At 39.2% G+C, this 121,896-nt stretch overlaps 5 protein-coding genes and 1 long non-coding RNA gene across 11 annotated transcripts in view; 3 read left to right on the forward strand and 3 right to left on the reverse strand.

Annotated features, from left to right (window-relative positions):
• LOC105357228 (kinesin-like protein KIF26B) overlaps positions 1 to 1,091 on the forward strand; it is a 53,813-nt gene extending 52,722 nt beyond the window's left edge. For both annotated transcript variants that reach the window (XM_023953203.1, XM_011492007.3), the window contains one exon: positions 593 to 1,091. In XM_023953203.1, the coding sequence (XP_023808971.1) occupies positions 593 to 647 (55 nt within the window). In that variant the 3' untranslated portion in view covers positions 648 to 1,091. The remainder of the gene's footprint in view (positions 1 to 592) is intronic.
• A 2,674-nt stretch (positions 1,092 to 3,765) lies between these two features.
• Positions 3,766 to 17,306, forward strand: LOC105357188 (consortin). The gene is made up of 11 exons (XM_011491759.3): positions 3,766 to 3,919; positions 6,493 to 6,886; positions 8,250 to 8,359; positions 9,977 to 10,007; positions 11,370 to 11,456; positions 11,549 to 11,651; positions 11,868 to 11,889; positions 11,981 to 12,050; positions 13,345 to 13,601; positions 14,728 to 14,869; positions 14,980 to 17,306. Exons 2-11 carry the CDS (start codon positions 6,799 to 6,801, stop codon positions 15,189 to 15,191), a joined length of 1,122 nt encoding a protein of 373 aa, XP_011490061.1. The 5' UTR covers positions 3,766 to 3,919; positions 6,493 to 6,798; the 3' UTR covers positions 15,192 to 17,306.
• A 2,497-nt stretch (positions 17,307 to 19,803) lies between these two features.
• On the reverse strand, positions 19,804 to 51,557 carry snap25 (synaptosome associated protein 25). Of its 3 annotated transcripts, none has more exons than XM_023952808.1 (8): positions 51,406 to 51,557; positions 37,185 to 37,328; positions 36,290 to 36,331; positions 32,932 to 32,980; positions 29,168 to 29,285; positions 23,965 to 24,084; positions 22,632 to 22,776; positions 19,804 to 21,424 (listed from the first exon to the last, which is right to left on the reverse strand). In XM_023952808.1, exons 2-8 carry the CDS (start codon positions 37,254 to 37,256, stop codon positions 21,356 to 21,358), a joined length of 615 nt encoding a protein of 204 aa, XP_023808576.1. In that variant the 5' UTR covers positions 37,257 to 37,328; positions 51,406 to 51,557; the 3' UTR covers positions 19,804 to 21,355. The 3 variants fall into 3 exon arrangements, with proteins under 3 accessions (XP_023808576.1, XP_023808578.1, XP_023808577.1); XM_023952810.1 differs by lacking the exon at positions 29,168 to 29,285 and adding an exon at positions 29,511 to 29,628 and having other exon boundaries at positions 51,406 to 51,556; XM_023952809.1 differs by having other exon boundaries at positions 37,185 to 37,320; positions 51,405 to 51,551.
• A 12,857-nt stretch (positions 51,558 to 64,414) lies between these two features.
• On the reverse strand, positions 64,415 to 71,772 carry ankef1 (ankyrin repeat and EF-hand domain containing 1). 3 transcript variants are annotated; one of them, XM_011491762.3, is made up of 11 exons: positions 71,484 to 71,772; positions 70,792 to 71,011; positions 70,173 to 70,334; positions 68,408 to 68,607; positions 68,165 to 68,314; positions 67,964 to 68,087; positions 67,067 to 67,883; positions 66,687 to 66,913; positions 65,679 to 65,827; positions 64,790 to 65,011; positions 64,415 to 64,709 (listed from the first exon to the last, which is right to left on the reverse strand). In XM_011491762.3, exons 2-11 carry the CDS (start codon positions 70,979 to 70,981, stop codon positions 64,539 to 64,541), a joined length of 2,412 nt encoding a protein of 803 aa, XP_011490064.1. In that variant the 5' UTR covers positions 70,982 to 71,011; positions 71,484 to 71,772; the 3' UTR covers positions 64,415 to 64,538. The 3 variants fall into 3 exon arrangements, with proteins under 3 accessions (XP_011490064.1, XP_020570354.1, XP_020570355.1); XM_020714695.2 differs by having other exon boundaries at positions 64,426 to 64,709; positions 64,790 to 64,945; positions 71,484 to 71,763; XM_020714696.2 differs by lacking the exons at positions 64,415 to 64,709; positions 64,790 to 65,011 and adding an exon at positions 65,054 to 65,077 and having other exon boundaries at positions 71,484 to 71,759.
• A 720-nt stretch (positions 71,773 to 72,492) lies between these two features.
• Positions 72,493 to 101,696, reverse strand: LOC101160037 (EMILIN-1). The gene is made up of 12 exons (XM_011491763.3): positions 100,896 to 101,696; positions 82,439 to 82,555; positions 80,400 to 80,599; positions 79,854 to 79,953; positions 79,626 to 79,734; positions 79,366 to 79,542; positions 77,342 to 78,607; positions 76,068 to 76,482; positions 75,669 to 75,785; positions 75,525 to 75,542; positions 75,294 to 75,428; positions 72,493 to 74,201 (listed from the first exon to the last, which is right to left on the reverse strand). Exons 1-12 carry the CDS (start codon positions 101,003 to 101,005, stop codon positions 73,882 to 73,884), a joined length of 3,084 nt encoding a protein of 1,027 aa, XP_011490065.2. The 5' UTR covers positions 101,006 to 101,696; the 3' UTR covers positions 72,493 to 73,881.
• On the forward strand, positions 82,562 to 120,739 carry LOC105357189. Its single transcript, XR_002293163.2, has 6 exons — positions 82,562 to 85,529; positions 86,503 to 86,596; positions 99,599 to 99,785; positions 100,891 to 100,987; positions 101,066 to 101,176; positions 120,393 to 120,739. It is a non-coding gene; the product is annotated as an uncharacterized LOC105357189 (long non-coding RNA).
• Positions 120,740 to 121,896: the final 1,157 nt, after the last annotated feature.

A 121,896-nucleotide genomic window follows, 5' to 3' on the forward strand; every position in this document is an offset into this window, starting at 1 on the left:
ATTTTTCTTTTTTTTGGACATTTTTCTATAAACCCTAGAGATGGTTGTGGGTTAAAATCCCAGTACATCAGCAATTTCTGAAATACTCAAGCCAACCCGTCTGGCACCAACCACCATGCCATGTTTAAAGTCACTTCAATCACCTTTTTTCCTCATTCTGATGCCCGGTTTGAACTCCAGCAGATCGTCTTGTCCATGTCTACTTGCATAAATGTACTGAGCGGCTGACATGTGATTGACTGATTAGAAATTTGCATTATTGAGCAGTTGGTTAGGTGTAGCTAATAAAGTGACCAGTGAGTGTACATCTGCAAATGTTATTCTTCTAAAGTCAGATCCCCCTGCATGGATCTGGAGGTGACTGCATGTTGTTGTGAGCTGAAGCAGTGCCAAAAATGCTATTCCATCTAAAATTGTTTATTAACCTTTGATTCATAGTTTACACTTTGGACTTTTTGTAATCTTTTTACAGTTGAATTTTTCTTAGTATTCTTGGAACCTGATTATTTATGCTCTTCTGTATTTAAAATAACACAGACATTTGTTAGAACCTTTCATGTGCTCATGAATGTCTACCCTTTTCCTTCACCAGTCGACATGTGGCAAACTTTCAAGGTGGACTCCCTGGAGCACCTGGAGGCCCTTGAAAAGCTGACTTCTCGGCTGGAGAACAGGGTCAATGTCTGCAAGGCCAATGTCATGCTGGCCACTTGTTTTGATGCTTGCAGTAGGAGGCGACTAAAGAAGAGACTGCAAAAGGTGCAAAAAGCACGGAAAGAATTTTAAGTGTGTGTTCTTTGCATTTGTATTTGAAACTGTACCTCTTACACTTATTTATATGTTAAAAACACACTTTGTTCTTTTAATTTTTTGTCTGATCGCTTTAAATAAGTAAGCGATGAGTTCCATGTCCTTGTACAGTTGAATCTTTACTGTTTTGTAAAAGAGGTCATCCTCTCTTTAATGACTCTTTTTCCTCTTTGAGGCATGAACTAGAATTGTCTCACCAAGCTGAGGCCTTGTTGAAAACAGCCTTCAAAAACACTTAAAGGCGTCCACGACAACCTTAAATAAAAACCCTTTAATCTTTTCACCTTTATCATAAAGTTTTTTGTTCCATGTGGGTTTTTTCAGCATGCAATCAAGAGCGGTACAAGATTTTCTGGGGACCCTGGGCAATCTGTCACAAAGGCACCATGTTTTTCTCATAGAAAAAATAATTTGCTGGTTAAAAAGAAAGTAAAAAATGTAAGCAAAAGTTAAAATTGCACATAATTATTTACAATAAAAAACCCAAAGGATTAATTTGAATGTGGAGAAAAACAAAAGGCTAGAAATACAGACCTAAAGAATGAAAATAAAACAAAAAAACATTTAAAAAACATAACAAAAAAGAAATGTCAAGTAAAAATACAACATTTAGTGGTTTTAAGTTGGTCAGCTTTTTGGGGCGCCCTCCTGCCCATCCTGCCTTTTCCTCATTGTGTTTATTTTCAGACTTGTGCATCAGACATTTGAAGCCTTTCATTAGGCTCAGAGGAGCATTTAGTGCAGATGAGGATTCTCTCGTGGCGAATCATAAAGACCTTTCTATAATTCATTGGTTGGTATTCCTCAGAAAGACTTTTTAGAGTTAAGTCCCACAAACAGGATTGAACCATTGACTGTATAAGACAACTGAATTGAGTGAGTGTAACGTCACCCATACAAAAGGGCTCACTTCCTGCTCCAATCACATGAAGTCAATTCAGTCGCCATTGTTCTGCGATACAGATGTCGAACCACATGTCATCTGTAAGCAGTGGTTGACCCAAATCGGTCTGGCTCAAAATTTCTATGGTAACCACTCTTGCCAATCAGGAATGAGCTTGTTGGAAGCCACACCCCTTCCACAGAAAGCAGGCTACACAAAATCTGAAATGTTTCAAGTTTTGGCGTGAGACCACTTAGTTTAATTGAAGCACCAGTTTACAACTTCAATAACTGGGATTTTGGTTTGTTGGAGCCAGCAGGTACCTGACCACGCCCCTAACCACCCGGGGGGCGTGGTCACTCAGTTGAGTTCTCCTATACAGTCACTGATAGAAACTCCGAACTACAAAAAAACTTTATTGTACATTTGATATTAGCCGGGTTTCACTTTTGTAGCCAATTCATGAGAAAATATGAACTTTCATGTGTAAATATTGTCTTCTAAAAACAGACCCTCATTTAGTATCTTCTAGCATAAAATATTCTGTAAAAAAAAAGAACTTGAACAGATCTCTGATTTGAAAGGTAGTTGGATTGTCACTGTGATTCTCCTGGGGGTTTATGCTGCTGCCCTTCCCTTTTGGTGCCATTATATGTAAAGATTCTGGTGCTAATATTGAAAACTAATGCAAAAACAAACAAGCACTAAAAAAGCCTCACTTTTTTGGAGAGTGTGATTACTATACTGTCAAGCCATGACAATAAAACTCTACTTCCCTCTTCTTCTTTTCTGTCCGGTCCAACAAATAACGGTTAAAATATATTAAATATAAATTAAGGATTAGCCTAAATTACAAAAGGGGTTTATACAAATATACACCTTGTGTGTTAGAAGACATATAACCCCCTGTTGTAACAGTAAAATCTGTCCAACACAAGAGGCCTTCAGCTCTTATCTGTTTGCTCCGCTGTTGGAATAAAAGAAAGAAAAGAACAAAACTGGAATTTCTTTGTTCATCTCCAGTTTTTTTGACTGTTCCAACAAGGTTCAATTGGCCAATGAACAAAAATAAAAAACATTCTGGATTGTACTGATTTTCCTCACGTCGTGTGAGGAGCCTGCTGGCTGTGAGTGAGGATGCACAGCAGTCGGTGAACAACGTCGGCTCAGATAAGCGACTCACAAACGCACACAGGATGTTTGTGCATCACATGAATCAGCATGTTTGAGCATCAGAGTGAATAAAAAACACAGCTTCCAGTTGGCTGAATGTTTGGAGACACTGGAAACTTATTAGCCTAAATAAAAGTCATTACACTCCTTCCTCTATGTGATTCCGTCACATCTGCTTCTGCGAGCTGAGTGTATGTTTCTATGCGCAGGGAGATGGGATGTGAAATTTCTGCTGCAATGCTGCACTCCGAAATGCAGTTTGTAGTCATCTGAGAGGCTAATGAGAGCAAAGAGAGTTCAGCCCTGAAGCCACCCAATTAAATAGTCTGTTTTCTTTAAAGCAGATAGAAAAACAAACACTTTTTCTTACTGTTTCTCTTTCTGCTCCACTTCCTCGTTGGTTTGCCTCAACATAAATCTCACATGTTGTTTTTTATTTACTTTGCCATATCATGCAAACACCTCTAGCAGATCTTCGATGGAGCACATCAGTTAGATCGATTGAATTTACATTTATAGTTTTAGTAAAGGTTTTTAGTAAATTGAAGTATTTTTGTTCCATTGGGCGAAATAAATCTATCACGAAATAATCAGTAACTTTTTGGAGAAATGTTGCCAATTAGAACCACATAAGATTATTAATTTAAAAGTCTCACAAAAAGGGAAATTGAATTGAGATTAAAATGTTATAACTAAGATTATAAATAAGATTGCTCGTGATATATATTTATATATTTAGATTTGTGTTGTTGTGCACTATTAAAACAGTCCTAATATGTGATTTTACAGGAATATTTGTTGAATCCATAAAACCTCGTTTTGTTGTTACACAACTACCAGTGCAGTGCGACAAAGTCACCAGCAGATGGCAGTGTTGCGCTGCAGCATGAACGCCTGAAAGCGCGTCGTTGGCGGATTTTGCCGAGTGGAAGCGGAAAATAGGAGCGTAGACAAGAAATACTGAGTGAGGCGAGGCAGAAGAAGGCTGCAGATCCAGCAGGAGTCCGGAGAAGGAAGCCGCCGATGTCAGGAGGAGGATGCCAGCATGCGGTGGTGAGTACACCGATGAAGCTTTATCCGTCACGCGGCGCTCGAATGTGACATCCGTCTGTCATCATGCGGCGGAGGCTGCGGCCGGACGCAGATGTTGGATGAGCGGATGATGATGATGATGTCCAACAGCAGGAAAGAAAGTCTCTGCAGGAGCGGGAAGGCGCTTTATGTTTTCAACATGATATTAAACAAAACACAAATGGATAAAGTTATTGATCAATATTCAATATTTTCATGTTTCTGATAATAATATTTTTCAGCTATTTTTTTCTTTTCAAAAGCAGATCCTTTAGTGATCATATTTTACATTATATTATGAAATTATTAAATTATAATGATGTAAGTTTAAAAAAATGTTTCCCTCATTCTGAGACTTTTGGGGCGGCCATATGACTTACAAATATTACAAATTTCACACACGTTTCAACCTATTAAGTAAAAAATGACTCAATTTCTGAAAAAGTCTTTTATAAGTAAAATGACGAAAACATTTATACATTTATAAATTGAATCAATGAATGACCTTAAAGTGATAATTTACCCTTTTTTTAATAGAAAACTCAACATATTAGAACAATAAACAGTGAAAAAATCTGAAAACACATGATTACTGTTGCTGATACTGTTGCTGTCCTTTCAGTGTAAAAGTTTCCATGTGACTTTTTTATGCAGAATTCAACCTATCAAGGAAATATTTGTCACAGACTCAAGAAGTGTTTTCTTAAACTCAAATGTATTAGTAGAAAAAAATACAAGAAAAATTTATCATTAAACAACATACAATAGATAAATTAATAACATTTTAATGCGCGACATTTAGGAACAATAAATGGTGAAAAATTATGAAACCCTTGATTATGGTTGCTGAAAAAATCTCTACATCCTATATATATTTGGAGTTCTTTGTGTAAAAGCATCCATGTGAATTTACAAATGTACATATTTTATGCAGATTTCAACCTATAAAGCAGATATGAGTCACAGTCTTAAGAAGTCTTTTTTTCTTTAAATGTATTAGCAGATTAATGAAAAAAATCAAAAGTATTAAAATAAAGAATAATTAATATAAAATGGATAAATGATCATTATACAAATAAAATACTCAACATATTAGCACAAAAACAGCATTAAAAAAAACTCTGTGGTATCAAAACATTATTTTTATTTTCTTTAAATATCAACATAAAGGCAGAAGTCAGTTGAAAGTGAGAAAGATTACAGATTAACAGTCTGGATTATTCTGCAGTGCAACATGGAGTCGTCTAACTTTCTTTAGTTTGACAGATTAAAGATCTATTTACATTTTTTGTCATTTCTGTCATATAAGAAATCCAACCCTGTGAGATATTTCTTTAGAGAATAAAATAATAAGCGAAGCCATAAATGCCATGAGGTGATTCATTCCTCCTGGAACCTCCCCCTCCTTACAGAGGATTTAATGCGAGGCGTTCTGTGAGTCAGCCCCTGTTCCTGCCGCTTGCTCTTTGTGTCACATTCCACGTTGCAGAACCCATAACTTCCACATGACAGACGACATGCAGAACAAATTCGCAGAACACCTCAGCCTGAAAATGTCGCTGAGTTTCCCAAACTGCAGTCACAAACACTTCTTTGACCCAGCAAATATTTAATTTCCTTAATGGTGCAGACTTTTAATGCTTGACAAACTATAAAAAATATGGCAGGTGTGACATTTTTTGACAATCGAATTTAATGGATTCAATATGTTATGTCTGTGTTATGTATGTATTTATTAAAATATTTCAATTTATGACTAGGAGACAGGTATACAGAATACAGCATCACTTTCTTTTATTTGATTGGCAATTTATTATTAATATCTGAAATTAATTTGATCAATCTATGTATTTTTATTTTAATTGTCTTTTCTTTATCTTTTTTTATAATTGCTTGAAATAAACCAATCAACTAAGCTTATTGTTCTGGAATTACCAATTTATTTGAACAACTTTCTGACTCTCAAATTTTAACTTTTTTAACCTTCATTTTTTTTTTCACCCCCTAAATAAATTCAACTTTTGAATTCTCACACATCCACTCAAAATTAGGACTTTTATTCCATTGTTTTCATTTTTTATTTAAATATTTGACTTCATCATTAAAATTATAGCTTAATTCTTAAATTCTATCTTTATTATCAAACTTCTACCCTTTGTTTTTAAAGTTAAACCTTTCAGAACTCAGTCTTTGAACCTGAAAGTCTTATTTTTTTCCCATCTTCATGGGCCTGAATTCATTTACGGTAATCTATTTCTATTGATTCTCATAATTTCAAGCTTTTAAAGCTCAAACTTTAGGTCAAAATTTTAAAATAATTCCCAAACTTCTTATTTTCGTTGGACCTCTGCCATTCATCCTATATTTTTTTATTTCCCTTAAACCTGACAAATTGAAAAATGTAAAGTCAGTAGACTATAGGTAAGTCTGGTGCCGCCAAAAAATGAAGAAATGTGGCATGGAAGAAATCATATTTAACCTGTTTCCTGCGAAAAGAGCTTGTTTTTAATCGATTGTTCCTAATTCATAATGGATCCACGCTTTTGTTTTGACAGCTTACTGAGATGAGAAAAGAAGATCTTAAACTGATTGGAAACCCCTGCTGCTGCCTTCACTGACTGTGGGAGGCATTTCAAACGTCTCACCTGGGAGAGGTGATGCAGGATTGAGTCACATGCTACTTCAAGAGTGATCAGCAACCAAAGCTGCGGGAGCCCCTATTGCTGTCTGGACTCTAGTTCCTCTTGGGCGTTGAGCAGAGCAAACCTCTGCAAGAACTCTGCTCATTACGCGACATAATTGATGTTTATGCTCTGAGGACCCAGAGGACCTCTGAGCGGCTGTAGGGAAGCTCAGAAGGGATGGGGAATAAAACCTCCAGCTCGCTTAAGGATCCTGACGGCAGGACTGCCGACATAGAGGAAGAGGTGTTCATTAACAGCATTGCAGGTAAAACTTCAGTTTTACCCCTTTAGTTTTTTACTAACATCTCTTTTTTAAAGGTGATGTATAACCTAATTTTACTGATCCTACAGCATGCTGATGAACTCTTTCCAGAAAGATTTAAATCTCTCTTTTGCGGGAAAAAGCAGATTAGGAGAACCAGGAAGCTGCAGCCATTGCTGTCAGATGCTGTGATGCGCGGCGCGGCTGGATTTGATAAGAGGGCGTTATGTAAGAGGTATAGTTGCTGCTAATTGTTGCAGTGATGGCAGCAGGCTGCCAGGCAGCCCTTTGTGTGCACTGTGCTGGATCACGGGGAAAACACCCACACAGAGAACACTCATCCGATCTGGGCTTTTCAGGAAGCTCCATGCTTGTTTATCCAGGTTAATCCCCAGAGACTCACACCTCTGTGATCCTGAGTCTGGAGTTTTTCTAAATAAATCGTTTTCTTTTAAATATTATTAATAAATAAGTTATAGCAGGAGCTTTAGGCTTAACCCCTTTATGCTTTTCAATTACATAAAACAGTTCTTTAACAGTTTTTTCCATCCAAGTTGTAGATTTAATGTTCTGATGAGTTAAAATTTGCTAAACTCACATTTTAAACCAACAAAATAAAAAAAAAGTCTATTGTTTGAAGGTAAGTTTAGATTACCTTCATCATAATCAAATCAAGTATTAAAATATTTCCTTTTTGGATTTAACAAAACAGAAATGATCAGACCAGTTATGATTTGCTATAATAGCTTATGCTTGTGATAATGAATTCTCAGAGTCTATAAAGCCATGTCGATCAGATCAATTATATGCAAGACCACTGACTGTATAAGAGAACTGGACTGAGCAAGTGTGACTTCACCTATTGAAAAGGATTTACTTCTGGCTCCAACCAAACAAAGTCAATTCAGTTGCCATTTTGGGGCCAGATGACGTCAGTTAGCGGTGATTGGTCCAAGTCGAGTCAATGTTTCTATAGCAACCGCTTTCACCAATCAGGAGTGAGCTTGATCGAAAGCAGGCTCAGGAGAAACATTTCGAACGTTCAATGTGAGAGCACATGCTAACATGCTACTATTCACAAACCTGATTGGTCAATTTATAACTTAAATAACTGGCACTACAAAAAATATAATGAAAATTATATATTATTATTATTCTGACTAATAGAATTACTGAGTAAAGCCGTCTTTTTCCTAAATAAAAGTCCATGGGATTTCGGCTTCTTGGAGCTAGCTGATACTTCCTGTTTGGAACACGAGGGGGGAGGAGTCACTCGGTCCAGTTTTCATGTACAGTATTTTAATTAAAAAGAAAATGTTGACGGTTACAATTGAAGAGTAATTCTGGCCTTTCTTTTTGTCTCCAGGAAGGGCCCCCACAGACGCTCTGCAGGGCCCCAGCCCTAAGCTGTTAGCCTCCTTGCAGTCCCTTGGAGAAAACAGTGACTACACTGTGCTGCCACACTCCCTGCACCAGGTGTGCATCTGTGCGTGAACGTTTCAGAGTAACCACGTTGTGTTAAATCCAGAGGGATAACATCATGTCTTTATTTATCCTGACGGATTGTGCATGAACGTGTGTGGATGTTTTTGAGCTCACAAAACCAGACAAGTGCTGCTCTGCAGTCCAATTTATCCTTGGTAAAGAAACACAAGAAGAAAAATCTCCACAAACTATCAAAGATTTCATACATGCTAACTATTATGCTACAGCAGTTCTGATGCGTGGAGAAGAAAGAAGCAGCAATGAAGTCATTTTTAGATCACAATTTCAACCAACACTTCAAATATGACTCACTTGTCTGAGATATCAAAGAGATTGCAGTTTACTTTACATGGCTGTCAATCATCTTAATACATAGAGGAAGCTGCTTTGAATCAACAAAAAGAGGGAAGATGAAGCCTAAACCTAAGACTGATTTGAGAGAAAAAACATTGGGTTTTTATCTTCGTGGACGCAACCATTTTCTGCTTCGCGTCAGACGGTTCAGGCTTCCACGGCGTGGGTTAATTTCTGATAAATGTTCTAATATTTGGTTATATTTGCTAACAGATCCTACTTTTTGTGGAGAAATGAAGACAATTAAGGCCACTATATTTTGGTGTGCATATAATAAAGAAATGTGTTTTGGCCACGGAAAGGCTATGATCAATGAAAGTCATGAGAGCAGACAGAGTAATCCATAAGCAACACAAATGTCCTTGTTAGGTTGCTAGGTTAAGATAAAAAAGATAAATGGCTTGTGGGATCGAAAGAAAGGCCATTTGACACATCATTAATAAAATATGAGAAAAAGGCTGAGTTTTTCTACCTGTTTGATCTCAAAATGGTAGCTTATAGTCTTCCTAGCTGCTGTTTTAAATTGATCCAGCAAAGCTTTACATATATTGTTGCTAAATGAGAAGTCCCAATGCAATACAGAAGTGACAAAGGGCATAAGAACTGGGTTGTTATGGCAACGGATTACAAGTCATAGGTGGATAATAGGCTTCAATTACTGAACAAAGTGAGTTTACATCCTTTACCCCCCAGTGCATTGCTCAAATCTCTTTATTTAGACAAAAAAAACTGTTGATAAAAAAGTATTTTAAATGGGAAATACATTAATGATTATAAAGTACACTAACGAATAAAGGGCTCATCTGGATTTAATAAAAGAGCTGGAACTAAAACATTAAGCGGATTTATTCAGCAAAACAAGCAATAAATCATTTTCTGTCTGTAAATATATGGCAACTCTGTGAAACCTGTTGAGCTATTATTATTATTTTTTTATAGCTTGATTGAAATTGAGATTAAATGAGGTGCAAACCCAAAAGATTTTTGGAATTTTCCAGCAATCCATTGAGGTTAACTTGTCTAAAAGTAATAAAGAACCAAAAAAAAGTTGAAAGAAGAGAGAAACATGTTAATCTACAGCAGAAGTAGATTCATGTGACCCATTTCTCACAGGTTGTCTGCAGAGATCTGCTTCTTAATTTGATGCCAGCATGTGATTCTTTAAAGGTTTCCAAATGTGCTCACAAGGCTAAACCTACACAAAAATATTAGTTAAATCCATAATTTTTCTTTTCTTTTTTTTTTTTTTTTTAGATTGCAGAAGCCTACTCACTGAAAGGGGACTGTATCCTTGAGGTGCAAAGTGACCTTACATTGTTTGTTTTTTTGGTTTCCCATTTGATTAAAAAAGGAGTTTAGATATCATTAATGTTGCAGCATGAGCTGCTTCTGTTATTTCAAGTGAGAATGAATTAAAAAAAAAATCAGGAAAGTAGACCAGATTTGTGTTTTTTTTAACGTTCAGAGTGAAAAATAGAAAAGCATGTTTTAATGTTCGTCTGTGTGCTTGTGTTCCTCCCTGGCCCTGGGTGTTCCCTTATTCTTTGGCTGGAAGCCCTCAGTGCTGCTTGCATTTGAACTTTACTTCAAGCTTATTTTGCTGCAAAAAACAACATTGATGATGGAAGAAGTGAAAAAGAGACAGAGAATTCATAATGTATAGGCAGAGAAGATTCATGAAGCATGAAAAGAGACATGCCTTACGCAACCTGAGGCCCTGTAGACTCATGAGAGAGAGGATGGAAAGGGTGTGCAAAGACTGAAAAGAATTTCCTGCTAAATAAAAAAATCAAAAGCAAAGGTTTTTATGAAAATATTCATTTAGCATTACAACTGTTTCTATTTAATATCTTTTTCTAATTTCTTTTTTTTATATTCTTCTTGGTTTCTTGATATATTTAGACCTTTTGTCAAATTAAATTTATTGTGAGAAAAATTCACAATATAAATAGTGTGCGCCATTGAATGCTCTAGCCACCCATGCTGCCCACCTTTGACCCAGCCTCACTGGCTGAGAGGCTGCTACACGCGCATTATTCTCCCCCTCTTCTCTAGCCACATGGTAAGAGCTACGTGTGACAAACTGATGGAAACATTTTTTCTTTTCCAAATGGCGGCTCCTCAGTTCGTTTTTATCTCCATAGCAACCATTGTAGTTTGGGGTCGCCTGGGGTAGACATAGAGGTCTACGTAATTTTAAGAAGAATCGGCGAAAGTAATATTTTGGGTTTCCTTGACAACTGAGGTAATATAGTCATGTAAAATGCCTAAAATAGTCATCTTGGATGTTATATTGTGTCGCTCAGCTTGAGCCAGGGATTGATGTAATATTTCGCAATATTCCAGCGTTTAAAATCTTCGACTTGTAATTCCTACATTTCTTTTCCAAGTGGCTTGTCAGTGATGCTCGAGGAGTTATGATAAAAATTCTTTTAAATTTGTTGAAGGTACTTTATTCAAGATGGTTGCCCTTTTCCTAGAAATTTAAGTCTGCATTTCTTTTTATGTATGTTTATTTTATCATATTTATGTACATATGTGGGAAAGTCTCCACAATCTCAGGAGATTTCTCATTTTAAATGCATCTCCCACCAGCAAAAACTATAGCTGTTCTGTGTTTTGGTTCTATAACTGGGAATGCGTAAAGATCCGTCAGCCATCCAGTTCCTTCAGTTGGAGAAGCTCTACCATGAACGTCTACTGAGCAACCTCGCCGCCCTGCAGGAGAGCTGGGGTACTGCATACCTCTGAACTCCTAAACAAACTCTTATTTTGGGTTTTACAAAAAAGTTATATATTTAAATGGCAAATGGTTGTATCTCTAAGAGAGTCGATGGGGGGAAAAGGAGGCCGAGATCTGCTTCGGAACAGATGGCGTCAGTCAATCAAACATGGAGGTACTGAGGGACATCTGCAGGACACACCACAGGTGAACCTGAGCAGCTGAGTTCTTCTGAAGCCATTTTTTTCACACCAGTATGCCTTTGATGTTTCAATCTGTATTTTTGTCCTCATTATGTCACAGACAATGAGACAGCTGAATTTCCCCTGTAGTCTTCTGTTGGTTTTTAGTGAGTTTGGCAGCAAGCTTTTAACTGGACCTGTTTTATTTTCCTGTCTTTGTTTTCTGTTTGCCGTCTCTCAGACCATCAGTTAAAGTAGACCAGGTAAGACATATTCTGCTCTGTCTTCAGCTTTAAAACCTTTTATTTGTTTTTGCTCAAGTCATTTTTTTGATTCCTTTTTTTTCATTGACAGAATAAGATAAATGCAACAATAAATGACAATCACAGCAAGAGTAAGGAGCTACAACCCTACCAGGATGAAGGTAACAGTCTGTAGCAGCCACGACACAACATCTGTACTTGATGTCCTGAAGGTATTCAAGCATGAAATCACCGTAAGGTCCAGTTTTTAAGGATGTTTTCTGTGTAGCAGCTTCCAAAATTAAAATTAAAACAGGTAAACTCAAAGTTTTTTGGAACTTAAAGGTTTACTGAGGTCACACATAGAATACAAAAACTGAAGCAAATTGAAGAAACAGATGGATGATGGACATGTTTTTTTTTTCTAAAGTATTTTTGATGTAACTAAATTTAAAGGTTAAGGTTTTGGATTGTCAAATTAGTTGATCAAGATATATTTTATTGGTATTTCTGGAATCTTACCAAGTGCCAATCCTTTGACTTCCGGTTTGAGGCTCTATTGAAAACAAAACTCAGTGGAGTAAAGTTTAACAGTTAATTAAGAATGGTTTGAAAAATCAGGTTAGTGTGTTTTTATTCTAGGGGTCTACTCTGTGACTTCCTGTTTGAAGCAAATTTAAAAAGGAAAGCAACTGCAGCAACTTCTTCCATCTGCAATTAAACGTATTTCCATCACATCTGTACTTGTATTTTTACTTGTTAAATTTTTTGTATATAACATTAAATTAGAAATAAATGGGGGCTTGACTTTTTTGACTTTCAGAGGATTGTAGCCTCATACCACATTCAGCCAAAATGCCAACAATCAAATCAGTAAAAGCTTCCATTGAAAACACCTATTGTCTTCAAACCATTTTGGCTGCAAATATCCCTTAATTTGTTATCTACTTAAAAGCCATAACACGTGATTTTTAATTTTTTTTATCTGGTAATAAATTCAGGTATCAAGGAATTAACAGCAGATTTTTTTTTGTGACCTTTCAATTATTTTTATTTACAACTTTTTTCTCTACTGCATGGATGATCAAATCGTCATTTAATGAGCTCCAATGTTCTTCCCCTAACTCCAAAACACAGTCTTGTCTTCTCTCACGTGTTGTGGTGTAACATGATCCGGTAGCTAAATGTTAACTAACGCAACAGTCTCAGACTAACTTTGAGTGAAATTCCACTCTCATGGGGTGATTTCTGACCAATTTGACATACCGGTACTCAGAATTGTTTTTACTACAGTGATACAAATGTTTAATAATCTGTTTGGTCTTCAGAATCCCTCCAGCTTCTAATGCAAATGTTTTAGTAAAATGATAATAGCTGAACTGGAAGGTCTTGTCTTAATGGAAATGTGTTCATTCTGACACTTGTTCCGCTTTGAAACTATAAAATGAATGACCACACTGACACACATTTTTTCAGACCATGTGACGGCTCACTGCGATGAGGAACAGGAGCACAGCCTGAGCTCAGAGCCAGAGCCTTGCTCGGAGCAGACGGCCCGATGGGAGGAGGACAGAGGAGCGGGAGCTTACGAGGAAGGGCGCGAAGTAGAGGAGGAACAGGTGGAGGAGCAGTGCGAGGAGACCCCAGAGGAGGAGGAGGTGAAAGTGGAATGGCCAGCAGGTGTGCCTCAGGCCTCAGAGAAAGAGCTGGTCAAACTGTCCCATAAAGAAGGGGTAAGAAAGGGGTAATCACGTGATTCAGGGCAGTTCTTCTCCTCTGTCTCTCCCACTCCTTTCTCCCACAGTCCACTCTACACTGTGCTGTTATGACTTCCTTCTGGAAAATCGATTTGTTTAAGTCCTCCACCCCTCAGACTCCTATGAACTCTGAGATCATCAACCTCCACCCATGTTCCCACCCTGCCAAACCTGCTAGATTTTGGAGGCAGGGGCTAACACTCGGTTTAGACTCTGAGCCAACAGGGCGACGCCTTTTAAGGAAAGGAACTGAGAGCCAGAAAAGAACATGTGGCTGACTTTAACAGCTAAAGAACTGGACTGTTGTGTAAACTACAGCTCTCTTTCCTCCATCTGCTCACTTAAGGTTTTGTTGACACTCAAATGCTGAAGTGGTTTGTTGATGACAAGAAGGGATAGTTCACAACATTTCCTTCAGATACATAAAAATATATAAAGTGACGTAGGTTTTGGAGATTCTGAGAATAAACCAAGAATAGGAATAAATATAAAAAGTCAACTATGCTATACTTTAATATGACTGCAGGAAAGAGCAAAGGCCCATAAACAGACCAGATGAGGATTTGATAAAAAGTCGCCCCTGAATGGAGCAACCAAATGACCCCCAAATAAAATAACTTTTTAAAATGTTATTTAACTGTTTGCACACGTTTGCATTTGCATATTGATGCATTAGTTCCACTAACAGCCTTTCAATGAATGTAGTCCCTTAGTAAAGGAAAAGCGCACACATCTGCTTCTTGTTTTTGTGAAAATCAGCATTTGTGAATACTCATTTAGTGATTTCCCAATGTGGGATGCTTTTTTTAGCACAGGATTATTAGTTTAGAACACCTGAAAAAGGAAGGAAGTCCCTGTATTTTGATTGGCTCACTGTTTGGAGGTGGGACCCACAGTCCCCCCCAACACAAAAACACACAACTGAGGGGACATTTAGACTTCTTTAAATAGTTTTTTTTATCACAACTCCTGCTCTGCTGCTTATAACTTTAAACATTTTTGTTTGAATCCGTTTTGAGGCTGTCTGACTAGACCCCTAACCCTGATAAAGTTATAGACAAGAACTAAGTTATTATTTTTCTTGACTCTTTGTCCCCCTCAGACCTCCCCTGATGGTCTGGTCTCCATTCTGAAGAGGAGGCGCGCATCACTGGATGGTCTGCCTCCTCCAAGTGACACCAGCTCGAAGCAGAACTCCAAACGCAAAGTTCGCTTCAGTGAGCCTGAAGATGGCATGGACCAAGGTAGTATTTCACAATAAACAAACAAAAAAAAAGTACTTAATTAAAACCTAATAAACAAAGAAGCAGAACTGTCCATAAATACGGCCCTCACAGCTGTGTCTTCCTGTTAGATGATGTGGGTGGAAACTCCCTCCTTGTTCTGCTGCTGCTTTGTCTGCTCACGGTGGTGATCAGCATTGGGGGGACTGCCCTCTACTGCACCCTGCTGGGCACTTACTCCAACATCTGCACAGACTTCACCCACAACGTTGACTTCTACGTCTCAAATGTGCAGCAGTTCTTTGAAGGGGTCAGGCGCTGGCTGCCCCTCTGGACCGGATAAGACTTTCCTCTGCGGACAGAAGAGACCCGACTTTTGGTTTCACCAGCGCTGACTTGATGCAGCCGTCTGGATGTTAGTCAAGCTAAAGTGCTTGGCTAACACTGCAGCATATCAGAGAAGGACTGGTGTGCAAATCTCTGAAGGGAGACTAAAATAAAATGTGTACTACTGTTTTTGTGACCATTCCAGACATCACACAAAGAGGGCTAATGACTCTCATCCACAGCGCTGTGAAAAAAGTATTTGCTCCCTTTCTGATCTTTTCATTTTTCGATTATTTCTCACACGTATGTGTTTTACGTCAAACGTATTTCTATTCTTTAAAAACATCTATGACCTGGTGTCAAAAAGATATTGCCCCACAAAAGTAAAAGCAGGTTGTGCCACATTCAGTCAAGGAGTGAAGTTGATCTGTAATCAGAGTGCTCCTAAGCATTAGGTTGTGAATCAATGTCCAGTCCAGTTTTATGTATGGCACAGAATTCTTTCAATGAAGTGGGATGTTTTTCTAGGACATAGTCTCTGCAGAGCGGCAGCAGTTCACTAGAAATTGTTTATATATGTCCTCTATTAGAAAAATGCCACAAGAAAATGTTAAAAACACCAAAAAGGCCATTTTTATCAGAGTGGGTCTTTAGTTCAAATCCTGACGCACCAAAGTAAATCCAGACAAATGTCTCATCATCACCATGTTTGAAGTGAAAAAATAAAAGTTAGTTTGACTCTTGAGGACATCTTCCCCAATTTTTTCCTCAAAAGTCAGATGAATTTTGGTTCTTGTTTAATATTGTCACTGGAAATGGACTTGTAACCTTTTCTGATACATGTCACCAATTTTCTTTGTCAGTTGTGTGACGGTTTGGCCAGCGATGAAACCCGGGAGCAGGAAGGACACGACTTATGTCCTCGCATTAGCGTAGGTTTTAATAACCAGAATAAACAAAACCAAAATCAGGGAAAGCTCAAAGACACTCAGACACTGAACATGTGAAAGTCACTCCTTTTAACCCTTGTGCTATCCTAGGCACTTTAACATTGGGAGTTGGGTCATCTAGACCCAGTGTTCTGAACCTTTTTTCTTCAATGATTTGTGATCTTCACTGGTGTCCATGGATTGTATGAAATTCGCTTCACCTTTATCCACCTTTGTCATGGTAGGGAGAACACGTCAATGTAAGGGTGGGGTCGTAGGAAAACACAAGGGATATAGGAGCTTAATGAGAAATAGATTGCAGCTGTGACTCTGACAGGAGACCTCAGAAGAGGGGAGTTCATCCAGGAGAAGTCACAGCCTGCCAGACTAATCAAAACATAAAACCACAACATGGGCAAAATAAGCATTTCAAAAATTTTTTTTACCATACATGTAAAGTTACTTTTTAGTTACTGTTTTTCAGTCTAACAATAAGTCTAAGAGTGACAAAGTTAATTTGAATCTAACTTCCAAAACCTGCCTGGCAAGTTTATTCCTACCAGAAATAAAATGAAATCCTCCTTTAAAAGAGAATTTTAGGTTTTTTAGGGTTCAATCGACTTATATTTTTGATTATTGGATGCACATAGAATGCAACAAAAAATGTAAGTTTTATTTTTACAGTTGCTAAAATTTTCTTACTCCCAAATTGTAAAAATCCATCTTGTATTGTGTTTTTGTTCAGGGTATAAATAACCAAATCTTTATTTTTTATTTTTCTTGGAGCTCTACATGTCCTTTGCTGAAGCACACACACAAATAGTTTTATCCTTTAACTTCAGTCATAACCCAATGTTTACCTCGGCTGAATAAAACGCACATTTTTTCAATCTTCTTTAAAGGAGCAGCTAAAAAAAATGAAACTGTGCCTTATGAACATGATGGCACAGCACATGTTAATCTGCATCAACTTTATTCATTTTCATCCTTTTGTTGTCTATGAAACAGTGACAGGTCTTTAATTTCCTCCGTGTTGTACCCTTTTATGCATACTTTGTTTCTTTTCTTTTCTTTTGTAATGAGACTTTAGGATGCCATAAAATGTTTTTCTTTGTGTGTAAATAGTAAAACATTTTTAACCACTAGGCTGCAATTCACCAAAACTGAAAATATATTAATTAAATGTTGTATTGTTCACCAAACTTCTGTCTTTCCTTTCTGAGTTTCAAATGTTTGAACATTTATAAATGTGAACTCTGGTTATTGTTTTCTGACATTGTTTCCTGCAGTTTGTTTTTTCTATTTCATTTTGGAAGTTTGTCTAAAAATTAGTAGAATATAGTCACTTAGGACACCTTTTTTTGTGAATAAAAATGTGTTTAGTACTAATTTTTTAATTCATTTATTGATTTATTTGCTTCATTATTCAAATTGGATGTTTGTTTACGAGCTCAGTTAATGGTGCGCTCCAAACAGCCTGACTTCTCCTTAGGCGTAATTATCAACTATGGCCACTAGATGGCGATGCAGCAACAGAACATTAAGCTTAGACACAGAGGAGCTGAAGATGCCATCTGTTCAAGCACGTTCCTCAAAGTTATGTAACAAACCAGATCAGTCATGAGCATGACTTTGCATTTCACAATCTGTCTGTTATCTGTTTACGAAAACAACGTTTCTTTTTGGTTCTTAACTTCTGCTCTCTGCTGTCACAGTGAGGGCTGAACAGTGAGAAGTGGAGCAAGGTCAGTTTGCACATTACTGCAAACGTGCTTTACTGTGCATTTAATGTTTTGTAATTGATCACTGAAGCATGGGAGAACCAGTTTAAAGGCGGTTCTTTTCAGGTTCAGTTGTGGGTTTACAGTCAAACGGAGGACATATATGAACAAAATTAAGACTGTAATTGCATATCTGAGTATTTCTTTATTTAAATAATTATAAATCAGCAGGAGAAAAAATGTCGTTGGAAAAAGCTTGTAGTTGTTACATAAAAACTACAATCAGCTAGCCACCAGTTTCCTGCTCTTCTCCATTCCGATACATCCACTTGAAGATGACCAGATCCGTGTATCCGTGCTCCAATATTGCTCGCCATTTTTGTTGCACCGGTAATGGTAAGTTGAAGTTGTGAGAAGCTAACGAACAACTGCAGCTCTGCAGAAACTACGTCTTTGAAAATGGCACAGGTTTCTTTTTTAGGCTAAAAACTGCATAATCTTAAATAAAACACTTGGTTCTTAACTCAAATGCTTTTACAATAGATCAAAAGATGATCTAGCTGTTAGGTAATCTTTAAAGACCCATTCTGATGAAAATTGTTCTTATAACCCTTGTGTTATCTTAGATGACCCCACCCTTGCTTTGATGTGTTCTCCCTACCATAACAAAGATGGATAAAGGTGGAAAGATTTCAAGTAATCCATGGACACCAGTGAAGATCACAAATCATTGAAGAAAAAAGGTTCAACTGGGTCTAGATGACCCAACTCCCAATGCTAAAGTGCCAAGGATAGCACAAGGGATAATGTTTGTTGGTGTTTTTAAGTCATATTTCTCCATTGTTTTCTGTTTTAGGGCGAATGTTTGTGTGTCTTTTGTCGGGTCACCCTGACTGGTTTACTGACAACCCTCAGTAAACCCGTCAGGTGATCATGACGGTTTTACTGATTACCTTGATGACCCTCAGTCCCCCACGCGCCTCTCATAGGCTCATTTGTGTTTCGTAATGTGTCTTCTGCAAATAATTTGTTTTTCAAGATTAGTTCTTCTGGTCCAACCTCAAACTCATTAGAATCCATTGTTTTCCCTTTCAACACTGATATAAAAGCCTTTTTTGTTATTTCATGAATTTTCAGCCAGTCAAGGTGTCAGAGTAAAGAGCAAATCTGCGTTATTACTGTAACTCATAGCTGAACTGCATAGGGTGCACAGGATTATAGAATAAATTAGCTTAATAGCTGATATTTATGCTTACCAACATCATCTGGCTCCAACACGTCGGCGCCAATATCGTGAAAAGATGACGACTGAATTGACTTTATTTGATAGCCTGAAGCAAGACATCTTCTATGGGTGATGTCAAACTAATTCTGTCCAGTTCTCAAAGTCAATGAATGATGCTAGCTAGCTAGTTGGTTGGGTGGATGGATGGATGGATGGATGGATGGATGGATGGATGGATGGATGGATGGATGGATGGATGGATGGATGGATGGATGGATGGATGGATGGATGGATGGATGGATGGATGGATGGATGGATGGATGGATGGATGGATGGATGGATGGATGGATGGATGGATGGATGGATAGATAGATAGATAGATAGATAGATAGATAGATAGATAGATAGATAGATAGATAGATAGATAGATAGATAGATAGATAGATAGATAGATAGATAGATAGATAGATAGATAGATAGATAGATAGATAGATAGATAGATAGATAGATAGAAAAACAGAAAACAAAAAAGGTAGTATCATTAGTTTAAAAAAGAACTAAGATAAATAATAAAAACTAATTTTAAAAAATACATGAAAAAGTATTACACTGGATTACAACGATTATATAGTTTGAACAAGATGATGTGTAATGAATGTGGACTAAGCCAAACACGATTAAAAGGATTCTGGTTATTTCTGCTGCTATGGTGAATTAAAACCTGACACCAATAAACACAGACACAAGTGCAACTAGGGTTTATTACTTTAATCAATTTAGCTAGCTACAAAATGCCCACCACTTCACACACTGACAGAATACAGAGAGGGAGTCTTTAATATTACATGCGTTGAGGACATCAATCTCACAGTTTCTGCTATTGTGTCATTCAGGTTTGGGGATTCAGTCACCTTACTGGAACTACGTAACATGTTGGCGATTTGGTGTGCATAGTTCTAAAGTACAGAAGCAACATAAGAACCCTTTAGTTTGCAGTTTTAGAGTATAGTTACTGTCATTTAATACTATCTGTATTAGTTTTTTACCAATAACAAACCACACGGGGAGAAGAAACTTACAGGTACAGTCTTAGAAAAGTAAGGTCTCTCAGAAATATGCGTCTTTTGCTTTACATTGCAAACTTTTATTTACTTTTTTTAATGGTCAGAGCATCCAAAACCTATGTTACAGTACACAACCAGTCCTCATCTTTCAACACAACAGAACGTCTTTTTCGGTGAACTGCATAATCATTTAGAAAACAGGTCTTTTTTTTTCTTTTTTTTTCATTTTTGCAACCCCAAGTCCTCGTATCTCACTCCAACTTCATCACACCCTTTTTATTGTTTTACTTTGAATCCCTTTTGCATTTTTGTACAACGAGATGGTCACAGTCGGTAATTATCATCAAGACAGAGAGTGGCACTATTGCAAACTTGCAGGAGTATGGAACGATCAACTGTGTCCTAATATGGAGCATGCGTTTTGTCAATTTGCTACGGCCATATTACCATTTTTTTATATATGTTTTTCAGACATGGTTTATTTATAAGACTAAAATCTACCATTTGTCATGCAGAGAACGCACAATTCACGTCACTTGGAATGCAATGTCTAATACAGCTACAGAGAGTCTAAGTTGCACATTGTCATAACAGTAACTCAGAATGACTGCGATGAAGGAAAACGACTGCCTTCTCTTTGCGTGTGCTCTTTCAAACCTTTCTCCGCTGTGCCGCAGCTTTGTAAAGCTTTAACTGGTGCTTTTCGCCCCCCTGCCCTCTCTGTTTCGTTTGTCATAACACCAAAAAAAAAGCGGGACTGTAGCCCGGATGGAGGGAAACAGTTTTACAAAGACAATACTGAGATACTGGAAAGGAAAAAATAACAAAACAAACAACTTTTTGAGCATTCCTATAATATACTTATCATTCAGAGTACTTCAAATATTTATTTTATATATATATATATATATACATATATATGTATATATGTGTATATATATTTATGATAAAGAGAATTAAAAACTTCACAAGTGAGCTAGAGAGCCATCAAGTCAGCACTATGTACAACCTTTGGAAAGAATGATATACGGAATAATAGAAATAATCTTTTTACGAGGACAATCATCTTGAAAAAAGCTGGACAGACGACACGAAGAACAGCATTTACAATGAGTAAGGGGAGGTGTGATATGTGCATGTGTGCAAACCTAGAAGGTCAAGACCATGATGAAAGCATGTCAGCGCCTGCTGATGTGTGGCGCGGGGACGCCGGGAAGATTGTGCTCTGGGGCCGGCGGCGCTTAGCCACTGCCCAGCATCTTTGTGGCACGCTGGTTGGCTTCATCAATCCTAGTCTTGTTGGAATCAGCCTGGAGAGCAGGAGAAGGAGGGAGAGAAGATTTTTAGTTTTGTCTGTTCATAGATGCATGAGAAATCTCAACACAAGTTATTTGCCTGTTCTCTGTAAAAAAAAAAAATCAGTTTCAATGGAATAAACTGTCCAAACTAGTAGAGAACCTTCTCACTTTCATGTTGTAACTTTCTCTTTATTTTCTGCAATGCAGCTTGGGACCCTTTTATCATTTACAGCTTGAAAAAGGAAAACTTTTTTATTTACCCTCACGCATACATAAATCAATATAATATTGTGTAGCTGGTAGATTGTATATAAAATGAACTCATCTGATATCACTACTCTCATCAATGTCTAGTGTTCATTCATAACATTTAACCTTTAACCCTTTCATGTCTGACTATATTTCCATTTATACAAAAGAAAAAATTCTTCAATATTTTTTCCATCCAATGCAATATTAAATTAAGTGCAGTCCTGGATGTCATGGTACTTTGTGAATTAGAGACATGAAGGGGTAAGTACATCGTAATAATACACTTTGAAGCTATCTAATTTTACAAAATTAGTGCCAATATACCATGGTCTGGGTGAATACTTAAACACAGAATTGAATGGACTTCGCAGAAGCTAATGTCCTCCGTTTTGGGTCAGATGGTCCAGGCCTCTGCGTCGTCCTTATATTTCACTCCTCGGCGGGCATTAACCCTTACTTGGTTTTCATACTTGGGTTAATTTTTCTTTTCCGTGTCTCTCAAAGACCATTTCCTTATGTTTATGTTTAAAACAATGCATTTCTGTGCATTGTTTTAACCGTCACTGTGTCATTGTACCTGCAGAAGTTTTAAACTAAATTTAATTACGATTTATCAAACTATTTATTTCCCCTCAACAATTAAAGTAGCTTAACGCCAGTGGGTGCAATTTCTGGTTCTATGCGATGAATGTCATGATTTAAAGTCTCTCTCTCAGCTTTGCTGAAAGCACAGATTCCATTGTTGTCATGCACTCCAGTTAAACCCAAAACATTTTATCGAGATTCTGGTTGTAATCCATTCAGTTCTTTCATTTAAGGTTTTACTGCACTATGTTTTTTTCTTTTGCACACATAGGGTCATTTGGCTCTGATAAACATGGCATTATAAGGTTAAAAAGGCGACAAAAAATAAGTTACAGGAGGCAAAATGTAATAAAAGAGGGAATAAAAATGAGTTTTTTTGCACCTTCTCCATGATCCTGTCGATCTGGCGGTTCTGGGTGTCGATCTCGTTGCCCATATCCAGGGCCATGTGGCGCAGGTTGCCAATGATGCCACCCACCTGCTCCAGGTTCTCGTCCATTTCATTTTCCCGAGCGTCTTCTGTTACCCTGCGTGCAACAACGAGGCCACATAAGAACCCTTAAGGGTCTGCAGGAAGACCAAACCTTATCCTCCACCCACACAACAACACTCTTTGGGGGTCCCTCACAACAATTAAAAAAAATGAATTGGATCGAAATATAAAAAAATGAAAGAAATATTGATCAAAAATTAGATCTTTCATGTCTGACTGAGTGTTGAAAAGGTTTTTTGGAGGGAATCATATTTGGTAGACAGTTTATTTGATGTAATGATTGTTCTTGTCGACGAATTTGAACTTCCTCTTTCTTTTTTAAATAGTGTGTAGAAAGATACTTTTATAGAATAGAACTAAATTGAACAGTTTACAAAAGGACTCTTGTTTTGAGCCTTTGGTGCTGTCTGGTGTCACCACCGCAGAGCATAGAGCCTGAGGCGCTGGATCTGTAGCCAGTGTCTCCACATTGTAGGAGTAAGTCCAAAACCTCCGTTGTCCAAGAAGATGAGGCTTGTTCCTATGGGCCTGGATTTTTCTCAGAGGCCATCCAAAATTTGGGGTTGGAGAAGATTGCCAATTGGCAAGTTGAAGATTGGAAAGGTGGGCAGCACTGAGGATGGGGTTGAGGGTCAACATGATGAATAAATGAATGAATCAATCTACACACTTCTGAGAGTCTTGTCTGTTAGATCAATTGATGGTCAAAATATTTTAGCATTTCTACCAAGTAAAAAAACTTAGCCATAATCAGTAAAGGAATAATCTGGTGGTACAGACAAAGATGTTTTTTTTATTTTCAAAGTTGTAGTCCTTGTGGTTCCACTAGGAAACCTGAAGTACCTGAGGTTCAACTGAAAATACAGATTTTTCTCATGTACAGTAGTAGAGCCGTGAACCTCTGATCAGGAGATCGCAGGTTCAGTTTCAACCTTGCCTGCTCCTGTGTCGAAGTGTACTTGAGCAAGACAATGAACACCACATTGCTCCTGGTGGTCTTAGGTTGGTGCCAGTTTTCAACAGTGGAGCCACCATCATTGTATGTGTGTTCATGGGTGAACAGGACTGTGACTGTAAAGCGCTTCTAACGATAAAGGACTGTACAAATATATGCCCTTTACCATTTAGCTAGCTTTTGGCAAACTACTGGCATCGAATGAACTTTATGATCCTTTTTTTCATCGGTTGGATCTCTGATTTGGGTCTCCGCCTCATTCCTTACCTACGAATGAAGCCTCCGCTGATGGCCATCTGTTCACGCTCGTCCACCACACGGGCGGGCTGGCTGGCCACCACCCCATCCTGATTGTTCCCCCAGGCCTTGCTGGCGCCGCTCTTCATCCTTGATGGTGATAGCAGTGTGGAGTGCGAAGACAGACCATTACTTAGCAGCTTAGGAGGGACACTCATCATCTACCTCAACCTGACTGGCTTCTCTTGAGTCTACAAGGAGAGCCTTGGGTTTGAGGCACTGCAACAGCTCTTTGGTCAACTGCATGTGGCACGGTCAGGCTGGCACAAATGTGTTAATTGGTTTCATGCATCCAGCACATAAATAAATGGAGGGGGGGGGGACTACAATTCAATTCAAGCAAAGCATAGCAAGCATGGACTGGTTGGTAAATTGGGTTTAGTAGGTGCAAACTGTTAAAAAAAGTGCAGAAGGGCTACAGTTAAAGTGAAACAGGCCACTTCCATTATTATAGCATCCCATATATTATCTACACATGCATCTCCATTATTTCCTTCACTGATTCTTTCTTGCAACAGGTTCCCTCCTGCATCGTTGCAGTGACAAACCCCCATCCCGCTCCCACAGTAACACATAGACAAGCCTTTGGCGGACACACAACACAGAGTACAGAACGGTCACATTCTCAGGAGGGACGACGACCAATGCTGAGGACAAACTGCCAAACAACAAAAGGAAATGAAACATAATAAGACACTGGAGGGAGTCACTGGAGAATAAAAACCCCTTTTGGACATTTCATTTTCAATAGCACCCCCCTCTACCCCTACCCCATGTTAGCTTTAGATTATTTAAATATTTTTGACCTCACTTTCCCTTTCCCTGGCAGAGTTCTTTTGACCATTTGGCGTCACAGCAATGAGTGCGACGGAGGTTTTGACAGCATGACACCTGCCATCCAAAAATCATTCCTGCCTCTCGTCAAACACAGCCGTGCTAACACGCCACACCACAGCTTAGCAGCATGGCTTTGAAAATGTCGCCTCACTCTGTCTCATCTGGCAGAAAACCGTCAAGATTGGAGGGAATCTGTATGTGTTATTGTCTCTGTATTTATAAACCCACTCCAGTGAAAATTCAGTTTTTAACATGTTTTTTTTGCCTTTTCCTGATGGTGGAGGACATAAATTAGAAAAATTAAGCTTAACATTGCATTTCTGAGTATATTTTTTTAATTTAAATCAGGAGCAGACAAAAAATGCAGTTCGAAAATATTTGTATTGACGTAGAGGCTTCAACCTCCCTGCTATGATGGATGATGGGAAGTGAGGTTGGGTCAATTTCTATTTAACTATTGTCACCCTGCAGAAACTAGGTCCTAAAAAACGACACAGGTTTTTAGATTTTGACTAAAACAACAACATAATTACACTTTAAGAGACCTCTGGGAATGCTTTTACAATAGATTAAAAGATGATTGGAGTGGATCTTTTTAGCCTTTTTTGCTGTCTTGATGATCATTTCTGGGCTTTGTTTACCACTGCGAAGTTGGATTCTAGCTGCATCATGGATGATGACGGTTCTGCCTCCTACACTGCATTTATTAATAGAGATGGACTGAGGCAAGCTCTGTCCCCGCTGACACTACACTTTGGCAAGCATTCACTGGGCCCATGCTTTGATTCCTTGATTTCTTCTAGCCTTTCTATTCATCTTTCTGCTTTGGACATGTTCTTTTTCCATCTTAATTTTGCAATCTACCCTCTGCTCTCTGGGATCGGATGTTTTGCACACATGTAATCAGGTTTTCTGTGATTGACTTGAGATGATCTGATTAAGTTCTCTGTGCACTGTGAATTCCCGCCGTGAAACTAAACTCATTTTCTCCACTTCATTCCTTGAGCAATCTTGCAGGCCAATCAGAGGCAGACTGATTTAAAAAAAGACTTAAAGCACCTCAAAGTCAGCTAATTCCAACAGACACCCCAAGTGCAGAGAAGATTAAAAATACAGCGAGCTGCACAACTCCAAAATCCCAGCAAAAAAAATGATCATGTTTTTAATTTGATGCTTTTACCTCCAGAACATGTGTGCAGTCAGTTTGAGGCTGTCGTCCCAGCAGGCTAACACGCCACTATCAGATAAGACTGACCTACATGAGAGTGAGTGCCCTGCAGGAGAAGGTCTAAGCCAACAGTGCTGTTGAGTCGCTCGTGCAGGAGAGAGGCTCGTTCAGCACAGTGCTCTGCAGGAGAGGTGCCACTGCAGAGATGCTGCTGTACAACCGACTGGAGGGTGGGGGCAGAGGGACAGCGAGCTGGATCCCCACACGGCGCCATGTGCGAGACAAGAGGTGGAGAGGCAGGATATAAAATTTCGACAAACCAAGCTTTGAGTGGATCTTTGACGACACCTGACTGCACACATCTGACCTAGTTTCTCACAGAAACAAACAGTTCCCTCCTGTGTGTTTTTTTTTTTTGTGCCGTGAATGAGTCATGCATTTAGTCTTCTTTTTTGCTTCTTCAAGCTCTGATGTTTTTTTTTTTCTCATGAAATATTCTCTTTGTCATATTACACTCAAGGCACTTGGTTTAAATTTGATATTTGATATCTGAACGGGGTTTAGAAAATGTAATTCACCGATAAGAGCAAAAAAAGCATGTATTGAATTTCTAAAGACCCACTCTGATGAAAATTGTGTTTTTTCTGTGTTCTTATGGCATTTGATCTGATGATGGAGGACTAATATTAAGAAAATTTGGCTCAAAATAGCATTTCTGAGTTTTTCTTTATTTGAATAGTTATTAATCGGGAGCAGATGATAAATATGCAGTTTTAAAAATAGTTTATTTGTGACAGAAAATACGCTGGGATGACGATTCTCCCAAAAATTAACTACCTGTTTTCAATGATTCCTTCCAAACCTCCAACTACTTGTGTGGTTTGCTCTAGCCCAACAGTCCCACCCACAACTCAGAGGCAAATCTTCGAATGAACTACTGCCACTCTGCAGAAACTATGTCCTAGAAAACGAAACATTTAAAAAAAAAATTGGCTAAAAACAATTATTAGAGATCATTGCTTTTAAAATAAATCAGCGTGGTCAGAGTGGGTCTTTAATGTTGCATTGTTTTTCTTGTAAACAACATTTAACCTATTTAAGACTTTTGAGATCAAAAACACATTTTGGAATACTATTTATTCCTTTATTTAAAATTATTAAACAGAAATAAAAGAACAAAAAAAAGGCTTCATCAACTCCCTTTTTTACCGTAAATAAGAGCATTGTCGCAGGCAGCATTTCTGTTATGAGTTGCATCGTCATGCATGCATGAGCATTCCAAGGGTCATGCTCGCCAGTCATTCCATGTCATTGGCGCTCGGAGCAGGAAGGGGTTGTTTTAGGTGGGGGGAGAGGGGAACAGGGAGGTATCGTGGCCTGCAAAAAGGTGAGGGTTTACTGGATGTTAGCACGGTGCGGTGGTGGTAGAAGATCATGCAGATGAGGAGAAGTGTCAAACTGTCCTGGACCAGACTGGCCAAAGCCTTTTTTGGGACTGAGATCAGCACATTTCCAGCAAAGGTTTCATTTTATAAAGGATGTAAGACGTCAAGAGGCTTCTGAACCGTGCTCTTTGATTCTTTTGGGTAAATATGTTAATGCTTTTATTGGCCAATAGCTGCAGAAGGAGCTGTGTCTGAATTCTCTCACTCCTCCCTAGACCCTAAAAGAACATTTTAATGCAATTCAGACACATGATTACTAATTTTTTCCTTTTCTTTGCACTAAGTAGTGAGTAGTGAAGAGAATCAGAAGAAATGCTACTCTTCCTCTTCACCATGCATCATTATTGGAATATTCTTCCTCAGAGGGGATCCATACAGTGTTTGCAGGTGGGAATACAATAAATACCCCTGCATTTAAAGACTCTCATCATGAAGCTGTTTAGAGAAGTGGAAGGTTAGACAATATGGCACTTTTACTGGGCAGGGAAGGCACTTTTTGATGCTGCGTGGGGGAAAGCTTGAAAACTTTGGTTTGTTTTTTTCCTTTTTGACCTCATGGGATTTGGACATCAGTGGTTTGTTTCGAGTGTTGCACAGACTGTGGATTGACTGGGGAGTTTTCTAAAGACCAAATGTTAAAAGGATTGGCTGAGACTGGAATGCAAGTGGACTTTTGTCAGATGTGGAACTAGGATCGAGGTCTCGAGGATATCATATTTACCTATTGAGGCCTGATCTGGATTTGATCAGTTTTAAAGTTTAAATAAATAATTAAAATAAAGTCATGTGGCTCTATTATTTACAAGTAGTCCTCCTAAATCCAAAAAAAATTAAAAAAAGATTGAAGTAGATTTACTCAAAGGGTGCTTTCACACTAGGCTGTTTGGGCCAAAACACCTGTGACAACTCATCTGAATTCTGGCTCAACTAAAGAAGCAAAATCGGCTTTGTCAAAAAAAAATGTTTGGTTTACGTGGAAGTGAACCATGGTGGGAAAAAATCCAAATAAAGGAAGTGATGTATTTTGTGTATGGAAACATTTTGCTCGTCCGTGTTCAACTAGTTGTGAGTAAACATCGCTCGCTGAAGAGGTACGGTTATGTGATGGACTTATTTCTCCATCGTGCTTGTTTTTCTTCCTGGTCGGTGCTCATTTTGGACACTACCATTTTCCACAAATCAGCTGCATGATGTTTTTAGATGGTCTGGTCAATAGTGTAGGAGCAAATCAAACCAAATGAAGGTTTAAAGTGCTTTAGTATTCTCTGCCAATTTGAGCCTAATTTGTTGGACCATCCTGGTGTGAAAGCACAAACGAGAAACGGCTGTGAATTTCTACAATAAAAGGGGCAGTAAGGTACAATTTTAGCTATTGTTTATGTAGATCATGAAGTCGTTGAACTTTGTAGGTTTTGTCAATTAGTGACAAAACAAACTGCAGATCTCCATTAATAAATGGATCAATATATAGGTTTGTTATTTCAGTTTAACCTTTAATTCACAGTCTCTTTCTGAGTGGATTAGAAGTGTTTTCTAGAAAATTATCCTCCTGAGTCCACCTCATGTGGATGACAGAGAGCCTCAAACATCTCAATCTGAAGCAGGGCAGATTATTGGCTGATGGCCGCGGTGATGCCACTTCTTCCCCGGATGTTTCTTTTTCTTTTTCTGAGATACTGAGTCTTATTTCGAAATAGCAGGCAGGCAGGCAGGCAGCACCTACTTGTTGCATGGACAGGAGCAAAGACCACAGAATTTCCCTAGATCGTTCAAATTCTTTTCTGCATCCTTCATGTCCTTATTGATTTGGTCCATTCCCTCCTCGATGCGCTCCAGTTGCTCTGATTAAACACAAGTCATTTATCCCCCACAGAATGAAGAGAAGCAGAGAGAGAAAGAGAGATCAAGAGAAGACAAAGGAGAGAAGACAACATCTTCAGACACCCACTATGACGGAAGGAACTGAACCAAAAAAAACATGTTAAAGAAAAGATAAAAAATAAAAAGGAAAAACTGGACGCCACCACATATGTAAAGAACCTCTGGGGCACATCGTCAGTACCTACTTGTTACATGGACATATGAAAAGCCCACAGCAATTCCCTAAATCTTTTAAATTTTTCTCGGCTTCCTTCATGTCTTGGTTGATATGGTTCATGCCATCTTCGACACGATCGAGTTGCTCTGGTCAGGACAAAGGGATGACAGTAGTGGAATGAATTTCATTGACAGAAATATGAGTTATGATGAGCAGAAACTGACAGATGTGTGCTTGTGGGGCTGGACTTCCTGTGTGTGAGAGTGGCAGGGTTAGACTGGACACTCCACAGTACGATCATGTGTTTTTTGGGACCAAAAACAGGTTTGTAGCTGCCAAAGAGTTCCTGCTGAATTTTCAAAATAAAATTTGTGTTTTGTGTTTCATTCAATAAAAAAATGTAGGACAATCCCAAACAATTTTTAAGATTTGATGACAAACTGATGCAGTCTGAGAATAAAAGACAACTTAGCAACACTTAACAATAAGGTTTACAAAAAGTTGCTTCATTAAATTAATAAATATTAGGAAGCACACATCCGTAAACCTTAAAATTTAGGTTTTTCTTCCCTAATGTGGTCAAAAGTTGCACCATTCAGTGGTTACTTTTTAACAATGATATGGCAAAAACTGTGTCTTATTTGAAGATGTAACAGCTTTACAAAAGTATCATCTTATGTCAACTTTCATTTAACAATTTCATCTAATTTATTTCAGCATGTTTAACTATTTATTAACTTCTACAAAGTTCCTTTTTTAAACATAACTTAACTCTGTGAAACACAGAGGTGTTTGGAGACAAATCAAACGTTTGCTTTATGAGAAAATACATGACATTGTATTTTCTGTATAGTGGAAGAAAGTTTTTATAAATTAAAGAAAATGAATGACATGAAATGACAAAAAAAGAAAATAAAAACCCTAAATCCATTTTAGATTAGAGAAATCAATTGTAATAAAAAATACACGAAACCTATATTTGATAGAAACAAGACAACTTGTTTCTATCAACAAGACAACAAGACAGCATAAGTTATTATGATTATTATTATTTTTACTTAAATTTTTTTGTTTTACTTCAATTTTTTCTCTTCTTCAATGTCTCTGCAGGGGCTACGTACTGAATAAACCCCCAAATTGCACAAAAAAGGAAAAACGACTAAAATTTTGCTTGTGCTTCTTTTTTAAATGTATGGTTACATACACGCTTAAAAAATGTATTAGTATAACTTGTTTAGAAGAAGTCTTGGGTTATTCATGTTGGAATCTATTTTTGTGTTACTTTTTAGAGTCTTACAAATTGTTGGGTTTAATTATAAACAAATTAAGGTTTTCCTTTTCTGAGTTAAAATGTCCCAGAAAAGAATTAATCACTTTTGAATCTCAGCAAATGTTTATTTTTAACTGTGGAGTTTTTAGTGTTAAATGAATTAAAAACATGAATCATTTGTGTTTATTGGTCAAATCAGAAACCAATAATGGTCAGTTAAAAATCAGTTCCCAGAAAAAGTTAGGTTCCATAACTGTCATCTTTAAATAAAATTGGGGAAAAGTTTAAAATCAGGAACAAAGAGTTATTAAAATGTATTCAGCATAATTTCTAACCATTTTCCCTGAATACTTTAAACATTTCTGCAACATTTTCTGTCTGTTTTAAATTTATATTTTAAAATTGCATTTCAATATTTTCCTATAATAAAAATGAAGAAAAAAACATTGTTCACATCTTATGTGACTTGATGTAAAGTTTCTGCATGTGTTCTTGACCACTGCTGTTCCATTACTTTATGAAACATTACTTATTTTGTTTGAATCCATAATAAAACTATTGTTAAAAAGAATATTTATATCTCCCAATAAACTAATATGTAGTTCACAATTCAGCATTGAAGGACATATTTCTTCGTACTCTATAGTCTCTCATGGTTCCATCAAGCTGAACATCTTTGTAGGATTTACTGTTTTTTAACTTCAAAATAAAAGTCTTACTTTAAGCACCTACAGGCACGTGCAAAACTAACAGATCTACTTCCTCAATATTGAAGAACTTATGGTGCCAAAATAAAGTAAAATTAAATGTTATGATGTTACTTAAAAAATGTTATTTAAAAACCGTATCTGAAGTAATGCCTGCGTCTTATACTGCACACATCCCTGAAATAATACAGAAGCAAACAGTAGATAATGTATTAAAGGCCGCTGTGGCTGCAAATTAAGACAGGATAATGACGAGATGCCCTTTATTATCTTTTATGGATGTGTGCTGCCTGCAGACTGACTGTAACTTCCTGATCTGACATCTGCTTTGCTTGTGTTTGACACAGTTCAGCAGAAGTTTGAGCTCTTTCATCGGTTAGGGCTGTGATTTAGGAGCCTTGGTTTATCATGCTGATGTGGTGGACAGTGGGCTGGTGGCTGTTCCACAGAAACAACACAAAAAAAGAGCATTTCCACTTTGGCTGTGATTAAAGCAAATACAGTGCAAGCTGAGTGTGAAAAAGGATGTGGCACGGTTAAATATGGAGTGAAAACTAGTTCACTGACTTGTTATGATTTGTCAAAATCCCTGGTTGGCATGAATTTTAGGATATTTTGAGTTGCTTATAGAAAGATGTGACCTTTATGAAGATCAACAAACTTTCAGAGTTTTAATTTGATTTTCGATTAGATTATTACTTCATCTGAACTGCAAAGTTCAGCAAAGGTATTCCTGTTGAAAAACTGTTTTAAGAATGATCTTCCCGTTTGTTTTTGGTTTATTTGATCCTTTTTTCCATCAGTTTTCTCCTCTAAAACGTGTCTGTCGCTGCTCAACCAGGGATTGTACAAATCGGTTTATGGCTTGAAAGACAAAAGATATTTATTTTGTCATTACCAGTTAAATCAATCGTTCTTCTTATGCAACAAAAATATTGTGGGCCTGTTCGGCTGCAATCAGAGCTTGATTCAAAAACTGACGAGAAGTCTTCCAAATCAACACACACAGATCAAAGAACGGTCTAGAAATTTTACGGCCGCCGCTTTCAGCTGTGGCTCCACAACATTATACATCTTTAAAGGATTTGGCACTTTGAAGGTAATTATTTTCTGTCTTTTTTGGCTAAAAAACAAAACTACCCAAAAATTGCTGGTGGCAAATAAAAAGTTATCAGGTGAAAGAAAAATGTGAGCTAAAGGAAACAAAAGGTTAAGGAAGGCAAATGGAGGAACAACCTCCACCCTTCAGAAATCAAAGGTACCATGCATCAAATCAAGCTGTAGTTATAACGGCACTTCTGTGTAATAAGGAAGGAAAAAAGAAATGAATTTGAAAAAGCAATAAAAGAATAAGCATACAAAACAAATCATCTCAGTCACAAAGGTTCTCAGACCATTTAAAATAATCTCAGCAATTATAAGTTCAGTGTTTGGTTGGGGATGAGTTATTGTCTTTTCTCTAGTTGACTTACCTCCCTGTTCATCCAGCATGACCAAAGTCCTGATGCCGGCATCTTTGCTCTATTCCAAACAGACAAAAAGAAGAGGAAAGGGGTGGGGGGGGCAGTATAGGCGGAGTTAAATCAAGGTTAGTTGCGACAGGAAAGAAATCAGAAAATACGTTTTTTGGAGAATAAAAGACACAAAAAGGTTTTATTGTTTTTATAAGATCTAAATAACCACCTTAATTATTTTAGTCTGGAACTGGTATGATGCCTCACTTTACTGTGACATGACTTGCTGTGATAGCAAAATACTCTCACAACATGATACTCCCACCCCTGTGCTTGACCACAGGGTTTAGATCTCAGAAGCAGCAATAAAAGGACATTTTAATGTTTTTGTTTAAGTGATTTGGTTTTTGTTTAAACCATTTACACTGGAACTTTAGCTCCAGTGTTTACATTCTTTTGACTACTGTAACTCGTCAACCGTTTATGCAATCAACGCAAAAAGTGCTGTATTGTAACACTTTACGTTAGTAATGTGTTGCTTTTCTCTGTGTCAGAATCAGCGTATTCACGTTGATTGCATAAATAGTCAGAGTTCTATTTAGGTGTCACCAGAGCTCTGGTGTCCGAGGGTTAAATGAGTTTTGCTTTGAAAAAACGGATTATTCCCTTTTACAAACTTTTCTTTTTACATAGATTATCACTGCGCCAAAAGTCGTGCAGACAACTCAGAGGCGAATTTCTAATAAACTCCTGTCGCTCTGCAGAAACTGTCTCTCAGAAAATGACACTTTTTATAAGGCTAAAAACGACTTAATCATAGTTAATAAACAGCTGGGAACCCTTTGAAAATAAATCAAAGTGATCGGAGTGGGTCTTTAAAGGCTAAATAAATCCTGCAAAATTCCCCTTTAACTAAAAAAACCTCCAAACATTCTCAGAACTAACACTTTTTCCCAACCTTTTCTCCTTTACATCTTATTATGAATGTCTGGTGAGGTGAAATGTTGCACCTGCTCTGACCCGATAGCTACAATTATGTTGTGTGAGTGTAAACGCCCACTTACTGACACACAAGAATGCTTTCATATTCTGCACTTTCCACTGAGCTGCTTTCTCAGCAGTTTGAAAGAAATCCAAACGGATATCATGAAGGAAAACGATTCTGCAAGTTTTTTCATCTCTTGCTTAGAAACCTCATAAATATCAAGAATATGTGACCAAAAGACTTGACACAGATCTCACAAAAAGGTGTTGAGCACTTCAATTACTTTGTATCAATCTTTTGTTTTTGTCTATTTGCAATTATTCCAGAAAGCTTCATTCTGGCTATTTCTAAGAAGGTTACATCCACGGAAGATGAATGTTTTTAATCACAAAGCTGATGTCTGCCTTGCTTACTTCCTCTATTTTCTCACGTATTGATTTTTCCAGCCAAGGCCAGCTAAAGCTGACTCTCTCGGGCGTTTTTTTCTTTAATGTGCGCTTGATGTTTGGTGCCTCATTTTTCCCTCTCTCTCCCTGCTCTTCATCTCTGTGGTGTTCTATCACCCTGAAGGAGCAGTAAAACTTTCCCCCTTTCTCTCGTCTCCTCTGTCTGCCTCCACCCGGGGCAGTTTTAGGGGTGGAGCTACAGTGAGACAGATCAATGTGACCTTGAGAGCGGCAGAAGATATCTGTGCGCCGCCCCTCTGTCCTTCCATGCCTCGCTGAGGCCCTCGTCTTCCCTCCCTCCTCCATCTGTTTATCTGATGTTTGCTCTTGCTGCTTCCCAGTAAATCTCCATTTGATTTTAAAATTTTGTTGAAGCCATCAAGTTCAATTTTGAATGCCGTTCCTACATTATTGTCAACACCTGATGTGATCGGCAAACAGACCAGTAAGTTCAGAGACTTAAGAGTAAAGCTTTGACTTTTAACAAGTTCATTTAGGAATAAAAAGTTGCTCTTGGGCTTTTTTTTTTTTTTTGAAGATCCCTGGCACCAACATCCCAGTGGGCCTTCTTCAAAATCCAAACCTCTATCACTTTAAATCATGAGGGATAAATAATTTTGAGCACCTGAAAAATATTTGCACATAAAAATTGATTCAGCATTGAAAAAGAAAAATCGAAGGTAAATCGAAGGTATCAATTAATTTGAACTTAAGCAAAATTACTTTTGGGAAAATTTGGATTTTTTCTCCCACATCACTCTGCTCTCTTGGGCTTTTTTTGTTTGAATTAAGGTCTCTCACTACGCTCAGTCGTTTGAAATGGCAGCCAGCTAAGAGGCAGAGCAGGAACAATTTCTTCAGTTCTATAGAACCAGTTTGGTTTCGCAACTTCCGTCTTGGAGTAACAAACCACACACTGCAAAATCAGTTGGAGGACTGTTCCTACTTGAAATGGGAGTATGACAAATTTCCTTCAACACCTGAAATGGAGCCACTTTGTCGAGTGTGAGAAGTGTTGCTCCCTACGAGAAGCTGAAGCTAGCAGCATCTCACAAAACACATTGTTTAACAAGCATTTTTACAGCTTGTATTCAGGTTAACAAAAATTGTGTTTTTGGTACCTTTAACATGTTTTTGCGGCCTTTTTCCTTCTGATGGAGGACATATTTAAAGAAAATTGAACTCTAAATTGCATTTCTGACTATTTCTTTATTACAATCGTTGTGAATCAGGAGCAGATAAAAAGATGCCAGTTGAAAGATTGTATTTGTGATTTAGAAACTAATTGACGGGCTTCCTGCTCCACTCCATACACAAAAAAAGGGTCACTAAAACAGATATTTTCCAATTATAATCATAAATGTGAATCGACCGTTTTAGGAATTTTATCAGCAGCATCCTCGTAACATTAGACAGCCAGTTGCTTAATATTATTCATCAAAATTATGTTGGGAACAACTGTTGCAATAAATCAATTTTTGGAGTAAAGATTCCTGGTTTTAGTCTGTTAAATGCAGCTTTCTTTTCTTTTGAAATCGAAGGCTCTTCTATTTCCTCACTGGATCTTTTTTGTCAAAAGAGGCTTTTCCAAATACATTTGTTTTTTGTTAAATTTGCCAGCTCAGGGGTTTTGATGTAGCGCAGCTTCTTTAAGAAAGTAGCAGACAGATTTTTCATGCGTGACCGAGTTACTTAACATGCATCAAGAATAAGTTGGATGTGGTGGGGAATTTAGTTTTCTAAAATAAAATTTCCTTCAGAATCAGATTATAAATAGTAAGTAAAGTAAAGTAAAAAGTAGGTTGCTTTCTTAATATTTACTTTTTGTGACACGAAAAAAGTGAGATGGGGACCATTGTGTTAAATCATCACCTTTATAGGCTCCTAATGAAACTTTAGTGCACACACAGGTCATTGTGTCAGCTCCATCATGGCTGCCTCTTACCTCTTCCACCAGCTGCAGCATGCGGCGAGTGCTCTCCAGTGACTGCAGGGAAATGAAAACTTCTATTAGAGTGATGCTCAAATGACAGGAAACAGCTCTAAACAGAGATTATAAGGACACATGAGGTGCAAATGCTGAATTGTACTGAAAATGTTCATGCACGTAAAAGGATCTTCAGTTGTAATAGATGTGTAAATCTCTATCTGGTCATGTGTGAGGAATCAAACTGAGTTTTCTTTTGGAACTTGTTTGGTTCTCATTAAGAGCGCCGCAGCACTGCGGATAAAAATAACTTTACTTTTGTTATAAAAGCAGGCTTTGATCCCTCCCCTCTCTGACTGGAGGACACCTATTATTAGCCCGTGCACCGGTACATATGTGAGCGCATGTTCCAGTTCTCTTTCCGAGAAGTGCACAGCTCAGAACAACAGCAGACTGAGAAATTTTGCCCTTCACTTTGGTATGTTTCATCAGGATTTAGAATAATAAAAACTAAGGAATAGAGTTTATATCTAGCAGCTGCATATATAAATATTTCAGTCATATTTAAGTTTTCTTTTCTTTGCATTCCTGTTTTTGAGTCTAATTACCAAAATGAATGCAGATCCCAAAGCTGTTGGAAATGACTGAGACTGTTTTGCTGCTTTCACCATTTAGTGCCCAGCTGACATCCATGCATATGTGTGCACATCTGTGTTTAGCATTCCGCTCAACTGCACAACTGTGAGTCATATGTGGAGCTGGAGGCGACTGGAGCATGTGTGCACGTGTGTGGCGTTCACACAGACACATGAATTTGTGGCGTATAACAACATGAAGTGCGCAGAGGTTTTGCTTCAAGTCATGCATGCTCGTTGATGTACGCTTTTTGAGCTCATCTGAGCGTCGCTCTCACCTCATCGGCTAGCTGGTCAGCCCGCTGCTGCATGTCTGACAGCTCATTGCGCATGTCTGCGTCCTCTGCCATGGCTGCTGGATTTGGGGGGTGGAGAAGGTCTCCAACAGGGAAGAGAAGATCCTAATGGGAGTCAGGGGTTACCTGGAAGCACAAAAACACCGAGCATTTAGCACAGAAAGCTGGATTTAGAAACCAGATTCCTTAAGATGTAAACTTTGCAGCCTTTTGGACACAAATACAATACAGCAGTTATTTTGAAAGGTGCATAAAGGACACAGTCTGTGGTTAAAATGGAGTGATGTTTGAGGTAAATTGCTGGCATTAGACAGGGAGAAGGATTTTCTGAAGATTGGCAGCACATGATGATGGAGCATCGCTGAACACAGGATTACCAGGAACGGGCCCTGAACGATGATCGTGAAACAACTTGTCATGTGTCCAATGAGTTTGCTAGATCCAACGGATATGTGCGTAGGGCATCCATGTTTGTCAACCTCTCAGTTGAACTTTGTAGCGTCTATAAACCTCTTTTGGGAGTCCTGCTTCGTTTTCCTGGCTAATCCTTCTATGGTGTCATTCAGTGTAACCGGTAGGATAGTTTTATCATGGATTACAGATTAAATGTGCATGGAGACACCTAGGTGCACCAAATCAAGCATCTCTCACATTCTGCATTGATCTGGCCATTAAAACAGCTAATTCAGATTGTAAATCTGTGGATTATTTCGGCAGATTAAAGAAGCAGAAGCAGCAGATTAATTTTACATTTACACAGTCTAATTTTGCAGTCATCCGGTCTCACTGGTCACCATTCTGTTCTGCTGTCACTCAGATGCATCTAATTTAAAGATATTTTTTTTTACTGCAAAGACAATAAAGCATCTATCTCTGAAAAGCATAACATTTCATGACAAGATCACATAAAATAAGATCACTTCAGAGGCTGCATCTCTGCACATGCTCAGTTTATCGCAGCACTTAATCAGTAAACCAGTGCATGCACACTCTTTATGCTTCTCCCTCTCTCCTTTCCTTTCCTTCCAGTACTGCTTCACGGCAGCCATGTTGGCTTACATAAACCCCGCGAGTGGTCAGCATATCTGAGAGCTTGATGTTTGAAAAAAATAAATAAACTGCTGGGACAAGAACAGCCTTCATTGTCTGCAGTTACACAACCCAACACAGAAATCAGGTTTTAAAAGCAAAAGGGGAAAATTTCTTTCCAGGTTTTCTTCCCACCAAATAGATGACAAGAAAGAAATCTTGATAGCTGTAGTTAAAAAGCAACAAAATGGTAACAAACAAGTAGTTGTTTTCCAGGTTATCATGACTAACAAAGACTATTTTAGTGATTGGATTTTAACTGAAGACTACCTTCTATATTCATGAAATGTTTCTTCTTTATTCACGCAGAGAATGTGCCAGTTTGATGTATTTTTGCTTCTTTAAGCATGCTGCAATGCTTAAAGAATGTTGTATTGATGATATTTTAATCTTTTGTCAATAATAATACTAATACTGACTCTAAAATTAAAGGGCAAGTAAGAGGGTAAAGCTGGCAAGAATACATGTCAGCATCACATTGATCAAATAATGGATAAAACAAAAGTCTTTTGATTAAAAAAAGGTAATTTTTGCACTATATAAAATAAATTCTTTCCCCGAATTCTTATTTAAAAAACAGACTCATTCTGAAGGCTTCCGTTAACCTCTTAATACTTGAGCTAATCCTCTACATACATAGTTACAGAGTCCCAGTTAAACACTTTAACAACCGTGGTAATATAGCCCAAAAAGTGATGTCTATAGATGCGGAAAGCTAGGTTTTAAGAGGTTAAAAAAACATTTATTTTTATAGCTTTTCTTATAGTTAAATAAAAAATGCTTATGTTTTAATTAAACACCCACATCAATTACATTTTTTGATGTAATAAAAGCTAAATTCTGGTGATCAAAACATCTATAAAATAAATATTACAAACAAAAACCCAATAAACTGGATGATGAACATTTAAATAAAGTTTTTAAAGAGGGGAGGCAGATTTCAAAACTATGTTTTATACTTTAAGCGTCATGATTTTAAAATAAAAAAAAGTAAAGCAACACTTTGAATTCCTGTTCAAGACTAGTTAAAAAGATTAAAGTAAATGGAGCCAAGTCAGTTTAAACCACTGGTTGTTTTTATTTATTTATTTTTGCTGATTTCTTATACTTCAATGTAAAGCCATCAAATTTCACGAAAGAAAATAAACGGTTTCCCAAACTTTTTTTCCTTGTTTTAATGTATTACATAAAAAGAGGCTGCTCCACTATTCCCCCCACTTTACCACTGTATAACTTTGATATAACACACTGGCAGATTTTAAGCTCATATGTTTACAACTTTTTCACTTTTATTGTGAGAGATTTTTCAAAATTATTTTTGGATTATCTTTTTCAGTAGCAATCATCTCATTTCATCTCTGCTTATATTATCTGGGGGAGTTTTTTTTCACAAACTTAATCTTTTTTAATTTACAGTGCAAAATGGAAGGGGTGTGGCCTTTTGATTGACATGTAGCTTGCAGAATCTTTAAGGTTCGGGGATTCCACTATCTGCCAAGATGACCGTAAAGGCAAAATATATTGAGGCTTCAGAAGCAAACCTCTATTGTCTTAGGAAGCAGGAGCAGAAAAACATGGAGATCTGTAATGATTTTAGTATAATTTATTATTAGAATTGAATATTTTATCATTAATTATTTAAAAAAAAAGGTTAAAAAATCGAATGGTGGTTTTAGATTACTTAAATTTTTTATCCAAAGCTGCTTCGGTTTATCAGAGAGTGTGTGCAATGCTTTATCCTCACTTTAGCTAATTGTTAAAGTGACTTTAGTCGTCACAACACAATGATCCAAAGTTGTTGTCGGCATTTGCCCCCCTTGAGTCACAGCCATGCTTATAGTTTAGCTTTTCTTGCTCTTTTTTGCAGCACGATCAGGTGATTTCTGATGCAAGTAAACAGGAGGAAGAATAAAGGGGATGGCTGAAGAACAAGTGGAATATTAAATGTTGAGGACCATTGAGGCATGAGAGATGCACAGTATGACAGATAGAGACACATTTCTGTATAAAGCCTGCTGCACAGGTGGCTCCAAACCTCCTTGTTCCGTTGGGGGAAAACGCTGAAAATCAACATTTTTCACATCTCATGCATTGACCGGGGAGCAGGGAGATCCACCTTTGTGTGGTCGCTGCTCAGGGTCAACACCCACCCACATGGCCTTTATCCCCCAGTTCTGTCACCCTGTCATCAGGCATTACCTTCCTCCTGACATTTATGGCGGTAAAAGGTAAGCTGCCTGACCCTCTAACCTGACGGCAACAGTAAAGTCCAGGAAATGGAAAATCAAATCCGTGCAGGCACACACAATGCACTGAGCACACAACCTTATCTCCATGCTGCTGTCTAAGAGGAAACACAGGTGTGCACCCTCACTTTATAACTTGGGGCCAAAGTTACTTATTAGCAGCTTGATTGCATTTATGGATCAAAAGCAGACAAATTAGTCTGCAGTCATCACAGGAGCTGCAGGTTCAACGCCTGTGTTAGAAAAAACTTACCAAGCACCTATCAGCACCGCAAAACAACTTTGACAAAACACCCACGTCTGTAGAGTTCCTTACAAGCTCCAGAAAATTGGTATAATAAACACCTAAAAACCACAATAATGTCCTCATTTCAGTTTTGAGTTCTCATATCCATCTACAGCAGCAGGCCTTGATTTTTCTCCTTTATTACTCCAGGATTTTTACTTTTGACTTAATTTTGTTGATTTAAACCTCATAAAGTCACCAAATATAACCAACAAAAGCCTTTATAGCAAACGAATCTTTATCAAAAAGTGTGTCTTTTATTTTATCTTAGAGTCTTTCCGAAACAAATTTTTTAAGTCCAGCTTAACCCTTGTGCTATCTTAGATGACCCCACCCTTACATTGATGTGTTCTCCCTACCGTGACAAAGGTGGATAAAGGTGGAAAGATTTCATGTAATCCATGGACACCAGTGAGGTTCACAAATCATTGAAGATAAAGGTTCAGCGCACTGTCTAGTGGGTCTAGATGACCCAACTCCCAATGTTAAAGTGCCTAGGATAGCACAAGGGTTAAAAGAAAAGAGGACTTTTGTTATGTGCTAAAAAAAGAGGTATTTTATTCTTCATTTTCTATTGCCTAGGGAAATTCTGCCAGGTTTTGTTGCTTCTGTGGTAAAAATAGACGATAGATCCTTGTTTTAACAGTTAAAAGTGCGTCCCTGTGCCTCTCTCTGCTTTTTATATTCGAGCACATGAGCGTGAGTGCAGCTGCCATTTTGTCTGCTCCCCACTAACAGTTTTTAATTTTTCATTTCCAAGTCACCATCTAACACTTGTGTACTTTGACGACACATCTTGACTCATCCGGTCATAAAACTAATTCAATAATGGTCAGACGTCACTCAGGAAGTACTGAGACACAGTGGAGCGCCGCTTTCTGGTTCCTGCGTCACCGCTCAAACTCACAGCGGGATGATGTGCTCAGAGTCAGAGGGAGAGAAAGTCTATGTGCAGGCATCAGTAAATGGAATTAAAGGTCATCTGCATCCCTGACAATTTAGAACTTAGACCGGACTTAGACCGAAGTTTTCAGTCAAAATAGCATTTTTTCGTCTGTTCTTGATTCCCAACAATTTGAATAAAGAAATACTCAGAATTACAATTTTTAGCTTAATATTTTTTCAATATGTCTTCCATCATTAGAAAAATGCCACAAGAACAGGTTAAAAACACCAATAACACCATTTTCATTGGAGTGGGTCGTAAAGTTTAGATACTAAAATAAAATCCTTGTCTTTATGGATATCTGTCTCACTCACATTCATTGATTTTACTTTGATTTCTTATATCATTTTGGCTCACCCAGAGTTAAGCATCGGTTTCTGCAAAAGTACCTTTTGATGTTGATTTGGTGTTGAGGGTTTGATCATTGTTGATGTTCTGACACATTTTCAGGTTCCAGATTCATATTTCACTCTTTTTCTACACATGTATGTGCAAAGGCTCTTGACAGACTAAGCAACAACAAACAACCTCATCTTAAAGCACTAAAACAAGCCTGTATCACTGTCAGTCCACTACCATGCCAGGCAAACCAAAACTTAAGTTAAGGTTTGTTTTCTCCTGAAACCTTTTCAAACCATACTATAGCCTTCAGTCTTCTAATTGTGCTGAATTGGACATGTTAACTGGGGTTGGTGAGTTTTGAAGCTTTAGTGGACTGACATGGAGGTAAATTAGCTAAACTACGGTTGATTTGTTCTGTTCAGACACAACTGAAGGCATCAGAGCAGCAAACTGACTTCTGCTTTTTTAAAGCTTAGCACCCATTTTGACCACGAACTTGTCAATAGATGATATTTAACAGATTCAATCCAGGGTGAACTCCCCAAACCCATCATAACTTGGACATGCTCTGTTAACACCTGAGGGCCAGAAGGAAGCACAAACAATGGGTGAGGCTACTGATCAGAACATGTGAGGTATCAGATGACTATGGTAATAATGTGATCCCTTTATAAATTTTCTATTTCGTGAGATATTTTGCAAGTTTTGCCTGGGTTATAGGACATAGTTTCTGCAGGGCGGCAATAGTTCATCAGAAATTCACCTGTGAGTTGTGTGCTCGTCTGATGGCGTGGAGTGAGCCTCTCTCCTGCTAGCTTTTGCACATCAGATCCCCAACCTAATATTACCGGGACAATATCGGAGCGACCCAGCGGAGTGAAGCAGAGAGTTTGTGGCTCTCGGATTGTAGCACCTATGTCACTGTTAAAGGCTTTTACCAACGCGATTCTTTCCTCTAATCCTGATTCATTGCAATTTTTAATCTAATTTTCTTTCATTATGCCCTCCATTATCATAAAAACTCTACAACATGTTCAACACATTTGGGTCTTTAAAGCCCTGGAACCCAGATGGGAATGAGAAGTCACTAAAGTCTGGGATTTCCAGGCTCAAAAATTTTAAATTATGAGTAAAACAAGAAGATTTTCAGGTTAAGAAAGATTTTTCTTAAGGTTTTTTATCAAACGCACAATCGTAAAAAAAATAAAAAACCTAACAAGTGTGTTTGTAGAGCAGATTTAAGAAATATTCAAAAAGAAAATCAAAATCCAGCCAGTTTTTCATAACAACTTTAGCTTCATGAAACACTGAAGTGACAGAAAAGAATGAATATTGATCCTTTTATGTGGGCCTCAATTTCCTTTGGGTTTTTCCCTTCAGGGGTCACCACAGCGAATCAGCTTCCTCCATCTAACCCTGTCTTCTGCATCCTCTACTCTAACTCCAGCTACCTTCATGTCTTCCTTCACTCCACCTATAAAGTTTCTCTAGACCAGGGCTGGACGACACTGGTCCTCCAGAGCCTCAATCCTGCCTGTCTTTCAATCCTCCCTGACCAGCTTGCTGCTGATTGGTTGACTCAAGTAATTCCACATCCTGATTGACTGAACACACTTGATTGAAGTTGTCAGCATCAAGCAGTCCAGGGTGAGCTAAAAACCAGGCAGAGTTGTGGCTCTTGAGGACCAGGGTAGGCCAGTCCTACTCTAGACCTCTTGCCTGGCAGTTCTAGCCTCAGCATCCTTCTATCAATAAATTCACCGTCTCTCCTCTGGACATGTCCAAACCATCTCAGTCTGGCCTCTCTGACTTATACTGTACCTCTGATGTACTCATTCCTGATTCTATCCATCCTGGTCACTACCAAAAAGAACCTCAGCATCTACATCCTCCAGCTCTGCTTCCTGACTTTTCCTCAGTGCCACTCTCTCTAGGCTGAACAACATGGCCGGTCTCACCAGTTTTCTACACCTTTCCTTTCATTTGAGGTGAAACTTTTCTATTGCACCTGACACCTTTCTCCACCCATTCCAACCAAATCACAATGTCATCTGCAAACATCTATGGTTATTCCAGTCTAACATAGTCTATCACCATTGCAAACAGGAAGGAGCTCATTTTAAAAATCAAATATTTACCAGTTTCCTTGTGAACACTGCTGTAAACCAACAAAATAATTCCCACCACACCACAGGAGTATAAATCGTGGAACTTTTACGAGCGGCATATATGGGATTACCTGGAGAGTCTCTTCATTACCACTTGAACTGCAGAAAACCATGCTAAGATCATCTATTGAATAATCAAGATGATTAGTACTCATGAAAACAAGAAAAGAATGTGCTGCTAAACTGGCTGGCGAGGTTTTTTTTAAAGCTACCATTGCTCTTGGTAGTATGCTACATCAGTTTCAGTTCAATCCCAGGAGGTTAAAGCAGCTAATAACGTTAAAATGACTGTTTTTTGTTGATTCATCTGGGACTTAAGATTCAATCAATACACCCAATAAACATTACAGGAGGAGGCTGCTTGGGTAGAAAAACAATGACCATAGCAAGCCTGAGTTGCGATGTTAGGTGGCTTGACACACATGGTGTTATGTTAGCTGCAGCAATTTTTTCATAAAAGTATTCATTTGGAAATATATCAAAAGATGATTGGAGTGGGACTTAGTTAATGCGTCACTTCAAATTTTACTTGCAGCTTTAAGCGCTTTTCATGTTCGAATTTTGTATTGTGTTATCTGCAGACATTTTCATCAACTATGACCGAAATACAGACAGTGTAAATAAAATTTTTAGGCTGAGCCTGTCATCATAGACAGGCGACTGAGCACAGCTTTAGGAAAATGACGTCACTTCTCTGAGGTGGTATCAATAAGAAAAAACGTCCCACCTGGAGGTTTCCCCTACAAAACAGCTGGACATTGGGGCTGGGGTGTGGGACGAGGACACTTGCTATATCTAAAACTACCCTGCACAGTATCTATGTGGAGATATCCTAACATTCAAATAGAATCTGCATCACACAAACCTCCCAGGCATGTTATACAACCGATATGCAAATTCTGTGGGACGTATTGTATCCTTGCCCTGGGAGGTTTGCTAAGCGGCGCTGTGGAGAAGATGATAAACATTGAGTCCCATACCGATGTGCTGGTTACTGGGTACATGTATGGTCACAAATCCTGCATGCAGTTCTCAAAGCCAAATGAAAAGCAAAAGTGAAGCTTCTTGAGACTTTTGTGCACACAAGAGGGCTGCTCATATTCAGCATCCACTTGGAAGGGAAAGGGTTTCATCCACTCATCGAAGGTGCATTGTTTTTGTTTTGTTTTGTTTTTTGACTCCTCTGCCATTGCAGATGACTGCTTGGCTGCTGGAGGGCTGTGGAGATGTGACTCTTGACAAGCAAAACATGACAGACTGCGCTGCTCCTGGGTTTCTGTTGGCAGTAAAGCCAAGAAAAAAGCTTGCAAGAGGCATGCTTTATTTTGAGTTCTCATCTCCATCTACAGCAGCAGGCCTTGATTTTAAGCAAGAGGTTGGTCCAGGAAAACATATGACCAGCTTTTAAAAAAAAAATAGGATGTTAACCCTTGTGCTATCTTAGATGACCCCACCCTTACATTGACGTGTTATCCCTACCATGACAAAGGTGGATAAAGGTGGAAAGATTTCATGTAATCCATGGACACCAGTGAAGATCACAAATCATTGAAGAAAAAAGGTTCAGCGCACTGTCTAGTGGGTCTAGATGACCCAACTCCCAACGTTAAAGTGCCTAGGATAGCACAAGGGTTAAACAGTATCTTTACTACAATGTAATTACAACATCAGGGCAGAAGCTGGAGAAAAAAACACAGAAGACATCAGATGGAATGCCAATGTTGGAGCTTGCAACACCATCAAGCAATTACTCTCTAATCTTTACTGCTATTTTGCTCTTCTGCATGCAGGCTTGGCTCTGCAGAAAACCTGAAGGTTTAGGGAAGATGTTCAGCCATTATGCACAGATGGACAGATTTACCTAATAAAAATGAAAAGATCTAACCCATTTGGGGGCAGAATAAGAGGAGACAGCACAGCTGACCATCTCTAAAACAAATTTATTATAGATCTAATAATTCTAGAGAAAAAAAGGTTTTGAGATCAAGATGAAATAGAAAGAAACTTTTAATTATTAATGTGTAAAGAGTACATTTCTGCAGCCAGACATAAATGCTGCTTTCAATTTTTATTGTTTCATGTATAAATAGTTTTAAGCTGCTTAGTACGGAATTGATAAGTTGTTTTGTTGGAGGAGTTAAAATGAAAACACTTTTGTTTAGATGTTATATCTTAACTGCAAAAATTAGTCGTGAACATTAATAATTCCAGATGTTAAAATGCATTTTATTTTTCTAAAATGATGCATGTATCTCCAATTTGCAACGTTGCTTTCAGGGAATCTTTCTGATCCTTTTCTTCAGCAGAAAAAACATTTTGTTGAATTGAAAATTTTCAAGGTCAAGCTGAACGATAACTACCAGTAATTCTTTAAAATAAAGAGGAAATTTTAAAATGTTTCTAATTGACTTAGTTTTTCTCTACAATGGTATCAAACATGCATTTTAAAGCAAATGTATCCAATTAAAAAATGTACTTTATGGCTTGTTTTCCTGCATTTAGTCTCCAAAAGTGGATGTATTTGTAATATTAAAAAGTCCAAAATATCCTGGCACTTCTTTAAGTCTCAAAGCTGGTGGAGAATCTTTAAAAAAAAAAAGGAACGGTTTGAGTTTCCTAAATTACCCTGCATTCATTATTCTGAAGAGCATTTTATTTGACGGTCGATCAGCCGTCTGTTGGTGTCTCCGCTGTCTTGCACCGTAATGTTTTGGTCTTGCAGTCACTTGCATCATATGAAAACAGGAAGAAACCTGCAGAAAACTAAAGCTCCTGTGCTCAAATAAAATAAAACAACTTTCTTTACTAAGTGTAAAACTGAGGTTTATCTTACAGCAAGTAAAAAACAGCATGTGGCACCACAAATTACCAATATCTATCTATTTAAAAAAACATGATTATAAAAAAGCAGTGTGTGAACAGTCTCTTCCCACAACCCTGCCTGCAATTGGAGAAATTTGATTTCAACCATTTCTTGTTGTTCTTTTGCTTTGTAAGTCCATTTAGAGGTCATTTTGGCAAAAATGTAACATTATAAATCTTTATTGCCTGTTCAGCCTGTTTATTTGTTTTTTCATTTTTATTTAACCAGGTAAGCAATTAAGAACATGTTCTTATTTACAATAACGACCCGAGAAGTGAAGAAACTCAAGAGTAGATAAAAGCACATCACAAAATACACAACAAGAAAAGTGTTCAGTCAAAAATAATTTTGGAATATTCATATGGTAAATATATTTTTAGTTAAAACGTCCAGGATTCAGTCAGTGCATTAATTAAAATGTTTTTAAAGGAGGTACAAAGGTGCTTAGTTTTACAAATTTTTGAAGGTGACTTCAGTCTTTTGCTGCTGCGTGTTGGAAAGATAAATTTCCATATTTTGATTTTATTTTAGGAACATTACGCATTATAAGCTGGGCCGAGCGTGTGCTATAGGGAGTCAAAGAGGGTTGTAGCAATTGGCAACTGAGAATGTACAGTCTGAGTCTCCAAAATGTTTTACTTTCCTTTAAAAATGCATCCTTTTGTTGTCTTTTTAGGACTTTAAAACATAAATTTGCATATTATTAATCTTAGCAGTTGTTCTCTGGAGAAAATGCTGAGGTTTTTGGTTCATTATCATTATTTTCACACTAACCTGAAATCGTCAAAGCAGCAGAACTTATGTATAAACAAGTTTAGCATCATCGTGTCTTTGATGGCTGCAAATCCCTCTGACTGTTGTTCTGCATGTTAAAGCGAAGCAGGGACGTGCACAGGATTTTAGAGCAGCAGGGGCTCAAAGTCTGAAAAGGGCAGCAATGCAAATTAAGGGAAATAAACATCTAATAGATAAATACTCAGCTATGTGACCTGTGGAGGTGAAAGTGATATAATTGTCATTTCTAATTGTCCTGCTATTAATTGCATGTTAAAAAATTATTTTCAACATGAGTTTGTTCACTTTTTAGACTTGGAAGACATCAAAGCAATAGAAACCTGGAGGCTATTTGTGTTGGCACAATGTGCCGCAGGCATAATCACCATGGATAAAGTTGAATACAAATGGTAATATTTTAAACACAGACATTATACAACTGTTTCCCCAAAATGCTGAATCATTAATAATTTTTTAAAAAAAATTTTTTGGTCATGTTCTGTCCTCTGTCAGTCACTCCAGGTTCATTTTAATCATCCACAGCTGTCTTCATTTCTGTTCATTGTCTTCAGAAAACAGTGTGTGGTTTTCAGTTCTACATTGTCAGATCATCTGCTTTATCTGCTTTTTGTTTCTCAATGGGTTTTTGTCCGTTTAGGCTTATTTATTAAATGTTTGTGTTTCTGCCTCCAAGCCTAGTTTCCTGCGTTTTGGTTCCTTCACCTCCAGTTCCTGACAGCTAATGGGACTCTTGTTCTAGATTGGGATCCACAGCTAAATTTACTTTCGCATCATATCCTCCAAATACAGGCTTTTGTTGTGATTGGATAGATTTTAATACAGAATATTTTGAAACTGAATATTACAGAGTTTAAAAAAGGCGATTTTAATCAGAAAATATTACGTTAAACAGATACATTTAGTGTCAGACATTACATTTAGTGAGGAACCTATGAACTCGCTATAAATACTGCTCATTTATTTTGAAAATTCCCTCATATTTTATTTTGAACATAGTACCTAACCATAATTATTATATACATCCAGCAACTTGTTGCTTTATGATGCTTCATGGTTTCACCCCCTCTTTTTATTTATTAATTTACCAATGTTACAATTTTTTTACCAAAAAAAGAAAAAAACAACGACAGAGGGCTCTAGGTTACTCACTACGAGGCAAAAAAGGCAGGTGCTTAAGCACCCCGAAGGCCCTATGAGTGCACATGCCTGATGCAAAGCAATATTCTGTTACTAATTGGACATTCCTCTGTTGATTCTAAAAAAAGGCCTTTCACTCAAATGTAATTACTGTAGTATAAATAAGCCTCAAATACAAAAAAGGTTTATTCAAATATACTCCTCGTGTGTCAAAAGATTTATAAACCCCTATTGCAACAGTAAAATCTACCAAACACAGGAGACCTTCAGCTCTTTATTTGCTCAGGTGCTGGACAGGACAAGTTTAAAAAAAAGCCTTTTACTCAAATATAATTATTTTAAACTAAGTTTAACCTCAAATACAAAAGGAGTATACACAAAAATACTCTATGCAGTTTTTTCAACATTTCATTGTTTCATTGAGCCCAAAAAAGTTCTTAAAGCTACAATTAAAAACGGATTTTGACATTTTGCCATTAAAAATGTCCATATGTATCATCTGGACAGAACATTTGACCCCTACATGGGTCACCCAACTGTAGAAATTCAAAATATGGCTGTGTATGTTTCTTAAAGGTCCAACAACTATCATCTGTCAGTGGACGTCAACCACTGGGCTTTAGGATGATAAACTCTTGTTTAAGTGTCACTCTTTTGATAATAGATGGAAAGAATTCTGGGAAAACGGACAGTTATCACAAACAAACGACGCAGTGCTCCAGCTTTGGACTCAGCAGAAGCAGCAGCCGCTTGTTCCTCGTGTCAAAGTGTAGCTGTAAAACGAACAAAGGCCAGCTGATGTGTTAGAGAGTGGGTGTGGATGTGAGTCACCATTTATCTCAGAGAGCAGCTCCATAACTGTACGTGCTGACACCCTCCACCGATCATCCTCCCTGGCAGCACCTCCACCCCCACCTCCCCTTGACTCTCACTGCAGTTCAAAGCCTACAAAATCCATATTGTTGAGATGACGGGGGATGGGAAGGGGGTTGTAGTGATCCAAACCTTTCTTGTCAGAAAACAACTTATGTCGTAAAATTGGGGGACAAAATCTGCCGCTTCTTTTGGAGTCCATGAGTGCGCCATGTGGTTGCATTCCAGCTGCGCCACAACACACTTCAATGAGCTGCATCATCACAGAAAAGCAACAGTCCTGCCTCAGTGTTTGTACAACACAAGTCATCACAGATCATCACACCTCCACTCACTGCAAATTACCTACAGCTTTGTCTTTTTCTTTTCTTTTTTTTTTGAGCAAATCACCTGATTTGTTTTATAATAGGATGGAAATCAGAGGCACGTTCCTGCAGCAGAAACGCTCCGAGCCGGTGCGCACTTGCGTCAGTGCGCGCCATGCCTGGCTGGCAGACAGCGCACGCGGGGGGCTTTTTTTTTGCTGTTTTGAATGTGTTGATGGAAAGATGGATTGGGAGAAACAAAAAAGGACGACGAGCATAAGGATGAGGAGGAAGGAGACAAAGGTTTTAACCACGGTCCTCCCCGGTGGGAACACCCCCCCCCCCCCCCCCCCCCCCCCCGCCCACCAGCGTGGGGGATATTCTCGCGCTCCCTTAATGAAATGGTCACGTACATGCGCCACGCAACCGACTCCAAAGATCAAAATGGAATGGACGCATTCATATGGCCTGCACCCCCTCCCCCTACCCCCCAATTTATGTCCTCTTCCCTCATTGCCATGGCGCAGTTTCCTGATACACGATATTCAGCCACCGAATCTCTCAATCTATCTAAAATCTTTTTTAATCAAGTAGAATTATTATTTTTGGAGGTTTTATTTTGAGTGGGTTAGTTGGCGCACACAGTTCGTGCGCAGCAGCTGGAACAAAATACCCCAAAAACATCTTAAGGCAAGAGATCTAACAGAAATCATCAAATTATCTTATGTTCTTTCTACATTTCGTTTTTTAAACACACCAAAAAAATCTAGTTTCTTCCTAAATTGTGTGCTCCCGCATGTGTGAGCGAGCACCCTCACTGGCGCTGTCAGTGGTGCTGAAACACCGAAAACGCCCACTGTGAATATACGCATTGTAGCGCAGCGCCACCGTCCTCTCAGATTTATCACTCAGGAGGTCACGTTGCCGTCCTCAGCCTCTCCTCAGGCTCCCAACGAGGCAACAGCTGTGGAAACCATCAGCGGGACCCTCAAGCTGCCCCAAACCAGTCTTTCTCCGCCATGCCAGGACCGTTCCAAACGCCCTTCTTTAAGCATCCCAAACATCCACCGCCTCAACAAAAACGCATATTTTTTCATCCAAACATTGGTGTGAAACTGTGAAGATGGGGGTTCGAAAATGCGTGGAATCTTACCCGCGCCTTTTGTTGGAGCCCCGCAGTCAGGAAGGGAGGAAAAGGCTGCCTATGGGAACCGTGTAAGGAGCCTCTCTCTGCTGTGTGACTGAGATGCTGCAAAGGCACTGCGCGTCGGCTGCTTGTTCCTCCTCACTTCTTCTTCAATGGGGAGGAGGAGGAGAGGGAAGGGGGGGGGGGGGGCAGTGCAGCTCTCTGTCACAAAAATGGCGGACACTTTTGACGTCAGCAGCAGCTTCTACTAGATTCCTTTCACCGGAGGAGAGGCACAAACAGACTGAAACAGGTCATTTTTATGGGATTGGGGCTCAGTGACAAAACAGCTTTAAGGACAAACTGAGGAGAACCGCTGCTCCTCCACGATTCTGCCAGATGGTCCCCAGCTATCATAAGCAGAATTAGACTGTCTTTGACCTTTTTCAGTTGAATACTGCTTTTTTTTTTTAAATTTTGGCTTCGGATCTCTAATTTTTCATTACAATTTATAAAGGAACAGCTTTTGACCACATTATTTGTTATAAAACTTAAGCAAGGTGCACTTAGCATTGCTGCGCCTCAGTCAACTTTGAACTGTCATTCGGGTTGTACTGGAATTACTTTTCGTATGTCAGTGCAAAAGCTGTGCATATGACAATAAACTCTGATTTGGTTTTAACTTGGTTTTGATTTGATCACCATCTATGGCCTTAAATACCATAAATACAGAAGATCAACATTTTGCCGTTTTGTTGTTCACCCAATTGATATCAGAGCAGTAATTCACAAAAACAAGATTTCTATTTCTGTAACATATACTTTCACACTGGGCAGTTTGGTTCACACCAGGGTTACTTTCTTCTTCCACCTTGCTTGGTTACTTTTTGCTCTCTGGAATTCTGGTGTGGGCTAAACAAGATAAATGTTTACAAAGTTTACTGATGGTTAGTCAGAAGCCCCAGAGATAAGATGGTGAGTCCCCCCCATGACTCGTTTAGTGGTTGTATTAAAGTGAGAGTTGTTTACACGCTGGATAAAGGGTGTGAGAGCGGGTAAACAGTGAGCTCTCAGCAACATGGAGGGGAAGGGGGGTGGGGTTACTCCATGCCAACGCTTCCACCCACAACTCAGAGGTGAATTTCTAATGAACTACTGCTGCTCTGCAGAAACTATGTCCTAGAAAATGAGACAGATTTTTTTAATTTGGGCTAAAAACAACAATCATAATTAAAAGACCACTGGGGATGCTGATCAAAAGATGATCAGAGTGGGACTATAAGGGTTTGGAGGACACATTTCAGTGGTGGAAGGGTGGTGATTGTTAGTATTTGAATTAATTTTTCATAATCAGAGCAGCACGTTTTTGTAATTGCCCGGTCTGACGTACATGTCCTGCATGAAGCTGACTGTGACTTGACAAACATGGCTGCTCATTAATAATTATATTGCAAAATCCAAGTCCAGATGTAGTCTTCTTGGTTCCATGTGAGATGAGCAACATTATCAGAGCTGGTTTTAGGACGTGTGTTTGGAATATTTGTGTGCACGTAAACAAAGCTAGAGTGAAGGTAGCCGGACTAATGAACTGCAGTGAAGCAAAAGAGCAAGTGTTGTCTCAAGTAGGCTAAAAAAGAGGCCCACAGTATGAACCCAAAAAAGCTGGAATTGTGAAAACAATGGAAAATGTTTTGTCTGAAAGTGTGGTGAAGAACACGTGCAGATTTTTTCCTTTTCTGGCTTTATTTATTATTTTAGAGCTCATTCTGGGCAACATCCCCCAGAAACAAGCAGTTGAGTAGCAGTAATATTTACAGGCAGTTTGTGGGGCTTAGAATAAAGCAACCAAATACAATGAAACCAAACCACTTAAACCAAGTCCTGCAGAGTCTTTAAGGAATTTTTAGCAAATTTTGGGGGAAATTAACAATCTGTATGCTGTCAAGTTGCAGCTAGAAATGATCTGTCTGCACATAGACGTGATATTTTTGTTTTTTGGAAAAGAAACTGATTTGGAAAAATTCATAATTCAGAGACCCATGCAGAACATTAACAGAAGTTTCCTCATCCTGAATTATCCACGGACAAGGCAGCATGGGAATGTCCTCTTTTCCTCCTTTGGAGCTGCAGACTCCGTCTGGCACCGAAACAATTGTGTCTTTAATTATTCTGAAGGGAATCTGTCTCCCAAATAAATGATAATAGTAAGTCTTCATGAAAAATACATTTTGCGAGGAGAGATGGACAAGAAGACGTGCTACTGTACATTCTTCTGGACTGTAGAGAAGCATTTTCTTTGTTTTAAAATGCCATAAAAAAAGATTACAGACTCACTCATTTACCCTTCAGTGAAAGGACACCACAAGGATCTATGTGATAAATCAAAAATCAAAAAGTGATGACTAAGATTATTGGGTTAAGACAAATCAAGCATCATCGTAGACAAGAACTTAACAGGATTTTAGAAAAAAACTGTGGACCTGCAGAGAGCTTTTAGTGGATTCAGTAAATCAGATTAAAGATCAGATTTTTTGGATAACCAACTGTGATCAACCAGCTTCAACAATCTTTAGGGTCCAGGATGCTTTTGCAGCATTTTGAAATAAATAAGCGGATTCAGTTAAGAAAATAAGAGTCTTCAAATGTAAACATTTTCACTATATTCAATTTGTTGCCACTGTAAATCAATCTTTTAAATAGATTTTGATTCATTGTGGCAACAGTTGTTTGATGTAACCTTTGTGCTATCCTAAGCACTTTAACGTTGGGAGTTGGGTCATCTAGACCCACTAGACAGTGCTCTGAACCTTTTTTCTTCAATGATTTGTGATCCTTACTGGTGTCCATGGATTACATGAAATCTTTCCATCTTCATCCACCTTTGTCATGGTAGGAAGAACACGTCAAAGTAGAGGTGGGGTCATCTAAGATAGCACAAGGTTTAAAGTAAAAACAACTATTTTTTGTGACATTCATGCATCGTGACAAAAGTATAACAAACTATATGCACCACTCCTGAATTAACTTTTTTGTACTTTTTCTTTCAAGTATGATGCTAAAAAAATGTAGAGGAAAAAGGTTTTAATGGGCAAACCTGGTTGATTCATTTCTGCGTCATAAATAGTCCAGTGTTCGTGTTGACAGTGAGTGGGTTTAATCACCGCTTAAGGAAAGCCAATTGATTTCAAATAGAGTGGACAAGCCTGAACTGCAGTCTCAGGATCTGGACATCAGTTCATGCCTCTTGTTCTCTTAGATTACTTTACTGTGAACTTGGTAAATAAACAGAATAACCTTACTTGCACATTGTTTTCTTTTTCTCCTGAAACATCTTTTCTTCCAAATGTTTGGTCCTCCACAGAGCAGAGCTTTAACTCTGCAGGTGTGACTGTGGTTTTCAGGTCTCCTTAAGTGTAAAGAACTTCTGGAGCCTTTCATGGACCAGATCTAACTCACTTTTTCTCACTCTTGTCCTGTCTTTTGTGCAAACTTGCTGTAGTCTTCATTTCTGTAGAGATTAAAGAATAGGAAGGAACTTTTGCAGAACAGGGCTTTGAAGTGAGAGCAGCGTTTTCTGGGAGCGTGCACGAGCTCGGCTTCAACAGTGTCGTCTCACCAGCAAAGAGCAACGCAGGGAGGAAAAGAGCATTCTCCCCCCTGTGTCAGACAAGCTCTGATCCCTCTCCCTCTCTGACTGATTTCATTCCTAATTAGACTTTACAGCAAAGGTGGTAGGTTGAAGGAATCAATAATGGAGGACATCAAACACCAGAAATAATAAAACAATATTTAAAAAATGTGCAACAAATTTGCAAAAGACGGACTAAACAAAACATATATTTGCCCTTTTTGCATAAGTTGCACACAAAAGGCAATGGGGGGTGTTTGGTTTTTAGGCATACAGTATATGAGGCCCTGATGGTATATTTGTGTGCATGAAGAGAAGGGGAGCAGGATGAGAGATGAAGGCAGTCAGCCGGGCTGAGAGCCTCAGTGTGGGGGAGGGCGCTGCAGCTGCAGCCGCAGCCTTGCTGTGACTCAGCACTAAAATCTACTTCTGCCTCCCCCCTCCTCCAAATATCAGCCCTTAGTCATTGTACCGAGCACATTATTAGATCTCTTCTTCATCAGGTTTGTCACGACAACATCTCACATGATGTAAAAATGTATCACGTAGGCTGAATGTTTTTGAGTTGACAGATTGGCTGTTCTCGTGTATTTTGTTAAAATTCATATCAATGCGCCTGCTTTTAAATGTTTTTCTCGTCTCCTCCCATCATGCAGTCCATGGGAAACTGTGTTGGACTGCAATTGTGCACCAGCACTCCGTCCTGGTCGATTTCCCATAATGCTTTTCTTGGGTATTTTGTTTTTGTTTTCATTGTACTAGAACCTGTCATGTGGTCACACCAGATCTATACTGAACTGTGCTCTGATCCACAACAGCCTCCTGGAGTTAGAAGAGTTTGCTGAATCACTGGTGATTTGAAAGCAACACGATCTGGTATCTGATTAAAAAAAATCCCTTTACAATCTGCAAGTCAACAAAAATCTCTATAGCTACATTCACACTGCCCTTGGCGTTCAAGTGGCCACTTCCAATGAAAAGGCTATGTAATTGAGTGTAAACATGTTTTAGGCTTCTGCGTTCAAAACTCTCACGTTCATGCATAGCTACATTACATTTTTAGGGATTGTTTTGGGCTCTACATACAAAATGCGTGGTCAATGAATGCGCTTTGAAATTGAAACCAGCTTAAACTTCAACCACTCAGGGACTTGGATTTGTTAGTGACGTCTGGATGGCATCCCTTTTAATTCACGGATGTGCCATCAATTTGAAAACAGTCCATGAAGGTAGAAATGAATGATTGCAGTTTGTGAGTTACATGACCCCAGGTCTTTCACAAGAGAGCTGTGAAAAAAGCCAGGAGCAAGATTTGTGGGATTTGCACAAGTCTCCTCTGACTGTAGGTACATGTGCTAGTATCAGCTAGCGACAGTCCAGTGTGAACATCGACTGTATGCTAAAAGCGTGTTCAAGAACCGGCATTCAGCGTGTTCTTGAACACGCCAGACATGACTGGTGTGTCTGCGTCTTGATGATTGGTGTTACAGTAATCAACATTATGATTATTTCAGTTATTCCAAACATAAAGAAAGAGATAAGGAAGTGCGGCAAAAAAATTCTAACCTTTGTACTCTGATCTGTTTCTTTGTCTTTAAAAAGACTTTGATCTGTGAGAAAGAGGACATTAACTGCAGTGAGAGTAGCTTTCAGTCTCATTAGGCGCATAGAATGACATTCTACCTCATAATTGATGTATTGATAGATTAAAAGTAAGGGTCGACATTGATGAGTGTGGGACTGAATGTCTTGCCTCTCAGTGAGGTTGGTTGTCAGAGGAAGAATCAATCCCCATCGATCCGCAGCTCTCCTCCTCTCTGTTGTATTTTCTGTCTTCTCACCTCAGCTGGCTTTGGAATTCTTTTCCTTTCCTCTGTCATGTTTTTTTTTATTGCTGCTTCGGTTCAGTTTCTCTTTATTCTGATTATTCAAGTTCTCCCTGCTGGCATTGAGAGAAGTATGTGGAGCACAGCTCAAGTGTCTGAGTAGTACGATGTGGCAAATGAAACCCTGCAAACAGCAGAGTACAGTAAGGAAGGCAGAAAAGACAGGGCGGCAAAACACTTGGATGAAGCAGAAAAACAGAGAAAAATGAAGCATAAGGTTATGTAAGTTGTCAAATAGAACCAAGATGCAAAAAAACACCAAATGTATGAGGTAAAATGCATTTTAGAACAGTGTTATACCAGAACATGAAAACAGAGGGGAAGCAGACACGGAGAGCGTGCACTGGCCCAGACTCTTAACATCCCTCCTGGCGTCTCACAGGAAGTGGTACATCACAGCCAACTGAACGCAGAACGCGCCTCCACTGACTCTCCCATGTGCGTCTCCACAAAACCGTGCATGCGTTTGATGTGTGTTTGCATGTTTTGAACAGCTGACACGGTTGTGCTGCAAAACGGGGGCAAAAACGCTCACTATACAGAAACGGGTAAAGCTTTGTGTGGGAAAACTAAAAGTCAGATTTCTGTGGATGTTTGTGTTATTTTTATATTTTTATGAGGTTCTAAGAAACCGAAAAGGACACACTTCTGGCACTAAAGATTTTATCACAGTTTAAAAAAATGTTAACAGAAGGAACAAGAGTTTAAAAGAGGACAAACTGATATGACACAAAGAAAAAGAAATGACACAGAAAGAACACCTAAAAATAGTCATTCTTGTTTACTTGTTTGTTTGTAATTTAATTTACACTTGATTATCTTGCAAGAAATGAAAGGAATCTGGAACACTTCACCTGCACTGTTCAGTACCCATGTATTTATCTCTGAGTCACACTGGTCGAATTTTTGGCAAAACACATCCTGGATTGATTTTAAGTCAGTGAATTGAATTGTTCTAAATGAACCAGTATCGACTATGAATCGTACCATTGACCACAAATTATGAAATGAATCAAATAGTTTTAAAATAAATCTATACACCCCTAAGAGCACAATCAGATCTGTGGCTGTAAAATAGGAAAACGGCTAAATGAAAAATAGGAAAACGGCTAACAGATTTGAGGCTGACGAAGGACAAAGGAAATAAGAAGAAGACCAACAAGATCGCTTTAAAAACTGCAGGAGTCCGATCTACAGAGATTTTGTGAGAATGAACAAAATTGATAACAAGGAGAAAGCAAAAATGAATGTAACACTGAAATAAGACAAACTCTATAGACCAAAGGATCAAAGCCACGCAAACACTGTCAATCTAAATAGGAGTAAAAGAAACAGCTGTAACAGAAACACAACACTTAGTACAGAGGGGCAGTCAAACTCTGATCAGAATACCACAAGCTCAGTGTGGTCATCAGTGTGTTCATGTGTGAAAGGGACTGTGATTTTAGTCACAAGTGACTTGGGCCAGAAATTAAGTTAGAAAAAGCTTTTTTGCACAAAGACAAACATTTTTAGAGATTTACTCTGATCAACTTTTAATATATTGTAAAAGTGGACTGATTTTGCCATTAGGAAAAATCAAACTAAGGACATAGTTTTGTGGGCGGGACTGTTGGTGGATCAACCCCACCCCTTCATTTTGGGGTGTGTCTTTAAACAGCAAAGATTGGCAAAAGTATATCTTTACAGTTAAATCTATCCATAAGAATGTTTTTTATTTTTATTTTCAAACAAACTTAACTTTGTTTGAACCTCCTCCCAACACTTCTATCACCTTTTCTTGCCGTTTTTGCCTCTTTGCCCTTTCTTCTCTCTTCACAATACAATTACCAGCACAGAACTCCTCTTCATCCTAAAACGCAGCCTCAGGGACTTGGCTCCTCAACACTCCTTTACCCAAACTCCCTTCTCACTTTAATCTCAAACTCCTGCCCCATCTTTCTCTTCTTCTCCCATCCTCATCGACTCCCCCTGTCATCATCCTCCCACGTATGCGTCAGGCTATTCCCAGAAAGTGTTTGAGGTCAGCATGGGGATGAGTCCACCAATCGTCTCCTCTGATGCTGACACGGTTCATGCATGTTGGCATTTATCACGTTCCAAAGGTTAATTTGCATTGTTTATGCACGCATGTGTTTTTGTGTGAGGGGGGAAGCCAGACCAAACATGGGCAAAGGTGACACATAGAGGATACCCTGTTTCCATAGCAACAGGCTAGTAAAAGACAATGGGAGGGAGTTTTCAGACAACTGAGGGGAAACCTTTTTTTATGACCACACGATGTAGTTCAGGCACACATACATAGAAACCTATAGGGCTTCCTTCTTTAAAATGATTGTTTGTATAAACAAAATAATCATAATGTGAACAACTAGTGAAAAACCGCACACCACGGTAATAAAAAACAAAGTAACAAAAGGACCAGCATCAAAGGGGGAAATTATAGCACAGAGGCACAGGGGTGGTAGTTCTCGGACAAATGGAGCCCACTCTTGTCCATCTTGCATGATTCAGACGCTAATAGTGAGTCACTTGTGACAAACGGTGCTGACAGAGAAAACATGATGAAAACAGTGTCTGTATAGGAATACAAAATAAATTAGCCTGAAGAAATTCATGTGAATGGGAAAAAAGCTTTTTCTGAACAAAAAAACTAAAAACTTTGTTCTAGACAAGACAGCAGAATTATTGAATTTTATCTCCCAACTTTTCTTATCAAAGACCCACTCCATTGAAAATCATGCTTTTCTTTTATGTGTTTTTAAAATTTTCTTTAAGCATTTTCCAATGATGATGGGCTCCACGGTGGCGCAGTGGTTAGCGCTCTTGCCTCACAGCAAGAAGGCCCCCGGTTCAAGTCCCGGCTGGGGGACATGAAAAACTACATCAATAGGGGACCTTTCTGTGTGGCGTTTGCATGTTCTCCCCGTGCATGCGTGGGTTTTCTCCGGGGTCTCTAGCTTCCTCCCACTGTCCAAAAACATGCTTCATAGGTTGATTGGCAACTCTAAATTGTCCGTGAGTGTGAGAGTGAATGGACGTGTGATTGAGGATATTCTGCCCTGTGACAGACTGGCGACCAGTCCAGGGTATCCCCTGCCTACGCCCAAGTGGCCAGGATAGGCTCCAGCAATCCCGTGACCCCGAAAGGGAATAAACGATTAAGAAGATGAATGATGAAAAAAGGATGAAGAGTTAAAGACCACTGGTGTAACAGATGGCATGAAAAATGTTCAAGACGTTTGGTTTTAGTACTGAAGGAGCACAGTAGATCAGCAAATACAAGGAGGCCGAGGCAAAACTTCACACACAAGATGAAAGGTAGAAAAAACATAAAAGTGATGTTTTTCACTACATTTAAACTGCAGGCTGACATTTTAAATTAAACATCCGAAAAGCCTTAAAAAAGTGAACCCAGCATTAACAACTAGATTCTGGAGTGTTAGATTGAACTTTAGTAACTTGTTCTGATGATGTTTAGACGCCAAAATTGAGCTGCTGTTACATAATTGAAAGTCTAACAACTTTAGCTTCTGGAAAAACAGAAGTAACAAAAGACAGGTGCCGTTCACTTTGTAACCACCAGGTGTCTTTATACAAAGCCAAATCAGCATCCATTTACTTCACTAAAATGATATGAATTAACTAACAGCCTTTCTTTAAAATCCTAAAAACTGTATTTTAATGTTACTTTTTGTAGGTAATTTTAGCTTCTGATTATATAAATTCAGTATAATGAAAACGACCTTCTAACTATGCAAATCTCACACCCTGACAACTGATTTACAGTCAAATTTGTAAGTGTTTGGGTGGAGTCCCTGTTTGGCAGATGGTGTTGTAGCTAATAAAGAAAAGTGAAGTTCTTGGCCGGCTGTGTTGTGTCTGCAGACTGCAAAGCTCTTGGACAACTCCATCCAAGGTTGCCAAATATGTTCCGGAAAGTGGGGCGCCAGGTTCTGTATCAGAAACATCGTCCTGGCTGGAGGAAAAAAAAGAAGATGAGGGCACGAGAAAGCAGAGCTAGGCAATAACGGATAGATGACACCTCAGTTAGAGTGAGAGAAAGAGGTCCATCGTTGTGAAGCGAATGCGGGAAGAATAAAAAAGTCTCCACTGCAGTGAAGCAGGCCCAGACGAGGCTGACTCTCCTCCACTGCTCATTGATTTAGTGGTGCAACTGCTGCAGCAGCATAACAAAACTCTGGCCAAGAAAAAAAATCCCCCTCAGCTTTGGGCTCTGCGGTAACAACTCGACTCAGGGAAAACACCGGCTTTATCTGTCTGCACCCTTTCTCTCCTGCTACTCCCTAAAAGATTATTTAAATACTATTTATTTATACCAAAAACTAGTTGTTTACCTGAAATTTTCAGATAAATACCATGACCCAAAATTTGCCTGTGCCCAGGCTGTTTTGGAGTAAACACACTTCCTTGAACTCATCTTCATCATCCTCTGGCTGTTGTAGAAAAAAAAACCTCACTTACTTTTATATGAGATGCACCCTGCAGCAACTCTTAACTCTTTAAGATAACATCAAGAACATATAAATATTTAGAGATGCTTCAGCTGAGCTAATTGTTTTTTTGTCGCTATCTAGGTCTTTTCAGGCAACAAAAAAGCTGCAGCTGACTCTGTCTTTGGTGTACCTGTACATATAGTGACAATTATAAGTGATAAACAAATTCACGGTAAATAATGACTTTAACTTCCTGGTTTGTTTTTTAAAAAAAAATTGTTTGTAATTTTAATATTTTGAAAGTTACAGGAAATATCTCCTATCTTCTTGTAGATTTTCTACCTTTTAATTAGATTTATAAAACCCCAAAATAAGCTGCTGATGAAGTCTGACATTATATGAGCGTATTTGTTTTGTTTTTTTGCCTCATGAGGACTTCCTCCTGTGTTTACCTCAACCTTGTTGGGATCAAAGACAAAATGTACACACACAATGTGTCTCAAATCTCTATTGATAATCAGATGATTAAGTCAGTAATAAAATGGAGGCTTAAGTGTTGTTTTTGTGCATTATAAGGACTTTCAGGATCTTTCAGGATCAAAGACAAACTGTGTACATGCAGTGTGTGACAATTCTCTGTTGACATCCATAGATTTCTGATGGCAAAAAGAGCCCTGAAGTTGGATTTGGGTTCTTGTTTTTATTGTTTAATGGGGACTTCCTCTTGTGTTCACCTCAATGTCGTTGGGACCAAAGAAAAACTGTCTGTGCATTGTGTCACAAATATCTGTTGGCAACCGGAGAAATACAACAGCAAAATATTGAGCCAAAATAGGTCCACCATATTGACAGAAGTTAACTCCTCCCAACTGTTATAGAGTTTATAGAATAATAGAGCTTTGTTGAGTTCTCCCATAGCTTCGCCTGCTAATCAGAGTACTAGACTCATACTAATCCAACAATTTTTGTTCTATCAATCTTCACCGAGTATCACTGACCATCTACCACAACCATTAGAGTTTATGAACAAAAAAAAGTTTCATGTCTAATCCTAAAAACAAATCTTAGGTGTCTCACCACAACCAGTTTGTACAAGAATATACGAAATGCTAAAGTAAAGGTAACTAAAGCCCAAGAATGCAAAGGTACTATTAGGAAAACAGACAACAAAGCTGAGCTATATTTGTGATGTTTAACATTAAACTGGATTTGAATAATCATAATAAAAGCTTGTGGGAAAAAAACAAAGATTTTAAAAGGTGTAAACAAAATCTCTTGTACTGTTTTCTCCACACAGTGGTGTAGTCATTAATATTCTGCAGCTGTAATCTATCCTGTGAGGTATACATCATTTTGGCTGTCTTCCCCAAGAATCGCAGGAACTGCTTTATGTGAGATGAGGCCCAAACCTCTTTTTACCACACAGCATTATTGGCCTTGCTGTGAAATCTGAATCGATATTCCTGTAATAAAAGCTCCATGCTTGCAGCAAATTGGAGTTTTAGATCTAAAGAGCTAAAGATCGACAGTGCTTTTGAGGCAGGACTAATAAATAATGAATGGCTGGGAAAGAAAAAACACGTGAAAACATATAACCTACCTTTAGAGGAAACAAAACAATGATAAACACACACAAAACGCTATGCTGTCATGTTCTGTACACTCTTAATAATGGATGGTAAGGCAGCATCTGGACTGTGTCTCAACTGTCTTCAATATAGTTTTGCTGAGCACCGCTGTTCACTTTTGCTTACAGTTAGTGTCTCTTTTGCACAGAACCGATGGTTTTTCACATTAAAAAGGCATTTACAAAAAAGTATAACCTGTAAATGTTTACCGTCTAAATGTGTCTCCATGTCATTTTTTTCCAGTGGGATACAGATCACACGATGCATGTGTACATTTCAGTCCATGACTGGGCAAGAGGGAAAGAGCCTGAATGCATCAGGACATCATGTCGGGGCATATTTTGGCTCCCTTGTAAACAGCATGGCTGCAACAATGTTAGGGGTGTGTGGATCCCAAAGGGTGTTTTGGGGAAGTGAAAGGTTAGAAGTGTGCTGAGTAAGCAGTGCAGGGAGACTGCAGTGCTGCTGGAACAAAGTGATTGGAGCTCAGACTGGAAGTTGGCAGAGAGAGATGCTTTTTTTTTTTATATCTTAGCCCACTGCGCATCTATTTTTGCTCAATCAAATTCTTCTATCTATCCAATAAGCATTTTTGTTCCAAACAAAATGCCTTGGAAAAACACACATACTGCATGACCACACTAGCCTGAGCCCACGCCCTGTCAGACACACTGCGTCACAGCCGACAATCAGAGCCTGCAGCCTTGTTTACTCCCTCTAACCTGTGAGCCGCTGTTTGTGCTAGAAAAGCCCTCATCTTCTCCTCCCACCCACTCCTCCAACCTCTCCTCGCATCCTCTGAGTCACCCTCTGCTGCTCCCCCTTCGTCCTCCCTTTCGCTTTCACATGTTTGCCATGACTTCTCTCCATCCTTCATCCCTGTGTTCCCGCCATGACTGGCTGTGCGGCGTTCCTCAGCCGTAGAACTCTGCTCGCCATTGCCCCCCCCTCCCTGCGTCTTTTTCATCAACGCTGCTGTGACTGTTTGGACCATCCTGTCTGCAACGTTGCACCCCCATCCCCCCTCCCTGCACGTGTGATTATATAACTGTCTCTGTGGACTTTGACGACCATCTAATCTAATTTTAAGTGAAACTTTAATGAGACGTTACACTTAATATTGAGTACATTTTACTACGATGATTTTTAAAAATCTTCATAAATGTACTAATCGGTTTCAGACTGAGGCATTTACATTAAGACGCTTACGTTTGATCTGTTCAACAGTTCTAAAAAAATGTAAACAGTAAAAAACACGGCTGCCATTTTGCTGCATTTCTGTGCTGGAAACATTAGAGGTCCTTCTGAGTTTCAAACCTTTCTACTTGATAAACAAAAGCACATGGATCTAAACCTGCCATGCAGCACCCCCTGTTGATTCATGTATGTAATAGCACCAGGCTGCATTCCAGCAGACAAAAACACAGAAGTAAGAAGTATTTTTTTATAGGCTTTATGATTTAACTGTAGACAAAAAGGTGAATTTTATATGCTACATGATGAAATCTAAATATTTTATGATTACAAGAGGAGTAAAACTGATATGAATCTATTTTTTAAGTCAGCGCAGGAGGACGAGGTCCTTCATTTTTGACAGCTCCACAATCTTCCTGTGGATGCTCTGACCATAAGGCATCAAAAGATCTTCCAAGTCTACATCGACAGTTACAGGTGTCCTTCGTCTCTGGATGTTTGACAGGAGCTGGCTGGTGGTGGGGGGCTCTCCCCAAACCTACGAGACACAGGAGAATCAGGGGCCATTTCTAATTAAGCAATACATGTTTGAGTTCATGCTAAAACTGTCAGCAGTACCGTTTTTGCTTGAAAAGTGATGTCCACCGGGTTTGCTTCCATGCTTCTGATCCTAGCGTTCTGAAGACTGACGCTCCTTAAATCCAACTGCACAATTTTGCTGCCTGACATTGTTGTCACAGTGTCTGTGTGTGCTGCATGTTCGGCAGCAACGGCCTGTAGCAACAACAATGCAGACCTTTCCACATCCGGTCCAGAAACGTTTAGTGAGAAGCAGACCAGCTTGTGTCACGGTGGACAGGTTTGGTAGAAATGAAGCAGGCAGGGAAGATCAGGAATTCACAAAAACTACACAAAATTAGAATCTCAAAAGAAGAATTGACATTTTGAGAAAGCTGAAGCTGTGGCAATATTGGAGGGTAAAAATTCTAAAGCTAGTTTGTTCAACACAAAGATCTTTAGAAACTACAATATAAAAATAGTCGAATTAATAATAACTAAAACTAGAGTTATAAAACTATACTACATTTACTAATAATGGTAACAACCAATATCTTAGTTGTTTACACACATGACACTAAATGTAGCTGAAAAGGTAACAGATGTTAAAAATATATGAACTATTGGTCAGGTGTCATTTGCTTAAATCTGACACCTATATTGGTTTGGGTTTTCTGTAGTGCACCAGATCAAATTCAAGTGTCTATATGGGCTTCAGCAGTGATCAAGTGATCCTAATATCACTTACTGGTCCCAGTCTGATGAACCCTATTTTGTCAAAATGACAGACCTTGATTTTCATGTCATGAGAAGAAAAAAAAGTAATGGAGAGGAAGCCATGAAAGCAGGCAAACATTATGGAAAAGAAACATGTCCAAGCTGTAGAGTGTAAAGCAGAAAATGCAAAGACTGGAGAGTGTTTTGTTTCACGCTGGTTTTAATTGGGTACCTTCTTTTTGACAGGTTTGGGTCTTTGGGATTTGACCCCTGGGTCTTCCATGCTACCACTGGATTTCGGCAGAGATCTCATCCTGGCTTTCACGATGTCAATGATGGTGGAGTTTCCAAAATCCTGAGCGACACGGAGACTGTTCTGACCTGCAAGTAAACAGAACAGACAGATAAGTGTAACACGTAAAAGAAAGAGGACAACCCATAAAAAGACTTTAACTTTTAAAAATGTTCTGAAGTTTTCTGCCAATTATGTACACTTATTTGGAAAGTTCTGCTTTAATCAGATTAGATTACGGTGGCCCTGAAGTGCAAATCCCATCAACAAATCAATTAATGCAAAAACACTTTAAAAAAGTAAAACAAATAATAAAAAACATCATATTTTAAGAAATCAAAACCAAAGTCCAGAAACCAAAAAACAATTTAAAAACCGAAACTAAATAAAATGAAAATTTTCTTGAAAACAAGTGATTTTCATAAATAAATAAATAAAAAGTTAAAAAAAAAAAAAAACAGTAAGAAACTGGAAAAGATAAGTATTATGGGACATCACTGATTGGATGATGAGTTTTTTCAAATGCAGGGTTAAAAGTTTTATGATTAGTACGGAGCAAATCCTGTATCTCTTTATGCCAAATATGTTTTAAGTTGAAATGATGGACAAACGTCATTCCATCAGTGATGTACCATAGGACTGACATTTTTGTGTTTCGTTTTTCAACATTTCTTTTTTATTTCTGCAAAGTACTTTTGTTTTAAGAAATGTTTTATTTTCATTTTGTTTCATTTTTTTATTGTGTTTTGGATTCTGGAATTTTGTTTTTAATTCTGATGTCTTTAATTATTTATTTTGCTTTTTAGATTGTGATCTTCAATATGCTTTTGCGTTGAGTGATTTGTTGGGGTGATTTGAACTTCAGGGCCACCGTACTAGAAGGGTTTGCATGTGAGCACATAAAACCAACATATTTTCCAAATGTCTGGACAGCTTTGGAAGTCGTACCTTTCTTGTTTTCCAGGTAAACGTTGGCTCCTGCCTTGACGAGGAAGTGCACACATAAGGACTGACCGCACTCAATGGCCCTTACGAGGGGCGTTCCACCATCCAGGGATTGGGCGTTGACATCAGCTCCGGCTTTTACTAGCAGCTCAACGATCTCCACGTGTCCTGCGTGAGCTGCATGGTGGATAGGTGTCCAGAAGAACTGGTCACCCCTGTTGACATCCGCCCTGTCAGGAGCAGGTATGGTTGTCACATGACTGACAGAATCTGCGGAATTCTTATTCTGCACACCGTGCGAATAAAGATTTATTAAAAGAATCTGTCATCCTGTTTATTTGTTACAAGCTAGTTTAGTGTGAAGGACAGCAAGAGCTTCTCACCCCTTGCTTAGGAGATACTGAACCACCTCCAAGCTGCCGCTGTCACAGGCCGTTATCATAGGAGTCCTGAAGAACGTATCTTGTACATCCACAGGAACTCCCTGACTGAAGGCGAGGTCCATCGTCTCCAGATCCCCATTTTCCACGCAGACATTGATGTCGACGTACTCTGTGTCAGGATTGTCCATGTACCACATCGAATCGTTCATGATGGGATGCTCTGGTGGGTGTTTGCTGTCAAACCGGCGGCTATCCCAACGGCTGTGGTATTTTTCAATCATAAACAGGGGAGGGCCACCGTTGGGTCGCCGGGGCATCTTCTCTAATGGGAGGATAAAGATGGGGAAGGGGGGGGTACATTTTCCCTTCTTCTTCCCTCCTTTTCCTCCTTTTTCTTCCTTGCCCTTTTTTGGCACGCGCGATGGTAGAAGGACATCTTTTTTGACGTAGTTGACACCTTTGATGAAGTCTGCGGTGTTGATGAGTCCTTCTTTTTTTTTGTCGTGTGCCGAGATGACTGCATGGAGGCTGTCAGGACTAACCGGAGCCTTTAGCTTTGTCAGCACAGACATGAAGGTGTGCAGGTTTACCGTTTCGTCCCCAAAAGCTTGCCGTAGTTCTGCCTCGTGCTCGTGAGACCAGTCGTATAGAGTCAGGGCCCAGAGTTCAGTCGGGGCCTGTCCTCCTTTCGATGCTTTGCCATTCCCCTGTTTTCTCTCTGCAGTTTTCAGCTCCTGTACCGCAGCTTTGTGACCGCGCTCTTTGGCTATCTGACTAGGCGTCGAACCCTTCAAGTTCTTCAGCTTTGGGTTGCAACCTGAAAACATGACCACACAGTAGAATAACAGAAATGTGCTCCATACAGCAGAAGCACAGAAATACATTTCCTTCCATCACCTCTCTGTGCCAAAAACCTGCAGCAGTCAGCATTGCCTGAGGCGGCAGCATAGTGCAGGGGCGAGCAGACGTCCAGATCAATCACATTCATGGGTGCAGAGTATGCAGACAGCACCTGAATCACCTAAAACACCTGAAAAACTCTGAAGATTTTCTTTTACTTTATTATTGATTGATTTCATTGCGTAACATCTACTACACCTCAAAAAAGCCCCCCATGGCAGCGTAGTGCATCGCAGTGCAGCGCCTTTTGTCCAAGGCCTCTGGGGTTCCTCCTCTCTTGAGAATGGCTCTAACAAGCTGCAGGGATCCAGCTTTAGCTGCCTCCATTAGAGCTGTGACTCCAGTTTTCTGCAAGGGAACAAACAAACAAAAATATTCCACCTATTTCTCAGAAATAATGTAGCCTTTGTTGGAATCTAGTTTTGTTTTTTTCTTTTCTACCGTATCTTTGGCGTTTGGATCTGCACCAGCGTCTACCATCATAAGACATATGGGGGTGCAAACAAGGGCCTTTTCACACATGAGCTGGAAGACATGAACTCCCTCTGAGGAAACGTTGTTGACGTCTGCTTGGTTCTCCAGCGCCACCTGCAGGCAGCAGGCATGGGACTTTTTGGGGGAGATGCAGTAGAACAGAACTCCTAAGTGGCAAAGAAAGATGGCAAAAATGAACTCAGGAGAGGGGCTTAAAATGTTTCCACTTTCTCGACCCAGAACTAATTTGATTTCATTTACCACTCTGATCATCTTTATGCCAGCTCAATTGAGGAAAAAAAAGACGTACATGGATCTAGTCATCTACAAGTGGATGCATAAAGATTGTGAAGGAAGCTTGTGGCCCGCCCAGCCTATTTTCTACGCCACAAATCAGCCGTTTTTTAAACTGTATTTTTTGTCTGCTCCTGATTCACAACAATTTAAATAAAGAAATGCTCAGAAATAAATATTTAAGCTTAATTTTCATAAAAGAAATGCTACAAGAACAGGTTAAAAACACCAAAAAATTTCATCTGAGTGGGTCTTTAAATTCTTTACAACCAAAAATAAGCCAGTTAAACTCAGGTGGAAGAAAAAAAATGAATAAATTGCTAATTTAATAAATTCATTTTTAAATGTTTAAAACAATTAATGTCTGTTTTTTTTCTGCAGATGCAAATAAGAAATGATTTAAAAAAAAATCCTTTAAGAAAGATTGGTGTGCGCAGCCGCGTGTGCGTTTACAGGGGTGAGGCTGGACTAATCTCTGAGGAGCAAGTCCTCTCAGGTTACCGGGTTAGTTTCAACACGGAGGATCAGCACTCAGACTTGATCTGTAATTAGAATAATCGGAGTGGGCACCACACTTAAATGTTGTCACGAATAAAAAAAACAAAAAAGCAACAAAACTGCACATCGAACAGAAGAGCACACACAACAGTATACTATCATGTGAACCCATAAAAGTGTGCCACCCTCTCCACTACATAGACACTTCCCGTATTTACTGAGCTGGAAATGATCCATTGGGGCAATTAAAACGGCACAAGGAGCATTAGGCTCAATGAGCAGAGTTTCCAAGGGTACTGCAGACTCATCAATATCTAAGGAGTAAGAGCATGCATTTTCATGAGATGTAAGATAAGCGAGCCGCCCAGATAACCTGACTTGAGATGAAAAACTCTTAAATTCAGAGCGTGGAATCCCTAAGCTCTGTAACTGCCACTGAAAGCACTTTACTCACAAAAATGTCTACTTTTCAAAACTTTAAATTCCTACAGTTGTGTTTTTGGTCATAAAAATTTCAGTAATAACAGTTTTTTGAAATTATTTGTCCATAAATCATTAACATTTATGATCATGTAAAGTAATGATCTACTAAATGTTGCTGAATGTTAATTAAAAGAAAAAAAAGAAAGATTTTTTAGAGAAATGTTATAAAGATGATGCCCTGTAGCCATGGCAACAAAGACAGACCAAGGAGCCCCAATAATTGCATCACAGAAAAACAACCCAATAATTTAGTTGATAAAAATGAATAATAAAACAATGACTGGAAATCCTGATGGTCCAGGTCAGTAAATAGAAAGCTCAAACTGCCTACGCAGAAAATATGTCTTTTAAAATTCCTTCTCACCTCTACTTGAACGACTTGTACATGAACCATAAATGTTCTTCTAAAAGTCAACATGTTTTTCTACGCATAAACATCTCAGCAGCTGAGGCCTACCTTTGCCAGCAGAATCCACAATCCTCATGTTAGCTTGACTGTGGCTCAGCCGAGTTACAATGTCAACACTTCCCAGCTCGGCTGCAAGCATGACCGGCGTGTGGCCACCCTTATCCTGGACGTCCGGATGTGCTCCTCGAGACAGGAGGAAGTCCACTAGATCTGTGATTTCAAAAATGAAACATCCTAAAATCACCCAGGACATAGAAGAAGAGCTTTTTGTTGTTGGTTTGCCTTTTACTTTGTCTGTAAGTCATCAATATCCTTGCTGGACGTTCTAAATTTTCCTTTTTGGAGGATTTAAAGGCCCACTTTGATTCAGTGTTTTCAACATGTTCTTGTTCTGTTTTTTTTTGATGATATAGGAGCAAAATTACGCTTAAAAAAAGCATGTTTTAGTATTTCTTGTCATAAATATCATATTTATGATAAATGTCTTATCATAAATACAAAACCACTAGGAATGCTTTTACAACTGATCAAAACATGATCGAAGTGGAACTTTAAACACATAGCATCTCAATTTCGGATTACTTCATTGATATTAACTGAGATAAAGATCTGAGAGAAACAAATGTCTACTTGGAGCAGATCTATATCCTCTTACAGCACGTCTTACCCAGATTATCGGCTGAAGCTGCCAGGTGAAGTGCCACTAAGCCATTTTCAGGGTCTCTTAGATTAATTAGGTTTGCAACCCCAAATTTCAGCATCTTCTCAATCTCCTCCTTATTTCGGTTGCGAACATGCTGCAGCAGCCGGTAGATCTGCAAGGTCTGCAGACGGTCCAGGATGGTTGTGTCGCTCATTCTGTGAGCACCAAGGAGCTGATGAATGCACTACACAACAGAACACAACACAAATATAAAACCAAACCAAAAAACACAAGGGTAGATGGAACAGACCAAACCAAAACAAAAAACACAAAAAATAAAACAACAACAAAACAAACAACAAAAGCTGACAAAAGCAAGGGAAGATGGGATTGACTATATATCAACAAGTGACGTAAAAAAAACAACCCTGCAACCCTGTATCATAATAGTGATATATATATATATATATATATATATATATATATATATATATATATATATATACACACACACATATGTATATGTTCCTTAAAATGCATGGACCATGCGAAATAAAAATAAATAAACACAAACAAAAATGAATGGTTGTTTTGACTATAACACATAATTTGTTCTATTAAAGCTCACATGCTGACGTGGGAATGAAATGTAAGAATGTAAGCACTGACAAAATAAATAGAATTTCCAAGAGTTCCAAGGAAAAAAAATCACTTACCTGCAGCTAATAGAAACTACCGACCGAGCTTTCTTCCTCGTTTGGCACGCGCTCGTACTCCCGCGCAGAAGATATGCGTTTCCCGCCACGCACCATCAATTTTGGTTAAACTTTAAAGCTTAACTTGCACTTTTTTTTAACCGTAGCGAAGGAAACAAAGTCGTTGACATGGCAACGAAGGGAGCGGAACCCGGCAGATGACGTACCGTCCGTCTGAGCCTCGTGCTGCATTCAAGTGCTTACAGAAACGGTGGTAAATGGCAAGCACTGTTGAAGGTGTAGAAATAATGTTCTACAGTGCTATAAAAGTTTCTTGGAGGATATCCAACTATTAACTATATATAAAAGCAGGATTTCAGGGGCATACACTCTCTGCTCACAACTTAGATTCATTTTTTTCATGGGTGTTGCCACTTTGACCCTAGTTTTGCGATCGGCAATGTGGCAGCAGCTTTCAGGACATTTTTTTTAACATCATCCTCAGTGGCTAATGCCTTAATCTTGTCTTATTTTATGCTGTGATTTCACAAAACGGCTTTATTTAGACCCATAGTAGACCCAAGTACACAGATCAAAATGTTTTGGGCTTTTTAGATCTAATTTGGTGTGTTTCAGCCAGTTGGTGTGAGGTTGATTCTCCTATACCTTTCTAGATGTCTAATCACGAAAATATCCCTTAGCATATAAAATGTACTTGTTTTCTGAAAACAAGCAGAAGCTTCACCTCTGATGATGTAGAGCTGGTTCTTAACACTAGATGTCACTAGAGTGCTGTAAAAGGAAGGAGTTTTTTAACCATCTCCTTGATATCCTACCTAAATTTAGTCTGCTGGATTTAGATGAGAGGAGTTTAAACAAAAACCAGAAATAATAGTCTGTCCGGCTGTGTGTATTTGTAGAGGCTGAAAGTGTGCCAGACTAAATAAAGGGAGTCCAAAATATGCATAGGAGTGTGTAAAAACAGGTATCTGCTTCCCCATTTAGCAAAGAAACTGAAAACTGTGCAGGATTTGTGTAAAACTGGGTATCTGTATTTGATACAAAAACCAGAAAAAAACATTAAAAACATATACAGTACCAGACAAGGTGATGTGTTCATTTATATATAAAAATCTTATAAGAGCAAAAAAAAAAAAAACACTGACAAATATTTACAATCTGACATTGTTATAAAAAAACACATCTGTCTTGCAAGGAAAAATTTACAGTTGACCTGAACACCAATAACACCCTTGTAGTGATTTAAACACTCTGTGATGCTGCACGTAAATAAAATAAAATATTATGTGAAGCTTTCTTAAGAAATCCATTGACGACCATCTATCAAAAAAATAATACTCATATATCGAGAGCGTTTAGCTTCAGTATGACTGTTCGCTTTCTTGAAAGACACACTTGAATGAAAATTGTGTTTTAGGTGTCTTTAAAATGTTCTTGCAGCATTCTTCTGACGATGGACGACATATATAAAGAAAATTAAAAGTAATTTACAGAAGAAAAAAGGGAGTTTGAAAAAGGGCTTATTTGTGAAGTAGAAAATACGCTGGGCGTGCCTCAAACCCATGTTGCTCTTAGCAACGGTCCCGCCCACAATTTAGAGGTGAATTTCTAATGAACTACTGTAGCTCTGCAGAAACTATGTCCAAGAAAACATTAGCCACATTAGCATCTTCACAATATCACCCAAACATGATTGGAACTTGTAAGAAAAGTTCCTCTGTGTTGCTTTCTAAATAACTTTGACGTCAGTAAGCATAACCAGATTCAATTCTTCTATAAGGCGCTCCAGATTATATAAGGCGCTCTGTCATTTTTTGAAGGCTTTTAAATGCGCCTTAGAGTGGAGAAAATACGGTAGCTCAAAAGATGATGGCAGTGGGTCTTCAAAAATTTCTTTTGCACGACAGCTTGATAGCAACAGCTGCCCCGTCTTATTCCTCTGCTGTCTTTAGGTGTCCCTTATAAGGACACAGGCAAATTCCTCATTCTTCCCTCTTGTTTGTGGTCATAGCTAATGTCCAAAAATGGTTTTATTGTTCAAGTTTTTCAGCCCAACTGTCAGTGACTTCATCAGTGTACTTCTTTCCAAAAAACTAGTGGTTTGGACTCTATCCCTTCTGCATTTTTCTCAGACAGTTGGCACTTTGTTTTATTTTAGAATTTGTTTGTATTTGGGATGGAGCTGTGAGTTCAAATGAATAGGAAAAAATGTGTAGTGCCCATAAAATAAAGTCTTTTCTTAGTTCTTTTTTTACTCTTACACAGGTGAGGCTGGAAGTTAAAGGTGTAACTGATGAGAGGTTTAGGTTTATAGCATAAAATGGGCCCAACAACAAAAAAGTAAAAAAAAAATAGGAAAAACAAGAGTTTAGGGGAAAAGCTGAGATGCCACATCCAGTCAATTGGTCTCATACAGCAGCATCCCGCTAAAGATGGTCAAAGGTTCAGATGAGTACGCCAAGTTGCCAGTTACAAGGTCAATGCACACCGTGTCTCCAGCCTCCATCGGCAGAATGATATTAAAGACGGCCAGAGCTCCGGGGATGTGTTTGGTCTCCGCCATGGGCTTCTCCAGGCCTTCGGGCTGATATCCTGCAGAGTCCACTCGAGCAACTCCGACGTTGGATTTGGACAGGACGGCCTCAATTTTCATGTTTTTATGGCCCGTCAGGATGCCGCTGAAAAAGTACCTCCCGGGCACAGGAGCCGTGAACAAACCTGGAGGATGGAATCATCATCAGGGCGTGAGCGGTTATTTATCACTTTCCACTTGTATGAACTCACAAGTCACATTAACAGACAGGAACATGCAGACGTTTCTTACATTTTTTATTTTTAAACACTAAATTAACTGAACAAATTTGAGAAATGACTAAATTAGCTAAAAAAATCTTAAGGACCCACTCTAATCATCTTTTGATCTATTGTAAAAGCTTTTCCAGTGGACTTTTAATCATGATTACGCCGCCTTTAGCCAAAACCAAATAACTGGACATGGTTTCTGCAGAGCAGCAGTAGTTCATTAGAAATTCAATCTGAGTTGTGGGCAGGGCCGTTTGCACAAAGTACCTCCCCCTCGCCCAGCGTATTTTTTAAGTCACAAATAAGCTTTTTTCCAAACTGTATTTTTTTCATCTGCTCCTGATTCACAACGATTTGAATAAAGAAAAACTCAGAAATGCAATTTTAAACCTTTCTTAATATATGTCCTCCATCATCAGAAAAATGCCATAAAAAGATGCTTTAAGTCCCACTATGACTTTTTTATTTTATAAAAAAGGTTCAGAGTGGTGTTTTGCACAAGTGAAGAGCTGCATAAAGTGCATTGTGAGTAGAACTATATGAATAATCATATCCGAACTTAAAAGCTCAATGGTAAAAAAGTTGAACAAACTGTAGGGAAACCAAAATCAGGTTAATTGAAATCAAAATAATACTAATCCAAAAACTAGCGCCAAATCAGCTAAATAATTTGTAGAATCTCAGAAGTTAACAAAACAATGTTTCAAAAATGCTAATAAAGACGCAAAATTAGCATAGCAGTTTACGGTTTTGAAACATTTCAAGTTGTACTGTTATGATGGCAAGCTTGTACAGTAATGTGGTTCAAGTCACCCAAATGATTTTACTAAGGTTTGAAAGCATGCGGCCTAAAAAAAAGCTTTTAGGAGCACAAAGGTGCCCCGTCCCTTTTGCAATATAAAAATGGTCTAGAGCCCTTTTTCAGAGCTCCTGGACCAAACTTTATTCAAACTAAAGCCTTATAATTTTCAATGTCTCTTATTGATTCCACTGGGTCTGCAAACTCACCTGTTTGGGGATTGTAGGACTGTTTCTCGTTTACAAAGACATCGTTGAACTTGATGGTCCCTGAAGCTCTCATGGGGCGAGTCAGTGCGGCAGAGAAAGAAAGGCGTGGCACATGGGCGTCAGACCCTGCAGGTCCTAATCAAACAACAAAAAACACAAAGAGGAGGATTCAGTGTGAATTACAGATCAAAGATGCTCGGGTGCTTTGATTTGTTAGCAAGAACGACCTACCCTGTTCTCCTCTGAGGCCTAAAAAATGGGAACAAAGAAAACAGAAAACACTGATGAGAATGTCAACCAAAAATTACAATCTTCTTTATTTACATTTAAAAAGTTACAAATCTGATCTCATCTTAACCATCTGTTTGTTTTTACCTGGGGGTCCTTGTGGGCCTCTTGAACCTGGAAGTCCTACTACTCCTGGGGGTCCAATACGCCCTTGAGGGCCACGGTCACCTTTCTCTCCACGTAGCCCAGGTGGACCACGTGTACCTGGAAGAAACCAACATTAACAGTTATAAAGCAAGGCTTAAAAACATATCACTTCAGTTAAACAATCATAGTTTTAATTTAGAAAAACAAAAATGCAACGTTTCCAGCTAAGACTTGAATTAAGCTTTCTGTCCTAATGTTTACTAGAATGTAACCTGCAGACAGATTAAGATTCTTTCCTTTGGCCTGTTTTCACTTTCAGCCAAGTGTGTTATTATCTTTTGAGCGAGTTCATTTCCTTCACACGCGATAATTCCCATGATCCTGCCGTCTATAACTCACCCGTAAAATCCTGTGCTGTGAAAACGCGGAACTGTCTTCCCAAATCCAACACAGAGGAGTTCAGACTGTGTATCTTGGAGTGGACATTCTCCAGTTGGACGTTCTGTATATTGTCAATCATAACTCCGTGAGACGTCACTGTGACATTGAGTCCATCAACGCAGCTCCATAGGCCAGTCACGTGTCTGTTCAGGCCGTCCTTGATCCTATCCAGACTGTCGGAGAAGGAGTCCAAGCGTCCACAGACTCCCTCCAACTCGGAGAGTCTTCGGTCCACACCCTCGCTGGACTGCCGACACCCCTCCACCTCTGTGATGTAGTTGCTCCTTATCAATTGGATCTCCTTGCCGAGGCCCACAAAATGAATCTTTGACTCATCGATGTGCTCTGTCAGCTTCTCTTGCAGGTTTGTCACCTTCAAGATGATGAAAATGTTATCAAAAGAATGAGCAAATGTCATTAAATAGTTTTTAGGTACTCGAAACATGCAAATATAGAGCACAGAAACTAAACAATATCTGTTGCAATCAATGTAACGCATATCTTTATGAAAGTTTAACTGTTGCACAGATTTAGGATTTGTTAGAGGAGTTACAAGCCGTTTCCAGTCATTTTATAAGATTTGTAATTTTTATTTGATTAGTTTTGAGAAGTATAATTTTTCTTTCAAATACATAAGCTCAACTCAGCAGAGATCATTTAAACTAAGGAGTAAAACAAATTGCTTGGCTTAGATGACACTACCAAGACTTATCGCACAAATTCAGGGCTGGACAACAAAACATGGAGGAGTTCCTTCCATCCATTTTCAGAACCTGCTGAATCCCCTTTGGGGTCACGCAGTTGCTGGAGCCAACCAAGCCCCCTTGAACAGGTCGCAAGTCTGTGGCAGGGGTACAACCAGACACACACATGCACATCTAAGGGATACACCAATTAACCTAAGAAGCATGTTTTTGGACTGTGAGAGGAAGCAGAAGTCCTCAGTAAAAACCCATGCATGCATGGGCAGAACATGCAAACTCCAAACAGAAAAGACCCAGCCGGGGTTTGAACCAAGACCTTCTTGCAGTTGGGTGAGAGTGCTAACCACTACACCATCATGCAGTTGCTCATGCAGCCCCTCACAGCAAAGTTACAACAGAATTTTTAGGGAGATGCTGTAGCTTCATAATTGAATATGGATTTAAACATTTAAGTGATTATTATTCAAAAATTAAAACTTGCCTACACCTGCAATCTTCAAGCATATTTATTTTACATAACTTTCTTACCTCAGAGCTAATGCGGTCTTTTGAATTGGTCAGATCCGTCAGTGTCTTCCCATGAGTCTTCACTGTCCTTCCTAAGCCCTTCAGTGTACTATTGATGGAGTTGAATGTAGAAAAAACATTAGCTAGATCTCCTTGAATGGATTTGAGTTCTCCTCCCAATCTTCCATTGTGGAAGGTGTGACCATCCAGACGGTTTTTCAGATCATCCATGTTAGTCTTGCACTGTCCCGTACATTTCTCTACTTCCTCTTTTAGTCGCCCGACCTCCTCCTGAAGGTTGGAGCAAACCTGAGAGCAGGTGTCTTCTCTGGAGTTAACCTTTCTCTGCAAGTCTGTGATGTCAAGCAGGCAGTTGTTCAAGGCCCTGGTGGTGGTGTTTTTGAAGAAGAGCAGGTCCTGCCTTACACTGGTGCAAATGGAGCACTCCTGGAGATCTCGGCTCAATGTTTCAACCTCGGTGACGATGCGGTTAAAGCGTTCACCGTTGTCTCCCGTTATGGCCGTTACTCTTTTGATATCGTTCTCTAAGTCGAACACTCTTTCCGTAAGTGAGTCTCCTGTCTCAAATAAATTGTCCAGCTTGGTGTTAAACTTTCGGATTTCCTCTTGGTTGGACACAACCTTCCATTGCAATGTTTTCATGGTATTATCAGCAGCTGAAACTTTTCCATTGTGCCCACATGTCTCATTACATATGCTTGTGGTTGACGTTAGCCTTCTGTCAAGGAACGTTGTAATATTCTCTAGCTGACCTATCCGGCGGCTGTGGTCTCTGACTGTGTCTTCAAGAACAGACACTTCCAGTTCTGTTTTTTCAATCTTGTGACCATAATCATCTAGTCGTCTGTTTATCGTGTTGTGCAACTGGATGAGATCTCTCTGGATGATGTCCTTCACACTGGTTCCAGTGTTTGTACACCTCTGTTCTGCCTTCCTCATCGTGTTATTAACCCTTTTTTCAAGATCTCTCAACCGGCTGTTGAAACGCTCTTCTGTCACCATCCCCTTCCCACCACCCGTGTCGGCGAGCTCTTTATCCAGCAGTCCTTTGACTGTGTCGCACTTGTCTGCGATAGACGTGACTCTGACTTCCACATCCGTCAGCTTCTTTTCCACTTCTGTGACTGTGCTGCAGCACATCTGGTAAGAGCTCTCCCTGCTGGAAACTTGTCTTAACTGCTGGTCAATGGAGTTGATCAGCTTCTCCAGTGCTTCGATTCGTTCCCTGTCCTTCCTCTGCTGTTGTCTCACATCCTCCACACCCACCTGAAAGAAAATACACCATAAAGCAGGCTGACAACAGGCTTTGAATTATGATTTTGAGAAACCAAACCGAATGTGGTCCGTGTTCTTTGAATCATACAATCAAAGACCTGCAGTTGTGCAGTTTCTCTAATACCTACACAATCGGACTGTATTATCTGGTCCATCAAAAACTGGCAACAGTCTTCAATTCTTTGATTGTAAGAGGAATTCTTGCAGTCAGACTACTAACAATTGTGTATCCTTCACTTTACTGCTCCAATGTCCAGAGGGTGTACATTAAAGTCGAGGTGGGGTGTCTGTGTATAAATAGAAGGAAGTGTGACAGGGAGATAGTCACAATGGTCGCAAGAATTGCACATCTGATTGCGGTGCCAAGACACAATTAAACTAATCCAGTGGAATCATTAAAGCTTAATGCCAAACCATTAGCTATTTTCATCCCGCTTGCTTTTTACACAACTGTATTTTAGAACAAAAAGATGATCATATTTGCTGATGACATAAATCTCATGTGGGACAAAATGGAACAATTAGTGAGCTTTTTATAGCATGACTGTCACAATAAACAAGAAAATGACTGAGGATATCAAATCAAAGATCATGTCAGAAAGTCTTTTGCAGAAGGGGCTGGTAGCTTAGGTGTTCCAAATGTAATCAATTCTGCGCTCTGGCACTAGATATGAGAAAACAGCAAGACTGTGCAGCCACATTGTTTTATTAGTAAATTTGGTACTAGATTATCAGAAAGAGATTCTCACCTGGCAGGCAGAACAGGACAGAGACACCCTTCTCTCCAGCTCTGTCAGTATTTCCTCTTTTAGTGTAGTTAGGTGGTGGTTTAATATTGCTCCGTCTTTTCCAGATGTTGAATCCAGTTCATTGCTCTGTCCGTTGACCAAGTGGTTGTTGATGTGAAGAAGAGTCTGATCGTGAACCTAAAAAGCAAAACAACATTACTTTTTTAGCTTGAATTATATATTAGGACTGTGTGTGACTCAAGTCATGCAGCATAGATTACCTGTGTTCTGTTATAGAGGTGGTCCAGCTTTGTATGGATATTGTGAATGGTTTCCTTCATGTGACCCTGAGCTGAGTCAGCAGGGATAACGACTCCAGTCAAGTCAGACCTGCAAAGTACAACAGTGAGCTTCCCCAGGTTTCAGAAGCAAACAAATAGTTTGAATTCCATTTAACAGCAAAAATGAAGTTAAGCAGGGGAACTAGAGCAACAGAAGCTTTCACATACAGTCTTTGATTAATGCCATTAATGGTGGTCTGCATACTGTGGAGGTCTTTGGTTAGACCTCGGATGGCTTCTTCCAGATTGCGAAACTTCTCCGAGTTATCTAAACAAATATAAGAACGTGTCATTGGTGTCCTTAACCCTTTAACAAATAAACTGTCGCCGGCGACAGCAAGATAACACATGCTCTTTAAATTACAATAACTCTTTGACCGTTTACGCAAGAACGTAATTGCAAGGTATTCTAACGTAAAGTGCACGAAACCCCTTTTCTCAATGTCATGATCAGCTGATTTACATTCATCGTGTTAACACCGTTTCTCAGTTTCAAAATCTGCTGGAATTGTCTTATTTGCACAAACGGTTGAAGAGTTCAAAGAACTTCAACATTGGCGCTAAAGCGTCGGTGTTAAAGGGTTAGACAGGATAATTTTTCTACAACCATGCTTTATTTATTTATTATTTATCTCCAGACACAAAGGTGTTTTGGAAATAACTGATTTCATGTGCTCCTACATTTAATAAATTGAAGCTTCACCTAAATCTTACCTTCTCCACCTATCTTTCCACCTCCTGTGTTGTGGCTGGTCTGCGTGACTTGAGGCTGCCCACCATTGCCTTGGCTGTCAGGTGTCACTTGTGGTCCAATATGACAGTCTTCCCCAGAGTAACCATGGCAACACTTCCACTCCATTTCTGTCACCATCTTGTAAGCCACCTTGTACCTTGGCCTCCTATATGTGCGGTACCTGAGAAAGAATTTCATTCGTTTTTGGTGAGTTTTTTGCAGCTATCACTGACTTACATGTAATATAATGTGCTATAAATACAAATTAAAAGTTGCAAACAAGTGGGATTTTCTTCATTAGCTCGACTGAAAGCTCACTTGAACTTTGATGCAAGGAGAAACAATTGTACGCCTGAAAGAAAGCTGGGAAGTGTTTGGCTCATCTTGCTTTCAATTTTAAACCAACGTCAAATAGTAAAAGATGTTTAACACAGTGTTAAAAAAAAAGATGAAGAGTTGTAATTGCAGCAGTGTAAAGTTGTAAATTTCAATCTAATAGTAACTTAGTCTGAACAATTCTGTTTTACTCTTAAAACATGCTTAAATTCTAAAACAACAGGAAAGCACAGGCATGGGTGGTCAATACAGACCAGTTTGGATTCGGACGACAGTCACTTTAATATAAAATCTTAGCATATTATAAAAAATAAAAAATAATGGGGCTCAGAGAGCTGGAGTGTGAATGTCACTTTAGTTATGACACAATTTAACCATTAAGCTCAATTGCATTTTGATTATAATAATTCTTATTTTAAATCAATAATTTAGTTAGTTTTCTGTCAGTAGGAAATAGCGATTAGCTTCAAAACATCTAAAAGTAAACGTTTCTTTTCAGTTTCCTGTTTTTGCTGAATTATTTCACTTCAGGCTGATAACAACTCCACCCCGCACTACAGAGGCTGTTATCTGAAAGATGTGATCAGAACATCAACAGGTTTTTATTTTTATGGTAAGCAAGTTAGAATGTTGAATGTTTATGCTAAAAACAGCAGGGAAAAGTTCTTTGTTTTAGTTTTAAAATAAAATTGTGTTTCAAATCAGCCAATACATAGAGCTTTTTGGAAGTCTGAATGCAATAAATTGGTAATTTTTCTGGTAATGGAGAACATATTTAAAGAGAATTAAGCTTAAAATTGCATTTCTCTATTTAAATCGTTATGAATTAGGAGGAGATAAAAAAATTCAGTTGGAAGAAGTTTGTAGCTGTGAGGTGGGTGCTACCGTCAACGAGCCACAAGCTCCCTGTTCCAATTCATTCCAATGCATTCGTTTGTAGACAAACAGATCCATGTACGTCGTCGTTTTCCTCGTGAGCTGGCATCTGGATCAAAACTGTACAGCTGGATAGTTCCAATATTTTTGTTGCACTGGTAATGCAACACTTTTTCTAACCCAATAAAAAAGGGGGAAAAAAAGCATTATTGTGGCTTTTCTAACCCCCCTAGAAAAGCCAAATTCAATGAGATAAAAATAGACTGGGGAAATAAATGATAAAGTTTGGAAAAAAAGAGACTCAAAAGATGGGAAGCGCAGCCAAAAACCAGATGTTTTCGTAAAGAGTTGAGAGGCCAGGCTGTGGTGCCTGGCTTCATTCTTAGCATAGTCCAGGTTTACACCGAGGCCCCTGGCAAGCATGAGAATCAAGAGGCGAGGGCCGAGGTCAAACAACAGAGCAGACTTCAAACGACCAAAACATTGCTGGTGTTTGATTGGAGCTCCTCAGTAAACCCAGGATTCATTTTGGGAAAATTTCATTCACTTAATTTGCAGCTGGATTAGCTGTAATGGAAATTCCTATGTTTGTTTTGAGCTACAGTGAGCTACAGTGAGTGCCTCCTTAAAAGCATCTGAAGTTAACTAAATATTGATATTAATCATGAGTCTATTTATGCACAAAAGTGCAGCTCTGTAATGGATGAATTCAGTATAAAAAAAACCCTGAGGGACACTACTTAGAAGAAACACTGAAATTCTGTTTAAAAAGTCAATTAGTTGTAAAAACAGAAAGAGAGGTACTCACATTACTCGAGGACACTGGCCCCAGGTACAGCGATGGTAGTCCGGCTTGATGTAGGTTTCCACACCATCCTCCATCACACAGCTAACGGTTCGTGTCACTACATAAGCACACCAGTTCCTGCATAATCAAACCCAAGCAGGACAGAGAAAACGTCACAAATACAACTGGTTAACAGCAGCCAGTTTGCCATCCATCAAGTTAGACATTTTGACGCAAACACCCAAACTGTTTATCACACTTTTTCAAAATTCAGCATAAAATCTGGTTTTGTTCTTTGCTTTTGGTCAAGAAAGAGGAAAAAGTCAAAAACAATTAATAGTCTGCTGATTTTTTTTTTTTAAGTTCGGGCTCCAGTCTGAGTTTTGAGATTGAAATCTGCAACCCTAAATTGGGGCAAACATTCTGAAGAAACTGGTGCAAATGTCAGATGGGGTCAGGATAACCCCAAAAGCTTCAACAAAGGCAGCCATTGTGTTGCCCTTTCAACTCTATGTTATCCGGCCCCCACAAACACACCCACCCACCCACGCAAACACGCTGCCACCGTGAATGGAGGATAATATTTTCACAGCAAGTCTGTCCAAATAAAAGAGCAATTCAGTGGCTCGCATGTAAAAATAAACAATTTTTAAATGAAATTTCAACAAAAGTTCAGCAAAAAACTATTGCTACGAAGGTTTAAGTTGGCCCCTTTAAAATAAAAATAAAAAACACTGTTAACAATTCTGTTTAGCTTTCATGGCTCAGCACTGACAATAGCTGCTCTAAAGCAGCATTAATTGTGGTAACAAAGAGGCAGATTGGAGGCAACAACAATCCAATCAGCCCCTTCAGTCTTTCTACGCCTGCATTGTTGCATCCATCAGCCTTGAGACATGAGATAACCGATTTGTGTCAGCATCTATTACGATCGCACAAAGTGATGAGTGAAAAGGGATCACTGCGTTGATGTTTGTTGGCAAACTCTCCAGGACTGATGGCAAATCTAGAAGCCGCATCTGGGCTGATGCATTAAGGTCAGACAGTCTTTGTTGTCTTCGTGTGTGTATAGACACCCTTTTTTTGGGCTACTTTGCTCATCTGCTCCTCTGTAATTTAGACGCTTTTTAGGACACCAAAAATTCGATAAATTTGGACTTTGGCAGTTATTATATGACTGTTTGTCCATCAGTAAGTTCATAAATCAGTAGCCATTACCCATATTAGCTTAGATCTGGAAGCTTTTCATTTTTTTTATTTATGTACCTTTTTTTTTTTTTTTTTACCTTAACCAGTGTATAGGAGTTGACTAGTATCATTTCTGCGCTCTATTAACTAATGTCTTAGTCAGACACACCCATACGGGTGCTGCAGGTTTTTGGATTGTTCGGGCCCATGGGGGGTTGTACTGTAGACAGGAACGGCAGCATCTTAAGGGGAGCGCAGGTGTGTCTTGCAGTTAACCTTAAGGGACATCATAGAAAATGGAACATACCGTTAATGTGTGTGAAGTAAGTTTATTGTGAAGCGTTTGTAAGGCTAACGTACGTTGCCCAAACTTATGACATACAAGGTATGAGTACTGGCCTCTTACTGAACCCTCATGAATGCCGCACTCACAGGGTGTGCACATGAAGTGCCTGTAGGATGCCTGCACAAACTATACTCTGATTCTTAAATTTTCACAACAGTCAGGCTTCACACAAGGACAACACACTTGTCACGTGAACAGCACTAATGGGTTCCTTGCGTTCCTTTACACAACTTGGGGTGTTACGATAAATGAAAAATCTGTATGACATGCCTACATCCCCCCTAATTTACCCTTCCGTGTTGCATAAGTGTTCACTATGACCTGTCGCTGGCAGCATGCCCGTAGTAAATCAGCTTGAAAATTTTTACTCTACGGCATCGCTTAGCGCTCTACAACCTTGATATTACGTTGGGGTCACCTGCTTGCCCTGTACAGGTTTGCCCCTTTGTTTTCCTGCACACAGCTTGTATCCACCGATAAGGGCAGTTGTGACTAAGGCTTAATGTGCTTCAAATTCCCCTTTTTCCAGCTGGTTGCATCAGGTTAGTGGAATGACTCTGCCTGTCCTGCACTTAACTCACAACGGTCTTTTAAAAAATCAAGTGATGGCCTAATTATTCAGACAAGCTTTTAGAGGATTCATTCTTAAAAACAACCACGATGACAGCTGGATTGTCATTCACTCACATGGCCACAAAGTCTAACATTTTTCCACATTTTGTGACCTTTAAATACATTTTACTCTTCTTTCAACAATCCTTGTAATAAAGTTTACGCTTTACTAAAGTTAGGTCAAAAACCATTAAAATCCTCACTTTGAACGTCTAAGTTCTTCATAAAGAAATAGTCAAAGCTTTCTGAAACGCTTGTGGACCAAAGTCAAGTATTATTGATGTATGTCTCCAATGTCTCCAGAGGGAAGCTTTAATAGAAACTGTCCTGTAAACATGCGTAAAAGCTCCAGCACCCATACTCCCACATTCCCACTCAGCGTGTCTTCTGCTCGTTCCTTCTGCTGAACTTTGGATCTCTTTCTTGATTACAACCTCAAGCACTTTTAAGCTATTTTTTTAATAGATTTCTCAGAAAACATAGTTTCGATGGTTATTATAGCCCATTAGTGTCTTCTATTTATCTAAATAGAGCTATTAGGGCTGTATGGATAAAACAAAGAGTTCTTTCATGCTGACAAAGCTTCCAGGTTTGGTATGTCTTCATGTCTGTCAGTCTGTCACTGCTCCTCTTTTTCGTTATTTCATCAAACATGTCTTTTTCTCATAGTTTACTTTTTTTCTTGCACCTGCTCCTCTTACTGTCCATCTCTGTTCATCATCTGCTTCTCATTTCTTCTTCTTTTCTCCTTCCCACCCTTTCCTTTGCCTTTTTTCTCCTGGACCACCCCTCTCTGCTTCATACCAGAGAGTGTTTCGCTGACACGAAGAGGTTATCGTGTTTTGATCCTCCTGAACCTCTTGTGGCCTCCTTCTCTTCATGACTAGTTGCTACCCAACATGGAAAAAGAACGAAGCTAAGTCATCTGTCAGCCTTTACTGGGACTGGCTTTCACTCAGCAGATGGGTAAGGCTAAACGTTAATGCAAATTAAGTTTAAAACAAAACTTCTGAAAAAAGAAATCTCTGCACAAAATAAAACCAGCTACTACCCATATTTAGCACTTTAAAGGAGCTAAAGCTTCTTGATGAGCTATTGTATGTAGCACACATTTACTGAGTGAAAAGTAAAGATCATAAATGAGTCCTAAAAGGACATTCGTTCAAGAGGAAAGTAAAGTATTTTGTCAAAAAGGAAACTGTCTTACTGAAGAAGATTTTCTTTAAGTGCATAAAAACCTTTAGGTCTTTTGTAGACCTGCAGACCTTTTTTTTAAGGTTGTAAAGGTGCTCCATCCTCTTAAGCTTTAGTTGCATGCACCCTTACGGGGGCTGACGTGTATGGCTGCTGTGGGTTTTGGGTTGTCTGGGCCCATGGAGGGTCTTACAGAGGAGCATGTCAAAGCTACGTACACACTGGGCATGTGTGGCACATTCAAGAACCTGCTGAATGTGGGAATTTAGCACATGGTGTTCACACGTCTGTCGCTACCCAATAGAACTCACAGTTGGAAGAGGCTTGGTACACAAAGTCAAAGTGGTGCAAATCTCGTGAATCTTGCTCCTGACTTTTATTTTGCAGCTCTATTGTTATATAATTCCAGCTGGGGAACAATTTCTTCTCCATGATCACTTTCGAATGGTTGGTACTTCCGTGTTTTGAAAAGGACACAATCCATACGTTACTATCAAATCTGTCCGTGATTATCCAAATTTTAACTGGTTAAACTTTTGGTGCTTGCTCAATTGCCATGCATTTTGTACGCAAAGCGCCAAAAAACCGACTTAAAAACTTGCGATGCAATGCATGAACACGAGAGTTTTGAACGCGGAAGCCTAAAACGCACATATTCATGCGTTTACATAGACTTATAATTGAAAGTAGTTGCTCAAACGCACGTGTGAATGTAGCATTAAAGGAGTGCGGGTGTGTCTTGCAGATCTCCTAAGGTTTGTGCGCCCACCTTGAGGGACATTATGAAAATGGAACATACCATCGTCATAAAAATCGGACTTACCATCATCTTGCGTGGGGTAAGTGTATCGCGAAGTATTGTGTGGCTAATGGAAGGTACTTATGACGTATGAGTGATGGTGTCGTACGGTACCCTTATGCAGCACCATAGTCAATACTGAGGTGCGTGCTCTGGCTCCAACTGAGCATGCACAAATGCTTCACACACAGTATGCATGTGATACGTTAGTGCATGTCAGACGTCCATACGATGTCCACACAAACTACGCTCTGACTGTCTAATTTCCTCCTTTCTAACATTTTAATGGCGCCTTGCATATTGCGTAGATTTTGAGGGGTTAAAAAAGTGAAAAATCCACACGACACGCCTGTGTCTCACCTACTTCACCTTTACTTACCACCTTACGTGTTGTGTTTACTCCAACTTGTCGCCCACAGAATGCTGGTAGAAAAACTGTGCATGAACATTTTGTTGAAGAGGTTCATTAAGTGGTCTAAGATCTAAAAATGTCACGAGGGTCATCTACGTTCCTTGTACAGGTTTCCGCCCACAGACAGCCCATGTGCACCCGTAAGGGGAGGAGTGACTAAAGCACAAGATGTGGAGCACTTTGACATGCAGAATATTCAGGCCTCCAAAGAAAAATGTTCTCTTGTTTGTGTTGGATAAGTTGTGATTGTTCTTTTTTTTAACCAGGCCAGATTTGTACTGTCTTAAAATTTGTAAAAACTGAAATTAATCCTAGAATTTTTACAGCAATTGGAGGAATTCAGATCAAATCTTTGCATCAATATGAAACAATGTACAATTTTTTTCTTTTAAGCTGAAAACGATTAAAAGTTTTAGTTCAAAAGCTTTTTTTTAAGTTTGTAAAAGGTTTGAAGATAGAACACACAAAATTTCTCTAAACTAAAAGCACTAAAGCCCTTGACTATAAATTACACATTTTATGACCTCAATATTTGTCTATTATTCTCTAAGGGAAAGTATATGATGTAGATCCTTTTTACTGATAGTTTTTTATCCTTTTATTATAACTACTAATTAATATGTAGATTAATCAGGCATAATTAACGGCTATGGACACAATTAAATGGTTAAAATAATTATAAAAAAAATTAGTCTGCAGCCTTATTTCATGAAAAAGAAAAAAGATGTTTTTTAATAAATCATAGTAGCATAAGTCCAATCTCATAAGAACTTTGCGCAGACGCTCTTTCACATTGTAAATCCAGACATTTGGAACATTCACAGTAGATCATGTTGCCCTGGGCTGATTGAAAGTGTTTAAAGAAAGAGTCAGAACCGGGTCTAGAGTGATTCATTGTTATTATGGTGAAATCATCGACTGCTCCTTCATTTAAACATCGATCGTTCCCTGGAATTGCGGTTCATCCCAGTGATCCAGAATTGCATTTCGCTTCACCGTTCTGTGGTTTTCTAAACTTTCTATCAGAATGTTGCAGCACTGATTAGCTGAAGAAAGAAAAGAAAAAAACTTTGCTGTCATGCATTGAAAATCAGCTGTATTTTTCCAGGGTGCTGTGGTTTTAGGGATATTTTCCATGTATGATGCTGCGTGTGGGTTTTGTTTGAGTTTCGGCTTACTGTTTGTTTTGGACACAACATGTTAAATAGGACTTTAACATCACCGTCTGCAGATGAGTGAGAGGCTGGAGAACCATTGATGGGATGGGGGTGTTAAAAGTTAGACAGGATCTATAAATCCAGACAGCTCGGTCTCCTTGCAGCTCTGTTTTATTTTTGACACAGTGATTCAGTGAGATTGCTCTGCCAATCTATTATCTGGGCTTACAGGCTCCAAATGCCACAGATAAAAACACGGAGCTGGCAACTCCCACAGCCCATCTTGTGTGACTTAGAACAGGCGCTCTTCTCTCTTACACATAAACCATCTGATTTCTTCGCTGCTGAGCAGACACAGATGTGCAGACACGTGCAGACGCACAGAACCGGTGCCAAATTTCGTACACAGAATCGTCCCACTGAGTGGAATTCCGTGAGACGGGCCTTTATATTGCTAAAAGAACGAGTATGTGTGAGTGAAAGCTAAATTAGAGCGCCTGGGTGTGGAGCGTTGGGCATCTCCACTTCATGGGTGTGCACCATTTGTGGAGGCTGAAAGCCCTTCTTCACAGAGGGCTTCTCAGATGAAGCATTGCCCTTTGCTTTGCTATCCACCTTAAATCTGGACTACTAGACTCTGACTTATGTTTTAGTTTAGAAACTTTTTCATTTTTACACACATGCTAGCTGCTGCACGTCAGATGCACACATTGGCCTTTTCTTCTTCTCTTTAAAACACCAGGAAGTCAAGCATTCCAAACAGTAATCCAATAAACTTCCAACTAAACCACAAGGCCCGGACGAAAACATCTCCTTCTAAAAAATCTAAAAGCCATCAAAAATGGGGAAAAACACACAAACAAGCGTGCATGTTTGTAGATAACAAGAGCAGAAATGTTCACTAAAACATAGAGAATGACAAAAATGTTTGACTAAAACACTTAAGTTCTCCTCATGATTTCCCATACAGCCAAATATGTGAACCAGAGGAAAACACTACAATTATACACTACAGTACCTGAAAAAAATATATTGTGTGAATTTAGAAACAACTTTATGCATTTCCAGGCTCTGTCAGAAAACTCTGGATAAGGCCACAAATGTACAAACCAAGAAACAATGGCTTCTCCACAAGCATTGTCCTTCAGCTTTGAGAAACCGTTGACGCCCTCACAACCTCAATAACTGTTTTAAAAAAAAAATAAGGTCATCGAGAGTTAGTGCAGTTGTTGTACTTGTGCTGCCAGGCATTGTTAACAAATCTCTGTCTTTGTTCTTAAATATGGGAAACTAGCAACATGTAGGCTAAAGAGATAACTCAGGCTTTCCTGTTAAGGTGGGGCCCACTGAGAACGTAGATTTGGCAGACATTTGTGAAAATGGTGATGAAAACGTAGCTTGATTCAATGTGTTCCAAAAGTTTGCAAAAAAATTAAAAAAGTTTTTGTTACTGTATTATACACACTATAAGTCACACTTGAAAGCCTTATTTCTTCATAAAATGACAGTTACTATTAAGGTTGGGAGCATAGTGACAGTAATGTTTTTTTGCGGTATTAGTCTGTTTTTTTACAAGTTATAAACAAGTTTTACAGTTATCATGATTAGTTGCATTTTACTGACTGACGAGCTTCTCTCAGACTCTTGTCTTGCTTAATGCGCCTTATAGTTTGATAGTTTGTATTTATATCAAAGAAAGTTTAAAAATAGATCACCATTGACGGTGCGCCTTTTGATCCTGTGTGCCTTATAGTGCAGAAAGTGTGGCATAAATCTATAAGATGGTCTTGCAAAGTTCCACCTTCTCCCAACAGTTCCTAGTCTTCACAAGGAGTAATGTACCCATATGTCAGGCTGTGTGTTGGTCAGACAACTGGTTGGAATATTAAACGTCACTGCTAATCACAGGATAATTAGAAATAGCCCCCACAAGTATGGTTTACATGGAAAGCTTGCCAAAAAAAAGCCTCTAGTAGAGAAGTTGGATTAAAATTAATCGCCCCTTTGTTGGACGAAAAAAAAACAGCAGCCACAGCTCGTCAGCACAGATACCTCAGAACAAAAACCAAAGAAACCAGAAAACTTCACAGAAATTTAAAAAAAGGACAAAGACGCATTTCAAACTGATTTGCATTAAAAGGCAGTAGGCTTTAAAAAAGAACCAGATCATCCGTGTCATCCTTAGTAAAAAAGATGGTCAAACTAGGGGGATGGAGGGAGTCCATCAAAAGCAACAAAAGCAGTCAAAAGGCAATTCAAGATTCACCCCAAAAGCAAATGAAAGGCACCACTCCAAAGAGGTGACATGGAGGGCAGGCAAACCCGGAAGGTTTAACTGGTTGTGTGGTAAAAGGGTGCAGGCAGAGGAAAGACCTCTCTGGTGGTCAGTCAGACAAGTAAGATTCTAAGACAAGAATCTTTGTGAGACTTCAGCCATTTCATCAGAAGAAGACAATACAGAATTGGCTGATCATGCTCAGACATTTAGAGAGACAGATCAGGAGAAAGTGAAACCTCAGTGAACCACAGAAAACATCCTCATAAAAACAAAGATTACACAAACACTCCTAAAGCCTTAGTCACAACTGCCTTGTGGGTAGATACGGCCTGGCCACAGGTAAAAAATGGACACAGACGTGTCCCACATGAAATTTTAAGATTGTAGAATGCCCAGTGAATCTGTAGAGTGAAAATGTTCATGCACATTTTTTTTCTACAGACATGCTGCAGGCGATAGGTCACGGCCAGTGATATTCATTCATCATCTGGTCATTATTAACGACCAGAGTGTGGCGTAAGGGCACTGGACGACACCATCATCTGTTCGTCGAAGGTGCATGAAACTCACTTTTTTTTTTTACACAGACTACACGATACAGTTACCATAGACACGACAATCGTACATTTCTGTGTCATGGCGTCGCTTAAGAGGAGCCTTAAGGAACTGCAAGACAAGGCTGCATTTTTAAGATGCGGCTCCTCCTCTTTATGACCCTCCATTGGCCTAGACAACCCAAAGCCCCACAGCACCCATATGAGGCACATCAGGGGGATGTTAAGTCAATGTACTGTACAGTCGCAGTAAGAAGTCATGCAATACGTTGGGGATGGCGTGGACTTATGGCGTGGCAGCAGCACATTTCGGATAGTACAGCAAAGCTTCCTACGTCTAAGTTTCACTATGATCATCTTTTGATCTATTGTAAAGGCGTTCCCAGCAGTGTTTTATTTTGTACTTAGCCTTTTTTAGGCAAAACAAAAAAAAAGTCATTTTCTAGGTCATAGTTTCTGCAGAGCGGCAGGAGTTCAACAGAAATTCACCTATGAGTTGTATGCGGGACTTCTGGTGTGAAGTAAGCCGATGTATTGCCAATGTTTTTTTTTTTTTAGAGCTTTTCCAAAAAAAAATCCCCGACCTCTAAATATCATCCATTTTGTAACAAAGAAGCAAAGCACTTTTAATGGTAGCGCCCCCCAGGCCTCAGGAGCAACAGGTTTGTGTACACACTTTTGGACAAACGTCTAGCAGTGAATTTGATGTGCCTCTAAACAGAGGTGGTCAACGCAAATTTGACACGAGACTTGCGTTCCGTTCGAATGCAGCATTGAACAAAAGCAGGACTTGGCTAAAACAGAATTTAGCTGCATCTCTTCAGTGTTTGTATATTTTGGACTGACTTTGAGGCAACCTTTTACCCCTCCAGAAACTGGATTCTGTTGTGTTGTGGCCAAGAATGGAAGGCAAACTGAATGACTGTATGACTTTTTAGTCTCCAAATCCAGGAAAACTCCACATAATGTTGAAAAATCCATGGCCTGTAAACACCATTTAGGCTGTGGTTTCTTCGAGATTCTTCATCATTAGTGAGAAAAACAACATCTGGGGCATCAGCAGCAGATTTTCTTTACCCACACGTGCGAGTCCAATGGCAGAAATGTTTATGTTTTCTGACATTTTCCTAACCATTTCTGCCACTTAAGAGTCAGAAGAATGTAGAGATAGAGTGTTAAATAAAAAAGAAACAAAAAGAGCGGGTCAATTACTTGCGACAGATGTATTTTCAAGGACAAACCAGTGTTTTTTAGCATTTATGCATGATAATATAAGTGCAATCTTGGCAATATTGAAATATAGAGTGCCGATAAGGAGGTGTATGTAAAATCTGATATTAATAAAACTAGGTAGCTTGAGTCAACATTTTTATGTTTTTTTAGGATGTTGAAAAGTTTCTTTTTAGTGGCTCAGTGATAGAATTTTGTAATCTTTTATACTTTTTTGAGGCAGTTATTCAAGCATGTTCAATTTTTAATCTTCTTTTAAGTTCTACCAAAATTTTGCTTCAAAGGATGGTTATTTTACCTCAATATTCAAAACAAATTACCCAGTTCTTAAAGTTGCAACAAAATGCAGAACTGCAAACAATGCACACTAAAAAGGCGTTAAAGAAGTTGAATTCCACTTTAAAGTGGGCCAGTATGAATGTAAAGCCACCAAAATCCAAAACCAATAGTAAATGATCTTCAGTCAGTATGAATAGAGAATCTTCTGCAGTTGAGCTAAAAAACAGTAAAAATTCTGAAGATTTGGGATGCTGCAAGCCTTACTCATGAAAAGTAGTTTGCTATTTTTTTATTGATTGATTTGAATTAGGACAGTACATATCAAACAATGTTTCAGCAGATGCTTTGACAAAAACATGTACCACAACAACACAACATTAGCGATAAAAATGTTTACAATGGTCATTTACAATAAAAAGCAAATCTAAAAAAGTCAAAGAAAGTCCAAGAAAAACAACAATAACTAATGTCTGCAGAACTGGTTTGTTTTCAGCCATTGTTTAAGAGCTGTTTGGAAGGTAGGGTCGTTTTCACAGTTTCTAATATGCTGTGGCAGCGTATTCCGTAACTGTGTGCCTCTGATTGACACCACAGTTAGGCTGAATTTAGTCCTAAGCCTAAAGGTTGTTTATGGCACCAATACCATAAATGCATCTGGTCTTCCTTTAAGTATCTATGAAATCTAAGAAAGGACACAAATTATACTAAAGGCCTGTTCACACCGGGACGAATTTTGCAGGCGATTTTCGCCGACGTTTAACGCCTCGTGACTAAACAAAGGGCACCAATGTGAGTGTGCACACCGACGCGAAAAAATGCCACGCGCCAAAGCGTCAAAAAAAAAAAACGCCTCGGGTTCGGTTTTTTTTTTTCGACGCGTCGCGTCGAAATCTATTCGACCAATGAGAATGGCGCTTTTGCACACGTGTCTGGAGCTTCTGAAGTTACAGTAAAACACAACTTGGGGGCGCCCAAACACAAAACTGCCTTGCTGAGCACACATACCAGCGAAGAAGATAGACGCCAAGTAGCGTCTTCACTGCCGCAAAGAAATAATGACGGACATTCTAAAATATCCCCGAACCAAGTACCAGTTGGAGCTACTGGTGCTTGAAATATTCATGTTTTCCTTGTATTATTCTGACAAGCGCGTAAGTACTTGCTCTCTTCTTCTGAGTGAAAAGCGACTTTAAGAATCGTAAAGTTGCGCAGCGCCACCTTGTGTACAGGAGTATTTCTGTTTACATTAAGCGCCATCTAATGTCAGGGAATGAAATTGCATGTTCGCTCGGCTCATCGTCAGCGAAAATCGCCTGGGTGTGAACACAAAAAACGTGGCGAAAAACGCTGGCGAATAACGCCTGGCGAATATTCGTCCCGGTGTGTACGGGCCTTAATACCGCACTGGAGATGACCTTATCTCAGTCCAGTGATGCAGTTGTGTTCTTGCGTTTCTGCAGGCCGGAAGTGGAAGCCTAAGAAGATGTTAGATGTTGTTGTGGTTTTGGTTTAAGGCCATCTCAAATAAAGCTGGTTGGAGATCATATAATATATAATTCTTTAATTTTACTTATTTTTTTGTTTAGTTAGTTTTTGTTCACTTTTTTACTTTTTTTATTTTTAAGTTTGTTTTCTTGTATTAAATATAAAAGTGCCTTGTATCTTAGAGTTAATAAAGAATTAGTACTTTTAGATAATAACTGTATAGTTAAAGCTGTAAACTAACACTAGGGTTTATTGGCAGAAATCAATTCATCCATCTTCCAAATCTGCTTAATCCCCTTTGGGGGTCACAAGGTTGCTGGAGCCTATACTAGCAAATGTTGGGCAAAGGCAGAGTAAACCCTGGAGAGTTTGCAAATCCATCTCTTGCCATAAAACCACACACAAACGTACCTAGGGTCAATTTAGAGTCCTCAATTAACCTACAAAACAGGTTTTTGGACTGTGGGAGGAGGCCGAAGTGACCACAGAAAACCTATGCATTCATGGGGAGATCATGCAAACTTAACACAGAAAGAACCCAGCCAGGATTTGAACCAGGGTCTTCTCACTGTGAAGCAAGAATGCTAACCCCATGCATACATATTAAAATGTATCCCTTAGTTAAACTGTATCACTATATTTCTGTATCTATCTTCAGAGTCATTGCTAAACAGAAGCAGGATTGCTGTACCGATCTAAGCATCAGCCAATTGCAAAATTCTCTTTATTTTATTTTTAAAAAGTAACTAAAACTTTAGAGCAGAGTAGGAAGTTACAGTCCAACATATCAGCCCACACAGTTTCATTTTCTATCAGCAGTTAGAAGCTACTATGCCTTCCAGATCCACAGGACCTGAGAAACCAAATCCTGCATAACCCAACCTGGATAACTTGGATTCTTTAGACACAACTTCATCTTACTCCTCCACCTCTCAGCATGATCCCCACAGAAGGAAACTGAGCATAGAACTGAGGATATTTTGTGACAAAAGCAGCAGTGTGTGTATCGAACCTGAAAAGGGATAGAATGAAAGGATTAAAAGGCTACGGTTTAATACCACAACAAAGAAATCACTTAGAAATTGCCTATAGTTGAAGGATCTCTCGTTTAGCTTCAAGGTAAAACTTGGGGGGTGAGCGTCTGAGTGGCTAGAAAGGGGCGTGTCTCTGTTTTTGAACTGCGACCCACAGGTCAAGCGCTCTTACAAAAGCCTTGTAAAGACGTAGCCACGCACAGACCCCGAGGTCCATGTATTGTTACGGAGGGCTGCATAAACACTTGAGTGGACCCTCTCCTGCTTGAGCGATCGCACTCACAGCGCTCCCTTTGGACCCACTCCAACATGAAGGAACAGCGGGACTGTGTAAACCACTCTCTCACTGTTTAGCCTGACCCTCAAGAAGATATACAAAGCCCATCCATGACACAGACATTTGCATTGGTATTATTGTTCAGATTTGCCAGTGTTTAAAGTTCCCTGGTGCAGTTTCTGACTCATTCAAGCCATTTATGGAGGTACGTGCTGAACCATAAGTCTCCATGAAGTCTTAAAACAGCATCACTTAATTCCTCCGTCAAGGTTTACTAGCAGCTTGGATGTAAAACTTTCTTGTAACTCCGACCCATTTGTGCTTAGACTTAAGACGAGGTTTATGGTTCTGTGGTGGCATGTGAGGACTGGGAGGTTAAACAGTTCTTTTAAAGGCTTTCAAGGTTTGTCCAACAATATTAATTTATTCAATTAAATATATGCTGGAGACTGGTGTTTAGAGTACAATGGCTGTTCTATATATATATATATATATATATATATATATATAAAGCCCAATTGGTTAAATAAAATTCTTGTTCCTAGCATTTTTTTTATTTATTCATTTATTTATTTTTTATAAAATGTATTGTTATATATTGTAATCTATATATCTTAAGCCTTGGGCAGCTGAAGGTCTTTCAAGGATGCCCCTGGGCGTTTTTCCTCACCTTCCTGTTTTCTGCATGCTCTTTCACATCCATAAATATTTACATAATTGTTGCTGTTACTAGCTTGTCTCTTTTGTTTAATTTGAATGAACTGTCCAAGGTCTACCCCACCTTTATCCAATGATACCTGGGATAGGCTCCAACAACTCTGTGACGCCAAAAGAGATTAAGTGGTCTTAGAAAACGGATGGATATTCTAAAGCTTTGGTTTTTGTTTGACTCAAACGGGTCACAGCCCATGGTTACCCTCGCTAGTTCTGGTTCTGCTGGAGGTTGCTTTGTTTTCATCCAAAGAAAAATGCTCAACGTCATGCTTGGTATTGGAGATTACACCAAAGATTCTACTATGAATATTTCAGATTTTATATCCTAGATATTCTTTATCTAAACGATGTACAATTTGAATTATCTTGACCAAATTAGGAACATTTAGTTTTTTTGCCAAGTATTTTTTAGATTGTTCTTGCTTTCCCTTCTGTGATGCCTTGCATCCCATCTTATGATTATTTACAAAAATTTAGCAAAAGCTTAAACTGTTAACGATGTAGTCATTTGTAACCATGTTTGGTGGTCACAAGTTAAAAGAAAGCAGTAAAAAACCCAGATGCCTGAAAGTCTTTCCATTTTCTCTCCGCATCATGTGAACCTGTTTTCCAAATGTTGGAGAAGGCAGATCTTTAACCTCTCTCACTGCATAAACAGGCGGTAAAAAGGGAATGTAGGGAAACCCTCGGCGTGTACAGACCAAAACCAGAAGCCACAGGTGGATGTTTGTGGCCTTTCAGCTTTCTGACATCATTGGGTGAGAAAAACCATTGTGACCCCCATCATCAACATGGGCGTGGGAGAACCCTGGAAAACTCTGAGTTGAGGCTGAATGCATAAGAAAAACCAACTTAGCGAGCAGATGGAGCTAAGAAAGCAAGTCTACGTCTAAGGTTCAATCCAGTTCAATCCAGAAATTGAATTCTACATAATGTCCCATGACAGTCCAAAAAAGGACTTTTATCAAACATTTAACACAGGAGATGTCGCTGGCTACACCTAATTAACACACGTACTTTGAACTACCGTAACTAGTCAACCATTTATGCAACTAAGGTTTTTCCAACAGATTCTGATGTGGAGAAAAGCGGTTTTACGCCTATATGCAACACTACTAAAAATCTGCTTTTCTGCACGTCTGAATCAGCTGATTTACATTGATTGCACAAAAACTTCACTGCTGTTAAGTGTTGCATACCAGTGCAACAGAATCCACTGGAATTACATTAACTGCGTAAACGGCTGAAGAGCTACGATCAAAGAATGTCTACACTGGAGTTAAAGTTAAAGCTGTGGTATTAAAAGGGTTAATAAAACTAAAGATTTCATTTTGAAGGACAAGAAAAAGTTGAATATCAAAAATTTAAAAGGACTGAAAAAAATGCGGAAAACTAAATGTGCCATTTAATCTAAAGAGCAATCAATGCGTCTTTATAAATGCAAGTGTGATGCGAGGCGGACAATGTTTTCCAATCCTCACGCCCACATTCTGTCATCATGGGTCCATACACCCTCTTCCCATACGTTACAGCCCCCAAAAATGTCCAGACACAGCAGAAACAAGGGAAATACCATCCCAGAGCTTTCTGTGCTGAGGCATCATTAATAACAGAAGGTTTCCTCTCTTTATTTGCTCAAATATGTCTTTCCTAAAACAGCAATGCAACCATTTCTTCCTGATAAACATCTCTTTATAAAGCATGTGAAGTAAAACAGCCCATTGTGACCGTTTTAGAAATTTGACCTGGTGACATTCACCCTAAGGGGACTAAAGATGGTTGCAGAGATTTTCTTTTTCCATCAATCTGTTTGACAGTTGTTGAAACGTTTCCCCTTAAAACCACAAATGTTAGCACCACGGAGGTCCTGAAGGAGAAAAAATATATAGCTGGCTGAGATATTCCAGCTCTAATTGTTGACATTGGGAATCGTAGTGTTCACTCCTGTCCAGATAAGGATCCTGGATTTTTATGTGCACTGTGGTGAGAATATCAAGCCACTTGAACAAAGGACATCAAGCTCTGTGACAGAAGGCACCCCGGGAGGGGTCACAAGGACCTGACTTGACCTAATGGCATTTTTATCAGAAGGTTCCTTGTTGCCTGATCGTGCCTGGACTAGTGAACTTTATAGTGTTCTCGTAACAAATTCCTGTCTGCGAGGCACTGTTTCAACTTTTCCCAAGATTCCTCCTGATGCAAGTCTGTGCCAGTGGTCATCCATGTCAAAGAAATCAAAACATCTATTAAACCCCCCAATTGTGAAGGTGTCTGCAATCTGGAACTACCAAGAACTGTCCACAAATGATGTTTAAAGACCCACTCCAATGAAAATTGTGTTCTTATAGCATTTTTCTGATGGGAGGAGGGCATATAAAACGGAAATTAAGCTCAAAATAGCATTTCTGAGAGTTTCTTTATTCTAATTATTGTGAATAAATAAAGCTGTTTAAAAAAGTGCATATTTGCAATGTGGAAGATACGCTGGGCGAGTCACAAGCTTGATGCTCTGCTCCATTCTGCTGCATCCATGTAGACAGTAGATCCATGTACATCTTTGTTTTCCTCGTCTGAAATGGAATCAGGCTCAAAACCGTTTTTACTGGATAGCTCCAATGTTGCTCGCCGTTTTTGTTAGACCAGCAATGTTAGGTTGGGGGTGTGAGGGGCTGTAAGTTAGCAGCAGAGAGAGTTCACAGATGGATGATGGGTAGTCAGGACAGGCTTAGTCCTCGCCAACAGTCCCGCCCACAACTCAGAGGTAAATTTCTTATGAACTCCTGCCACTCTGCAGGAACTATATTCAAGACGACATAGTTTTTTATGGGTCTAAAAACAACATAATCATAAATAAAAGCCCATTGAGAATGTTTTTACAATAGATTAAAAAATGATTGGAGTGGGTCTTTAAAAAAAAACAAGAACTTTTGAGTTTGTGCAAAGTCCTGTGTGAACACTGTTATGTGGCCTCTCAAACTGTTTAAAGCTTGTTATTACAGGTGGTTAGTACTCATATAGCAAGAAGGGTCTCAGTTTGGGGATTTCTAAATTACGTACAACCCTTAAATAGAAAAAAAAATACAATAGGCAACAAGTATGATAAACAAGAGCAAGCCAAAGAGGTCAAACGGCTGAGCGCTCCACCTGTCCCACATGCACTGCCCTGGTTTAGAGGATGAAGCACAGCCCCGCAGATTTGGCAGGAGATGTGTCGGACAGATCCGGGTGCTCCTGATCCCACTTTAAGACCTCTGCTGGATGTCTTCGGCTCCGTCAACAGACTTTTACTACTTTTGGAAAACTTCACACATCTGTCAAAACAGATCGATTGAGTTCAACCAGATGTCAGAAGGGCAAACCGAATTGCCACGGGCCGGTGCATTCTTCCCTCTAAGTGTGTGTGTTTATTGCAGGACAGCCACACCGACTCATTTAGAGCCAGCTGGGAGGGAGGCATTTAGTACCACAGGCCTCCTCTCCCTTCCATCAGTCTCCCTTTTCTCTTGTCATGTCACTCCTCCTTGCCTTTTGTTGCTCCTTGATGCCCTCTTGTCACTGCTGCTCTCACTTCAAGGGATGCTGTCTGCCATCACTAAAGGCTTTTATTTTGCCATCTCTCCAGGCTTGATTCCACCCTCCACCAATTACCTCCTGGCTGCCTGGTTCCCACTTTCTGTCATTCACTGCAGAACCACTTTATCTCATCGCTCGGGCAGCCGGAGCAGCAGCCACAGAAGCAGCAGAGAGCAAGACGCTGGAGGAAAACGCCTTTCAGGATCCAAAAGCAATCCTCCCTTGGACACACATGCGTGAGCCAAGTGCGAACAGATCCATGCAGGCATGCAAGCAGACGCACACCACATGGAGGAGATGTCATTCATTCTTTCGCTGGCATCCCCATGTGTGCACACATGCACACCAGACCCACATCTGATTAAACTTTTATCTATTATTTTACACACACATCCCAGCATGTAAGCAGCTGGATGGTCCTTCTACATAAAGATTAGCATCAAAATAATTTGCCTGCTTCTGGAATGAGCTCTAAATTCTGACTGAAAGGTCACCTGTTGCTTAGAAAAAAAAGATGAGTTTGTTTTCCTCTTTTTTCTCTCTCGATTTCAAGTAAAATATTTTAGGTAAACTTGGAAAACAAACTGATCAGTTTGGCAAGTGTTTAGCTCACTCTGTGGAGGGGAGCCTCCTTAAAGGCAACTAAACCCATGAACCCTTTACATTTAAGGCTCACCAGAGGTAAATATTTGTATTTCCTGGAAGCCTTGTCCAAATCTTTAACCCTCTGAATGATCACACTGCCACACACTCAAGAATCCAATTTCAATTAGACATTTCCTGTTAAAAGAAAGAAGGAAAATTCAGTCCAGATGCAGCTTTAAATGTCCTTTCAGTTTCACTGAATAGAAAAAGTAAACCTTTTAAATATAAATCCCAAAAATAAGAAATGAACCATAGTTTAATATCACCTTATTAATTCAGTTTGTTTTGACACCGAAAAAAGTCTTTATGCTTTACTCAATAGGAAAAAAATATTTTTTAATCAAAAAGCCAAAGTTTAAAATCACCTCTTTAGTTTGTTCTGAAACACCAAATAAATGAATAAATAAATAAATCAGTTCAGATGCAGGACCTGTCAGTTACACTCAATAGAAAAAGTCAACTTTTTAAATATAAATGGCAAAAACATATTTACAAACCATTGTTTCTTCATAGCACCTTATCAGTTTGATAAATAATAATATATTTTTGTTAAAAAAATCTTTCCAGATGCAACTTGGTATGTATTTTCAGTTTCACTGAATGAAAAAAAAACTCCTTGTTAGTTTAGTTCTAGCAAAAAATAGATAAAATAAATTTAATCCCTTTTAAATGAGTCTTCTTTTCATTTCCGGTTAGCTCACCTGTGTCTGCTCGCCGCCCTCTGACCTGTCTGTATGCTGGACTCCACATACCCCAGACCCGAACAGAGCCGAAAAAAGGCAAAGGCGAGCAGGTAGAGTAAAGTCCTCATAATTAGATCCAAAGGGAGTTATAACCAAATGAAGGTCATTAATGTCCAAAGTTCTTCCAGATTCGAACCGTCCAGACCTCTTTTTGCCGGACTCCGTCCTCAGCTACCGGCTAAAACAGCAACAGAGCCATGGCTTCACAGCAACAGGGTCCATTTGGCGACGTTCAGAAGGTAAAGTGCGATGGAGGCTGAGAGCAGAGAGAAGTTTCCTGTCAGACCTCCAACAAGCGCTCGTGCCAACTCCCTCTCCCCTCTTTTTCGCCTATGTGTGTGGGTGCGCGCGCGCGCGCCTGTGTGTACGTGTGTGTCCGTCCCTCCCCCCTTATTCCATCCTGCCTGTTTTCACGGCTCCACTTCTGCACACAATTCCCTTCATTCATTTAGATTTAACAGAGTTTTTCCAAAAGTCCTGAGGACTTCATAGAAAAAAAGACATCAAAGACACTGTCGCCTCCTTTTTTCTCCCCCTTCAGTCCCAAAAGTTAAAATGCCAGAGGGAAGACATAAAAGCATCTTTGTCCACCAACAGGACACACTTTTGTTCATGTTTGTAACAGCTGTCTGGAGTCACACACTCCACTTTTTCCCTTTTAGGGAGGATACTTTTAGGGAGGATACTTCCTATTTGAAGCAGGATCAAAAACCAAATTAGACACTGGTCAGTTCACCACATGGCCACTAGAGGGCGCGTTGCACCCTTACATCAATGTAATTTTTTTAATGAAAACTTAAAGACCCGCTACGATAACAATTGTGTTTTTAACATGTTCTTGTGGAGTTTTTCTGATGATGGAGAACATAAATAAAGAACCTTGAGATTACAATTGCATTTCTGAGAATTTCTTTTATTTTTTTGAGAATCAGCAGACTCAGGCATTTATTCAAAAATGCCATTTAAAGAAAGCAAATATTTGTGATTTAGAAAATACATTGGGCGGGTCACAAACTCCCTGCTCCACTCCATCCACTTGTCAATGAACAGATCTGTGTGCATCTTTGCTTTTCTGGTCCCAGCTGGCATTTGGCTCAAAGGTGTACAGCTGCATAGCTTAGATATTGCTCAACATTTCTGTTGCACCGGTAATGTTAAGTTGGGGTTGTGTTAACAAAAGAATGATGGGAAGTTGGGGCAGGCTTACTCTACGCCAACCGTCCCCCCCACAACTCAGAGGTGAATTTCTAAATAACTAGTGCTGCTCTGCAGAAACGGACCGGCGCTTCACCTTTTCCACATGCACTGCCCTGGTTTGAGGATAAAGCACAGTCCCGCAGTTTTGGCAGATGTGTCGGACAGATCCGGGTGCTCCTGATCTCATGTCTGCTGGATGTTTTTGGCTCTGCCAACTTTTACTACCTTTTCCTAAAACTTCACACATCTGTCAAAACAGATCGATTGAGTTCAACCAGATGTCAGAATAAATTAAAATATATATCTTTATTTCTCTGTGATCACAACAGCTATTTCATTTTCCTGCAGATCATTTTTAATTAACTTAAAAGTTTCTATTATAGTTAGTTTTCAATGCTGAGCTCAAATAAATGCATAGTTTTTAATTAAAGGCATCATCATTCTTGGGTATGTTTAATAATTTCTAGTAAAAGCCAGGTGACATCATAACGCACCAAGATGGTGAAATTAGAACAAATAAACTGGATTCATCCATCCATATACATATCCAACCCCATATCCACGGGGTTGCTGGAGCCTATCCCAGGTACTGTTATACAATCTCAGAGCTGTCCAGCCGTACAGTTCCAAGCCTGATGCCAGCTCGGACAAGGAACACAAAGACGCATTTGTCTACAAGTTCATGCATCAGAATGGAGCGGAGAAACAGCATTTTTTCATCTGCTCCTGAGTCACAACAATTTAAATAAATAAACATTCAGAAATTGATTTTAAGCTTAAATTTCTTTATACATCTTTAAATGAACAGGTTAAAATCAGAGTGGGTCTTTAAAAATTAGTGTTATAACCTTGTAAATCACCACGCAGGGAATAACTTGAAGGCAGTATAAACGGAGAAAAAAAATAGTTTAAAATGATGTAATGAAATTATGCTAAATCAGTTGTTTTATATATTTCCGATTTATTTTTTAGTTAAAGCAAACATAACACTCCTCCAGAGTATAATGAAACTTGGTGTCCAAACAGTTGCACACAGCAGCGTTCTGGTTTAATTTTAAAAATGTTAAGCAGAGATACAGTAACAGGTTTTTCCCCAAGGTGCCATAAGTCATTTTTACCAACCGTCTTGTTTGCAATTGGATCAGAAACTCACAAAAGCAGAGTAGGGTGGGGTAAAAGAACACTGCATTTGGGCACTATATAGTTTGACAAGGTTCAGTTGTACAGTTCACTAGAATAAAGTACATATGCGTAAGAAAATATGACAAGTTCGGGACATTTTTTATACTCGCCGAAATAAATAAAAAAAATCACATTTGCATTTCACAGGGAGGAAACATCTGAAAATGAATTTATTCTTGCAAAATATTTACTTAAACCTCCTAAAACTCCTGGTTTAGTCAGTGAGAGAATGTGTTTGTTTTGATGGGCAGATCCTTGGACTTCTCCCTCGTGGTCACAGTGAGTCTTAACACGTTCAGCCTGTCTGCCTCATTTCCTTTTTGATCTTTATAGATGTCCAGTTTTAGAAGTGTCTGACACCCCGCCCCCTTACACACACACACACACACACACACACACACCCAGCGTGAAGTAGCAACTCCTTATCTGCTGGATAGGAAGGCTGTTTGCATGGTGTGATTGATGCCATTGCACTCACCAAGCGCAAAAAGAATTTTGTGTTTTGATTTATGTTTCTACTAATTCCCCCTTTCTCCTTTTTCTTTTCTTTCATGATCTGCGTCCAAAGTTACAAGATGTTAAATGCCAGTGAGGTAAAAATAGACAAGTTTTTCCGACATTTTTTTAATAGTCTTCTAAAGTCGGAGCCCTTCACATCAAAAAGAAACCGAAAGATGATTTCTCTCTTGGCTCGGTCATTCCCGCTGGGAAAACCTTTCATCCGTTAATTTTACAAATTTAGTGAGAAACTTTGTGGGAGGTTGTTTTCTTCCCCTAAAGCTTTTTTGTTCTGCCAATTTATGGCAAAAGTCCCACCCCCCCACACACACACACAGACCCTCACTGAAAGCCATTCGTCTCCTCCACTGAGTGAAAGGCCAGCTCAGCAATCCTCCCATCAGGCCACTAATGAGATCAGCTCTCCAAGCTGCTCTGTGACAGAGTCTGCGACTCCCATTGGAGAGCATATCCAGGCTCAGAGATGGAAAAGTCACTACCAGCACTTGTGTGATGTTAAACAGATCCTCACTGTTTGATTCTAGTTCTTGTGTTATCCTAGGAGTCAAAAAGTGGGACTCACAATAAAAACCCTCTAAACTTTCCAGATTAAAAGTTGTAATAAATAAACCCATTCTGCGGAAAAGCAGTGACTAAAATCTCGGAAAAGTCAGCCTAAAGTTAAGTACACACCATCCTCGGCAAAGATCATTGAAGGCCACTTTCTATGAAAAGTGAAACCCTAAAACATGTGTCTACGTAGACACATGTTTTAGGGTTTCACATTCAAAACTTATTTGAAATGATTTTACTAAGAAAGTTTTAATGACCGTTTTCGGCTCTACATACGTAGCCATTGAATGCGGGTTGCCAGCTCAACCGGGTCAAACTTTGCGCAATTAGTCTTAGATATGGAAGTGAGGTATGGAGCAGGCAGTGTAACTCACCAAACTCAGAGCAGAGCTGGTTTATCTGGTGAACCCAGAGACGACAACAAGCCAGCATTAGTTTTTCAAATAAAAATAAACCAAGGCCAGTCTCCTGACATGATGGTAATCCATTTCTCCCATTGCAAAGACGCCAACAATGAACTGAACCGTTTTGTGCTCAATTTGCAAATTTGCAATGATTTGATATTTCGCACCAAGCCTCTTCCAACTGTAGGTGGCAAAAGCCCCTCCCCACTTGTCCGGTGTGAGTACCATCGGCTGGGCGCGTACTTGAATGTACGTCAAATTCCCAGGTGTATACGTAGCATAACTTACAGGCAGCAACACGTCTACTGTACCTGTAACGCACGGCCCCCAGGAGACTCCGACCGTCAAAGGCGCCTAACAAGTCACATAACACAGGAAACAAAGCAGACTTAAAAATAATCCAAACTCCTATGGGGTTAAAGGAAGAGAGTAAAGAAAAAAATCTACATTTATCTTGTTAGCATGGAAATGACCCCCCCCCCCCCACACACACACACACCCCACCCGTTTGTTGAATAGACATCTCATGAAAGCAGTTAATCAAGAGAGTTGCAGAAAATATGAAATGTCTGAGTCTTCATCCAACTTCTTTCATGGAGTTACTTCCTTCTCTAAATCCAAAATCCTCCCGAGGTCAATATATAACATTTTGAAAGCTGAACTGAGATAACTTTTGAATTAAAGTGAACGCAAAGTTTTATGTTTTGTTTGGAGACACGTGTAGGTGCTCACTAAAGAATCATACTTTTTGAAACATTACATCTCCATGGTTGAAGGCAATTTACAGTCTCCAAGTTTGCTTTTAGACTTGGAAAGCAACTTTAAATGTACATAGAGTTTCAAATGCAGATTTACAGTATCAACTTACACTAAAACAAAGGGATTTTGAGTCATAAGTAACAATTTGTGGTTATAATCTCCAGTAGGGTTTCCTAAAATTCACTATATAATCAACTACCCATGCATTCAACAGAGGTGATGAAGTGAGGAATGTTTGAAAGAACCACCTCAAAAAGCTGCCCAACTATGAATTTAAATTTAGAACAAGTGACAGATAAGGGACTTCTCAAAGAGAGGCCCACCAAACCCGTCACATTTGAGTCTGTGCGAGGCTTGTTGTTTCCAGCCAATGACAGGCTGCCTCATTGTGACAGAAGCGATATCATTTTTGTCTCAAAATCCCAAATATAGACTTTTAGCAACTTGTTAGACATATCACCCCTTGTCAAATGTTGCCCCGCCCACCATGTAACATTTGTTGTGTGATTGGACATTTAGCATTCTTTCCGACATTTTAATGTATAGAATGGGCTTCACAAACAAAACCTTGGTTGATTGAAATGGGTATGGGACTCTCTTACAGTAAACTTTAATTCCTGAATTCCTTATCAGTCTATTCAAAAACAATCAAATCTGTCATTGGAGCCATACTGTTGTTGTTATGTGATAAGCCCACCTGTCCATACAGATAATGCAAACGTCCTCTGAGATCTTCAAAGGAGTTCAGAGCTGAATTTATAGTGTTAAAGCTCCTCCATAATGACTTAAGGGGAGTGCAGGTGTGGCGTGCAGTTCTCTTGAGACCTGTTCAAAATGGAATGTACGATTGTCATGCATTTGGTAAGTCTATTGTGAAGTTTTCGTAAGGCTAATTTATTTAAATTACATCTACTTATGACGTACTTTAAGAACTGTATTTTAACATAAGAAGACATACCGAATCAAAGATGTACAAGTGATGCTATTGCACGATGCCAATACACCACACTCTAGTCGTTAGTGAAGCATCAGCTTGCTAAGTAGTCTACAACCTTGCTATGTTGCCAGGGCCACCTGCATGCTCTGTACAGGTTTCCCATTTTTTGTCCCGTTTCTAACTGTAAGGGCATTAAGTCAAAAGGTATTAATAAATCTATGTGAACCATGGTTGTCTGTGCCAAGTTTCATGCAATATCTTTACTAGTTTTTTGCGAGGGTAAGATAGAGAAACGTGGCTAATAAAAGCATTTACAAGAAAACCGGTCATCAAATCTTCTAGAATTGCACAACCTTCTCTGATTCCAATTCAACACAAGAACACATACAATTAAATGTCCCACATCCGCACGAAGATCCGTATCATTTTGAAAGTATGGGAGGCTATTTCTTTGGGTTTCTGCTTCCCGGGACAGAAAGTACGCCTGGATCTCTGCTGCTTTCTTTCCTGCTGGCTTCATTTTACTGGAATCTTCCGGGGCTTTATGTGGTTTGGGTGCACGGTGAGACTGCCTTTGAAAAATATAACTCGAAAGCATTTGTTTCCTCTCCCATGGCTTTATATTAGCTGCATCTTCTTTAACCCCTCAAGATCTTATGAAACATGTTGGTATTTGGTTTTCCATTTAAGTGGGGTCTTTAAGTCTTAATGGGTTGAAAAATAAAACAGCCTGCTCTGTGAATCGTGGACCCTTTTAGTGGTGCCGCAATCCCTGCCTGGGCCACTGGACTCTTGACCAAAGACCTTAGGAAGATTAACATTCCTGCGTGGGGGGACCACTGTATCTCTGCCTTTATAAATAGGCAAGATTAGGCCGTACACAACAAACAAGTCTTTCTGTCTGGAGTACCATTCCTCTGAACAGAAAGTAAGCTCTATTTATCAAAGTAGAATCATATTTTCTGCACAAAAAAGCGCTTATAAGGCCCGTACACACCGGGACGAATATTCGCCAGGCGTTATTCGCCAGCGTTTTTCGCCACGTCTTTTGTGTTCACACCCAGGCGATTTTCGCTGACGGTGAGCCGAGCGAACATGCAATTTCCTTCCCTGACATTAGATGGCGCTTAATGTAAACAGAAATACTCCTGTATAGTATTTACGCGCTTGTCAGAATAATACAAAGAAAACATGAATATTTCAAGCATCAGTAGCTCCAACTGGTACTTGGTAAGGGGATATTTTAGAATGTCCGTCATTATTTCTTTGCGGCAGCGTAGACGCTACTTGGCGTCTATCTTCTTCGCTGGTATGTGTGCTCAGCAAGGCAGTTTTGTGTTTGAGCGCCCCCAAGTTGTGTTTTACTGTAACTTCAGAAGCTCCAGACACGTGTGCAAAAGCGCCATTCTAATTGGTCGAATAGATTTCGACGCGACGCGTCGAAAAAAAAAACGAACCCGAGGCGTTTTTTTTTTTGACGCTTTAGCGCGTGGCGTTTTTTCGCGTCGGTGTGCACACTCTCATTGGTGCCCTTTGTTTAGTCACGAGGCGTTAAACGTCGGCGAAAATCGCCGGCGAAATTCGTCCCGGTGTGAACAGGCCTTTAGAAGTCTCGCTTAATGCGGTTTCTAGTATGGTGTGCCTTATATGTGACATAAGTTCTAAAATAGACCATCTATTGATGCCGTGTCTTATAACTCTAATGTGGGTAAAATAGAGTAGATCAAAACATGAAAAAAGGAGTCAACTGGACTTAGTTTCTCTTTTTTTGTAAAGACGTTTTAGCTCTTCTTGGAAGAAACAGACCACACAGATTACTTTTACTGAAAAACCAAAACACACTGTTCTTTTGCTGATGTTTCTGTTAAGCATCTTTGTGTTTTTGCTTCTCCCACGGCTTCCTTCAAGCTTTTATCGAGACATTTCAGAGCATGGGGTCTGACCAGAGCATGCTTCTAATGCCTCGCGGCTGCTTGTTGACACTCTTCCAAAGCTGGGCCTGCCTTTCACATTTGTGCAGGTCAGGGGACTTTGTTTTCCTGAGCTGTTATGGCTAGTGTGCGACCCCCAGTTGTTGTTTCGCACTTGGTGTGGCATTTCAGTGCAGCAGAGAGGAGGTGGTGCTAGGTTTCTGATTGGATTGTTGTTGTTTTCTCTTTAGGCCTCCAGTTCCACAGTCACATCTGCTCACAAGGCACTGGCTGTAGTATTTGCCCTGCAAACATGTTAAGCAAACCGGTCCACAGTTCAGTTTTCCAGACGTTACATACACATCCTGAGTCTCTGAAACGTATCTTTTTCCTACCTCAGCTAAATGTTATCTCGTTATAAAGCTTCTGTCTCCAGACAAAGTGAAACAAAGCTCTGCACTAAGTTGAATCTCACAGCAGAGGGCTTGTTTTCTTTTTTGGCGAAAGTTCAATATTTACAGGAATAGGTAGCGACATTCAATAAAAGCTGGTGATTAAAGCTATTTCCCCACACTCCACATCCGGAGTCATCATTGCCAGGATGGTGACTGCTTTTTGAATTCTGCTGAACTGAGGTGAAAATGGTTTTACATTTTTTTCCTTTTTTTTTTTGCAAATCCGATTCTGATGGAAGTTTTTTTTTGGAAAACTACTGGATTCTCTCCACCACATCCGACTCCTTGCTTAGTCACATGTTGAAAATACATACTTTCTTGAAGCAGCTCCACAGACCATTAAATTGAAACTCCCAAGCTAGCAAATTTAACAAAAACAAATTTATTTGGAAAGTTTTTTTCACAGAAACTGAGTCAGTTAGGAAACAGAAGAAGAGCATTGGACTTCAAAAAAACAAAGAAAGCTGCATTTAACAGACAAAAAAACACAGGTTGGATGTATTTCACCACAGCAGCCATGCCTGAAGTTCTTACTGCATCTATGTTCAAGTTATGAACACCCATGAGGAGGAGGGTCGCTGGAGTTGCTCCTCATCGTTTGTCTTGTCCCTGAGGAGGGTCGCTGGGACTTCTTCCTATCATCTTTCCAAGTATTGTTGGGTTATTTTAGTTTTTGTCTTAGTTTGCATGTTTCTTTTGTCACAGTCACACCAGGTTCAAGTTAATTAACCTCAGATGTCTTCATTTATGATAATTATCCTCAATGTACTTAAATGGAAACCAGTTTAGCTCGTGCTGGGCTGCTCCCTATTCCCTTCTCTGCTTCTGTGCCGGTCCCAAGCCCAGATAAATTGAGAGGGTTGCGTCAGGAAGGGCATCCGGCGTAAAATATTGCCAAGTTAACCATGCGACTCGTCCTCGAAAGAAAGGTTGTTTCGCTGTGGCGACCCCTGATGGGAAAAGCCAAAAGGGAAAAGATCCTCAATGTACTCAAATGTCTGCCTTTGTTATATATTTTCTTCTCCTTCCTAATGTTTACAGAATTTGATTAGACCCACTGAAGATTAGACCAAAAATGACCAACTTTACCTAAATGGAAGCAGTCTAGAGTGAAATGACATAAGATTCAGTGCAGCACTATTGGCCTTATGCCAGTTTGACTAGTTAACACATGATTTAAACGACTCAAACCATATTCTTGTAAAAGAATATTTTCTCATTTTTTTAAATCTGGTTGTTGAAATATCATTCTATACTTTCTTTTTTTTATTCCTGCCTTTTTGAAACATTGAATCAACAAGAAAAAAACAAGACACAAAATCATCAAATTTAACTTTTTCCTCCAATTCAAAAAAATCAATAAAGCCGATAAATCAACAAACCACGGAGAAGCGCACACCACGCCAGGAGATCCTGAAAAAGAGAGAAGAAAGAACAGTATATCAACAGGTGACATTGCTACCAGGAGGAACATCAGTCTTGTGGACAAGTTGAATTCAATTCAATTTAATTTTATTTGGATAGCCCAAAATTACAACAACAGTCGTCTCGATGGGCTTCGAAGTAAACATGAACTCAAAAGGATCATGAATACAAAAAGTTCAATAGGAAAATACTAAAATGAACTAACAAACTGACTAAGCTATACTGGCAATGAGTAAACTCAGAGACATAGTCATACTATCTTCCACGGACGTGTGACCATTCTTCCTCAGAGGCGTTGCTCTTTCTGCTTGGATGGGTCTGTCCAGAGCTTTTGGGTCCAGGTTTTGGTTTTCAGGTTTCCTGTCAAAAAATAAGAACAAACCTTGAGGTGCAGAACCAAAGACAAGGAGACTGGACCCATGTGGTCCTCCCTTTGACGTGGACAGTAGATGTCATGGCTCCTGTTACCTTGACTAATTTATTTATTTAACCTTTATTTATTCAGGCAATTACGAAAGAAATTCTTCCTTTCAGGAGTGACCTGGCAAAAGGCAAGACCTTCTGAAAAATAAAAATAAAAAGAGTTCCAGGTGAACAATCAGGATAAAACAGCAATAACACAAGACAATAAGTAATATCATAGACATGATTAAAATAATTGTAATCAATAAATGAGTAAGTTTAAGCAAACTCTCATTCTTCTGCAGCCCTCAATGTTGAGCCTTTTCTACTCTTTTACTCACTCTACATTTATCCTCTTTCTCTAACATTAATTAAGATTTGTAGCCCCATGAACCCCGAAAGGATTCAGTGTCTTCTGAAATGGATGGATTAATGAATTGAAGCAGTCTAAAGTGAAATGACATAAGATTGATGGATGAATGGATGTGTCTTTACAAGTTATCCACTGTCTTAGTAAAGCTGTGACAGGGTGATTGTGTGCTTCAATTGTTTATAAACCTTAACTCCTTGTTGGAGGAATCTGAACTGCTAACAGATGCAGATGCAGTAGTAGGTGAGCATGTGGTAATTAGTTTTTGAAGGTCCAGCAAAGAAAGGGGTGACAGAGATCCTTCCTGCCCTTTTAGGAGTGGGTCATGACGATCTGCCACTGTAGAAGCAGCAGGATGTAGGGCCAAAGAGTAGCAAACAAGATCGGTGTGGTTGTGATACACCCCTCTCTGCGCTTAGTACCCTTTTTTTGGCCTCTTAATCTCTAATCAAGAACAGCTTGTGTGGCAGTTTGTATATAATAAAGTATTTTCCCTTGGTCAGTTTTGTCTTGCTGCCAGCTGACTGATCTGTTGCTGTGGTGGATCTGCAGCCTTGTTTTTTTTAGCTGGAATGCCCAAAAGAATTTATTGACATCAGTTTGAGCCAGATCTGACAAAGAGGAGCCCACACTGCATCCTTCTTTACAGGGATCAGACCAGGTTGGCGTGCAACAATATTTCCCATTTATCCTGAATTACGCTAATTTGAAGTATTCTATCCTTCCATGCAGTTCATATACCCACTTACCGGTAGTTCCTCACAGGGCCATGGAGATCCTGGAGCCCACTCGCACACCGAAGGGCGAATGTAGTGACGTGAAGACAGTTGTTGTGAGTGAGAAAAGCAGGAAAAACAGGCTCAAGGGGAGGTAGATGGGGAAAGCCGAACTAGCTGCTTCGCTGAAACCTCACAAAACTGAAGCCAGAGAAACAGGAAACAAGTCCGGATTTAAAAGAAAAAAAACTTTAATTGTACTTTCACAATTACAATTTTTAACGTTTTATTTTATATTTAAGGTGACGTTCCTGCGCGACAATGGACGTTAACACCACTGATAAGACCGGCGTCCATTTTCACCATGGACGAAGAAAGTATAATTTTGGAAGAACAAAAACTTTACATAATTTATGACACAAAATGTGCATTTTACAGGTACTCGGGGAGGAAGGGGAGGACATGGGGCCTGACTGCCAAAGGTTTGGATGAACTTCTCAACATGGGGGTGGCAGGACAAACCACTCCTCCAGGAGCAAGGGAGTATGGGAAACTGGCCAAAAACAGAGACTATTTAAACTAAATGTGTGAAGATCGTGAGACGCATTCCCTACAACCGGAGACAGACCAGCGTAAATCAGGCATAAGGGTTTCATAAGTGAACAACTATGTGGCACTAACAATAACCTAGATGAACACAGACTAAAGAAAGTCAAACAGACCCCATAAAGGGTAACACTTCAGTTACAGAACTTAACCAGTTTAACTGAATGGAGGAATTTCACAGACTTTGAAGAAAACCTTATAGAGCAGCCAAGAAAATCACGAAAAAGCCCCTATGAATTCTGTGTAATCGCAGCACAGCTCTCTTTTGCTGCAATTTCAACTCTCCAAAAGCTTGGCAATTCTTTCAGTTCATTTCCTTTTATCTTAAAAGAATTTGGCTGGAGGACAACAAGGCTTTTACACAAATCCTCCCCGTAACGCCGTACAAAGCTCATATTGAAAGTCGGTATGGATCCTAATCTCTCCTCACTGTAACAGTTGGTGCAAAACTCTGATATTCTTTCCTATCATCACTCAAGCGGCTGAGAAGAAAAGCAGCTACAATATAGCTGCTAAAGCTGTTTTTGAATGTAGTGAAACGGACAAAACTCCCCCGCTTACTTCACTCCTAAGTGATTCAAGCAGACACTTTGACTTGTCACAGTAGCCAAAGCAAAGTTTTATTGATAATGCTAGTATTCAACTCCAGGGAGGTCCTGCTTTTTTAAAGTTTTTTCACTTTCATGTTTTTTTCTTAGGGCTGAATAATTTGTTATTCTGCCAGTGTTGAGACTGGCTTTGAATCCATTCAGCAAGTTACTGGCACACATGCAACCCTCATCAAACGACAAATATTAATATTATTTTAAACTGCTGACTTTTTGAATCTTTGGCCTTTGCTGATGAAAATCTGAGGCCTTTGTCACAACTGTGGGCGAAAAATCGGCATATTTGTATGGGGCACGCAGATTGGCCAAACAAAATTTAAAGTGAGGGTGGGAAAAGAGGAAGTAAGACGCAGGCATGTTGTACATTTTGCTTTCCGCACTTAAAGGTACACTTAAAAGCCTTAACTTGCATTTAGGTGCGCCTTATAATCTGGAGCGCCTTATACATGGATAAATACTTTTTGTGTTTACTGATGTCAAGGAGATTTTGAGAGGTACAGAGCGCCCTGTCAAAATGTTAGTTTTTTTTTTTTACAAGTTCCAAACATGATTTGGTATTATTGTTAATACTGTGATGTGACCGAGGTGGAGCTGTTTCGGACTGTGTTTTCTTACGTGTTACTGACAAGGTAGAGGGTTAGTGTAGTCAAAGTAACGTCTGTGTTACTGGTATCAGTCTGTTTTTTACGTGTTACAAATAACGTTGGAAGTTAAGGTGTTAAGAATAAGCCATCGTGGCTAACATGTAACGTGTTACAAATAAGTTCTAGAGTTACTGTGAATGCAGTTAATAAAGTCTCTTTTGCAGCATTTGGGTATGGCTGATAAGAAGGACACCGTACGACAGCATCACCCATACGTCATGAGTGCATGGACCTTACATTATCCGATACACCTACGACAATGGTATATTCCATTTTGATGACATCCCTTAAGGTGGCCACAAGAGTCTAAAGCGAACTGCAAGACAAGCCCCCTTTAAGATGCATCTGTTCCTCTTTACAACCTTCCAACCCAAAAGGCCACAGTACCCTAACGGGTGAACCCTCTGTATGGGTGAGTGTGACTGAGACCTTAATATTATCCTTTGTAATAGCTTATATTTTAACTCACCGTTTCTGATAAAGATATAAGTAATTCTTCAGTGATCTTTTTAAAGTCTAATCTTGCTGGACTGGTACAGTTACAAGCTGCTGCTCCGTAAAAACAACACAAACTTTACGTAAAGATTACAAGAGTAAAATAAAAACTTTTACAAGAGTAATTAAACTTTACAGTTTAGGAGAAATTCTTGGTTTGCAGTTTGGAGCCAAATGTTAAGGTCTAATAATTTAACAGATTTTGACCACAGAGTTTGGTGGCTGATAATGAATCAGCCACCGTTTGAGCATTTTTACTGTAAATTGTTAAATGTGCTGCTTTTAACACCAATACCGACACACCTCTGCTTTCCCTCCAAAGAACGTCTCATCATCGTACAAGATAAGACAAAAAATAAAAAAAAACAGTCAGCATAGACAGCTCTTTGATATCAGCTGTGCTCTGCTGAAACTTGTGCGGCGGTGCAGTCGGGTGGGGTGCAGGGGAAACAATTTCTCATCATTATAGTCATTATCCCTGGCCCTTATCATTGCGGATGTTTGCCTTAGAAGTCCTGCGTTGACTCAGTCCCCGCGAGGATGCGGATTATTCCTCACGGTAATGCCTTGAACTGCTTAAGTCTCCGGACATCAGTTGCCTGCTACATCTTTGTTCGTTGGACGAGTCTGGTCATAGCATTTCCCCACAAATCACACACCTTGCCCCTCATTGTCCTTGCATAAAAAAAGGCAGGTGATTATTAGGGAAACCCTGCAGGGGGTTTGAAAAACCAAAGTGGGGTGCATGCTACTTCCACACATTTGAAAAGCAGTAATCAAGCATGCCCTGCAAGGAAACAGCAGACATCCAGGTAGCTGCTGATTCCACATTCCTTTAGCTTTTACAGCATCTTGAAAGAAACTCAATTAATCCAGGTGATGACATGGCTTTTACTGTTATCTTAGATGGAGGAAACTAACCTCCTGTGTGGGCTTTCATGTGTCAAGAGTCTCCTAAATGCACCACGAGGGAGTTACAGCAGGATGTTTATGGGTATGCGAGGTAGAATTAATTAGGAACCGCTGGGGTTTAGGCATTAGGGCTCCTCGCCACATATGTACACACCCGGCGTGCACGCTCATCCCAGATGCACAATGAAACACTTCAGAGTATTTTGTAGAGGCTCCTGTGAAAGAACCTCACTACCGAGTCGAACTGCACAAACACTTAAACGTTCTCTTCAACCACCTTAAAAAGTCTACTTTAATTGTTGAGTGCTCTGTTACTGAGCTGTAAAAGTCCCTTTTCTCACACTAACGTTTTGGCTGACATTTTGCACAAGAGGAGAAGCCAACAGACAGGAAAAAGGAAAAAGAAGAGTCCATCTATCAAGTGCCCATCCGGAAACTTTTAACCCTAATTCCACACTTCAGCCAACTTCAACCATTGTAAAACTTATCCATTTATCTAAAAACAGCTGCAGAAAAAAATAAGATTCAGAATTGCGCAATTTCCTATACCATAGGCAGTTACTTCAAGCTTAATGTTTGCCATGTGTTCACAGCTATTGAACATGATTTGTGGTGGGTTTTTACTTCACAGAACCTTGTCAGAAAACAATGATTTTTGCTATCTGCATTGTGTTTGTGTTTTGAGGCAATAGCTTTTGAACTTCTATGCAGAAGCTGTTTCTCCAGGGAAAACTTTCTCCTTAAGCTCATAAAAAGTCTGCACTGACGTAAACACTTATCTAATTACTCTGTGCTTCTTTGTGTGTGGTTAATGATAGAAAAGGGTTAAATTTCTTTGTTGTTGAACAAGTTTTGCGGTTCATTGGGTAAGATGATTGTTGGACAACAGATCAAGGTGGATTAGCTTCTCAAAAGCCCTTTGGGGAGGAAGTTCATGCACTTCCATGTTTAGATATTGAACAAGCCAGTGTGCCATCTGAACTGTGCCATTATACAGTATAAAGCACTGGATTCGTGAAAAAAAGGAGTTTGATGTTCCAGATGAAGTGTACAATATGCAGGTGAAAGGGGCTGCCTTCTCCAAAGGTGAAATGCTTAGAAAATTGGGGTATAAGCAATTATTTCAAAACATTTTATTTAAAGACTGACTCCAATCATCTTTTGATCTATTGTAAAAGTGTTCCCAGTGGTCTTTTAATTATCATTATGCTGTTTTTAGCTGAAAACAAAAAAATACTGTATACTTTTCTGAGACAGTTTAGACATAGTTTCATTAGAATTTTGCCTCTAAGTTGTGGGCGGGACCATATGCACGGACCAACCCCGCCTCCCCATTGCTGAGAGCTCTCTGTGTCTGTGTACACACTCTCCTGCTAGCTTAGAGCCCCTCACACCTATCATTACTGGTGCAACAAAAATGGCGAGCAATATTGGAGGTATCCGGCTCTGAAGAGGGAAACGAAGACCTACATGGATCCGGTTGTCTTCAAGCTGTTGCAGCAGAATAGAGCAGAGCATAGTGATGCAACAATTCACTTTCCCCATGATTCATTTCGAACCTCGATTTTTGGGTCATGGTCTTGTTGCGGTTCAAAATGTGATTTGTGTATTACAAAAAAACACCAAACAACTAAAAATTCCGAAGAATTGGCAAAATTGGCTAATAATTAAGTGACAGTAAGGAAAAATCTTTCTGTGGGCTCAAACGAAGCCTGGCATAATGTGATAAACCTATTAACACTAAATCCTAAATTTAGCTCAACAATCGTTTGACACTTTCAGCGTAGACATACTGGTATTCAGTAAGGATGCAACAATTCACCTATCCATTGATTCATTTAAATAGTGTAACATGTAGTTTGGTTTTTTGGAATTGTGTCATCCCTTGCGAAGCAGGGAGGGTTTGCCCATTGTAGTTTTTATGTTACAACTACAAGCTTTTTCAAAAAGTTTTTTATTTTGTCTGTTCCTGATTCACAACGATTTGAATAAAGAAATACCCAAACTTGCAATTTTAAACGTAATTTTCTTTATAATTGTCCTCCATCATCAGAAAAACGCCACAAGAACATGCTGGAAACACCTAAAACTCTGTTTCATTGGAAAATGTGAAACTGTATTTCTTGTTTCAGACATTTGGCTTTTAGACTCTCAAGGAGGCTATGAGGTAAAAAGCAGCTTTCAGTATTTAAGTTTCCTTGGGCTTGAAACCTCTTGTCCCAACCTGAGAAATTCCCTCATTTAGCCAAAATCCCAGAAAGCAGCAGCAAAGGTAAGAGCTTTACGGTCAAAAAAGGACAGAAAGCCTTTCTTTGTGAGTAAGACAGCAGGAGAGAAAACGTTTAAATGCTGTGTTTGAGCAGCAGCGGCAGGAGAGTAATGGTGAAATCCCATCCAAAGCAAACAGCACTTGAACATTTTTGTTTTCTAAAAGGTGCTCTTTGTCCTCTGTAATGAGTAACAATCTGCTGAGGCAACCTGGACTCTAACTGGAAGCTAGGTCTGACTTCGTTTAGCTGAAAACAGATACAGCCAATTGAATGTGCACATTGGCGAACAGCATAAACGTTGGTTATAGGCCCCGCAGCCCTGGCAATAATTCCTTGTCTGCTCTCTGCCACCTCTGCATTTTTCTCTTCCTGCTAAATTTCCCTGAAAAGAAAAAGGCCAAAGGGCTTAGCGGTGATATTATGTTGGTGCAGTTGCTTGTGTCTCAAACTCTTTCTTCTGTATTGCCTTGAATGGGGTAGTTAAGACCTTTTTGACATCTTTTTTTTAAAGCAAGGAAAAAAAAACTAAGCTTTTGGAATTCCCAATTAAAAAAACTTTTTCTAAATAGTAAAAGTGGAGGTGATCCCAGCCCATGCATGCCAGCATACAAAGCAGAGCATTCATGTGTTGGCCCCGACGCCTACACCCCTGATGACAAGCAGAAGGCAGCAGCCAGCAGAATGGAAAGAAATGCACAACTTTTTTCCATTAAACGTTTTTAGTCAGTTGTCTACTTTCAACTTTCCCTTAATTTGTCTGCTAGCTTTGCATTTACCATTTTTATTGCCATTGCAATTTTTTGAAATATTTGGGCCTTCCAAGAATGCGCTCTTTTTTTTTGCTAGTACCCGTAAATTTCAATTGTTTGTATTTATTCAACTATTCTGGGTTGAGGCACAAGTTGTTCAGCTTATTTACCATTCAGCCTTCATTAGGATGTTTAAACTCTACTTTTAAGAGTGTCAGGGATTTGCTCATCAAACTCTGCATGTAGCTTCAAGCATTGTGAAACAATACATTTTCCACTGTTTGTTGGAGACCCAGTTTTTTAATGCCCGTCCTCCAACCTGCATGCTTTCTAAGTCACCCTGCTAAAACACAACAGGCGTTATTTTTCTCAAGCTTTCACAGGGGTTGTTCATGAGGTGTGGTTTTAGCTTTTGTCACAACTGCCGTCATGGGTGGAAATGAGCTGTCTACGAGGAAAAAATGGGCAAACCCTGTACGGTGGTCCTCATGAAGTATTAAGTTTGTAGACCACTCAGTGTACCCATAGAGTGAAAATGTACTTTTTTTCCCCTGTGGGTGTCCTATGGGCGACAGGTTGTAGTGAACATTTAAACAACACACAAGGGTAAGTATGGGTAAAGTAGGTCGCACACATTCGCGCACAGTCAGCAAGTGGCACGTACTTGCACTTTTCTACAACTAGAGTGAGGCATTAGGGCATCGTACAACAACATCATCCGTTCATCAGAAGTACGGGTCACTTACATTAGCATTTTTAATAATTCACGATACACTTACCACATGTCGGACAATTGTGCGTTCCATTTTCATTACATCCCTCGGAGTGGCAAAATCAGCCACAAGAGAACTGCAAGACACACCTAAAATGACCAAAAATCCACAAAGGTCAACCCCTGTACAGGTGCATGTGACTAAGACTTAAGCAGGGTAATGAGGGAAACATCCATGCTGGTAAGTCCTGAGGACTGGTGCTGAGAAACCTTAGTTTAAGTAGTTTAGCACTCAGACTTCATATTAGCATGGCTAAACAACATTCCACTACTTTCAACTTTTCTGCACTTTGGCTAAGTTACTCTTTATTTTTAGCATAGTTCAATTGGGCTAATGCAAAATTCCTCAATGGTTCTTCAGCTAATTTAGAAATTTTCCTTTATACTTGCAGTGTTAATTATTATTCAGTGGGTTCTTCTCTACAATATATTTAAAATGAGCGTTGTTTAGCTTTATTCTGTTAAAATTTTCACTTCCAGTGACATTAAAATAACAAGGGGGAATCTTTGCAAATGCTTAAGATTCACAATAAAAAAAAGAAAAGGTGTTCCTGCTGCCACTTGACAGCATCACTGCTAAACGTAGCATATGAAGCTGTTCATGGTGTAAAAAAAGGGGCTGAGTGATTTTAGTCATTATTCTTTTTAACACCAAAAACTGTCTGGGACTGACAACCGTTTATTAGTTTTTGTCTTTTGAGCTTCTTTTATACCTTTGATCCTGTCAGAATCTAAACCGAATGCTTTGAATATTAAGCCCGTCGGCTTCCAGCTGCTTTGAGGGCTGATGATCCCAGCTTTGCATGCACCACCGATACCTTCAACCATCAACAAACTGTGGGCAACTTTGAGCATTGCTTTGGTAGACCATCTGGACTGGACAGCTGCATGTACAATCTCTCCTGAGTACTTTTTTCCTAAACCATTGTTTTGGCATATTTGTGGGATTTAATGCTCTTGCATCTTTAATGTATAGCTGGAACCACATTAAGACACACATTTTCCTTGTGACAGAACTTTTGGAGCGAGGTGACAAACTAGCCTTAGACATGAATCCTTTACTACTTCAATGTCGGTGTAAGTACTCCCTAAAATGTGGGCACAAAAATATCAAAAGTTTCCTTTCATGTACATGCCAGGAACTTGATAAATGCCTTCCAAAAGGGGAGACCATCCACCTTGACCTCAGCAACAACCCACAGATAGACAGATTCAGTTCACTGATCTGCAAATGTCTTTTATCTCTGAGAGTTGGAGCGATTCAAGTTCAACCAGTTCTCATGCCGTGCCATTACATCACCCCCTCTGAATCACTAAACACTGGTCAGCATTTCAAATAAACATCTCCAGTGTGATCAGTGAAGGCTCAAAAATAGTTGTGGTTTTTTTTTCTTCTTTATTTTGATTCATTTAAGAAATGTTACTGTCTCGGCTTGTAGATAGATCTTGTGAACTTCTCCCTTGACTTTATGCTTCATTTCAATGTAATAAATACAGAATCTACAACTTTTCCTAATGTTATGACAAAATGTTTCTTTCCAGAACTGATTTCTTTTTCTCTCATGTTGCAGCTGGCCTCCTTTCTACAGCCTAGGGGCCAACTGATGAATGTCTGCTCACGCTGGGGCACTGGATCGTACTGTGCAAAGATGCATGAAAGTGCGAGAGAAATGTGACCACGCTGACTAACACCAGGTGGTCGGTGGCTGACTGTTTGGGGAGCAGAAAGAATTCAGCCCATTTGTTTACTTGACCTTGGCCCGCTGTTAAATGATTATGACTTACAGAGAAGCTGTTTACAGAGAAATCCAACCTGCACAGTAGCATTATTTGGCTCTGTTGCTTTTAAACTTCAGTTTCATTTTCTGCTAAAAAAGGATATTTTGCAAACATGAAAATAAAAAATGTGGAAAAACAACGTGTCTAATCCACTGCAAGAGCTTTTTTTAATTTTTTTTTCTCGTAGGTTTGTGTTTAGTTTATACGGAGCCCGTGTCCTGACATTAGATAATAATCTTTGGGAACAAGATATATTTTAATATCTTAATGTCAGGACACGGGCTCCGTAAGTTTATACTGTTATGCACAAGTTAGTTTCAAATCAGATTACCATCTTTTACGTACTATAATGCGCACTCACAAAAGTCTTTTTTACAAAAAACAAACATGCACCTTAAATTCCGGAGTGCCTTAATTATGGATTAATTCTGGTTGTATTTACTGATGTCAAAGTAATTTTTAGCTGTATAAGGCGCACTTACAAAAGTCTTTTTTACAAAAAAACGAACATGCACCTTATATTCCGGAGTGCCTTAATTATGGATTAATTCTGCTTTACTGATGTCAAAGTAATTTTTAGCTGTATAAGGCGCTCTGTCAAAATGTTAGTCCAGTCAGACTCTTGATTTGCTCAATGTGCCTTATGGTTCAGTGCGCCTTATAATAAACATTCAAAACAGACAATTCAATGAACAATCCAGGGGCCCCTGAAGTGCAGAAAATACACTATACATTTTTTTTAACTTTTGCATCAAAGCAAAAGGAATATAATAATAGTTTGGTATTCAGCAAAAAATAATAATAATAAAATCTCAGTAAGTAACATGTTTTTCCTCTCTACTGGTATTAAGATTAAAAAGTTGTCAAAAAGAAAAAACATGAAACATGTGGCTAGTACCCCCAAGCTACTTTAATTTAATATGATAAATTACAGCCAAGTGTTAATAATGAGCATTTTCTGGAAACACTTATACAGCTGTCATGAAGTGATGGAATAAACATGGAAGCTATTTTGATTTTTACAAAACTGTATCAAAGATTTTGAGGTTGTTTAGTGTTTAGTGCCAAAAACCAACACGACATTGGACTAGAAACAACTTAAATCTAATGACAGGCATGGTGGTGGAGGGTAATGATTTGGGCTTGTTTTGCAACAACAAAACCTGGGGAACTTCCAGTGACTCTGAAAGCCAAGGAAATCTGAGTGTTTAACTACTAAACGCTTGGCTGAAGTTGGGGGGAAATGAAACTCAAGAATAATTAAAAGCAGAGCAGTAAGTCAACACAAATCCAGCT

This window comes from Oryzias latipes, chromosome 24 (assembly GCF_002234675.1).
Source record: "Oryzias latipes chromosome 24, ASM223467v1".
Classification (NCBI taxonomy): Eukaryota; Metazoa; Chordata; class Actinopteri; order Beloniformes; family Adrianichthyidae; genus Oryzias; species Oryzias latipes.

Excerpts from the sequence above, each read along its gene's own strand:
- LOC105357188 (XM_011491759.3), top strand. The coding sequence starts at position 6,799 with ATGGGGAATAAAACCTCCAGCTCGCTTAAGGATCCTGACGGCAGGACT. Across the intron at positions 6,887-8,249 it reads GTTCATTAACAGCATTGCAG|GAAGGGCCCCCACAGACGCT; the intron begins GTAAAACTTCAG and ends TTTTGTCTCCAG. Across the intron at positions 10,008-11,369 it reads CTACTCACTGAAAGGGGACT|ATCCGTCAGCCATCCAGTTC; the intron begins GTATCCTTGAGG and ends GAATGCGTAAAG.
- snap25 (XM_023952808.1), bottom strand. The coding sequence starts at position 37,256 with ATGGCAGAGGACGCAGACATGCGCAATGAGCTGTCAGACATGCAGCAG. Across the intron at positions 32,981-36,289 it reads TGCTGCAGCTGGTGGAAGAG|AGCAAAGATGCCGGCATCAG; the intron begins GTAAGAGGCAGC and ends TGTTTGGAATAG. Across the intron at positions 22,777-23,964 it reads AGCGGAGGCTTCATTCGTAG|GGTAACAGAAGACGCTCGGG; the intron begins GTAAGGAATGAG and ends TGTTGCACGCAG.
- LOC101160037 (XM_011491763.3), bottom strand. The coding sequence starts at position 101,005 with ATGAGGACTTTACTCTACCTGCTCGCCTTTGCCTTTTTTCGGCTCTGT. Across the intron at positions 79,954-80,399 it reads TGGAAAGATAGGTGGAGAAG|ATAACTCGGAGAAGTTTCGC; the intron begins GTAAGATTTAGG and ends ATATTTGTTTAG. Across the intron at positions 79,543-79,625 it reads ACCTCTATAACAGAACACAG|GTTCACGATCAGACTCTTCT; the intron begins GTAATCTATGCT and ends TTTGCTTTTTAG.
- ankef1 (XM_011491762.3), bottom strand. The coding sequence starts at position 70,981 with ATGAGCGACACAACCATCCTGGACCGTCTGCAGACCTTGCAGATCTAC. Across the intron at positions 67,884-67,963 it reads CAGGTTTTTGGCACAGAGAG|GTTGCAACCCAAAGCTGAAG; the intron begins GTGATGGAAGGA and ends TCATGTTTTCAG. Across the intron at positions 65,012-65,678 it reads CCAAACCTGTCAAAAAGAAG|CTGGTCTGCTTCTCACTAAA; the intron begins GTACCCAATTAA and ends CCGTGACACAAG.